Consider the following 144,179-nt stretch of genomic DNA (forward strand, 5'->3'; position numbering starts at 1 on the left):
ACCCGCCGCTTGCGGGTCTTGCCGGCTGCTGATTACTGTAGCCGTGCCTCTAATGACGCAGGCTTGGTCATGGGGTCATGGTTACAACCTTGCTACCTGGCGGGCGATTACTGTAGCCACTCCCCGTCTCGTCTGGTTAATGGCGTGTGGGACCCGTGGGAGGGGCAGGCCGACTTTCGGGGGCCGGCTCCCTTCAGGTCCGACTGGCGGCGCTCTTGATGTCTTCTGGACTCTCTCTGATCGGTAGGGCCCATCATCCGTGGACCGTACCTACAGGCCGTCGTGGGTGCAGGACTCTGCCCGCTGTTGCTGATGTCAGGGATGGCAAGGCAACGGTGCTTTACCGGACGGAGATCTCCACTGGTACGGCGCACTGTGGCCTAGCCATCCCATGAAAAGGGGAGGGAGTCGGCTTTACTGTTTTCACTCCCGTCCCATCCTCCCTTATGAGGGCATGGGCTTTGTTGGTGTCGCGGGCCGACTCCCCGTGGCCGGCTTCTCTGGGAGCCGCTAGGCGGGAGTCGGCTCGTCTTGACCTCGCCTCCAGGACTCGGCCGCATGCGGGCAGTCGGTTGTTCCTTTAGCCAACCTCTAGAAGGCGGCTTTCCATCCTCGTGTCTTGAGGGGCGCAGTCAGCCCCGATGTCTTGAAAGGTTCTGGGCCTCGGGTTAGCCTACCCGTGGCCCATTACTCCGACAGTAGTCCCCAAAGCTGGTGAGGCGCCGTGGATGATCAGCCGAGGAGCCTCAGCAGTTTCTTTCTCTGAGTGCTTGAGGTGAGACCTCGTTTGACTTCTGCCCGGCCGACTGGTAGGAGTCGGAGTCGCCTGACTTTGACTTGTCCAAAAATCCTTTCGAATCCCCCGGCGGGAACTCAGTAGCGTGTGAGCTAAGCTTCCTGACCGCCACCCACTCCGTGCCCACCATGTGGCAACCAGTGGCCGGGCCAGCCCGCCTACCCATCTGCGAGATGGGACATGTCTACAGGCGGGGCCCGCCACTACCACGCTTCGGTGCGCGAGCGGATCTGCTGCAGCCGTGGGGGGCGGTTGAGGTTCTCACGGAATTACCGCGCGCAGTAACTTTGCGCGATAAACGTGGGGGCGTGGAGTACTGGGCGCAGTAAATCCCACAACTGCCCCCTCGGCTTCGCAGCTCACTGGGCTATAAGTAGGGGGAGGAGGGGAGACGGCGGAGCTCGCGCGTCCCACCTCCCTATTGCTTCTTCTTCTTCTCTCTCTCTCTCCGCCGCACCTCAAGCTACGTCGAGCGCTGCGGCAGTCTGCTCACGATGAGCTCTTCCTCCGCCGTCACGCCCCCTACGACGCATTCCGGCACCTGGGATGGTTCGGAGGTTCACGACGACCACGTCGATTTCCTCGGCAAGACGCGTTGGTTGCCCGGCGAGGACCTCGTTCGGGTTCGTCTCGCACCGAGGGACGAAATCTCGCCGGCGCCGCAGGAGGACGAGTGGGTCGTCTTCCGCTCACATTGCTTGCGCGGCCTGGGCCTGCCGGTGAGCAACTTCTTCCGATCCTTCCTTGAGTTCTACGGACTCCAGCCGCACCACCTCACCCCCAACACGGTGGTGCTGTTGTCCGCCTTCGTCACCCTGTGCGAGGGCTTTATCGGTGTTCTCCCCACCCTGGAGCTCTGAGGGGAGTTCTTCTACTCCAAACTCGGCACCCAAGCCGCGGGCGTGCCGGCTCAGTGCGGCGTGTTCATCGGCATGCGGAGGTCGGGGGCCGACAACCCGTTTCCCTCCATCAAGCTGATCAAGTCGGTGAAGATGTGGCAGTGGTCGTACTTCTACGTGAAGAACGTCTCCGCGGAGGGTGACTGGATCAACCTGCCGGCCTACGTAGCCGGCCCGCCGGCTAGCAGGCAGCCCAACTGGTCGCACCGGGCCCGGACGTTGACGCCTGCGGGAGCCGGCGCCATTGCGCGGCTTCGAGTACTGGCGCAGTCGGAGGGCCTGACCGGGCCGGACTTGCTGGACGCCTTTGTGGCGCGCCGAGTGCTGCCCCTCCAAAGTCGCCCCCACATGATCTGCCAGATGAGCGGGCACCGAGACCCGAGCCGAATGTGCACCAAGGAGATGCCTCACGAGGAGGTAGCCTACATGGTGAACTACCTTGCGAGCTGCGACCTCAACGAAGAGTGGCAGTTCGGCAAGGAGCCGTATTCACGTGCCACCCCTCCGCCTCTGGTGAGTCGTTTTCTTTTTCTCTTTCTCTCTGACTTCTTCGTTGCCGAGTCCATTTTGTCCGATCTGACCAGCCGGCTTTGGTCAGAACCCCCTCCTCCAGCCAGCAGTCGGCACCGCGGGGCCGAACCGTGAATTCCTCCCCGACCGGGCGGAGAGTGATGTTGATGACCCCGACCTGGGGGCGGCGGCCCTGGAGGACAACGCCGAGGGAGGAGGCGGCGCAGCGGGCGGCCCGAGACTTGGGGCCAGTCTCGAGGACTGGCCCGATGATGACGAGGAGGTCGTCCCACGCCACCAGCCAGGAGCCGGCCAGTCGGGCGCGGGCTCGTCAGCTCCGCCGGACGCACAAGGCGGTGACAAGAAGCGCAGGGCTGGGGCGAGCCTGTTTGGTAGCCGGCCGAAGAAGCCCAAGGGCTCAGCCACGGCGACCAAGCGGGACGAGGCGGCCGCAAAGGCCAACCGCTTTCGCAAGGTGGTGAAGACGCCGCAGCTTATTTCAGCGTAAGCACCGCCTCTCTTCGTACCTTCGTATTCCTTTATTGAGTCTGTCTGAAATTTCTTTACTTTATTTTCCGGCTTTAGGGCCCCTCTCTCTCTTGAGAAGTCGGCCGCCGGCTCCGTCATGAAGTCGGCGGAGACCTCCTCCACTACCCGGCGGGTTGACCCTGCCGCCGACCTCCGGGAGGCGACGGAGCGGAATGCGCGGGAGGCGCGTGAGGAGAGGGAAGCCGCCCTTCTGAAGAAGGCGGAAGCCGACAAGGCGGAGGCCGCCGCCCTAAAGAAGCTGGCAGAGGCCGAGGCCGCCGATGCGGAGAAGAAGCATGCAGAGGAAGCCGGCGACGAGAACCCGGTCATGGAGAGGGACGCCGACGTCACCGCTACGCCGGAGGTCATTGCGCCGCCACCGCCATCCTCCGGAGGCACGCCAGGCGGACAACCGGCGGATCCGCCAGTGCCGCCAACCGGAGGTGCGGCGGCGATGGGCCTGGCCCTCATGGTCAGTACGCCGACGCGCCGCCGTCTCGCGAAGGCGGCCTCAGCGCCGCGTCCTCTGGAGACCGGCGCTGCGAGCTCCTCGGTCCCGGACACCGAGGTGTCGAGCGCCGCGCCCACCGGGTGGGTGCGGGGAGGCGGGACGGGCTCGTTGAACCGGGCGCTCTTGGACGTCCAAGCCAAGATCCGGACCGAGGGCGACGCCATCAAGGAGTGCACCAAGGCATACCTGGCGTCATGAACGGCCATCCGAGTACGCATCCTTTCTTTGCTTTGCTTCCTTGTTTTTTCTTTGTGGGGGCGCGCCAGCGCACCCACTGGGTGTAGTCCCCGAGTTTCGAGCCGGCTGCTGAGCAGGCGGCTCGGAACTCTAATCGGCGAGTTCCAAGTACCAACGCTTTTTTCTTAAATTTTGATGCAGGATTACCACAATCTTCGTGTGACCTCCTTCAACGCCAATGTTGAGGAGCTGGCCAAGCGGACCACCGACTTGTCGGATAGCCGGGGTGAGTTTTCTTCTTTCTCTGCGGGGGCGCGCTGGCGCACCCGCGGGTTGTAGTCCCCGAGATTCGGGCCGACTGCTGAGCAGTCGGACCGGATCTCCCCGGCGACCTTTCTTCTTTGCTGACGACTGACATCCCTCCTCCTCCTTTTTCAGAGGCCAACGCCGCCCTTCAGCAGCAGCTGGGCGAAGTCAAAACCGCGTTGCGTGTCAGGGAGGAGGAGTGCGGCCGGCTGACGGAGGAGCGCGACCGGCTGGCTATGCAGCTGGCGGAGCAGAAGGAGCTGCTCCAGAGGGCCCAGAAGGAGGCGGAGGACAAGGAGACCTCCCTTCTCGCTAAATTTGCATCCGAGCGCTCCTCCTGGACCGACAAGGAGGCGACGTTGGTCTCCGGCTTCCAAGAAATCGAAGATTTTGTCGATGGTGAGCTTCCACTTGTTTCCTTTTCCGGGCTGCCGACTTGCTAGTTGTGTCGGCCTTAAATTTTTAACTTTGTTTCTTTGCTCTTCTTCCTTAGCGGACTTCTTCCCCGGCCATTCTGATGCCGCCAATCAAGCCATTGAAGCTGACCACGAAGCACGGAGGGCGGACGGCGCACAGGTCGCCGCCGACGCCCCCCGAACTCTTAACGAGCAGATTCTAAGTATCGAGGCCCGTCTTCGGCCAACCCACCGGATGCTGCGCCGGCTTCAACGTGTCGGCGCCCAGGCGATTGCCGCCCTGTGGCCGAACATGCAGGCACCACGCACCCCCAGTCGGACTGCCGACTGGTTGGAGGTGGCAGCCGGCCGTCTTGAGGCCTGGAAGGGTTCTGCAGCCCGGGCTGGAGCCCGCCGGGCCTTGGAATTCGCCAAGGCGTGGTATCCTGGGCTGAGTTTAGCCCAGTTAGCCACGTTCCGGCTGGAAGCTCAGGCGGAGCTGGCAACGGTGGAGGACGATCTCGTCAGGCGCGCCGCATCGATCGCTGAGTACACCGACACCAGCATCTTCATCCCAGAGCGGGCTGAGAACGGCGAGGAAGCGCCGCCGGAGTGGTTCGGGCTGAACCCGGACGACGGCGAGGACTCTGCGGAGGTGACCGACTCCAATGGCAAAGAGGAAGGCGACGAGGAGGAACGAGACGAGGAGGAGGAGGCGCCAGAGGTCGAGGCAGACGGCCAGCCCCAGCCCGACCGCGCCTCTAGCAACGAGTCACGCTCAACTGAGCCAGCTGTCGCCAGGGGTGATCAGGCGGAGACCAACCAGCCGACTGCCCCGTCAACTGGCACCGCCGACCCCTCTGGTCCTCCAAGTCCGTCAATGGCTTCCTAGGCTGCCACTTTATCTTTGTTTTACCTGCTTAGTAGTCTCAATGAACTTGTTATTTTGCACAATTCCACCCACTGGGTGTGGGTGTATCCTGAACTCCTATTTGATGATTCAGCCAAGGGCCTTTCTATGTAAATTTTTATCCGTGTTCTATCTCTTCTTGCTTATTGATCTTTGGCTTTTTCCTTTGCCGCCTTCCCTTGGTTGCCGTTTGGCTAGTCGGACAGCCGCTCTACGGACTGCCGCTAGATCAAATACTTGGCTTCTTTGGGAGGTAAGTACTTAGCCATTTAGAGTTTTTAGCAAGTTAATTTAGAAAACGGCGAGCCGGCTGCTCAAGAGTTGGTTGCAAAAGGCCGGAAACCGGCTTGAGCCATTTTTCATATGGACACCCATTCTACCTTACTCCTGCTTGCCAGTCAGTCGCTCTGCGATCTGCGGCTTCTAACAGGAGACGGCTTGAGTGCCACACACTACTTGTCCGGCTGCAGGAAGTCATTTCATAGCTCAAGACGGCAAGTCCCCGGGCCGACTAGTCGAACCCGGTGCCAAGCGGTAAAGAATAACATACTCATAGGCATAACTCTTTATCATATAGATAAAAGAAGGCAGTCCCGGAGATCTTCTAGAGGGGCCCGAAGTCTTCGTACTTTAATACAGGCAAAAGTGAGTACAATGGTGCTCCTCGAGCTGTATCTGTGGACAGGAGGAGACTAGGCCAGCTCTCCCCCTCCTCTAAGGCCAGGTCTAGTTCTAATGGATCGGAACCCTTTGCATGGGTGCCCTGGGGGGCTTATATAGGCCTACCCCCCAGGGGTACAATGGTAAACCGACTGGGCGCAGGGCCCAGCCGTCAGTCTCTTCTCCAGCCGGCCTCTATGCTGACTGCCGATTACTGTGGTCATGCCTCTAATGACGCAGGCTTGGTCATGGGGTCGTGGCTACATCCTTGCTACCTGGCGGGCGATTACTGTAGCCACTCCCCATCTCATCTGGTTAATGGCGTGTGGGACCCGTGGGAGGGGCAGGCCGACTTCCGGGGGCCGGCTCCCTTCGGGTCCGACTGGCGGCGCTCTTGTCGTCTTCTGGACTCTCGCTGACTGGTAGGGCCCATCATCCGTGGACCGTACCGACATGCCGTCGTGGGTGCAGGACTCTGCCCGCTGTTGCTGATGTCAGGGATGGCAAGGCAACAATGCTTCGCCGGACGGAGATCTCCACTGGTACGGCGCACTGTGGCCTAGCCATCCCATGAAAAGGGGAGGGAGTGGGCTTTACTGTTGTCACTCCCGTCCCATCCCCCCTTATGATGGCATGGGCTTTGTTGGTGTCGCGGGCCGACTCCCCGTGGCCGGCTTCTCTGGGAGCCGCCAGGCGGGAGTCGGCCCGTCTTGACCTCGCCTCCAGGACTCGGCCGCATGCGGGCAGTCGGCTGTTCCTTTAGCCAGCCTATGGAAGGCGGCTTTCCATCCTGGTGTCTTGAGGGGCGCAGTTAGCCCCCATGTCTTGAAAGGTTCTGGGCCTCGGGTTAGCCTACCCGTGGCCCATTACTCCAACAACATTGTAATTCATGGTAAAAGAGATCCAGTCAAGTCATACTCAATGTAAACTAACAGTAATGGATGCAAATGACAGCGGTGCTCTCCAACTGGTGCTTTTTAATAAGAGGATGATGACTCAACATAAAAGTAAATAGATAGGCCCTTCGCAGAGGGAAGCAGGGATTTGTAGAGGTGCCAGAGCTCGGTTTTGAAATAGATATGAATAATATTTTGAGCAAACAACCGAGAGATCTCGATATCTTCCATGCTACACACAGTATAGGCGGTTCCCAAACAGAATGGTAAAGTTTATACTCCCCCTCCACCAACAAGCATCAATCCATGGCTTGCTCGAAACAACGAGTGCCTCCAACTAACAAGAGTCTCGGGGGAGTTTTGTTTGCAGTTATTTTGATTTGATTTGCATAAAGCATGGGACTGGACATCCCGGTGACCAGCCATTTTCTCGTGAGTGAGGAGCGGAGTCCACTCCTCTTGAGGATAACCCGCCTAACATGGAAGATACAGACAACCCTAGTGGATACATGAGCTATTCGAGCATACAAAACATAATGTTTATTTGAAGGTTTAGAGTTTGTCACATACAAATTTACTTGAAACGGCAGGTAGATACCGTATATAGGTAGGTATGGTGGACTCATATGGAACAACTTTGGAGTTATGAAGTTGGATGCACAAGCAGTATTCCCGCTTAGTACAAGTGAAGGCTAGAAAAAGACTGGGAAGCGACCAGCTAGAGAGAGACAACAGTCATGAACATGCATTAAAATTAATCAACACCGAATGCAAGCATGAGTAGGATATAATGCACCATGAATATAAATATCGTAGAGGCTATGTTGATTTTGTTTCAACTACATGCGTGAACATATGCCAATTCAAGCCACTCGAATGTTCAGAGGAGGATACCACCCTATCATACCACATCACAACCATTTTAATAGCATGTTGGCACGCAGGGTGAACCATTATAAGCTCCTAGTTAATTAAGCATGGCATAAGCAACTGCAATATCTAATTATCATTGCAAACATGTTTCTCTCATAATAGGCTGAATCAGGAACGATAAACTAATCATATTTATAAAAACAAGAGAGGTCGAGTTCATACCAGCTTTTCTCATCTCAATAAGTTCATCATATATCGTCAATATTGCCTTTCACTTGCACGACCGAATAAAGTGGATAATAATAATAGTGCATGTGCATTGGACTAAACTGGAATCTGCAAGCATTCAATTCAAGAGACAAGACAAGGTAATATAGGCTCTTTGTTAGATCAACAATAATGCATATAAGAGCCACTCAACATTTTCATTATGGTCATCTCCTCTCGACCCCCAAAGAAAAGAAACAAAACTATTTACACGGGAAAGCTCCCAACAAGCAAAAGAAGAACGAGAAATCTTTTTGGGTTTTCTTTTTAATTACTACTACTACAGGCATGGAAAGTAAACTAGCTAAAAGTTACAACTAAATTTTTTGTTTTTCTTAAGGTTTATCAAACACACAAGAAAAAAGCATAAAAGGGGAAATAAACTAGCATGGATATTACAATGAAAAAGTATGAGCACCGACAACTAGCATGAGTGTGTGAACAGGAATGTAATGTCGGTGAGAAGTACGTACTCCCCCAAACTTAGGCTTTTGGCCTAAGTTGGTCTATGGCCACGGCTGACCTGGCGGATATCCGAAGTAATAGTTGGGGTCGTACTGGGAAGTAGCCTCGGATTGCCACTGGTTGGCAATCTTCTCCGGATCCCACTGGTAAACAGACTGTCGTGAAGGATCAAATTGTGGTTCCGACTCTGGCTCTGTAGCTGATGTGGGGTTTCAGTAGGCGTGAATGGCCTCCGGCAGAACATGGTACTTGCCTACAGATAAGTCAAACAAAGAAGGAGCAGGCAAAGTGATAGTCTCAAGGTGATTTTTATCAAAAATCAGCTTATATTTAAGCATCTTTTCCTTATTCTTAACGATAAAATCAAGTGCTACCATACTCTTATAGTCTAGAAAAACAGAAGGCAACAACTTTTCTTCTTTCTCATAATGTCTAATAGGTATGTTAAAATGTGCAGCGAGGCGCGAGGCGAAGATGCCTCCAAGGACGGGGCCCTTAGTACGGTTCAGGTTTAACCGCTTTGCAACAATAGCGCCCATACTAAATGTGTCATCACGGAACAAGGCATGACACAAAATAACAATATCAGGGGCACTAAGGTTGCCACAGTTCCCGCGACCAATCAAGCATCTACTAGCAAATATTGCAAAGTAACGTAGAACAGGAAAATGTATGCTAGTAATTCTTGCATCGGAAACCTTTCTAGTTTCCCCTACAGCAACCATATCAATAAACCATTCCACATCACTATGATGTGGTTCTTCTATACTGCCTGTAAAGGGTATTTTACAGACCCGGCAGAAATAAAAAATGAACATCTCCTTATACTCATCATATAAATAGAAATCCACCGAAGGTGGTGACCTCCTAGCATGGAAATGAAAATTTTGCACAAAAATATTACTGAATAAGAGATACTATTCGGTTGGTCGTGAAGGAAGTCGGTGAGGCCTGCATTCTCAACCAACTCATAAAAATCATCATAAATCCCGGCTGCTCTCAAGAACTCATCACAAGGCCATACACATGGTCGAACCTTCGCAGTACGAGGGAGATTATATTTGGGCCTCTTATTCTCCTCACTTTGCTTATCCTTCGAGTTTCGGTTCGATGAGCCCCTCAAAAATAATTTATCTCAAATTCTTGAAGTTTTTTCAAAAGTACGATCATTTTTTAAATTCATGAATTTTCCCAAATTTGCATTTTATTTTTATTTTTTGTGAACACTTCTCAAGTTCACGACTTTTCAAAAGTCAACGGGCAACATCCACAATCAACGGTTAATGATCAATGCTAATGGTTGTGGTTCAAAATTCTATGTTCAAATGCTCTCGTGGGCCACGGCCCATATATCACATGCGTGAGCGCCAGTAGCCTAACGAACGCTCTAAGCACCAATTAGGAGGTCTCTACATACATATGCTATCTACATTATAAGGTGGTCTTGTACTGGGTATTGTATGATGGATCAATCTCTCGTGGGCGAGAGTACTAGGCCGGATAGACATTGTTTTGGAGGCCCTGCGGTGAGGATGCTTGTATCGCATATCCGGACGGATGAGTTTATTTCAATACTTTGCGAGATAGATAGCCGGCTTACTATGAGATGGACAGAGTTCTTGCCTACATTTATGTTCTATCTGGAGTGCCTGTTAGCTCCGGATTTAGGAACCTTCTACTAGATGAAGCTTCTGGTATTTTTTTCTTTTTCAAGTTTCTTTATCGGCTTCATTGATTTTCTTTTTCTTTCTTGATTTTCTGTTTGGTTCTTTACTTTATTTTGTTTCAATTTTTTGTTTTACTTACTTTTTTTCCATATATGCGAATCTTTTTAATCTGTACAGTGTAATGTAGTAATTTTTCTACATCTTTTTTTACACTTTGATGAATATTTTGTAAGTGCATTGAACACTTTTATTACATGGCACAAACATTGATTATATGTTATGTTTTTCTAAAAAAAATTGCCCAATTAAAATTTAATATTTTCATGAACATGTTTTAAATATTGGAACATTTTTTTTTCTAAATGACACAAGGATTTTTCCATGTTCAAGAATTCCTTCAAAGAGGGTCTGAACCTAAGTAAACACCATTGTCGCTTCTGTTACCATCTTGCCAAGGCTACCAGCTTGGGACTTCCTATGTGGGATCTGCCGGATTTGACCCCGTCACCCTATAAAAATGAGCGAAGGCGGTGGCACTTGGTGAGTTGACACAACTCAATGATGGCAACATAACCACTGTACCCTTATCTGCTTCGTTCATGTGAACATTTACGTTGAGAGAGTTGTGCCGCGTGCACCCACCATAAATAATAAAAAAAATCATGCGTGTATCAAAAATAACAGCATACATGTGAAGACTAACGACGGAGGGAGAGCCGCGAGCGCACGCAAGATCAAGTAAAGTTGAACCGGACGGAGACCCGTCCTATACGGTCGATTGTCATTTTGGTTGTTTATTTATTATATGATAGTATATGATATGATCGCCATGCCACAGAGCACATACGCACGCTGAACAAAACGTACGTACTCTGCCGCGCGCTCTTTTTCAGTACACACATATAGAAGCAGAATGTTTTATCCTCCGTTTCAGAATAAAAGAATGTTTTATCTCTCCCGTGCTTGCACGCTCGCTTCCACTCGATCCTGTCCGGCCTATAAATTGCTGTAAGCCAAACCTCCTGAACTCATCTCATTGTCTAGTGTCAGAAGTAGAGCGAGTGCAGAACACACACCGCTCTAGGCCTCTAGCTGCTCGAAGCAACAGTTGTTTGTCGATCTCAGCTAGCCAGCAATGGCTGGTGCCAGTGTAGTCGCTTCTTGTAGACTGGTCATCATGGCTTTCATGGCCGTGGCAACGGCAGCGTCCGTGCCGGCAGTGTACGTGTTCGGCGACTCGCTGGCCGACGTCGGAAACAACAACCACCTGCTGACGGTGCTCAAGGCAGACTTCTCGCACAACGGCATGGACTACCCGGGCGGGGTGGCCACCGGCCGTTTCAGCAACGGCAAGAACTCCGCCGACTTCCTAGGTGAGTTGCCTACTCATTTCACTCCATCGGATACCAATCAATAGTCTACTCTTTTCTTAGCTGTTGCTACTAGTAGTTTGTACGGTCCGAGTATTAGATACTTATAGTTAAATAAATTAGATAAATGATCGTCACTTTCAGTGTCAATCAGTTATTGAAGATATATCTTCAGCTACAGAGAAAGTGTAATGTACCCTTATATCCAAGCTATATATGTTCCTATTCTTCAGCCCCATTTTTAAAAATTTAAGTTGAGAACGTACGACTTTTCACTATATCCAAGTTTGTGATTGATATATACTCACTCGTATGCATGTATGCATGCAGCCGAGAAGCTCGGGCTGGCGACCTCGCCACCGTACCTGGCCCTGTCCTCGAGCAGCAACGCCAACTACGTCAACGGCGTCAGCTTCGCTTCTGGTGGCGCAGGAGTCTCCAACGCCACAAATACGGAACTGTGCATCACCTTCGACAAGCAGATCGAGTACTACTCGGGCGTGTACGCTTCCCTGGCGCGCAGCCTTGGCCAGACCCAGGCCACAACCCACCTGGCCAAGTCCATCTTCGCCATCACCATCGGCAGCAACGACATCATCCACTACGCCAGGGCCAACACCGCCGCCACACCCTCCCAGCAGCAGCAGTATGTCGACGCGCTCATCCAGTCCCTCTCCGGCCAGCTGCAGAGCCTCTACAACCTCGGCGCGCGCAAGGTGCTGTTCCTCGGCACGGGGCCCGTGGGCTGCACCCCGTCGCTGAGGGAGATTAGCTCCACCAAGGTCTGCAGCGCCGTGGCCAACGCCATGGCCGTGCAGTACAACAAGGCGGCCGAGGGCGTGCTGAACGGCATGACCACGCAGCACGGGGACCTGCACTACGCGCTCTTTGACTCCTCCGCCGCGCTGCTCCGGTACATCGACCAGCCGGCGGAGTACGGGTTCACCGAGGCCAAGGCGGCATGCTGCGGCCTGGGGGACATGAACGCCAAGATCGCCTGCACCCCGCTCAGCAGCTACTGTGCCAACCGCTCCAACCACGTCTTCTGGGACTTCTACCACCCCACGGAGGCCACCGCGAGGATGCTCACCGCCACTGCCTTCGACGGGTCCACGCCTTTCATCTTCCCTATCAACGTAAAGCAGCTCAGCGCCATATAGAATTGTATTTAGACTAGCACTAGATTCATCATCTTCGTATAACAAGGAATGTAGTACATGTTTACACATGAAGTGCAGGGGAAAAAATCAAATATATATTGCAGTTATATGTTCATCGCTTGCCTGAATTTTTCTCCAAAGTCCGAGTCATATTTTGAAGCCTTTGGTCAACGTCTAACCATCACCATGTCTAAGTCAATCCATGCATAAAAATTCACTGGGATTTCACTAAGCAGTGTGCAATTCTAGTTGACTGGGATTTTTAAACAGATTATACAACTGAAATTTAGCGAATGCCAAATGTACTTTATACTTTATAAAAAATGGTTCCAGGTTCCAGCTTTTTTTTGCGGGGAAAACTACACACCGGTATAGTACTGCGTGCGCTGCTCGAACGCTAGTTTGTTTGAGCTAGCTAGTAATGGCGGGTGCCAGTGTAGTCGCTTGTTGCTCCTTGTTCATCATGGCATTTGTTAGCTACTGCTTCAGCTCGAGTATTTGACAAAAAACTACCACGTTAGGGGTATCCGTCACACAGAACTACCACTTTCAAAAAAGTGACTAATAACTACCGAAAATTTATTATTTTGTGACAAAAAACTACCAAGTCGCCATTTAGCCGTTTTAACCGCTTAACTGACAGGGATGGCCCACATGGCAGGCCGACGGCGGCCCAAACGGCTAACGGACGCCCGCTCGCTGCCGTTAGTGGCCCGGCTCGGTCGGAACCAGCCAGGGGCCAGGTCAAAACGACCGACCGGCCGGCCGACCGACCGAACCACATCTCTCTCCCCGAGCTCTCTCCTCTGTATCCCTAGGCGGCGGTGGTAATGGCGGCGGTGGATCCAAACTCCGATGGCGATTTGTTCGGCGGCCAACCTCCTGATGTAGTTGGGGGCCGCGTCGACCTTTCGGAGGTCGATATGTGGCTAGGCAGCTCTAGCTTTGCGGCGCAACAGCCTGAATCTGTAGTTGGCGGCGGCGGCTCGACCACCGACGAGCCATCCCAGGAGTTGGCGTCGGCTCCACCACCGACGACGACAAGAAGTGCACCTCGCGGCCGGCGCAAGCTTCCTCGTGCGGGAGGCGGCAGGTACAACATATCTTCTTCTTTTTCAGTTTTATTGACAGGATGTATTTTAGGTCAATTTCTCCTAATGTATGATAACAGAGTAATTGCAAATTGTTAGAAACTTTAGCAGTGTGCATTCTTTATAATAATTCATTCCGTTTTTGTCCAGTATTGATGACCCAAAATGGGGAATTTGGTTCCATTTAGAGGGCAGAGATTCTGTTGTTAGAAACATGTACCAGTCAGACATATCATTTGGGACTCTGATATCTCTTATTAGGAGTGAGGGTTGCTGCTCTGATGATTATATGTACTATGTTAGTGATGCTCATAAAGGGATAGAAGGCTTAGAGAAAATATCTTCTGAAGATGATGTGCAACAGATGTTGCTCCACTCTCTAAATGAAAAGAGTGTGAACATAAGAGTTGTGAGAGCAAATGAGTTGTGTAATGCAGATGAAAACATAGATTATTATTTTGTTGATCATTGCATTAACACCCAACAAAGTTGCACTAAGTTTGTGGATACAAGCATGGACAGAAAGGAAGAGCTTAAGAAAAGTATTCTTCAAAGAGAAGCTGACCTCAATCATTTTGAAGGTGACACTGATGTATCAGAATTTATGTCTGATTCAGATGGCAACAGTGTGGAACTGCAAGCAGTTTCTTCATCTGATGATGAAGATAGACCAATGGCACAGAAACTAAAGCCAGTGAGAAATCCTAGTCCGACAATTAGATCACACAATGAGGCTGAGAAAATGGAAAAACCAGATTGGTTCCCTGAAGCTGATGAAAAATGTTTTCCTGGTGATTATGGCATTAGTGATGAAGAAGATGAGCCTGAAGGATCCTATAAACTACCAAGTGGTAGGAAGAGAAGGGATATGAAGTTGAAGGAAAGGGTATGGTTCAATCCCAAACTACCAAACCCAGAAGAACAGTTTTGTAAGGGATTGTGCTTCACCAGTGTTTATGACTACAGAGATGCACTTAGGGATTTTCACATTAGGACATTGAGGAACTTTCAATACCATAGAAATGCCCCAGATAGAATTATTGTTTGGTGCTCAGAGAGAGCACAAGGATGTGATTTTTTATATCACTGCCTCTAAAATAGCTCATGAGAAAACTTACTACATCAAGAAGTGTGATATTGTGCACACTTGTGGAGCATGTGCACAGTCCACAAAGGTTACTACAAAGTGGTTGTCCAGATCAGTACAGGAAGCATTGAGAGAAGACATTAGATCTCTTGTGGATGCATTAATTAAAAAGACAAAGACCAAGTTTTCAGTGGATGTGTCAAGGAGTGTGGCATATAGGGCAAGGAGGAAGGTTGTTGATGTGGTGCAAGGTGATCACAAGCAACAGTATTTGAGGTTAAGAGATTATCTTCAAGCTGTTCTTGATACAAACCCTGGGAGCAAGTGTATAGTGACAACATTTGAAGATACAGAAAACCCAGCACCTACTCCTATATTCAAGTATCTTTTCTACTGTTTAGCAGCTTCAAAGGAAGGTTTCCTTAATGGTTGCAGACCATTTATAGGTAATTTTTGAAGATTTAACTATTATTAATTAGTGGTTTCCTAGTAGTTCTATGTTGTAGCTAATTTGTCACTTAATCCAGGTCTTGATGGATGCTTCATCAAGTTAACCACTAGACAACAAATACTTGCAGCCACGGGAAGGGATGGCAACAACAACATCTACCCCATAGCTTTTGGTGTGGTTGACAAGGAAGATGGAGAGAGTTGGACTTGGTTTTTAACTCAGTTGAGATGTTGCATTGGTAGTGGCAACAAGTTTGGAACATACACCATCATATCTGATAGGCAAAAGGTTAGTGTCTTATGCACAAATATGTTTGATCAATGTGGTTTTAGTACCTATTGGAATTATTTAAGTTTGATCATGTGCATTATTAATTTGTTAATATATAGGGCTTGCTTAAGGCAATAAATGAGGTATTCTCTGATTCACCTCAAAGGTACTGTCTTAGGCACATATATGCAAATTTCCAAGCAGCTGGATTTAGGGGGTAGGAACTAAAGAAATGTGTGGACCAGGCTAGCTACTCTTACACAAAACATGGTCATGAATTAGGGATGGCAGATTTGAAAGCACAGTGTGAGGATGCTTGGAAATGGCTAAAAAAGATTGATGCTTCTGCTTGGGCTAGGTTTGCTATGGATCATACATGCAAAACAGATCTAGTGGTGAACAACCTGAGTGAAGTGTTCAACAAGATGATACTGGATGTTAGGGCTAAGCCTATAAGGACAATGTTTGAAGGGATTAGGACCAAGCAGATGATCAAGAGGCAGCAGACCAGAGAGAAGTTACAGATTAGCAGGTGGACAATCACACCCAACTATGCAGAGATTTTAGAAGAGAACAAGAAATATGTCAAGTATTGCCAGACTGGTAGAGCAGGTGAAACAATATGGCAAGTTACCAGCAAAGAAAAACAATATTCTATTGACATGGAAAAATATACCTGCGATTGCAAGAGATGGAACATGTCAGGAGTACCTTGCAGTCATGGCATATCTGCAATGACAAAGCAAAAACTGCATCCTGAGGACTATGTTAGTGAATTTTTCAAGAAGACACTATATTCTGAGACATACAAAGAAATCATATACCCTGTCCCTGGTCCAGATTGCTGGCCTCAAACAAACACACCAGACATTGAGCCTCCTGTTTTAAAAGAAAAGGCAGGGAAAAAACAAACTGCAAGGCGGAAAGGGCAGTTTAAAGTTCCAGGTCCAAGAGATAGTACTAGGATGGGGACTATAACATGTAGTAACTGTGGGCTAGAAGGACACAAATATACAAGTTGCCAGAAGGCTCTGAGGCCTAAGCTTCAGATGAGGAAAAACAAACATCAGGTAATTACATGACTTACAAGTTTCCTTTTTCCATGGTATTTACCTCACTAAATGTGTCCTGGTTCTTGAATGCAGGAAAACAGGGCAGTTTATGCAAATACACCAGCTGCACCAGCTCAAGGCCATGCTACAACTGGAAGAAGAGCCAATCCTACCATATCAGTCCCTGCTGCTGTTGGGGAACGTAGTAATTTCAAAAAAATTCCTACGCACACGCAAGATCATGGTGATGCATAGCAACGAGAGAGGAGAGTGTTGTCTACGTACCCTCGTAGACCGAAAGCGGAAGCGTTAGCACAACGCGGTTGATGTAGTTATACGTCTTCACGGCCCGACCGATCAAGCACCGAAACTACGGCACCTCCGAGTTCTAGCACACGTTCAGCTCGATGACGATCCCCGGACTCCGATCTAGCAGAATGTCGGGGAAGAGTTCTGTCAGCACGACGGCGTGGTGACGATCTTGATGTTCTACCGTCGCAGGGCTTTGCCTAAGCACTGCTACAATATTATCGAGGATTATGGTGGAAGGGGGCACCTCACACTTCTAAGAGATCAATGATCAATTGTTGTGTCTATGGGGTGCCCCTGCCCCCGTATATAAAGGAGCAAGGGGGAGGAGGTGCGGCCAGGCAAGGGGCGCGCCAGGAGGAGTCCTACTCCCACCAGGAGTAGGACTCCCCCCCCCCTTCCATGTTGGACTAGGACTTGGGGGGGAAGGAGAGAAAGAGGGGAAAGGAAAGGGGGGCGCCGTCCCCCCCCCCTCCTTGTCCAATTCGGACTTGGGGGGAGGGGCGCGCGGCTGCCCCTTGGCCTCCTCTCTACTTCCTCCACTAGGCCCATTAAGGCCCATTAGGTTACCGGGGGGTTCCGGTAACCTCCCAGTACTCCGGTAAAATGCCGATTTCACCTGGAACACTTCCGATGTCCAAACATAGGCTTCCAATATATCAATCTTTATGTCTCGACCATTTTGAGACTCCTCGTCATGTCCGTGATCACATCCGGGACTCCGAACAACCTTTGGTACATTAAAACATATAAACTCATAATGAAACTGTCATCGTAACGTTAAGCGTGTGGACCCTACGGGTTCGAGAACAATGTAGACATGACCGAGACACGTCTCCGGTCAATAACCAATAGCGGAACCTGGATGCTCATATTGGCTCCTACATATTCTACGAAGATCTTTATCGGTCAGACCGCATAACAACATACGTTGTTCCCTTTGTCATCGGTATGTTACTTGCCCTAGATTCGATCATCGGTATCTTAATACCTAGTTCAATCTCGTTACCGGCAAGTCTCTTTACTCGTTCTGTAATACATCATCCCGCAACTAACTCATTAGCTGCAATGCTTGCAAGGCTTTAAGTGATGTGCATTACCGAGAGGGCCTAGAGATACCTCTCTGACAATCGGAGTGACAAATCATAATCTCGAAATACGCCAACCCAACAAGTACCTTCGGAGACACCTGTAGAGCACCTTTATAATCACCCAGTTACGTTGTGATGTTTGGTAGCACACAAAGTGTTCCTCTGGTAAACGGGAGTTGCATAATCTCATAGTCATAGGAACATGTATAAGTCATGAAGAAAGCAATAGCAACAAACTAAACGATCAAGTGCTATGCTAACAGAATGGGTCAAGTCAATCACATCATTCTCCAATGATGTGATCCCGTTAATCAAATGACAACTCATGTCTATGGCTAGGAAACTTAACCATCTTTGATTCAACGAGCTAGTCAAGTAGAGGCATACTAGTGACATACTGTTTGTCTATGTATTCACTCATGTATTATGTTTCCGGTTAATACAATTCTAGCATGAATAATAAACATTTATCATGACATAAGGAAATAAATAATAACTTTATTATTGCCTCTAGGGCATATTTCCTTCAGCTGCAACAACAAATAGAGCGTCACATTCTGCTCCAGGCCCTTCTGCATCAGCACCAGCCCCTGTTGGTACATCCAGAAGGGGCAGGCCTGCAGGTAGAGGGAGAAATTCCGGTTTCAGTGCACCAAGATCTGCCACACTTCTGCACAAGGTTTGGCGGGGACCAAAAGGAAGAGGTATCCAAGCCCCAAATTGAAGGGCTACTTCTATGCAAGTGGTAACTAATGGTAAGTCTGAACTTAGTTTCTGAACTTTTCTGAACTTAGTTTCTGCACTTAGTTTCTGCACTTGTCTGAACTTGTCTAAAACTGAACCTGTCTGAAACTGAACTTGTCTAAGATGGGCCTGCTGCCCTGTTATGCTTTATTAATTGGGCCTGGTACTGGGCTCGGTTATTGGATCTCTCTGCCCCCCCCCCTCCCAAGCCTGCCATTCTGTCTACAAAAGTTGCAACGATCTTACAACCTCTTTCCCCTAACCCAAAACCTAGCCGCCGTGGAAGCACGCGGACCCTAGTTCAGCCAAAGATGGATCCAGCATTAGGAGAGGTAGTGGATGACCATGAGGAGGTTGATAGGGCTGCTGCGAGGGCCAATCGCAGAGCGCACGCGCTGGAGCGACGGTGGAGGCTGGCTGCCAGGATTATGGCAGAACGCAACGCCAACGATGTCAAGCAGTTTAATGAGGCGTTCCCAGAAGGAACACACATCACGGATGACCTTGTCATCTGGTGGGCAAGAGACAGGGCAAGCTTCCATCGATTCCAAGTAACAAGGACTCGGTGGACTAGTATGTTGGCTGCGTTCGAAGGAAGAGAGGATTAGTTCTCTGCATGTTATCTGCATGCTCTGTGTTTTCTGTTTATGTATCTCTCTGAACTTATTTCTTCCTTTATATTGCATTTGTCTGCACTTATTGTTGTTACTTCTGAATGTTCAGAGCGGCATCATCTTCGTCGTCTGTAGAGTGAGAGAGCATGCAACAATGGAGATGCAGCAGCAAATTATCGTCATCTTCGTCGTCTGTATTAGTACTATGTTTTCTTAAATCAGCTCGAACTATCTATGTTTTATGTGTTTTAATGCGTGGTACTGAATGTTTCATCTCTGTCTATGTCTGAATCTGGTTAAGAATCATTCTATCTAAGCATTGCTGAATGTTTCTAAATTTGGTTTAAGTTTATGAATCAGGTTTACGTTCATGAATGTCTGTAAATACTTGAGAAATCTTTTTTGCGTTTGGTTACATTCCAACCTAACTTTCACTTTCCCGATGAGAAATGGCAGCAAATTATCACAAGTTTCAACACACTGAAACTGTGAACATTAAATACAGCACATCTACCACCTCACTATTACTACTCCACTGCCACACAACACCTCCCCCCACTTAACTCCTCCACATAACTACTACTCCAACACCTATCCACCTCACTTCTGCCGCACCCGCAACTACTCCTCCTCTCCCTAGCTCCAACCATGGCTGGTTCTTCCTCTTCCCCTTCCCCAGACCCATGGCTAAACCCATTCCCAACTGGCAAGGGATGGGTTGCCATGCTTCTTGGTTCAACACGCGGCGACCAAGAACTCTTCCTCGACTACATGAAGGTCGCCATGAGGTACACCAGCGCTATTGGGCTGGTAGATGCAGCAAAGAAAGTGAGGAAGAAGGCGACTAGCGAGGAGAAGCAGCGCATGGAGCAGTGCTATGGAAACCTAGGTAAGGTGGTCATGCCCATCGACATTCTCCTATGGGCAATGAAGGAGGCCGACTCCGGCGATGCTGGGCAGAGGCAGCGGTGGGCAGACCACCGCTGTGTCGCTCCAGCACAAGCTACATCAAATGCAAACGTAGCAGAGGTGCACGAAGACGACGACGACCTACAGATCGTCGCACAGCCAGCTGTGCAGGCTCGCCGCCGTCCTCCTCCCATCATCAGCATCGATGAAGATGAAGGGAAGAGGAGGTGGAGGTGTAGCCAAATCCCACCCAACTGAAGCAAGAGGTACGACGATCCGGACGCTTAGCAGGACAGACAACTAAGTGAATCTGAAACTATAAGTTTCAGATTCAGTTTCGTCAGTAGTTGAACTACCTATGTCAGTTTCGTCAATTGAACTACCTATGTCAGTTTCGCCAATGTCTGTAATCTTCAGTTTTAGCAAGTATTGTGCTATCTATGTAATGCTACCTATGGTGCCTCCTATGTGAAGTACCTACCTTTGTCTAGTGTTACCAAGTTTGTGCAATCTGTGAAATGTTACAACAAACTTCTTAGGACCATATTGCAGGTAGGATAAAAAAGACAGATAGAAACTGCAGCAGGCTTAGATAATAAGGTTCTTAACTTAACATCAGGGCATTAAAGATAACATCATCTTATAGCATTACAGATCAGAGCCATAACAGCACCCCACACCACAACCAAAATGATCTGAAACCATAGACAGTTCTTAGGCTTAGGCAGTTCATTAGCTAATATTAGTACTGAGATGCATATTTGCATCAGACTCCTTCATTGCTAGGCCAGTTATATATAGAGGCCTCATATTTACTTACCAACCATGCCTAATAAATCACTCCTCCATGAAAACTTCTTTGATCTTGTCCAGCTTTTCCTTGCACCCATGACCAGCCTTCAGTAGCTCAGAAATGACATGCTCCAGCTTCTTCTTCTCTTCTATAAGGAGGTCTCCCTCCACTTGTATCTCCTTCATGGCCTTCCTGGTGTTTTGAATGATATCAGCTTGACTCTGCAGGATGCACCTCTGTTCTTTCTTCGGCTTAAGCTTCTCCATTTGAACCTCAATCTTTGCCTGCTCCTCAAGCTGATGATTCTTCTCCTTAGGATCATTGATTGCCTAGCTTGTGTAATCCATGTCATGGGATTTCTGCCCATCCTGGTAATCAAACAGCTTGGATACATCATCCACAAGCTGACTGTACTGATTGGCAAAAGAATCCAGCTCCGTCTTCAGTTTCTCAACCTCTATCTCATGAGCTTCTTTGTCTTGGACTCTACCAAGGTTCTCCTCATGATACATATCCCACAGCTTGGTTAAACACCTCTGCAGAATTACTGGCCAAGGGGCATCTACCCACTCCAGAACACCACAGTTCACACCATCCTGAAAATGCAGTGAAATATTAATTATAACTAAATCTAGTAAAATTCAGTTACAGAATTCATACATACATATCAATGTTTGTCTGCATGCAGTAACAAAGAAATTTAGTTAGACCAATTTTAGATGCTGCCTAGATTCAGTTCCTATCAGAGATTTAGCTAACACATGAACACCACACCAGCTTTGTACTTCAGTTTTCAGTAAACGGATACTGAAACAACAAGAATATCAATGTTGTTTGCACTATGTACCACCAAATAAATCTACACATGAAAACCAATAACAATAGTTGCTCTTAGCGTAGTAGCACATCCAATGAATCTCCTTCCAGTGTCAGTCCCTTCAAATGCCACAAACCTGCCTGGTCTCTACCTGTGCAGGATGCACTTACGATCAGATTCAACCACAAGCCCACTGAAACTTGGATCTATCACCGTGTCAGGAGTTTGCTGCAGTACCAACCCCATATATATCAGCCACAACACCTCACACATAAGAACTACATGGAAGAGCAGAGTGAGCTCAAACCCTAACCCTAACCCTAGCATAGGAGAGAACAGAGTGAGCTCACTTACAAAATACTCCATATGCATGCTGCTCTACTCATCCATGTACTCGTCATCGTCGGCGTCGGATGTCTCATTGCTGTTGAGCCAGGAAGGCATCCTCGCGCCGCTGCGTCGCAGTCGCCGGAGGAAACAGAGGAAGAAGAGAGCTCGGGGAGAGGAGTGAGTGAGTGAGAGTGAGTGAGGGTCGGCCGGCCAGTCGATCGTTTTGACCTGGCCCCTGGCTGGTTCCGACCGAGCCGGGCCACTAACAGCAGCGAGCGGGCGTCCGTTAGCCGTTTGGGCCGCCGTCGGCCTGCCATGTGGGCCATCCCTATCAGTTAAGCGGTTAAAACGACTAAATGGACTATCAACACGACTTGGTAGTTTTTTGTCACAAAATTAGAAATTTTTGGTAGTTATTAGTCACTTTTTTGAAAGTGGTAGTTCTGTGGGACAGATACCCCTAATGTGGTAGTTTTTTGTCAAATACTCGCTTCAGCTCACTCAGAGATGCCTTGCACACAAGGGATTCAGAGTAGCTACAGGTTCAGGTTTGGCAGAATTCAGAGTAGCTACAGCCTAGAGGTTCAGCTTACAACTGGATGCACGCACAATTGTGCTGGAATTGGAAGAAGCAAGAATTGGGGGTAGGGTTGAGAGCCAGGCAAGAGAGAAAGCCGTCGCCGCCAGTTCTGATCGAGTCTATGATGCCTGTCCGGAGAGCGATCCCCTGCTTTATGCTTCCTGGGTCGTGCTCACCCACTCCTCGCCAGCCAGTCGTTTGTTGGGCTTGCGGGCTCTCCTGGCTGGGCCTTGGGCCATTCCTTCGTCGGCCTCGGCTGGGGTGTGGTTGGGAGCATGGTGTGGTACTGGTAGAGACCTCCTATGTGACGCTCTCTGCGTCAAGTTGCTGAGTATTCGCACAGGCATGTCTTCGACTGGGCCGGCCCATGAAGATAGCGACGCGAACTGGGGATTCGAACACTGGATCAATTGCTATAAACGACGCGTTCCTACAAGCTGAACTAGGAGCCGCATCTGACCGTGTTGGAGCATCAACCTTAAAGAACCAAATACGCTGCGCTGATCCGAATTACTTTAGGAATTTCAAAATAATTTTTTTTCCAAAAAACGGAATGTTCCATGAGACGCAAACACTTTCCAAAATTGTGAAAAATATTTTGGAAAACTATAACATTTTGAAAAAACAGGATTTTTTTGAAAATGATGAACAGTTTTTTGAAACGGGAACATTTTTTCAAATTCCAAAACAAAATTAGGAAACACGAACATATTTGAAAATTCCTGAACAAAATTTGAAAACATGATTTTAAAGAAACTTGTGAAAAAAATTTAAACTTCTGAAAAAAATGAAAACACGAACAATTTTTAAAATCTATGAACAATTTTTAAAAACAGGAACATTTTTTTAAAATTGTCAAAATTTTGAAAATAAATATTCAAACATTTTTTGTAAAACAAGAACAATTTTTTTAAATTCTAGAACAATTTTTGAAAAATGCGAACAATTTCAGAATTTTTGAAAAATGCGAACAGTTTTTTAAAACAAGAACATTTTTTGAATTTATGAACAACTTTTTAAAACACAAACATTTTTTCAAATTTTGGATTTTTTTAAAGAGGAACATTTTTTGAAAATTTTGAACAATTTTGGAAATATGATCTTTAAAAAATAAACTTGAAAAATAAAATAAAATTAAAAGCTAAAAAACAATAAGAAAACTGAAAGCAAAAAACGAAATTAAGAAAGAAGAAGAAGAAATAGAAAAAACAAAAAAAAACCAAGAAGAAACAGGAAAACCAGTCTAAAAGATAAAAACGGTGCAGAGAACCTTCTAGAAGGTTCTCAAAACCGGCTGCATATATTTTGTATAATGAGCCGACCCATTGCGAGAGATGCGGCGCTTCGCCTGTGCGTTGTATCAACATTTTGACGCAATGAGCGGCACATAGGGTTTTTCGTACTGGCAAGCCTGCTAACAGCATTCATGGCGGACGTGGCGGGCCATGGGGTCCATGCCGGCGGTGTACGTGTTCGGCGACTCACTGGCGGACGTGGGGAACAACAACCATCTGCTGACGCCAATCAAGGCGGACTTCTCGCACAACGGCATGGACTACCCGGGGAGGAAGGCCACCGGCCGTTTCAGCAACAGCAAGAACTCCGCCGAATTCCTCGGTGCGTTACCTGCTCATTGTTCACACGAACAGTCGAGTGCCATTCTCTCTCGCCTACTGCCTGCATTCTCACTTCGCAATCACACTGACACTCGATCCGTCAGTCGACGAGTGTTCATTTTTTTTTCTTTTGATAAATAATTATTCATGATATTCTCAGAGTTTTGATTTTCAGTTTGTAATTTTTTCGCCCCAGGTAGAGATGGCTGAATTTCGTCCATTTCAAAAACATCTGGCTTAAATTTGACCAAAATTTATGTTTTCACCCGAAAGGTATTTTTCGCCCCAGGCCTAGATGGCCGAAATTTGGCCTAAATCCATTTTTTGGGCCAAAAATTGAAACACAGATTCTACCAAGCAAACAAAAGAAAAATAATATTATTTGAAATCGACATTGATTGCAGCTATGTTCCATTCGAGCGTAGGCAAGACTTTTGTTTGAGGTACTCCCTCTGTTTTTATATAAGACATTTCGTACAATTGACATTTAACTGTTTCGGGTGATATCTGAAACATTTTATAAAAATGAATAGAGGGAGTACAAGATATTTTATACTCCCTCCTTTTTTTTATTTAGAGCAACTCCAACAGGCCGACTCAAACGGACGGCGATTTAGTTCGCTTTTTGTCCGTTTAGGTCGGCCGCCCGCCCGGCGTTCATCCTGTTTTTTATATGGATCGGCAACGCGTCCAACACGCGCGATCCATATGTACAGGCGTGGCCGATTGGCCGCCCAATTTTACATTGCATTCAACATATTGTAAAATGAAAATTTAACAAGCAAAATAGTTTAGCCGCCCAAATAAATAGTATAGTTTTACATGCCAAATAAAAATAAAAATGTTTCACATAGTTTTGCAAACGAGTAAAAGAAGATACATCTATTGATTGCCAACATGAGTCCACATATACTCAACCAAATCATTTTGCAGTTGCACGTGAGTTTCCCAATTACGCATGTCTTCATGAAACTGAGTGAACTGCTCAAATGTTGCCGCTACTCTATGCTCAGGCACAACATTCTCACCCTGAAACTGAAAAGCCTTGATAGTACAGACGTTCCAGGCGCTTGTCTTCTACGATCATATTGTGCATGATCACACAAGCAATCATCACCTCTCATAGTTTCTGCGTGCTCCAAGTATTAGCAGGATACCGAACGATGCTCCATCGAGATTGCAAAATACCAAAGGCACGCTCGACATCCTTTCTAGCACTCTCTTGCTCTTGGGAAAATCTTTTCCTTTTCTCTGCGACAGGGTTGGGTATTGTCTTTACAATAGTGGTCCATTGAGAATAGATACCGTCACCCAAATAATACCCTTTGTCGTAGTTGTGGCCGTTGATAGTAAAGTTCACCGGTGGGCTGTTGCCTTCGGCAAGCCTAGCAAACACCGGTGAGCGCTGAAGCACGTTGATATCATTGTGTGATCCAGCCATGCCAAAGAAAGAGTGCCAGATCCAGAGATCTTGAGACGCCACAGCCTCTAGTATGACAGTGCAAGCCCTGACATGTCCCTTATACAGCCCTTGCCAAGCAGAAGGGCAGTTCTTCCACTCCCAGTGCATGCAGTCTATGCTGCCAAGCATCCTCGGAAAGCCCCTGCTAGCATTCATCGCCAACAAACGGGTTGTATCTTCAGCTGTCAGCTCTCTCAAATACTCAGGGCCAAACACAGTAATCACAGCCTTGCAGAACTTATACAGGGACTCTATGCATGTAGACTCGCTCATACGGACGTACTCGTCAATGAGATCACCGGACACTCCGTATGCAAGCATTCAGATGGCGGTAGTGCATTTCTGATAAAAGGAGAAACCAATCTTGCCGACGGCATCCTCTTTGCACTCGAAGTAGTCATCATAGCCGACCACTCCCTCTCTAATACGGTTGAAAACATGCCTACTCATACAGAACTGGCGGCGGAATTTGTGATGTTTGAACAACGGGTTTGTTGTATCAAAGTAGTCCTTCCAGAAAGGAAATGCCCGCTCTCCCGGTTACGATTCAACGCCGGAAGGTGGCCCGGAATGGAGCCACGGAACAATGGCCGCTGGTTGTTGAGGTGGTGATGGACCAACACAGCAGCCAATATCTCCTCCTCATCATCGGATGACGAATCGTCAGAGTCGCAAATGAAATTGTGGAAAAAGAACTCGTCGGCGGAGTCCATTTTCGTACCTTGGCAAACTGTCGAACAGCTTGCGGGCGTCGAAGAAGGAGACGGGCGGCGAGGGGAGACGCGGTGCCCACAGACCAGCTAGCTGCCCTGGCGGAGTCCGACGAGTGTGACGGCGTCGGACGAGCGTGCCGGTCATATGTGGCGGGGGCGGCGAGGCGTCTTCTTGGTCGCGGGGCGGCAGGGCGGTGGGGGAAGCGGCTACGGGAACCAGTTTGCTCCCCGGCGACAAAACGGCGGCGGCGGGTGACTGGGGGCAGGGGCGGTGTTCCTGGGCGGATGTGGAGGCGGCGACAGTTGGAAGAGTCGCCGGCAAAAATGGGCGGCGGCGTCGGTGACGGAAGAGGCGGGGGCGATGGTTGCTTGTTGGCGGGGGGGGGGGAGGCCAATGTGCCACAAACCAGCGGGCCCGAGGACATGAGTAGGCGAGCGCGCGCGCGTCTGTCGCGTGTCCGCGCCGACGCAAATCAGGCTCAAAAATGGGTCGGGAATGGGTCGCCCACGGATGAAAAACGGATGCGCGTCCATTTGGTTCGGCGCGTTGGGACGCTTTTTCTGTCCGCGCCGACCCAAACGGACGGCCGCGGACGAAATGGGTCGCCCCATTGGAGTTGCTCTTACTCCGCAAATTAGGTTTATCTAAAGTCAAACTTTATATACTTTCAACATGTTTGTAGAAAAATATATTAACATATACACCACCAAATATATATCATTGGATTCATCATTGCATATATTTACACATCATATAAATTTGTTACTGTAAATGTTCATATTTTTTTTCTACAAACTTGGTCAAACTTTATAAAGTTTGACTTCAGCCAAAACTAATATGCGGAGTAAATAAGAACGGAGGGAGTATTTTATTACACGGTCCTATTGTTCACTCCCAATTTGACTTGAAAACTCCTAATTTGTCTCATGGTGGTGTATCATAATCTAGTTATTATGTATTACTAGACATATTGATGATATGATATGGTATTAGTTTAGAAGAAGAAAAGGATAATACTTGTATCATATCATGATAGACAGTATCGTAACAAATGAAGTACTACCATGAGTCATTTATAAAATAATAAATGGAATCATCTAAAAATACCAACTTGAGTTTGGTGGTATTATGATAGCATATGAATAGTAGTGTATGACACTCTATGCTGTAACTTTCATTACAGGCCCAGCTTTGGTGGCTTCCATTATGGATCTATAGTTATCTATATGAATTTGGAATTCTTCCTTGACATATATCTTGAAACAGGTTTTCGCCCCGCTTTATATACAAAGCAACGTCAGAACAAAGTGGACAGCCGAACGATACAAGATGATGAGGTGACCCCATACAACACCGATCCTGAAATAACCGGATCACGCACAACACGGCCGAAAAAGAACATAGGAAGAACTAAGAACAATGCCGCTCTACGCCTTAACACACCTATGCTCCGCGACAACACCCTTAAGAGGGAAAACAACGCAAAGCGTCGCTGCTGCCAAGTCCAGAACAGACAAGGGTCTTCACCTGGAACCCTGACACGAATAGGAGCACCTCGACAACATCTTCAAAAATAAAGCGACGCCCACGAGTGGCGCCGCCATCGGCACCGAAGCGCAGAGCTTTCACTCGGTAGTTCCTTGTCCCACCACGAGGTCTTTAGGACAAGTGCGAGGAGACCAGCTCCCCAAGTCAGGATCAGGGCTTCGTCACTGCTAAGATAGAATGACTGCCTGAGCCACCCATCACTACAACTCTTGCCGCTCACATGACCAAGAGGGGTAGCCGCCACCACCACCACCATGGGGCCCGTCGGAGAGCCACCGACGGCCAACCGAAGCCGTCGCCCCGGCATCCACGTCCGAGAAACTGTCAATGATCCCCAACACAGCGTCCCAGCCACAGTAGAAGGAGTGAAAGGCGACTCATTTACATCAAGATTGATGACATCGGTGTCACGATCCAAGGGAGGTGGAGATTTTTCTCCGGGCGGCATCCCACAACGACAAGTGTGTCATCCACTCATCCTTTGCGGAGTCGCCTATTCAGAGGCTTAAAACATAGTTTTGTTGTTATGGTTTTTTCTTGAATCTTGGCATGGTGGAGGCATTTTCTTGTCCTCTCCGGCAGTCGCTCCGCTGACGACAATGGTTGAAGTTTTTGATCGTTTCATTGGTAGTTGCAGGACCTTGAAGGATCTTTTTGTAATTTTTTTATGTTGATGGCAATTCCTGTAACAATAATCCTACATTTGCGTGAACTTTCTAAGAGCATCTACATCCGAAAGCCCCAAACTTGCCTCACACGTCGGGCGGATGGCCCGGTCAGTGACCGGTCACAAAAGCGACCCAGACGGGCGCCTCAAACGGGCCTCAAACGCCCGGGCTGATAGGCACCCGTCATATCTATCCCAAATGTAAGACGGATATGGGGGCGCCCGAGAGCGTCTGCCACGTCAGACTGACGGCGGGGTCCCACATGAAAACACTCTGAATTAATTCATGTTTTTCAATTCATAGTATTTTTATAATTCAAGATTATTTTAAAATATGTGAACTTCTTTTTGATTTAGTGAGCTTAAGTCGGTTTTTCTGAGCTAGCAGTGGAGCGAGCGAAAAAAAGCTAAGCGAGCCGCGGAGGAAAGAGTGAAGTTGAGCGAACGGGAGCTCCATGGCCCCACGCATGTGAGCGTTATAGCATGAATAAGCGCTCCTAAGGGCTCAGGGCATCTCCAGCCGTTGGCCCCCCCAGGACGGATAAAAATCGCCTCCTGGGGACGAGCCGGCGATACAATCGGCGTTGGGGGCGGTTTTGCGCCCAGTCGTCGCCCCCAGCTCGCCCCCAGGCGCCGAAATTGGCCCACTTTGCAGCCCAATTTCGGCGAATAAAGGGCCCATATGGGCGAGAATAGGCCCATATTCGGCGTGGTTTCGCCGTGTCTCGGCGTTCAATTATCAACACAATTATTTCTTATCACATATTTCATCACAGAAAAATCAAATACTTCAACAAAATAGTACAACAACAAATAGTTCAATACAAATTATATAGTTCAACAAATAAAAACTCGTATTTCATCACACGGCGTCCCCCTTGAGCCTTCATAGGTGCTCAATCAGATCTTTCTGCAGTTGATGATGCACCTGTGGGTCTCGGATCTCCTGACGCATACTGAGATAGGCAGTCCAAGTTGCCGGTAGCTAGTGATCAACTTCGGCTAGAGGACCTTGCCTGTAGTATGGTTCGGTGTCAAACACTGGGTCTTCTTGCTCGCTCTCGATGATCATGTTGTGCAAGATGACACAGCAAGTCATAATCTCCCACATTTGATCTTTGGACCAGGTCTGAGCGGGGTACCGAACAACAGCAAATCGAGATTGGAGCACACCAAATGCCCGCTCGACATCCTTCCTGCAAGCCTCCTGAAGCTTCGCAAACCAGGCGTTCTTGCCTCCTGCCACAGGGTTTGAGATCGTCTTCACAAATGTCGACCATCTCGGATAGATGCCGTCAGCTAGATAGTACCCCTTGTTGTATTGGTGCCCATTGATCTCGAAGTTCACCGGAGGAGAATGGCCCTCAACGAGCTTGGCAAAAACAGGAGAGCACTGCAGCACGTTGATGTCATTGTGAGTTCCTGGCATACCAAAGAAGGAGTGCCAAATCCAGAGGTCCTGTGTGGCTACCGCCTCAAGCACCACACTGCAACCGCCTTTGGCGCCTTTGTACATCCCCTGCCAACCAAATGGGAAATTCTTTCATTTCCAATGCATGCAGTCGATGCTTCCAAGCATCCCAGGAAATCCTCTTGCTGCATTCTGGGCTAGGATCCGAGCAGTGTCTTCCGCATTGGGTGTTCTCAAGTATTGTGGCCCAAACACTGCCACCACTGCCCGACATAACTTGTACAAACACTCTATGCTGGTGGACTCGGCCATGCGCCCATAGTCGTCGAGTGAATCACTGGGAGCTCCATATGCAAGCATCCTCATCACTGTCGTGCACTTCTGGATGGAGGTGAATCCAAGAGCGCCAGTGCAATCCATCTTGCACTTGAAGTAGTTGTCGAACTCCCGGATGGAATTCACAATCCTGAGAAAGAGTTTTCGGCTCATCCAATAACGGCGCCGAAATGTTCTCTCGCCATGAAGTGGAGCATCGGCGAAGTAGTCGGAGTAGAGCATGCAGTAGCCTTGGAGACGATGCCGGTTCTTTGCTTTCATCCGCCCCGGCGCCGAGCCACCTCGCCGCGGCTTTTCATTGCTCGCCAGCAGCTGGGCAAGGGCGGCGAGCACCATGAGATGCTCTTCTTCCTGGACGTCGGCCGCGGCTTCCTCCTCCAGCAGCGTGGCGAGCTCTTCCTCCTCATCCAAGTCCATCGCCGAGGCAGGCAAAACGCTGAACACCTTGCGCTCGGTGGGCGTGTACCCGCCGTTAAACCGCGCCTCCGCGGCCGGAAACGCCCAGCTGGTGTGGGAGGGGCTGCCGCGGCAAAGCGCTGCTATTTTCCGGCGGGGAATGGCTATCTAGCGGAGTAGGGCGGCGGTCGTCGCCGGGATATAGCTAGTGGTGGCCGAGGGCGCGGGGGGTGCGAGGCGAGTCGGGGGAAGAAAATCTTGACTTTTCCCCTGTCGGTGTTGGCCAGGTGTGCTTTTCCCTAGCGCCGGAGCCCCCAACTGCTCCCCAGTGCGCCGGGTTCGGCCTGTGACCGCCGGGCGGAAAAAAGGTCCGAACTGGCGATTTTCGGCGTCCTGGGGGCGCGACTGGGTCGTTTTTTCGGCGCCGGCGCCGAAAAAGTGGCCTGGGGGGCCCTGTTGGGGCCGCGGCTGGAGATGCCCTCAGGCAACCATTACCAATCGACACCGAGGGCGAAACACGTATGGATACTACAACTACGCATCTAGCAACTCAACTCCCCTCTCACAACAAATATTGTCTCTAAAAGCAGCCCAACATGATATATGAATAAAAAACACCGTCAACAAATAATTAAACCCAAGCCAACGTAGATAAACCAAAACAAAACAACTAACGGTAATAACTTGCTATAGAAAAAGAAGCGCACGTTATCTCCTCAAGTTTTAGAGTGCAGAAACCTTCTATGAGCACCGATCGAGAAACTAGAAGCTCATTCTTTAGCTCGGTGTTCTTTTATACGAGGTCGCGGGACGGCATGTATGGTTAATCCATCCTGCTAAGATGGTGAACGTTCATCTTACAGCTTGTTTAATTGACAAGTTGATCACTAAAAAATCTCCAAAGGGTGGCTGGATATATGCATGTATACGGTGCTGATTGATCAAGTTCCCCGTTGTTGTCGTATTGCCAATTTTTCTCATCGTATTTATCTCTCGCCGGCCAGTGCACTATGGGCTAATCAATAGAAATTGACGCATAGCTGGCCACTTGCTGCAAGCCTGCAGGACTAACCTTTCTTAACGAGGATACTTATCTAATCTGGAGCCCTACCTGTATTTAAAAAGCATACATGGCTACCTATGTGCAACACATCCACCTCCTGCTGAAATACCATTTTATTGCGGCGCTTCCAAATGTTCCATAGGATTAATATGACCACCAAAGTATGAATTTTATTCAAATGATCGATAGCCTAAATATCCTGAGATCCTCCGGGGTGGTTGAGCAAATGCTTTGTAGGTTGTTCCACACGGGATGCACAAGATGACAATGTTGGAATAAGTGTTGAGTGGTTTCAGAGAAGCTGCGGAACAGGTAGAGATCAGGCTGCGCCAAACCAAAAAAGTGTATCTTGTCATACTCGATGGTGAAATGGAGTCTTGTCTTGTCCTACGTCACAATATATATGAAGTACACATGATATAGAAGAAATGGGCACACCACTAAAATCTTTAAGGGCCATGGATATAAGAACAACAGTGCTGCCTTTATCAGACTAGAAGTTAACCTCAAACCCATACATTAAACCCTTCTTATAATTTTATTATGGTTGTTTGCATTAATTTTGCAATAAGCATACAATTATCTAAATTATCATAGTGCAGCTTAGATATATTCTTCGGATCCTTTTTCCATAAGAAGTAGACTATGTAATGCATGTCTAGCTTTAACCTGTAATGAAACGCTTGTCGTCTTGTATGTTAGTTTGATACCTTTGGGACAGGGAACGTGTTAATGATTGTTGTTCCTAGCGAAGCTGGTCACATGTGATGCTTCTGTTTTCTATCTTCAATGTTAATTTGATGTTGTAAAACCTTTATAAGACTAGCAGTTTCTTTAATAGAAATCGATGAGGGAGCTCGTTGTTTCCAAAAATGGAAAAAATGTCTCAGGTCTAACCTTACTCTTGATTAAACTTGTACATGAAATATGTACTTTCGCATCCATTATACTTTACAATCTATTCTATGTATACTCTTCAACCACTGAACTTTACAATCTACTGTATTCCCTTCTTGCCATGGCGGATCTACAATTTGACCAACGTGGGGGCAACATTTACAAAGGGTAGTAGTTTTCTTAGTCAAAACTAATAGTTAATAAAGTACTGAATATAGATATAAATGCACTAGTAAAATAAATTCGGCAAATTGTTTGTGGGGGCCATGGCCCTCACCACCCCAGCCCTAGATCGGCCACTGCCTTCTTCAAGTATGAGCTGAAAAAGAAGTTAAATCTCTCCCCGCAAAACAAGAAGTTAAATCTCACCCAAGAGTCACCGGACCTCTTGTAGTCGGGAGTACCTTCACAATGCATAGTAGCATACACTAATATTATATGGCCACCTCATTAATTCATATGTAGAATCTCAAAACAAAGTTGTGGTTAGAACTTATATCTGTTTGAGTTTTCCTGCTTGACCTGCTATGATACCGTATCATAGTCGAACTCTCTCACACGTCATCAATTACAGTGTCACGTCATATTTCTGCTTAGGTGACAATGCAATGCATGAGACTCATATGATACTCCCACCACGTACGGGAGGTCTCATGGCACTTGTCTATATAAGCATCTAGAGACATCTACAATCAGCACAAAGCTAAGCTAACTACACCCCTCGTTTCATTTCTTTACTACTAGGTACACTTGGAGATGCAGATGGACATATGTGTTGCTCAATACGTAGCTCTATGTGCGGTTACACTTGTAATTGGATGGCTAGTACACTGGGTATACAGGTGGATCAACCCGGTTTGCAACGGGGTTCTTCCTCCTGGCTCCATGGCTCCCTGTTATTGGTGAGACCTTGGAATTCCTCAAGGCAAGCACTTCCTTGGACGTCCCAGACTACTTCAAACGAAGGATGAAGAGGTATACTATTAACAGTTGTCATTTTTATTGCAAATAAACATACATACAAATAGTAGTAGTAGGAGTATATATATTCTATTTGTGAGAAAAATAAGCACGTGTTTGTGTAGGTACGGCCCGGTTTTCAAGACAAGCTTGCTGGGGCAGGCTGCGGTTGTTTCCACCGACGCCGAGGTCAACCGGTTTATCCTTCAGCAGGAGGGCACCTTGTTCCGTGTTGGGTACCCTCGGGCACTGACCAAAATATTCGGCGAGGAGAGCATCGAAGCTTTCCATGGCACAATCCACAAGTTCATCCGTAGGTGCGCCTTCATGCTGTTCGGTCTCCAGAGCCTCAAAGAGGTGCTCCTCCCCGAGATGGAGTCCGCCGTGAGGGAGCGCCTTGCTGCGTGGGCCACCATGCCGAGCGTGGACGTGCGGGGCGATGCGCCCGACCTAAGTGTCTTGCCTTGGTTTCGATGCAATTTGAGTTGCTCTCTCCATCATGGTGTACAAATTGCTCGCTATTGTCGTTGCAGATTCTTTTTGAGTTGGTGACGAGGAAGTGCCTTGGTTTCGATTCCACCAGGTCGAGGGAACTGAGGAACAAGTTTGAAGTGCTTTTCTCAGGGTTGTGCTCCTTCCCAATATATTTCCCTGGGACACCATTTTACCGATGCATGCAGGTACTGCCTCCGATCCTATTTACTCCGCGTATTAAATATTTGTATTGAATTCATGCTTCAGCCGATTCATCCAAAAATCTGAACTGATGACGGGCAATATATTTCAACACTCCCCCTCACGTCTAGACTATTTTAGTCCTTAGACGTGGGATCAATGTAGGCCGCAGAACCGTTTTATTTAATATTGCGTTGGCAGGGTGTTGAACTCAAGACCTCTTGATTCTGATACCATATTGAATTCATGCTCTAGCCAACTCATCCAAAAGTCCGAACTGATGGTAAAAAGCGGGCAATATATTTCAACAATTGTTCAAGTCAAACATTGCAAACTTTGACTAAATTTGTATTAAAAAATACCATTATCTATAATACCAAATATATATACTATGAAACTACATTTCATAACGAATCTAACAATATTGATTTGGCACTGTGAATGTTAATACTTTTTTTATATGTTTGATCAAAGTGGAGATACTTTGACTTTGGACAATACTTATATGCAAACTAAAAAGGACCCGAGGGAGTAGGAGTACATAAAAAAAATCGGAGAAGGAGTACATAAACTAATTAGCTACTCCCTCTATAAAGAAATAATATAAAATTGTCTAGATCACTAAATATAAAGAAAGAAATAATATATTTTTTGCGAAATAAAGAAAGAAATATAAGATCGTATAGAAGATGACAGACGTCCCTACCACTACTTGCGTGCACATGCAGGCAAGGAAAAACGTGCAGAAGACAGTGCGGGATACGTTGGCAGAGAGGTTAGCTACACCAGGGAAGAAACATGGCGACCTCCTTGACATAATTGTCGAAGAACTGCAGGGTGAAGAGCCATTAATAAGTGAGAATTTCGCTACTGATATGGTCTCCACGCTGTTGTTCGCCAGTGTCTTCACGCTATCAGGGACCATCGCTGTAGCCTTCAAGTCACTCCATGACAATCCGGACGTTGTCCACGCCCTCGAGGTTGGTTTTATATTGGTTTTTTTACAGTACATTATACTACTTCTGGGACCAAGTAGTATTGAATCATCGTAGCCATGGGTACTTTGGTCATTTTAATTTCGTGATTTGTAAAATCCCTCGCCATGACCGTCCTCGTCAGGCCTCGTGGTTGCCGTCGCCAGACATCGACGGCTCCTGTTTTTTTTTCGAAACAGAGACAAAAGATTTGTCTCATCTATTAAATAAGAAGAGAATAGAGTTTGTTACAAGGGCATCGACGGCTCCTGTCAATAACCATCTATGGCTCCAATGGCGTTGACGAAGGAGCTGTCGTGGTTCAGGACCCCTGGCTCCGTCGCCGCTGCATCTTCCTCGGAGGCTCCCGCTGTCCCCCGGTGCCTCTGCTCCCACTGCGTCACGTGAGAGTGCCATGGCTGCTTTGACGTCGGCACAGTGAACCTTCCCAGCCATGCATGTCACCGTATCGATGTTGACAGCGATGGCAGTGCGGTCGTTTCATATCCATATATATGGTCCATGTGTTAGCGTACCTCCTTGCCGGGGTACGCCGTACGTCGTGCCTCTCACCGAGTCTAGTACACCATGAGATGGTAGAACCGTAAAACTTAGATACCTGTGGGACGATCTGCCGCTTCTCCTATCGGCGGCTCAGCATCACGGGGATGCGGGTCGCTAGTGGTAACGAGGTCAAGTTGACGTATTCCGGCGAGATTCGAGCGGTGTTGTGTGCCTACGTTGCTTGTCTGCAGCGGATGCAATCGACGGCTTGTGTACACGCGTCATCGCCGGAAAACAATCGAGTCGATCACGTACGTACTAGTGCATTTGGACATGATCAATCAATATAGGAGGTTAGCTTGGCTAGCTTTGTACATGATGATTTCTTCGGCCATATGACTGGAAATGGACGGCTCATATTACTTAGATGTATTGTCGAAGGTCTCATTATTTTGTACTACGTGCCATGCAGTACTTCCTCCGTCCTGATTTATTAATCTTTCTCATATTTTAGTCAAATTTTGATCATAAATTTTACTAGTAAAGTATGACTCATATATTGTAACAATAGTGCCATTAGAAACCTTTTTTTTAACTAATCCAGTAATGTATTTTTGAGTCATATCACTTATATTTTGCAAGTAAATATATAGTCAAATTAATCTTGGCTAAAAATGTGAAGAAGATTAATTAACCCGGACAAAGGAAGTACATATACTATATAAACTGCTTGCATATAGTACAAGATTATAGTACTGTGTACCTTTTGCTGTACTCATGCTAGACCGACGACATACTAGTGTGTGTAATAAAATGGAGGGAATAGAAATAAGTATCTTAAAACGTGCAAAATTATTAACATCCTGAAAACTTGCACTTTACACAGAAGGAGAACCGTGCTATGCTAAAGGGTCGAAAGGGTGGGAACTCCGGGCTCACGTGGGAGGAGTACAAGTCATTGACATTCACTAATGAGGTAAAAATATATAAAAAAAAGATTGATTACAGCTGGATTCATCGGCACTAGTAGTTTCTAAATTTGACCAGATTTTCTCTTTTATTGAAGGTCACCAATGAGATTATTCGAATAAGCAATGCCGCGCTTGTAGTGTTTAGGAAAACTCTTACAGATGCACAAGTCAACGGTAAAAACTCATAAATATTGTAATATAGTATTTTATTTCATTAGCTAGCAAAGCAGTACAGTTATATCAACAACTTTGAAAGTGGTTGTTTCTTAATATCTTGATTCGTTCTTCCTGTAGGCTATACAATTCCAGCCGGATGGTTGGTCATAGTTAACCCTATGGCAGTTCATCTGAACGGAGAACTGTTTGAAGATCCACTCAAATTTAACCCATGGAGGTGGATGGTTAGTGAAGACTTCATTACTTCGATTATGTTACCTTTTTTACCTTGGATATTTTGTTGGAACTAATGTTGTGGATGTAAATAAATTTCACAAATCTGAACATGAAGGATGAGTCAAAGCGCAGCACAATGCTGAAGAATTTCATGCCATTCGGAGCAGGTATGAGGGTTTGTCCTGGCGCAGAGTTTGTCAAGTTGTTCATAACACTTACCCTCCACATTTTGGTGACCGAGTATAGGTGTGTATTTTTCTCAGCTCAAAGCATGTTGCATTCATTAGATCAGACACCCCGTATGTTGATATGCAATATGCAATTTTTAACTTCTATCGCAGATGGGAAGAAATGAAAGGGACAAATGTATTCCGAAGCGGTGAGGTCATGTTCCCGCAGGGCTACCCCATTCGACTTCGACCCCAGGATGACTAAATGAACTGATGTGTATCTATACCAACAGGAATCTACACTTATCAGCCTTCTTATCACACACCAAATAAACAAACGATATTATTCTGATTCCGGACCTTGTACTATAATTTTTGAAATTTATCTATCCTTTGTTACATATCTCTGTTATATGTACCATTAAAAAAACTATCATCCTATACCCTACAAGACCTCATCACTAGGATGATCTGGTTCGTCGGTTGTTTAAATGCATGAACATGATTTGTTAGTTTCACAAAACTCACGCTTTTATAAGTAATGGAGATGAGTACGAATCCTGTATTTAAGCAAGTTTGTCTGATATTTATATTCCGTGTTTTGAGTTCTATGCATTTGCATTTAGTTTAACCACATGCCTAAATACAACAGCAAGAAAACAAAATCTACCATTGTCCACGGAAAATATAGTTCAATTTTGTTCATCATTGTCGATGGTGTTTCGCAAAGTACTCGAGGATGATACAGTAACATACGTGGATTTTTATCATAGTGGGACGTAATTAACCTCAAGCTGTTGGAAGGACACGTGGGACAGTTTTCATCCAGGTTCAGGCTTTGAGATGCAAGCACCAACCCTAATCCTTCTTACTATATGGATTTATATCAGGGAAGAACTTGTCAACCAGTACATTTGGGAGTGCAGCTATTTCAATGTGAGGCAATTGGATTTCGAGGTTCGATTTTTCTTTCCTCTTCACCGAGGAAGAACTAGTTGTCCCTCCTCCTTGGGATCTTAGCATATTTATGATGGACCTAGGATGATTTAATTGTCCTCTTTTTGGTTTCTTTGTCTCGAAAGACTTGGACTCGCCTTTGTCTGATAGTCAAACGCCTTCCTTTTCAAGAGACTAATTGGTAAGTGTATTGGGGAGTCGCCCGCCCGGATATGCGCTTTATGTGGTACCTAGATTTAGTCTCAGGCGACTTATCTAGGGTATGTGTGGCATGATGTTGGTCTAGAACCCACTTCCTATCGACAAGCCCCTTTCTGTATCCGCGATGAAGACGTTAGCGAGTCTCGCTCTTCACACCTTTGATGGGCCTTTGAGCGGCCTGACACTGCCACCGCTTGCTCGGGCCCCACCTGATTGTTGCCATTCACGTGATATCTCATTTTAGTGATTCAAGCATGAAATACAGATAGTGATGATGTTACCTTTCATGCCGCATGTCCACAACAACTTTTCGAGGTCCTCGACTCATGAAGCTTGGACTCCTTCTCGTTGAACAAGACTGCATTGCTCCCTTCGGTTTCTCGCTACCCTTGCTCCTTTGTTCATGGACCTTGGTTGCTCTTGAGCCATCATCCCGCTCTTCCTTTCTCGTGGCTTCTCACAGTGCTTCCGTCAGTGCTAAGAGCTCTTCGGCATATTCGTGATGATACACATTTGCTATAATGGGTTCAATTTTTTCTCATTGATGTACAACCATGATGAATTTATGATAGAATCAAGAATGTCACGCAGGTGTTGCCATGGATCTTTTCCATGAAAAAAGTCGTTTCCTGTAATGGAAGTATTATCTTCCATGATAGAAAATGACGTGACATGGAAGTGATTTTTGTCGCGGGTGAACAGCTCTACCGGGACACCACCCACACGTGGTAGTCATCATAACGGGTCGCCATTAAGCTAATTAATGGACATGGGTACCGGATCCGATACCTATTAACAATGTGGCATCCTATTGATCACCTACATGTTGGATTCGTATTATTCTAAGCAAACCATGTGTCAGCTATTTATTCGAACAATTGTCGCACATCCAACAGACTTCGTGCATCATTCTCTGGATGACACCCCCAACCCAATGGAGGCCCATTTAGTTGAAAAAAAGGTTGGCTCAGTCCAAGGCCTTAGTCAAACCTTAGTCATTTCGGCCATGTAAGGTTCGCTAAGGACATGGATGCACACAACTCATTTACGACCCAGGTCCAAACATCCCATTAACAACATGTCCTTGGTGCTTTCGAGCCATTTTATTTTACGATTGTAGTGCTTTCAGCTCCTTTCTGGCCCATTGTGTTTCAGCCCATGGTGATTTTGGCCTATTTGAGCCCCATAGTGCTTTCGGTCAGTTTGACGTCCATGACTTTTGGCTCATGGTTCTTTCAGCCTACTAATAGATCATTGTTTTTCCGGGCCTTTAGTGGCCCTTTGGTTTTTTTATCATTGGTGCAGATAAACTTATCACCATAAGTCGGGAAGTACATATCATTTGACATGAGTGGTAGGATTTCATGTCATAGAATATGATGGACCATTATCTTCTCTGTCCACACAGAGAACATGGCATGCGGAAGGGTACTCGGTAAGCGGAAAATGCCATCGGAGGCTGAGCTCCAGTGAGCTCGTTTTCATTTTTTATTTTTCTGGAGCACGAAAAATTCCAAATTTACTTTTTGAACACACATGCACATGTATACTATGTATATGCAAAATTTCACAGTATTATACGTTTACATGTGGCCTATAGGAAAAAGACAAATACACATTTTTAATGGGCCTTTTATTTTTGTTATTGGGCCAGAAATTTGTTACTTTTGTACAGCCTACAAATCACAACATTTTTCGACGAAATTTAACACGTTCTTGCGGAATACATATAAGTTTTCATGATATTTTTTTAGATTTTTTTGGAACTTTTAAATACGCTTTTTGATTTTTTTCAAAATACCGAGCTCACTGGAGCTCGGCCTCCAAAAATCCGCACTCACTCGGTAAGTCGCTATCCAGCGACCCCACGCGAAATAGGGATCGCCAACTACATGCATACATAGGCCATCTACGTTATAAGATGCGCTATTAGTGGGTCTTGTATGATAGGTCGATCCGTCCATGGGCTACTAGTCTGATTACACATTATTCTGGAGCGTCTGCGGTGATGATGGATGTGTCTATTTCTTCCCTTCAGGAGAGCTATATCTAGCTTACTACAAGACGGACAGAGCTCTCGCATTCATGGGTGTTATATCTGGAGTGGCACATTAGCTCCAGATTTTGGAACCTTCTACTCGACGAAGATTCTGGGAGTCCAGATGGGCCGGCCCAGTTCCGCGGGATGCCACGGCCTGTTTTCTTTGTTTTTTTTTCTGCTCTCATTTTTTGCTTTATATTTATACTATTATTTATACATCAAAATATTCTACATATATACACAAAAAACACTCTATAAAAACACATTTGGAAAATGTTGAAAATTATTTTTAAAATGTTGAATAAGTATTTAAAAATATTGAAAAAATATTTGAAAAATGTTGAAAAAGTATTTGATTTTTAAAAATAAATACTAAAAAAGTTGAATAAGTATAAAAAATTATTAAATGAGTATTTTAAAAAAGTTGAATAAGTATTTAAAAAATGTTGAGTAAGTATTAAAAAATGTTAAACGAGTATTTGAAAAATGTTGAATAAGTACTAAATGTTGAAAAAGTATTTAAAAATGTTGAATAAGTATTAAAAAAATTTGGACGAGTATTTGAAAAATGTTGAACTAGTATTTGAAAAATGTTGAAGTAAGTATCAAAATGTTGAGCAAGTATTTGAATTTTTTTGAATAAGTGTTCAAAAAATGTTGAACGTGTATACATAAAATGTTGATCCCTTAATAAAAAACGGTTTTGACATATACAAAAATGTATAGTGAAAATAGAGAATAATTGGAGAATAAGCAAAAAAAGACATTGAAAAAGGAGAAGAAATAGTGAAAGCCCTGCTCGATTTGAATTAAGTGGTCCGACCTTCTAGTTTAGCACGTAGCCAAGTGGCAAGCAGCTATTTGCTTTACTGTAGTGTTCCACGTGAGAGTAACCTCTGGGCTCGTTTAATACGAGTAATAGGCGCCGTGCTTGCATTCAGCGAGTCCAGCATCCGAGGAAAAACCTACACGCAGCTTACTGCATCGAACTGTCGAGGGAGCTCCTGTTCGGCGCCTTATGCGCCCGAACAGGTTCTTGGCGCCCGCTGCAGCGCCTTGTTGGACCGCACGCGATGGGAAAGGCAGCTACCAGAAATCGCCAAAAAACACAAAAACGGTAGATTCTTTAGGGATCGTACTCAGAACAATCAAGTAGGCAACCATTGTACAATCTTAGATGACCACCAGAACAATTTGTCACTTGTGATTTAGTAGCGCTAAACTGTACATGAACTGGTATGGGCGCGCTATTTATTTATCATTTAGTTTTTTCATTTACTTCTATAAAATCATGAATTTAAAAATTTTCATCGATTTTGAGATAAAAGTTCACAAACTTAAAAAAAGCTCATCGATTTTGAGGAAAAGTTCACAAACTTAAAAAAGTTCACCGATTTTGGAAAAAACTTTTGAAAAAGGTTAAAAAGTTCATTGTTTTCGAGTTCATCGGTTTTGAAAAAAGTTCATCAGTTTTGAAAAAAGTTCATCGATTTTGAGAAAATAGTTCATCGATTTTGAAAAAAGAATCACAAATTTGAATGAAAAAATCGTCAATCTTGAAAAAAGTTCATTGGATTTGGAAGAAGTTCATCGAAATTGAGAAAACAAAAGTCAAATTTGAAAAAAGTTCGCTGCATTAGAAAAGATTTCATCAATTTTAGAAAAATGTGGATGAATTTGACAAAGATCATTGAACGAGGAAGAAGGAAAAAATAAACAGAAAAATAGAAAAAAGAAGAAAAAGTGAAAGAAAAATGCGATAAGGCGAACAAGCGAAGGAAATGTGGGCATCAAGTTACTGTGGCGGGGGGGTTACCACAGTGCGCTGTTAACCAGGAAGGTCTTGGTTAGATTCCCAGCTCTCGCGGAATTTAGCGATCGACCGGGCCGGGCCATTTATAGCGCGAAGTAGGTTTTCTGGAAAATCGTTTCCGGGTTTTGGAAAAATTCTAGAATTTTCCAACCGGTTTTTTCTGGTTTTAGGAACCTTCTAGGGCCAGTTTTTTTGACTCAATTCTGAAGAATAATTGCCGGGAAAATCACAATTGCAAAAGAACTCAACTCTGTCACAGGAATCGTCTAGAATCATTCCACAATCACAAGAGTATTCCAGAATCGTGGGAAATTGATGAGTGTGGCAATTCTGGCAAGCCTCTCAAAACAAAACGATTCAGTTTTAGCAACTACCCCTATTGGACCTACAAATTACCCCCAATATGCCACTCGGGCCAGCCGACCGAGAAGGCCCAAAAATACTCGATTCACCCCCCTGCGTCACTTGTCCCCAGCCAAAACGAACCAGTCGACCTAGGGTTGGCGCCGCCAACCGGACTCCCCGCCCCGACGTCGTCAGATCCGTCGGCGGCGGTCCTCTACGGCGCCTCCCCGTCCAGTCCACGACCATCCCCGACCACCCTGCGCCGCCGCTCCTTCTCCTCCTCCACGAACCAGCTTCCCCGCTCCGCCCCAACCGCCCTGCAACAGGAGGCGCCGCCGACCGGATTCCTCGCCCCGACATTGTTAGATCCGTTGGCGGCGGTCCTCTACGATGCCTCCCCGTCCAGTCCACGGCCATCCCCGACCACTCTGCGCCGGCCGCCCCTTCTCCTCCTCCGCGAACCTGCTTCCTGACCCTGACCCAACTGTCCTACAGCAGGAGGCGCCGGCGCCGGCAACCAACTTCGCCGGTGCTGATGAGCTTCGGGGTAGGGGCGTTACAGACATTTCAGTACACAACTCATACAACAATCACATACTAGAATCACAGAAAAGAACTGGACAGACAATTCTGTGGGCACACGATTCTGGGGGCAGTTTTCCAGAATGACATTCTGAAGAATCATGAGGCGAAAAGAACTGGCCCCTAGCAGGTTCCCTGAACCGGTTTTATGGTTCTTATTTTTTTGTTTTTCTGTTTATTTTTCTTCTTTATTTTTTTCTTTTATTTGACTATTCTGTTTCTTTCTCTTTTTTCCATTTCGTGTTTATATTTCAATTTTTTAGTTTCCTTTTTAGTGTTCATGTTTCAAAAGTTGTTTGGAAACCTAAAAAACCTTTATGCTTTTAAAAAAGTTCAATTTTAAAGAATGTTCGTGTTTTCAAAATTTTGTTCATATTAAAATATGTTCGCATTTTTACAAAATTCTTCGCGAATTTCAAAAAATGTTCATAATATTTTTGTTCATTTTTGGAAATTTTCAATAATAACCAGGATTTCAAAAAAAAATCCTGTTTTCAAAAATTGTTCATAAATTTCACAAAATGTTCTGTTTTTCTAATTTTTGTTCATGTATTAAAAAATTATTCGTGTTTCTAATTTGTTTGGGATTTTCAAAAAAATTCTCTAATTCGAAATTTGTTCAAAATATTCAAAATATGTTCATGATTTTAGAAATTGTTCCCGTTTTGAAATATTGTTCAATTTTTTTGAAAAACGTGAACAATTTAAGAAAAATGCATGCAGCATTTTGAAAAATGTTCATGGTTTTTCTAAATTCTGATTACAAAATTGTTTCATTTTTTCAGAAACAATACTTGGAATATCAAAAAATATATGCGGCATTTCAAATCGGTCGAAAATTTCAAGAAATGTTTCTAAATTGATTTTTCCAAAATCACAACCCTGCTGTCTTTTCTTATAGAGTTTAGCGCCTTAATTTTCACAAGCAGCTGTGTGGTGGGGTGGCAAACTGGTCGTGGTTTTTATTAGGTCGCGCGCGATGCAGCAAACAGAAACGGATTTCGCGTCGATGGGCCGTCCCAGTCGTGCGTCGGCTGTGTGGGTCGAGCTCCTCATCGACGCAGAATGCGTCATATAGGAGGTCCTAGCATGCGACTCACTGATGCACGAACATATGGGCCGGCCTAGTTCGCGATAGTACAGTGCCACATTTTCTTTTCCGCTTTTTGGTCACATTTTTATTTTGTTTTTAAATTCCATTTTACTTTATTTACACTTTAAAATATTCTAAATATATATATATATATTACAGAAATATATTTTAAATAATTTTAATAAAGTCAATTATGCATTAAAAAATATTGAACATGTACAAAAAATGTTGATCATGTATTAAAAAAATGAAGAAATATTTTGATCATGTAGATAAAAAATATTAGCCAAGCCTTTAAAAACATTAGTATTTCAAAAATATTTACCAAGTACAAGGAAATGTTAAATGTGTATTTAAAAAATGTTAACCAAGCATGCAAATAATGAATTTTTTATCATTGTATATAAAAATGTTAATCAAGCATTTGAAAAAATGTTGGACAGGATTTCAAAAATGTGAATCAAGCATCTAGAAAATAATAAATGTGTATACAAAAAATGTTGACCATCGATTAAAAAACTATCCCAATCTTGCTTTTGAAAAAATGTTAATAAAGCATTTAAAAAATTGTGAAATGTGCATAGAAAAATGTTAACCATGTATCAGAAAAATGTTAATCTTGTATTTGGAAAATTTTGATCAAGTATGTGAAAAATGTTTAAAGTGTGTATAATAAAAATGTTGGTTATGCATTAAAAAAATAATATTCTATTTGAAACATGTTAATCAAGCATATGAATTTTTTTAAATGTGTGTGTGTGTGTGTGTTTATGTATACTATGTATTAATAATGTTAAATATATATTGGAAAAATGTTGAACATGTATTAGAAAAATGTTTTTGACATATACGAAAATGTAGAATGCAAAAACAGAAGAAACAGAGAAAACCAAATAAATGAAAAATCAAAAAATAAAAACATGAAAATGAGACAGAAAAGAAAATTGTTAAAAACCACAAAAAAACAAAGCGAAACCCAAATAAAAACAAAATAAAAATGAAGTATAATGATAAGAAATTAAACCCAAACAAAAATAAGAACACCAAACAAAGAACCAAATAAATGAAAAAAAAAGAAAATATAGAGAAACAAAAAAAACCTCTGTTCTTTTATCTCAAGTTGCGTGTGCTTCCTATATTTTCATCGTGGGTAGTGGCTCTTGATGGAAATATGCACTGGAGGCAATACTAAAGTTGTCATTATTATATTTCTTTATTCATGATAAAGATTTATTATTCATGCTAGAATTATATTTATCGCAAACTTAAATACATGTGTGGATACATAAACAAATACCGTGTCCTAGTGAGCCTCTACTAGACTAGCTTGTTGATAACAGGACATGTATTGTTACTTGATAACAGGATCACATCATTAGGAGAATGATGTGATGGACAAGACCCATCCGTTAGCTTAGCATATGATCGTTCAGTTTATTGCTACTGATTTCTTAATGACAAATACATATTCCTCCGACCATGAGATCATGCAACTCCCGGACACCGGAGGAATGCCTTATGTGCTATCAAACATCACAACATAACTGGGCGGTCATAAAGATGCTCTACAGGTATCTTCGAAGGTGTCTGTTGAGTTGGCATGGATCGAGATTGGGATTTTGTCACTCCGTGTATCGGAAAGGTATTTCTGGGCCCTCTCGGTAATACACATCACAAGAAGCTTGCAAGCAAAGTGACTAAGGAGTTGGTTATGAGATGATGTATGATACGTCTCCAACGTATCTATATTTTTTGATTGCTCCATGCTATATTATCTACTGTTTTGGACATTATTATCCACTTTTATATTATTTTTGGGACTAACCTATTAACCGGAGGCTCAGCCCAGAATTGTTGTTTTTTTCCTATTTTAGGGTTTCGTAGAAAAGGAATATCAAACGAAGTCCAAACGAAATGAAACCTTCGGGAACGTGATTTTCTCACCGAACATGATCCAGGAGACTTGGACCCTACGTCAAGACACAAAAGAGGAGGCCACGAGGTAGGGGGCGCGCCTACCCCCCCCCCCCAGGCGTGCCCTCCACCCTCATGGGCCCCCTATTGCCCCACCGACGTACTCCTTCCTCCTATATATACCTACGTACCCCCAAACGATCAGATATGGAGCCAAAACCCTAATTCCACCGCCTCAACTTTCTGTATCCACGAGATCCCATCTTGGGGCCTGTTCCAGAGCTCCGCCGGAGGGGGCATCGATCACGGAGGGCTTCTACATCATCACCATAGCCCCTCCGATGAAGTGTGAGTAGTTCACCTCAGACCTACGGGGCCATAGTTATTATCTAGATGGCTTCTTCTCTCTTTTTGGATCTCAATACAATGTTCTCCCCCTCTCTTATGGAGATCTATTCGATGTAATCTTCTTTTTGCGGTGTGTTTGTTGAGACCGATGAATTGTGGGTTTATGATCAAGTCTATCTATGAACAATATTTGAATCTTCTCTGAATTATTTTATGTATGATTGGTTATCTTTGCAAGTCTCTTCGAATTATCAGTTTGGTTTGGCCTACTAGATTGATCTTACTTGCAATGAGAGAAGTGCTTAGTTTTGGGTTCAATCTTGCGGTGTCCTTTCCCAGTGACAGTAGGGGCAGGAAGGCACGTATTGTATTGTTGCCATCGAGGATAACAAGACGGGGTTTTCATCATATTGCATGAGTTTATCCCTCTACATCATGTCATCTTGCTTAAGGCGTTACTCTGTTTTCATTAACTTAATACTCTAGATGCATGCTGGATAGCGGTCGATGAGTGGAGTAATAGTAGTAGATGCAGAATCGTTTCGATCTACTTGTCACGGACGTGATGCCTATATACATGATCATGCCTAGATATTCTCATAACTATGCTCAATTCTGTCAATTGCTCAACAGTAATTTGTTCACCCACCGTAGAATACTTATGCTCTTGAGAGAAGCCACTAGTGAAACCTATGGCCCCCGGGTCTATTCTCATCATATCAATCTCCATCACTTTAATCTTGCTTTGCTTTTTACTTTGCTTTTACTTTTTACTTTGCATCTTTATACCAAAAAATACCAAAAATATTATATCTATCAGATCTCACTCTCGTAAGTGACCGTGAAGGGATTGACAACCCCTAATCGCGTTGGTTGCGAGTAGCTATCGTTTTGTGCAGGTACGAGGGACTTGAGCGTGGCCTCCTACTGGATTGATACCTTGGTTCTAAAAAACTAAGGGAAATACTTACGCTACTCTGCCGCATCATCCCTTCCTCTTCGGGGAAAACCAACGCAAGCTCAAGACGTAGCAAGAAGGATTTCTGGCGCCGTTGCCGGGGAGTCTATGCAAAAAGTCAACATACCAAGTACCCATCACAATCCCTATCTCTCGCATTACATTATTTGCCATTTGCCTCTCGTTTTCCTCTCCCCCCAATTCACCCTTGCCGTTTTATTCGCCCTCTCTCTCTCTCTATCCTCCCTCTCTATTTGCCTCTTTTCCCTCGCCATGTCAGAACCAAAAAGAGTTGGGGGTTCTCTCCCAAGTTCTAGTACTTTAGACAATCCTGCTATCTTATCTAAACTCTTGAATCGGAATGCTATGGAACAACTTGCCGGAGTTATCAATGAGAACCTTAGTAATTTTGATGACGATGATTCTGGAATTTTTCGTTATTTACTTGATGAATCTTTGAAAGATGCTTGGGATAGGCTGTTAAGGATCCGGGCTAGCTATGTACCCCAATATCACATTGAGGTTTACTTAAAAAGCTTTTATGTTGGGCTACCCACTTCGTTCAAACAAGTTTTAGATTCTATTTTCGCGGGGGGTTTTCTCGAAGGGGACCCCATAGATACCTATGAGAGGATGAAAACTATATTTGGGCACCCCATTAATGAGAAAGCTGAAATCACATCTCTCTTGCTTTCTTACCAAAAAGAATCTATTAAAGAAATAAAAGCTAGCCTAGATGCCAATTTCCACAACATTCTTAATCTATCTTCTACCATTAATGGACATGTACTCTGTCAAAATAGAAAGATTAATTCCATAGACAACAAGTTTGCTCTCTTTTTCTCTAGAACCAAAGATGGCAATACCTAGATCTATCCTCACTTTTATGCCTAGCTAGGGGCGTTAAACGATAGCGCTTGTTGGGAGGCAACCCAATTTTATTTTTATTCCTTGCTTTTTGCTCCTGCTTAGTAATAAATAAATTATTTAGCCTCTGTTTTTCTTGTGTTTTTTGTGTTTAATTAGTGTTTGTGCCAAGTAGAACCATTGGGATGACTTGGGGAAAGTCTTGTTGAACTTGCTGTAAAAAACAGAAACTTTAGCGCTCACGAGAACTGCTGTCATTTTTATTTTAAGAGTGATATTTAGTTAATTATTTTTGCAGATGATTAATAGATAAATTCCTCACATCCATCAATTTATTTTAGAATTTTTGGGGTTCCAGATCTTGCGCTAGCTACAGATTACTACAGACTGTTCTGTTTTTGACAGATTCTGTTTTTCGTGTGTTGTTTGCTTATTTTGATGAATCTATGGCTAGTAAAATAGTTTATAATCCATAGAGAAGTTGGAATACAGTAGGTCTAACACCAATATAAATAAAGAATGAGTTCATTACAGTACCTTGAAGTGGTCTTTTGTTTTCTTTCGCTAACGGAGCTCACGGGTTTTCTATTTTGAGTTTTCTGTTGTGAAGTTTTCAAGTTTTGGGTGAATTCTTTTGATGGATCATGGAACAAGGAGTGGAAAGAGCCTAAGCTTGGGTATGCCCATGGCACCCCCAAGATAATCCAAGGACACCAAAAAGTCAGCTTGGGGATGCCCCGGAAGGCATCCCCTCTTTCGTCCACTTCCATCGGTAATTTACTTGGAGCTATATTTTTATTCACCAACATGATATGTGTTTTGCTTGGAGCGTCTTGTATTATTTGTGTCTTTGTGTATTAGTATGGCACAATCATCCTTGCTGTACACACCTTTTGAGAGAGCCATACATGAATTAAAATTTGATAGAATACTCTATGTGCTTCACTTATATCTTTTGAGCTAAGTAGTTTTGCTCTATGTGCTTCACCTATATCTTTTGAGCGTTATAATTTTGCTCTATGTGCTTCACTTAGATCTTTTAGAGCACGGTAGTGGATTTGTTTTAAAGAAACTATTGATCTCTCATGCTTCACTTAAATTATTTTGAGAGTTTGTTAATAGCATGGTAATTTGCTTAATAATAATATGCTTGGTATTCAAGATTTGTGAAACTTTCTTTTGAGTGTGTTGAATACTAAGAAAAGATTGAAGCATGATAATTGTTTTGAGATATGGAGGTGATAATATTAAAGTCATGCTAGTTGAGTAGTTGTGAATTTAAAGAATACTTGTGTTGAAGTTTGTGATTCCCGTAGCATGCACGTATGGTGAACCGTTATGTGATGAAGTCGGAGCATGATTTATTTATTGATTGTCTTCCTTATGAGTGGCGGTCGGGGATGAGAGATGGTCTTTTCCTACCAATCTATCCCCCTAGGAGCATTCGCGTAATACTTTGCTTTGATAACTTCTAGATTTTTGCAATAAGTATATGAGTTCTTTATGACTAATGTTGAGTCCATGGATTATACGCACTCTCACCCTTCCACCTTTGCTAGCCTCTCTAATACCGCGCACCTTTCGCCGGTATCATACACCTACCATATACCTTCCTCAAAACACCCACCATACCTACCTATTATGGCATTTCCATAGCCATTCCGAGATATATTGCCATGCAACTTTCCACCGTTCCGTTTATCATGACACACTCCATCATTGTCATATTGCATATCCCGGTACACCGTCGGATGCATTCATATAGAGTCATATTTTGTTCTAAGTATCGAGTTGTAATTGTTGTGTTATAAGAAAAATAAAAGTGTGATGATCATCATTATTAGAGCATTGTCCCAAGTGAGGAAAGAATGATGGAGACTATGATTCCCCCATAAGTCGGGATGAGACTCCAGACGAAAAAAGAGAGGCCAAAGAAGCCCAAATAAAAAGAGGCCATAAAAAAGAGAAAAGGCCCAAATAAAAAAATGAGAGAAAAAGAGAGAAGGGACAATGTTACTATCCTCTTACCACACTTGTGCTTCAAAGTAGCATCATGATCTTCATAGTAGAGAGTCTCTCATGTTATCACTTTCATATACTAGTGGGAATTTTTCATTATAGAACTTGGCTTGTATATTCCAATGATGGGCTTCCTCAAATTGCCCTAGGTCTTCATGAGCAAGCAAGTTGGATGCACACCCACTTAGTTTCTTTTTGAGCTTTCATATACTTATAGCTCTAGTGCATCTGTTGCATGGCAATCCCTACTCACTCACATTGATATCTATTGATGGGCATCTTCATAGCCCGTTGATACGCCTAGTTGATGTGAGACTATCTTCTCCTTTTTGTCTTCTCCACAACCACCATTCTATTCCACTTATAGTGCTGTATCCATGGCTCACGCTCATGTATTGCGTGAAGATTGAAAAAGTTTTGAAAAAGTTAGAGTATGAAACAATTGCTTGGCTTGTCATCGGGGTTGTGCATGATTTAAATATTTTGTGTGGTGAAGATAGAGCATAGCCAGACTATATGATTTTGTAGGGATAACTTTCTTTGGCCATGTTATTTTGAGAAGACATAATTGCCTTGTTAGTATGCTTGAAGTATTATTATTTTTTATGTCAATATAAACTTTTGTCTTGAATCTTTCTAATCTGAATATTCATACCACAATTAAGAAGATTTGCATTGAAATTATGCCAAGTAGCACTCCGCATCAAAAATTCTCTTTTTATCATTTACCTACTCGAGGACGAGCAGGAATTAAGCTTGGGGATGCCTGATACGTCTCCAACGTATCTACAATTTTTGATTGCTCCATGCTATATTATCTACTGTTTTGGACTATATTGGGCTTTATTTTCCACTTTTATATTATTTTTGGGACTAACCTATTAACCGGAGGCCCAGCCCAGAATTGCTGTTTTTTGCCTATTTCAGTGTTTCGAAGAAACGGAATATCAAACGGAGTCCAAACGGAATAAAATCTTCGGGAACGTGATTTTCTCACTGAACGTGATCCAGGAGACTTGGACCCTGCTCCAAGGAACAAAAGAGGCGGTCACGAGGGTGGGGGGCGCCCCCCCTAGGGCGCGCCCCCTGCCTCGTGGACCCCTCGTTGCTCCTCCGGCGTACTTCTTCCTCCTATATATACACACGTACCCCCAAATGATCAGAACAGGAGCCAAAAACCTAATTCCACCGCCGCAACTTTCTGTATCCACGAGATCCCATCTTGGGGCATGTTCCGGAGCTCCGCCGGAAGAGGGCCGTCATCACGGAGGGCTTCTACATCATCATAGCCTCTCCGATGAAGTGTGAATAGTTTACCTCAGACCTTCGGGTCCATAGTTAGTAGCTAGATGGCTTCTTCTCTCTCTTTGAGTCTCAATACAAAGTTCTCCCCCTCTCTTGTGGAGATCTATTCGATGTAATCTTCTTTTTGCGGTGTGTTTGTTGAGACCGATGAATTGTGGGTTTATGATCAAGTCTATCTATGAATAATATTTGAATCTTCTCTGAATTCTTTTATGTATGATTGGTTATCTTTGCAAGTCTCTTCGAATTATCCGTTTGGTTTGGCCAACTAGATTGGTACTTCTTGCCATGGGAGAAGTGCTTAGCTTTTGGTTCGATCTTGCGGTGTCCTTACCCAGTGACAGAAAGGGCAGCAAGACACGTATTGCATCGTTGCCATCGAGGATAACAAGATGGGGTTTATTTCATATTGCATGAATTTATCTCTCTACATCATGTCATCTTGCTTAAGGCGTTACTCTGTTTTTAACTTAATACTCTAGATGCATGCTGGATAGCGGTCGATGAGTGGAGTAATAGTAGTAGATGCAGAATCGTTTCGATCTACTTGTCACGGACGTGATGCCTATATACATGATCATGCCTAGATATTCTCATAACTATGCTCAATTCTGTCAATTGCTCAACAGTAATTTGTTCACCCACCATAGAATACTTATGCTCTTGAGAGAAGCCACTAGTGAAACCTATGGCCCCCGGGTCTATTCTCATCATATCAATCTCCATCACTTTAATATTGCTTTGCTTTTACTTTTTACTTTGCATCTTTATACCAAAAATACCAAAAATATTATATCTATCAGATCTCACTCTCGTAAGTGACCGTGAAGGGATTGACAACCCCTAATCGCGTTGGTTGCGAGTAGCTATCGTTTTGTGCAGGTACGAGGGACTTGAGTGTGGTCTCCTACTGGATTGATACCTTGGTTCTCAAAAACTGAGGGAAATACTTACGCTACTCTGCTGCATCATCCCTTCCTCTTCGGGGAAAACCAACGCAAGCTCAAGACGTAGCATGTACAACAAGGATGATTGTGGTAAACTAAAAATAAAAGACTCAAATCATACAAAAACACATATCATGTGGTGAATAAAAATATAGCTCCAAGTAAAGTTACCGATGGACGAAGACGAAAGAGGGGATGCCTTCCGGGGCATCCCCAAGCTTAGGCTTTTGTTTGTCCTTGGATTTTACCTTGGTGTGCCTTGGACATCCCCAAGATTAGGCTCTTTCCTCTCCTTGTTCCATAATCCATCAAATCTTTACCCAAAACTTGAAAACATCACAACACAAAACTTAAAAGAAAATCTCGTGAGCTCCGTTAGTAAAAGAAAACAAACCACCAATTCAAGGTACTGTAATGAACTCATTATTTATTTAAATTGGTGTTAAACCTACTGTATTCCAACTTTTCTATGGTTCATAAACTCTATTACTAGCCATAGATTCATCAAAATAAGCAAACAACACACGAAAAATAGAATCTGTCAAAAACAAAACAGTCTGTAGTAATCTGTAGGTTTCGAGTACGTCTGGAACCCCAAAAATTCTAAAATAAATTGATGGACATGAGGAATTTATCTATTAATCATCTTCAAAAGGAATTAACTAAATAGCACTCTCCAGTAAAAAAATGGCAGCAAATCTCGTGAGTGCTAAAGTTTCTGTTTTTTACAGCAAGATTGCAAAGACTTTCCCCAAGTCTTCCCAAAGGTTCTACTTGGCACAAACACTAATTAAAATCATAAAACCACATCTAACCAGAGGCTAGATGAATTATTTATTACTAAACAGAATCAAAAAGCAAGAAACAAAAATTAAATTGGATTGCCTCCCAACAAGCGCTATCGTTTAACGCCCCTAGCTAGGCATTGATAATTTCAATGATGCTCACATGAAAGACAAGAATTGAAGCACAAAAGAGAGCATCATAAAACACGTGACAAACACATCTAAGTCTAACATACTTCCTATGCATAGGCATCTTATAAGCAAACAAATTATCATAGCAAGCAAAAACTAGCATATTCAAGGAAGCAGAAAGAAACAATAGCAATCTCAACATAATGAGAGGTAATTTAGTAACATGAAAATTTCTACAATCATATTTTCATCTCTCATAATAATTACATGTGGGATCATAAGCAAATTCAACAAAACATCTATCACATAGAATATTTTCAACACGATCCACATGCATGCAAAGTTGACACTCTTCCAAAATAGTTGGATTAACATTAACTAAAGTCATGACCTCTCCAAACCCACTTTTATCAAAAAATTCATAAGATTGAACATTCTCCAAATATGTGGGATCTAAAGTTTACACTCTTCCAAACTCACTTTCAATAATATTGCAAACACTATTATCAATCTCATATTCATCATGGGGCTTAAATAAATTTTCAAGATCAAAAGAAGAATCACCCCAATCATGATCATTGCAACAAGTAGTGGACATAGCAAAACTAGATCCCCAAGCTTAGGGTTTTGCATATTATTAGCACAATTGACGTTAATAGAATTTATAATAACATCATTGCAATCATGCTTTTTATTCAAAGATCTATCGTGAATCACTTCATAAAGCACTTCATCACAATTTTCAGATTCACGAATTTCAAGCAAAACCTCATAAAGATAATCTAGTGCACTCAACTCACTAGAAATTGGTTCATCATAATCGGATCTCTTAAAAAGATTAGCAAGAGGATGAGGATCCATATCAATAGATTTTTAGCAAGCGAAGATGCAAGCAAATAGAAGGCACATGGTAACACGAGCAAATAAAAGGACGAACGGAAGAGGGGCGAATAAAACGGCAAAGGTGAAGTGGGGGAGAGAAAAACGAGAGGCAAATGGCAAATAATGTAATGCGGGGGATAAGAGTTTGTGATGGGTACTTGGTATGTCTTGACTTGTGCGTAGACTCCCCCCCAACGGCGCCAGAAATCCTTCTTGCTACCTCTTGAGCACTGCGTTGGTTTTCCCTTGAAGAGGAAAGGGTGATGCAGCAAAGTAGCATAAGTATTCCCCTCAGTTTTTGAGAACCAAGGTATCAATCCAATAGGAGGCCACACGCAAGTCCCTCGTACCTACACAAACAAATAAGAACCTCGCAACCAACGCGATAAAGGGGTTGTCAATCCCTTCACAGTCATTACAAAGAGTGAGATCTCATAGAGATGATAAGATAGTATTTTTGGTATTTTTATGATAAATAGTAAAAGTAAGGATTGCAAAATAAAAGATAATAGAAATAGCTCGTTAATGGAAGATTAATATAAATGAGAATAGACCCGGGGGCCATAGGTTTCACTAGTGGCTTCTCTCAAGATAGCATAAGTATTACGGTGGGTGAACAAATTACTGTCGAGCAATTGATAGAAAAGCGAATAATTATGAGAATATCTAGGCATGATCATGTATATAGGCATCACGTCCATGACAAGTAGACCGACTCCTGCCTACATCTACTACTATTACTCCACACATCGACTGCTATCCAGCATGCATCTAGAGTATTAAGTTCATAAGAACAGAGTAACGCATTAGGTAAGATGACATGATGTAGAGGGATAAACTCAAGCAATATGATATAAACCCCATCTTTTTATCCTCGATGGCAACAATACAATACGGCTCGTTTCCCCTTCTGTCACTGGGATCGAGCACCCAAGATTGAACCCAAAGCTAAGCACTTCTCCCATTGCAAGAAAGATCAATCTAGTAGGCCAAACCAAACTGATAATTCGAAGAGACTTGCAAAGATAACCAATCATACATAAAAGATTTCAGAGAATAATCAAATATTGTTCATAGAAAGACTTGATCATAAACCCACAATTCATCGGATCTCGACAAACGCACCGCAAAAAGAGTTACATCGAATAGATCTCCAACAAGATCGAGGAGAACTTTGTATTGAGATCCAAAGAGAGAGAAGAAGCCATCTAGTTAATAACTATGGACCCGAAGGTCTAAAGTAAACTACCCACACATCATCGGAGGGGCCATGGAGTTGATGTAGAGGCCCTCCGTGATCGATGCCCCCTCCGGCGGAGCTCCGGAAAAGGCCCCAAGATGGGATCTCTTGGGTACAGAAGGTTGTGGCGGTGGAAATAGGGTTTCGTGGTGCTCCTGGATGTTTTCAGGGTATATGAGTATATATAGAAGGAAGAAGTAGGTCGGTTGAGCCACGAGGGAGGGCGCGCCCAGGGGGGTAGGCGCGCCCCTGCCTCGTGGACTCCTCGTTGATTTCTTGACGTCCACTCCAAGTCCTATGGATCACGTTTGTTCCAAAAATAACTCTCCCGAAGTTTTCATTCCATTTGGATTCCGTTTGATATTCCTTTTCTGCGAAACACTGAAATAGGCAAAAAAAACAACATTTTGTACTGGGCCTTGGGTTAATAGGTTAGTCTAAAAAATAATATAAAAGTGTATAATAAAGCCCATTAAACATCCAAAACAGAATATATAATAGCATGGAACAATAAAAATAATTATAGATATGTTACGTATCATAGGCCGAATCCTACTTGGGGTCTCCCCTTGGCCGCGCCCTCTGCCGGAGGGGGAAGGAAAGAGGAGAGAGAGGAGGGAAGGAAGGGGGAGGCCGAATTCCCCCCCTTTCCTTTCACTTCCCCTCTTTCCTTCTCCTCCTGGTTCGACCCATATGGGGGGTGCACCAACCCCTTTGTGGCTGGTGTGTTTCTCTTCTTGGCCCATAAGGCCCATATCTTTTGTCGGGGGTGCCCAAAACCCCTTCCGGTGACCCGATATGTACCTGGTACCCTCCGGAACACTTCCGGTGTTCGAATACCATTGTCCTATATATCAATCTTTACCTCTCGACCATTTCGAGACTCCTCTTCATGTCCATGATCTCATCCAGGACTCCGAACAACATTCGGTCACCAAATTACATAACTCATATAATACTATATCGTCATTGAACGTTAAGCATGCAGACCCTACGGGTTCGAGACTATGTAGACATGACCTAGACACCTCTCCGATCAATATCCAATAGCGGAACCTGGATGCCCATATTGGCTCCTACATATTCTACGAAGATCTTTATCGGTCGAACCGTTATGACAACATACGTAATTCCCTTTGTCCATCAGTATGTTACTTGCCCGAGATTCGATCGTCGGTATCTTCATACCTAGTTCAATCTCGTTGTTGGCAAGTCTCTTTACTCGTTCCGTAATACATCACCTCGTGACTAACTCCTTAGTCGTTTGCTTGCAAGCTTATGATGTGTATTACCGAGATGGCCCAGAGATACCTCTCCGATACTTGAAGTGACAAATCCTAATCTTGATCTATGCCAACTCAACAAACACCTTTGGAGATACCTGTAGAGCATCTTTATAATCACCCAGTTATGTTGTGATGTTTGATAGCACACAAGGCATTCCTCCGATATCCGGGAGTTGCATAATCTCATAGTCGAAGAAATATGTATTTGACATGAAGAAAGTAATAGAAATAAAACTGAACGGTCACTATGCTAAGCTAACGGATAGGTCTTGTCCATCACATTATTCTCTTAATGATGTGATCCCGTTATCAAATGACAACTCATGTCCATGGTTAGAAAACCTTAACCATCTTTGATCAACAAGCTAGTCTAGTAGAGTCTTACTAGGTACACGGTGTTTGTTTATATATTCACACATGTATTAAGGTTTTCGGTCAATACAATTCTAGCATGAATAATAATCCTTTCCATGAATAAGGAAATATAAAATAACAACTTTATTATTGCCTCTAGGGCATATTTCCTTCAATAGTATCATATACTAGTATCATATTGTACTTTATTTATTGCCATGCATGACACATAGTATCATAGAATTTATTATGATATTGTATCACAATATGATACTCACCCATCTCTTTCTTCGTTTAATACTATGCCACCTCATCAAAATTGCTTAGATGACATGCATGATACTAACTATGATACTCCCATTACGATCAGTCTAAGTACAAACTTCCCAATTTCTTTCCTCGCGAGAGGATGCGTGCCCATTAATCCTGTTAAGAAGGCATACACTAAATAGATAACTATCTAAAAGTTGGTAAGTAGCAGGGAAATTCCTGAAATTATGAACTATGACACTTCCGTGCACCCAGTTGATAAACCTGACTCTGCCACTACCGGGCCAACCTTTCGAAGCATAGACCATTGCGTCCGACCTATTTTTTCTTTCCATTCGACCCAACATGGTATCGGTTCCATTATCAAGGGATAGCATAACAGAAAAATAAAAAATGTGTCCGACCCTATTTGCATAACAACAACAGATAAACCCCTAATTTACTCATGTGCCCCCTCATTGATGGTAAATAGAAAAGAAAAACAAGTGTACACCATTCATGCCGACCAAAACAAAACATGCAAGACAAGTTATGCTTTGATCGGCACATGCGACGCCGACTGTATAAGTAAGAACTTTCCAACTTCTTTCCTTGATGCCGCCAGAGGATGAGCACCAAGACTAAGACTAAAGCAAAAAAAAAAAAGTACAAGGTCGGACAAAAAAGAATATAAAACCCAAATAATGCATCCAACTCCGGATATAATAAAACAAGCTAAAAGCTTTCCCTTTTGGAAAAGAGAAGAAAAAGGAGAAGAAACCCAAAACAATCTCAGCAGCCGGCCAAAAAGCCAGCACGACCCCCGTCGGCGTGCGCCCAACCCAAAACCAAAGCCGAGACGTCTCCCCCGAGCCGAGCGGCCCAGAAAAAGAAGCGACCAGCACGCCACAGTAAAAAAAAAAAGGAAAAGGAAACCGGGGGGCGCCTCGCCCTCACGGCAAGGAAATTTCCCACCTCCACCAATCTCCCAATCTCCTCCCCGCACAAATCTCTCCGCCTCCCCCTCCCCCCACCCCCTCCCCTCCCCCGCCGCATTGCTCCCCGCGCACCGCCGGACCCCACTCGCCCCACAGGCCAGCGAGACGGCGCGCAGGAAGGGCGGGCGGGCGGCGGCGGCGGCGGCGGAGGAGGAAGAGCCGGGCAGGGTAGCATGTGCGACCTCGTGGCCCGCACGGGTCGCCACCAGCAGCGCTACGAAGACGGCCGACGGCTCGTCGCCGGGTATGGATTGGGTCCGCCTTCCCTAATCGTTGCTCGTCCTGAATCCTGATGCTTTTAGTGTCCTATACATCCGATTAGATTGGGGCGAGGGCTGCGCACGTGCGTTCATTGCCCTCCTGACCTAGATTCCTATCCCCCCGTATGAGATGCTTGCATTGGTTTGATGTGTATGGACGTTTTGGACGCTAGAGTTTGCGCCGTCGTGGCGCGGCCTGCCCATCCGGTGCTGGTTTGCTGCTCGTGGTCATGCGGCCTGCCATCAAGGGCTGGTTGGTTTGCTGCTTGTGTGAGCTCTGAATTTGTTTCTGTAAGCATGGTATATTAGTTGTAGTATCTGATGATAGCGACAAATATCACCGTTTGTTTGCTTCGCTTGTGGATACATTTTGTTTGTGCCGCTGGTCACAGGCGGTTACAACACACAAACCACTCTTCATAATCCGCGTGTTTGCCCCTGATAGGTGCCCCTCTTTGAGTTTGCTCCTAGTTCAGTGTCGATTTGGTAAGTTAGGGTGGACCTCTGATGTTGTTGATGGCAAGTTTTGATGACTTTACATTGCAAATTTCTGATGCACATGCCTTTCAACTCATTATGCGAAGTTTGTAAGGAATACCAGCAATAACTGGCATCTGAAATATGAAGTTTTATCATTTTTTGGCAATACTACTTGGATGTAGACCGCGTTTAGATATTCCGACCATTGACTCCTTTAGGCTTAAATTCTCCCTTTTATCATCCATACAGTATGTATATTTCTGATGGTTGAGATGCAGGTCAGTAAACTGCATCTACAATGTTTGGTAGTTTGATAAAGCTGGCAGGAAAGCACCTTCCATGAATATGACTGAACTTCTACAGTTCTACTGCCCATGTAGCTCAAATATCATTTTTCTTTTACTTGTAAATGTGCAGCTGTGAGGCACTGTCACATAATTTACACCTTAACACATCGCTGCACATTTCAATGAATATTTCTTTTGGTGATTCCTGAGATGAGACATTGTTCCTCTTTAAGCATGATTTGATAAGAGTCTTTGTAAACTTTGGGGATTAACATTCACATTTTGATGCTTTTGCATAGTGGATACTTTATGTTTTTGTCTGAATAAGTTCATTGTTTGCAGGTGCATACCATTCAGGTATAGAGCTGATGAAACTTCTGGTGATGAACAGAAAAAAGTTGTTGAAGTTCTCATGATAAACTCCCAAAGCGGACCAGGTTTATTATTCCCCAAGGTACTTATTCTTTGAATTGTCATACCAAGTTGTTTTGGAACATTGCGCTGCCGGCAACACAGATTGGTATCCCAGTTAGCTCCAACGTGTTCCTTTTCCTGGCATTTATATATTTATGAATCCTCTGAGACAAATTGAGATGCACGCAGGAATAGTGTGTATGGTTGATGCATAAATCACCCCTACCTAAATTTTGGAGAGCCCAAGTTTGGCCAAGGATTAAAGGGAATGGCCAAATGACCATGGTCATGCAACAAAGTTGTCAATCATCCAAAGAAAGCCCAATAGTTTGGTGCTACCTAATTAGTCAAGGCTGATTGGGGCACAAACGAAATACACCCGAACATTAACATACATGTGCTTACTTATTTAACCTTGTTGTCTTGTAATGAATTTCTCTGCAAGTTTATGTTACGTACTCTTATTGTTTCAACTTATTTTACAGTAGGAAGTCCGATCAGAATACATATTCACCTAGTTTTCAGATAGCATATATAGTGTTTTTTTTTCTTTCATTGTGTGTCAGTGTATTGTAGTTTTTTTGTGCAAATGTTACCATACTAGCATGTAGAGTTTTTGTTATTTTACTGCTTCCTATCGCAGGGAGGATGGGAGAACGATGAAACGGTTGAACAAGCAGCTGCTCGAGAAGCTATAGAAGAAGCTGGAGTTCGAGGAGATATAGTGGTAAGATGCCTGTAAAAGATGGTATTTTCATGTCAGTTTTTTATTTTTGTTTGCTACAAGCTGAGACATATTTACCAGTATGTTTCCTTAACTTGCTAGATATAGTATATAATTTTTTGTCTGACTGCACTAAACTGCCAGTGTAGACTAATCAGTCTGCTCATGAGCTTTTGAGGTCATGTGCTTTTTTATAATCCCCTCTGTAATGAGTCATTGTAGATAGTGCATCCAGTTGTGATATGAAGTTATTAACGCTAGTTATCTAACTGCTTTAGGACCTGAAAGCTATCCCGTTCCAACAGTGGAATGGTTTATATGCTTTTCCCCCTCAAAACCCATCAAATTTCATGTATTGGTGAATTTTTTCTTGGTTTGCACTATACTAAACCAGAGCATATCTGAGCCGTCTCAACTTTTTCCTGCTGCATTATTGTGTACCGTACTCACAGACAACTCACATATAGTAATATCGTATGATACATTTGCAACTACAGTACAGTTGAAAAATCACCAGCTCTTTGTAAATTAACATACTGGCTAATGTGCAGTGTGCAGCTCTATTTATGTAACTAGTTTATATATTAATAAATGCAAGCAGGGCATACTTCAGTAGTTCACACTTTGCTCGAAAGAACCATTTTATTACATTTCAGATGTCTGTGTGTGCGTGTGCGTGTGTGGGGGTAGGGACTCGCTTCAGCTGCCCCAACTTTGTACTCATTTGACCAGCATCAGTGAAGAATCTGAAGGTTGTAATTAACATAAACTGTAGGTTTCTAGTTCCTGTGACAAACTGACAATTTCTACTTGTGCCATGGAATATTCATAAGGGTTAGAACCTTTTCTGGAAGAGTATGTGTCATCACCGGAGATGATATTAAACCTGTTTCCAACTTACCGTGTGTGTTCCATTCTAACTTGCAAGATCATTCATGAACTATCTACTGAAGGAGTACTTGTTTAGTTCACTTGGTATAGTAATCAGCATGCCTTCCCATTGTACTTGGGCTTATATATACAGTTTTTTTCTGCATCAGCAATTTCTAGGTTTCTATGATTTCAAGAGCAAGACGCATCAGGACGCGTGCTGCCCCGAGGGCATGTGCAGAGCGGCAGTGTTTGCGCTGCACGTGAAGGAAGAGCTGGCCTCATGGCCCGAGCAGAGCACCCGCCGGAGGACCTGGCTGACGGTCCCCGAAGCCACATCACAATGTCGATACCAGTGGATGCAAGAGGCCTTGCTGACGGGCTTCTCCGAGTGGCATGATAACTGGAGCAAAGGGGGCAGTGCAGGTGGCGACCCAATCTAAACGCAAGAAGGCGTCGTCGTCTGTCGTCTCTCACTTTCCTTTGCCTTCTCCTCTGTCCTCCTCTCTAGGCCCCAACCTTGCACACAAATTGCAATAATACAGTGTGGTGCTTTTACTTGATGATGCCTAGTAGGTCATTGACCCTTGGTTCCTGGGATTGAAGTCTTAGCGTAGTGGTATATCTCATCGAAGACGAGAATTATCACAAATTTTAAGTGTCCGATTCTCGCAGCGTCATATTATTTCTCAAATTTCAGCTTGATTTTGATTTCTTGCTCCTGATTCTGGGGATGCATACCGCAATGTATTTACCAGACCTGAAATCGGAAAGTGTACTTGTTGACTCAGAGCGGCCGGTGCCTCTGGTTACCAAATTACAACTGTATTTTAAGAAGTAAAACGATTTAGCTGGAAGTATATAACACACTGGCTCATGAAGTAATGAGTAGTCTTATCTTTCTGAGAAGAGTAAATTTAATTCGAAACAACAAGAAAAAAAACATTGATAGCAATTAAAAAATGTGGGGTGAGAGAGGCTCGAATTTTAGCGTAGTGGTATATCTCATCGAAGACGAGAATTATCACAAATTTTAAGTGTCCGATTCTCGCAGCGTCATATTATTTCTCAAATTTCAGCTTGATTTTGATTTCTTGCTCCTGATTCTGGGGATGCATACCGCAATGTATTTACCAGACCTGAAATCGGAAAGTGTACTTGTTGACTCAGAGCGGCCGGTGCCTCTGGTTACCAAATTACAACTGTATTTTAAGAAGTAAAACGATTTAGCTGGAAGTATATAACACACTGGCTCATGAAGTAATGAGTAGTCTTATCTTTCTGAGAAGAGTAAATTTAATTCGAAACAACAAGAAAAAAAACATTGATAGCAATTAAAAAATGTGGGGTGAGAGAGGCTCGAATTTTAGCGTAGTGGTATATCTCATCGAAGACGAGAATTATCACAAATTTTAAGTGTCCGATTCTCGCAGCGTCATATTATTTCTCAAATTTCAGCTTGATTTTGATTTCTTGCTCCTGATTCTGGGGATGCATACCGCAATGTATTTACCAGACCTGAAATCGGAAAGTGTACTTGTTGACTCAGAGCGGCCGGTGCCTCTGGTTACCAAATTACAACTGTATTTTAAGAAGTAAAACGATTTAGCTGGAAGTATATAACACACTGGCTCATGAAGTAATGAGTAGTCTTATCTTTCTGAGAAGAGTAAATTTAATTCGAAACAACAAGAAAAAAAACATTGATAGCAATTAAAAAATGTGGGGTGAGAGAGGCTCGAACTCTCGACCTCAGGATCACTCGCTTTAGCTATGAGACCTACGCGCTAGCCAACTGCGCCACCACCCCTCCGCTGTTGTGATAGATATTACAACCTTTGTATTTATTACTAGCGTAATGTGATCTGTAGACTATTTTCAACCTAAAACTCGCATCAAATTTTTTTTTTGCGGGGAGGCGTCTAGTTTTTTTAATCAATCTGATTTGTATCGGGTCAAGAGATCATACAGTATACAGGGATATAATAGCCTAACTGAACATAAAAATGAACCTAAACATAGAGGAGATTATCACCGAGCTACGTCATAGCGAACACGTCATCGTTTCACCACCATAGCTCTCACCAAACTCAAGACAATGGGTGTTCATATTTCCCTATTAATCACAATTTTACCAGAGTTTTTTTACTTTATCTGAAGCACGTATGTGTATTATACATAAGTAGTCAACCATCTTGCATACATAATGGGTGTACATTTGTACACCCAAGTACTCATGTGGCTCCGACCATGTCAGTGATGATGGACATCATTGAGAAATTCAGCCCCTGAAGTACATGCGACGACCTGTAGCTCACCAAACATTGTTAAATTAATCATTGCGATATAGTAGGCTCTCTCTTATGGCGGAGATTGACGATCGTGCCTGCATATCGGTAGGGGCAGTGTCCATATTTAGGAAGGCAACCACGCCAAAAGTAAGAGGCTATTGAAGAAGACGATGTTATCATCGTTAAATTCAGACCCTAAAGATCATGCAATGACCTGTAGTTGACCAAAACCTCGCTGAATCGCCGCAATAGTAGGCCATCGCTTAAGACGGAGATTGACAACCACACCCAACATATCGGCAAGGGCATCAGTCATATCTGGGCAGGCAATGGAGCTAAAAGAAAGGGGCTATTGGAGAAGACGATGTTGTCGTCGACAATGCCCATAGAGCCGCGTAGACACGCAACACAAATAACTAGGAGGACTTCTATTCGAGAGAACATTGTGACCATTGTCAGAGTGATGCCACCGCAACTTCAAAACCAAACAAAACGATTTCACTACACAACGGATGAGAGACGCGTATCCTCCCTCTCCTGCCTCATGCGACGGCTTGAGGCTGAGGGTATGAACTAGTGAGTACAGTAAAAACCATACGTGTACCAGGTGCAGAATTTTTTTTAAACATCAGTACAGGCACAAGCGCTCATATATGCGCGCATACACTCACCCTTATGAACGCACACACGCACACACTACCCCTATGAGCACCTCTGAAAGACTGATCCGGCATATCATCTTGAACCCTGGTGGGCAGGGCCGGAGCAGAAAATCGAGCCAATGGGTTCATGACTGATTTATTGTGAAAATTTAGTATGACATAATTAAGTACACTGTCCAATTCCACACTACCATATAACGAGAGGCTAGCACCCAAATACAAATATAATAGCACTTATATTTTATACCTTGAAAACAAAACAGTATAACATTTGCAAAGAAAAACATCAAGACATACCAGTTGGATGATATTATAAAAATCTCTTGTTTACATATTGTGAATAGAGTAATTTCGAAAATAACTTCATAGCTTCAGGTGCAACTTCTCCTTCCCGAAAACATCGGCAAAATAGTCAAGTTACATTGAAAGTGTATAATACCATAAATCAAACGAAGCATGTACAATCACTCACATTACAGTGTTCTCCCTTTCGACCATTCCAGTCAATTAATTACCAATGTATCACTCACAACTTGCCCCTAGTTATGATCTGTGAAAAAGGCGGCAACACAAATAATAGATGGATCGTCTTAATATCAGTTCTCTGTATAGATGGATTTTTCTCTTTTCGAAATCTGTAAGAGTACTTACATCAACGATGTTTGATGCATTTTACCTGCATCTAACAGGTGGCCTTGAAGTGCCTACATCATAATCTGAATCTGGTGATTGGTTTCTATTTGAGAAATATTGCTCCACTGCCGAGATCAATCAAAGTTCAGGAAAAGTTAATTAGAAAATTAGGGCAAAGGCTAGGCTAAATAGAACATGCATGAGAAGAAGAATATGTGGTGATCTACTAGTATCTTGTATTTGTACTGCACGCTGACCTGCTGTTGCTTCCTTGGGGCTGGCTGGCGAAGACTAGGCGATGCGCCGTCGCCGCGATGGGCGAACAAGATGGGGAGAGGCGGAGTAGAGGGAAGACCCCGGTAAGTCTTGGCGAGCGAGAGTCGTCGATTCACAACACATCCGACCTGATGCGTTACGAGTCATCTAACGCACGCACGGGACAGTAGTAGCAGTTTACGTATGGGCCTTAGCTGGGCTACTCCCGTGAAGATTTCTGGACTAAAAGGCTTTAGCTTGTGAATTCCAAATTCCGATGGGTGCAGCCTCGATTTTTTAATGGGTTCACGCACACGATAACCTACATACGCGTACCTGGCAGCAGAAAATCGTTGGGTTCACTTGAACCCAACGCCACAACGCTGGCTCTGGCCCTGCTGGTGGGCTGGGAATACCACAGTCTCTCTAACCATCCAACCACATCCAACCACAGATTGGTTCGCGCATCAGGTGCAGAGATTAAACTCAGAAAAAGGAAGAATTTTCTTCTTTCTAGATCAAGAAGAAGAAAAATGGGGAGTGATCTAAGTGAGAATTTTCTTCAGGTCTTTCTTTAGAGGCTTTTTCATTGGTGTCTTCTTTTCTTTAGAGGCCATGGTCCTTGTATATATTTTGAGGCCTTCTTTTCTTTTGGTCCACAGATTCAGCCCAGAAGGCCGATATTCTTTCTTCCCCTCTCTCACCCACCCTCTCCGTGGTACTACGAGAAAAGAAAAAAGCACCCGTCCCTCCAACGGCGCCGAAAGACGGCCGGGTTTCTTCCTTGCAGCGACCTGATCGCCATGATTCCATCACATATAATTATCACGCTGTAATCACGCATGATGATGGAGCTAAGCTAGCTAAGCTATATAATTCTGTAGTACTACTATAACATATTTTCCACACGTACGCATCCATATGCTGGTAAGTGCGCGTGCCGGCCGACGGTAAAACAGCTGGGTTTCAGTTCAGGCGCGTGGATGCATTCACCAGCCGATTCGTTATCTTCTCATCAAGTTGGCCACTTAATCGGCTGGGTAACTAGCTAGCTAGGCTGCCAATATTTGGCTGCTAAGCTAGGCTAGAGGATTGAGTAGGTCGATCAACTGTTTTGCTTTGCTAGTTCAGTGGATGTGCTGCGGATGTTTTACTGTGTCCAAACGTCCAATCGATGCATTAGAAAGTGTGGTGACGTCGTGCTCGGCGGAAGGATAAACGTCGTACGTGTGTTTTTCACTTTGCACAGTCTCTTTCTTACACAATATAGTAGTATATATTAGTAGGATAGATAACGTAAAAAGAATGCAGGGATAACATAATAGTAGTAGTGATGATTCTCGACGCATCTCAACAAATGAACACGGTAATTTGTGTGTGTGTGTGTGTGTGTGTGTGTGTGTGTGAGAGAGAGAGAGAGAGAGAGAGAGAGAGTTCATTGGAATTTCCCATGGGAAAACAAGCAAAATTTGAGCTCATCCAGATTTCTAGTCTAAATGGGGTCAAAGGGTGCACCATCAATATGATTTTGAACGTGAATCCTAGTTATGATTCAAAGGAAAGGATATGGAGAAGCAGCAATCCTTGATCAGATGGTTAGTAGGATGCTTGTACCCTCAGCCTACTAGGGATTGAACCCTAGGTTTGACGCCTTGGTATCTTATTAATGTGGATTTTTTTTCCATGAGAAGTTAACATCCCCTTCCCGTGACTCCAGTCTTTTAATAGAACATGTGCTTAATGCTTATTTAAAAATCATTCAAAAGGATGTAGGTTTCCAAAAGATTGCAAGTTCCAAACACTCACAAGCAAAAACATGTATTCCGAAGAAGCCCTAAATTCAGGATCTGTTCTCATTCCATTTTAGCGGAGCAGGGTTCTCGTCGTTCTACACATGAGTAAGATAATGTAGTTCATTCTACTCATGCCATAAAAAATACACAGGACATATTCTTTGAGATACAAAACTATATACATAGAATACATCTCACTTTGAGTGGATTTCGCTAGCTAATATACCCATCTATCTTCTCATCGAGAGACTCTTCGCCGCTTTATATTCTCTGACCTTCGTAGGAAGCTTCATGTTGAGATATGTTATGGCGAAAGGATGCCACCTCTTCGGATATATTCCTTGGGCTCGGGGCAAATAACATCATATCTTTGGTTCAGATAGCACCTTAGGGACTCAGGGGTGTTCGGTTAGGCTTATTTTTGGATTGTAAGGTCGTAAGACAACAACCCAACCAAATACTTGGCGTATAAACATGCATTTGAAAAACACGATCACTTATTAGTTCATAGAAATAAAAGCGCCATTATAGGTTTATTACATTCATTTATGGAAATGTTCTGGACAAAAAATGACTAGAAAGTATGAGTTGTACAAATGTACAATCATGCTCATTCTTGTGTAAATCAACTGATGCATTTTGTAAGTGACAGGAACAAATTATTTTCCTCATAAAAATAAATTATTTCTTCTTTATTAAATTATGGTTGCATGGATCCACTTGATAACATTTTCGTAAAGTTATCCAACCAAATATGTCATATAACATTAAACTGCTTTGCTAAATCATTGAATCATTAAACAAATTATCTTTGTCATTCAAATAAAGCTAAATCAATAAACATGAGGCTACTACCATTAAATCTTTTTTGCAGCACTTTAAAACACATGACATGAAAAGCATAGAGTATATAAAAGAGAAATAATATTATCTAGAAAGATATGCCATGTATTTTTTTACTATTCTAGACAATTTCCATTAAATTAAATTAGTTAAAAGATAATGTCATGTAAACATTATCCCAATACACTTACTTTTATTTCAGGATCAGTAAAATAGAACTAGATCGATTTACTATCCTGAAATCAGTACATAAATGGACTCTGAGAACCCCCAGTTGTATTCAAGAATCAAGACAACATCCTTTTCGCCATAGAGAACCGACACTTCCTTTTTCTTTATGCTAGAGACAAGAAAGCACCACTAACTATAATACACACATTTAAATGTACAAGTACATTTGTGCAATTCCATAGATATTCCGCCCGGTTCAATCAAAGTCCCTTCTTTCATTTCTCAAGCTTATGATAAGATATATTCCATGACCGCTTGACCATCGCCGCAGCAGATACTACACGCAATCAGGGTTTTCAAAGCCACAATTTCCACTTTTTAGGTTTTGGCCTAGCCTTTGATCGAATGCCGGACCACTACAAGCGGGTGGGTATCGTGGAATTGGATTCCTCTACCCAACGTGAATTCATGTTGTGCATCTTGAATTTCTTTTCTTCGAAGAAAATGGCAATAGTATGGCTCGTTCTACGGGGAAAAAATCCCCCAGTTATAGGCGCCAAGTTGTAAAAAGGAACCGTCCGGAAGTTGTCGTACACACAATATGTCAACTATTCTTCTACGAAGAAAAATTCCACGGTAAAAAGCGCCAAGTTGTAAAAAGGAACCGCCCTACAGTTGTCGTATACACGATACATCAAGTGATCTCAATTCGAAGACACCCAATCAACGTACTCCTCATTCTTTTTCTCTTGTGCGGGAACATCATCTTCAAGTTAACATGGGAAGATATATGCACATACGCCGTGTATTCTTGACTGATGCAAACATACAGAGGATCCCTATTCCTCCTTGCACCGAAAGAAAGAAGCAAGGGAATTATGGGTTTTAGTCAAGGCCAGAATCTGATGCATGGGAACCCCAAGCTCGGAGACTACTGGATGTTACTTAACATTAACTTTCTTCCAAAGCTGCAAGAATCGTTTGAGAAAGAGACGGCGTGAGATACGACCGTGATGATTAAGATGTGTGCTGGTGGTTAGTAACATAATAGTATCGTAGTGATTATAGGCTAGAGTGTGGGCATGGCAAGCTCACGCCTGCAGCTGAAGTGATGGCATGAGTGGATGAACATGCGAGATGCCACCTTTTTCACATTTCTAGACTCAAACAAAACAAGAGGTTCCTTTCTCATTCAGTGGAAGAATTTGTACCTTCTGATCTTGTTTTGGAGTCGTTTCTATAGTGGAAGTTCTGAAATTCCATGCGCTAAATTGCCAGTTCAGCTGAACATTAATTATCAATTCCTTCCTAGTGTTAACCTGACCTATATATGACCTGAAATTGACATGGAACCCTCTTAGTTTAACTTTCACACCATATAAAGTTGGTCTTCATCTGTTCTTGAGGATTAGTTAACATATACTCGCTCCGTCCCAAAATGTAAGACGCTTTTTTGACACTATATAGTGTTAAAAACGTCTTACATTTTGGGGCAGAGGGAGTCTATATTATCATTAATTAATCACTGAGTAGTTATATTCGAGTGTGGAGTCTTTGCATGTATCACATTATTTCTGTTCCTTAGGCAAAAAGGTTAAAAGGTGCACCAAAAGGGATCACAAATTTGTCCCTGCCTCTTCGAAGCCTCAGAGGGCCATGACAGTTTAAATCTAAACTACCAAACCAATTGGTCCCACAAAAATCATCCTCGTCCAAGCAACCTAAAGGTGGGTAGTTTAAACTAGCTTTTCAAAACGGGAGGTTATTCCATTTTCCATATCTAACAGTCGGGGCAGCTCAACAATGTAACATTCTGCTCACTAGATAGCTAAGCTAATCACTTTCTATGATTCCTAATCGATCGTACTAAATATAGTTTTCGCAGCACTCATCTTATTTTACCTTTTATTGGTATTACATATGTGAAGATCACATCAAGGCTTGGCATGTCGGAAAACGATTGGTAACCGCAAAATTCTCCTTCTCCAAAAGACTAGAATTATAATAGTCGATGCTCCGTGCACGACCACAAAAAGGATGTACAATCACTTATGGCATTAATCTTTCGGCTCTAGAGCTAGAGTGACCAGTGGCGGAACCAGAAACTCACGCTGGTACAATGTAGGTAAAGTGGCCAGTTGGGCAATCTTGTTTTGTTTATCTGAAGAAAGAAAAGTTGAAGATAGCCACAAGTGGTGAATACTAAGAATCCTTTAATTCTAGTGTGATGATGGCTTTAGCAAAAGGTATTCCTTGGGTACCCTATGGGATCATCACAGGTGCAGCTGAATTTGGAGGAAACATCATTCCAATCTCCAACCATCAAAATGAGTATATATCATCCATCCGATGGGAAATCAATGAAATCAGACAATTCAAGTCGCTCCTAGGTGACATATTTTTCCCGATAAAGGGACCTTTCACACTTGACCTATGTGTATTTAGGATACACATATCCGATTCAACACACATGCACACATAGAAGCACATACGCAATAAGAGGAATAAAACCGAAGATACACCATCTAAGGAACTGGAGGGCCAAAGAGGAGAAAAATTAACACATATATATCTTACGAAAATAATTCAATTATTTTCAAGGCGAAAAAGGAGGCACGTTTTTTCTATCTCATTTTGTGTGCGTCAATTCTCTGGCCTGCTTTGGGATCGAATCAGGGGGCTAGCTGATGGAACTGGCTAGCTAGTAGCTAGGCACCAACATGCACTCGCACATAGTGTTCAGGCAGATCAATTCGGAATTCCTTTAAGATAATGCGTGATAAGAAAAGGCTATTCTTAGTAGCATAATGACCTGCAGGATCAGGATCAGCTCGACGTTTCATCACTTTGCATCGTCTGAACAATTGACGTGTTTGTCGTTACATAAGAAGCCGAGTATTCAGTTCCATTTTGCAATTTTTATTTTTAATTTAAAATTGTTAGAACACAATACAAACATCGACGTTCACATATATGCACGTACCATCATTCATATGAGCACACGCATGCACATCCTACCTCTATGAGTACCTCTGAGACACTGAGACGGCAACTATTTTTGCAACAAAAAAAATTTAGTCTTAGTATTTGTGCAATTTAGAGTGGGGTCGATGTTCATAAGAAAATTTTAGGCGATGGAATTTAGTGAAACCATAATATATAACTATACTTTTGAAAAAGATTGAATGGAAAACTACGAGTTTTTTTCCTAAGCAGATAGAAATTCTCACGTCAACTGGAAATGGTACTCCCTTCGTCCAAGAATACAGTGCGTATTAGTTTTTTATGTCAACTTTTTTAAACTTTAACATAGTTCCTAGAAAATAATTAGCAAACATCTAGAACCATATCAATACCATTAAATTCTATCTTCATACGGTGTATATTTGGTATCATAGATATCGATAATTTTCTCGCTATACCCAGTCAAAGTTTGTGAAGCTTGTTTGCGAAAATCAATGTGAGCTTTATATATTCATGGGAAAATGTTGAAAGTAGGTGCATGGAAAATGTTAAAAGTAGGTGTATTGGATGCTGCCTAGGCTAGAGCGTGCTAAGCACAATGTGGACGTCGTTTCTTTCGTCTTTAGGTGAATCTACTATTGATGGTGTGGTGTGGGACGAGACAGGGCACGCCCTGTTTGCCTTCACAAGTGTCCAAGATGCATGTTCTGACGCGGAAGAAGTGGCGCCTCTTGCTTTTCTTGAGGGCCTTCGCAGGGTGGGAATTGTTGTTGCTGCACTGATGTTGCTAGAGATAGAAGGACCATTGATGTGTTAGGGCAACTACAACGAGGATCACCAAAAGGATGACATCAAATGTCCATGGACACGTCCGAATGTGTCCACGGACAAAAGGCGGGGCGCTGGCCATCCAACCGTACGTACTCATTAAATTCAGACAACGGGCTATGACTCACAGTGGGCCAGGCGGACCAAGAGAAGAAAGACGTGAGTGGGACATATGGACCGTGGGGAAATGTGGTCCAACTAATAATGGGTCAGACGGATGTCCGAACACTCCTAAACCTTCCCCAGTTTGGTGTCGGTTTGGGTGATTCCAAACATTTGGACTGTTCCAAACAAATCTGATGACTAAATTGTGTGGATCGTCCGGTCCAGACATTTGCGGGCGATTTGATGACCCACGTTTGAGTTGCCCTTAATCTCTTAATATGTAGGACCAGAACATACCTTATCATGGGTTTTCCTGTAGTTTTGATTGTAAACAAGTACGATAAAATATCAAACATTTTCCTCACAAGGAAAAATCAAAGAAAATGGTAATTAACATCATAAGTCTCATAAAAACAGCTGCATTTGTATAAAGGGGGAGTAGACTCAAGTTGCAAAAATAGTATTTATACTGTATGCCTAGCAAAGCAACTGCCCAACTCTTGCATGCATATAATTTCCTGCCTTTGCATATGAAGAAGTTGCACAGAAATTGCCATGGAAATGCAAAGCAATGGTACGGCTGATGTCACATGAGACAGTTGAAGCATAACATCACTAATTTGGTCATATTTGCACCGACATATGTCCTACCTAATAATTTATTGTTCTTTTTAGGAATATTTGTTTGCATTCATATATTCTAACTCGTTTTGTACCCACATATATAGCATAACTCTTTTCTGATAGGGTGCTCGAGAGATAAGGAATGGTTGACATTGTTTTTGCAAATGGCTCTAAAGAAGTAGGTTTAGTGGTGTGCATATGTGGGGTTGCCCTACTACTAATGTGTCCCTTGTGATGACCAACTTTCCTGGTAGGCACTCTTGGGCAAGTACAAACACAATGATGCATATTATTTTGTAAACAAGATACCAAGTTGGGAGTTGGATATGATTATATTCCAAGTGCATGCTTGTACTAACTACCCTATAGTATTACCTTAATTAAAGCTAGAGGTCCTTGAAGCTTTTGAACCATCCTAATTAAATAGATCCCAATATAAAACACACTCTGATTATCTAAAAACACCCTGATTAGCGATCGCCGTTGGACTTAGCTAGGCTATTACATGTGCATAAACAATACCAAAAGGATGAGACAAATGCTAGTGTCACCCTCAAATAGAAAACAAAAAGGATCAGCATAGGGAATTCCTTTGACCGTTGCTTTATACCAATGCTAGCTGGGACCATGCATGCAAGAAGTGGAGGATGTCTTATTTAACTAGATAGCTCATAATGGAAAACCTGGGTCTGTATTATGTATATCATGTCCTTGGATCATATATATACTTGCAATTGCTTTCCGTTTGTGTGGTCCTTAAATGTGGAGAGTACATAAGAACCAACATGCCGTGTCCTTCTCAACCGAGCAATTATGACATCTAACTTATAATTAAGAACCAAAGCAGCCTTGTTAACTTGTCGACAGGTTCTTGGATTATTCCAAGGGGTAATTTGTAGTTTAGAATAACCATAGCAGCCATGGTTATTTTGTCCAGAGGTTGTTTATGAAAATATTAATCAAGGCATGGTGTATGTAGTTTAGAACATACTCCCTCCGTTCCTAAATATAAGTCTTTTTAGAGATTCAAATATGGACTACATACGGAGCAAAATGAGTGAATCACACTCTAAAATATGTCTATATACATTCATATGTAGTCTATATTCAAATCTCTAAAAAAGACTTAAATTTAGGAACGGAGGGAGTATATAGCAGCCGTGTTAAATATCACATCCAAAAGTATTTAGAAACCACATTCAGTACCATGACTACAACTACAAAGGACAATATAAGTAGGAGATGTGAAAGATGGCTAGATTTAATTATACATTAGCTTGTTATATGGGAGCTTGTTGTTTTTTGTCCCTTCCAACTACTGTTGACGTCAGCTGTTTTCCTTTCATGCATTGAGCAAAATGCTTTCGGACAACAGCTCAAACAAGAACGTACTATTTAATATGAATGGATAAGGAAGTGGGCAACTAATCATTGGATCACTGTTGCATGACGATGAAATATGCAATTCATGGAAACCGTTTCTCAACAGGTCATCAAAAATATCATCACCACACTTTTCAGCATAAAGCTAGCAAAAGAAAAACATAAGGAAGAACAAGACACCACCCAATTAGTGGTTGTGATACATCATACATAGTTTTCAAGCAAATGATAATACCATGGACTGGCTTTCGTTGTTCTAGGTGCTAATTAGTCTAATCCTATAAATACCAGCACTACCTAACAACTGCTCTTGCATACAAATTTTGTAAGTATATGGTGCAAAAGTGTTGGGGCCCAATTAATACAGGTTCAATGGCTTATATCACCAGCTGCAACTTATCTTTAGTTCATTATAATTCAGTGGTGCACTATCAAATAATAGAACCACCCAAAAAGAAAGTTTTGCAAGTTGTAATGTTGACATAACTTTACAATGTTATAACATTCTTATATTACTCAATGGCCAAGCTTGCTGTTTGGTGATTCCTTCCATCTCATATCTCTCCGATCTTCTCTTTTTGTGCACCATATAAATGGTTTGACCATCTATTATGGAGAACAGTTTGGCTTTATTCCTCAAAAAAGTTTGACTTTATTCACCACAAAAAGTTTTTTTTAATTACATAATAAATTTAACTTTCTCAACCAACAAACTAAATTTATAGCACATTGTATGTACCATGGAACTGTTATTAGTGAATCTTCTTATTTATCAGCTATGCCCAAGTCATTGCCCATGGCTAGCTAGTTTTGACCTATAGATTGTCTTTCTAAATTTTGTTTCAAAGAATGGGTGGTTATTTTTTTCTATGTTATAACATTTCTAGGCGTGATGAACAAGTTTATGATATTTGATGATAGTGCATTCAAAATTTTATCAAATAAATTTAGTTTGCGCATACATGTGTAATTTTGTCGTGATATCAAGTGTTGCATATTTTATTTACGTATGTCGCGGCTGCACACAAAAAGCACTCTTGGTTTAATTACATGAACTGGCCAACTTCGATTGAAGTTGAACTATACATGCATCTAGATTTCATTCTAATATTTTCCTAAATCATCAAAAAATAGGGATGGTGTTACATCAAATGAGCTAGGTTTGAGAGCAAACTATTGGTTTGATGTTTAGGAGGACGGATGTACCACCAGCCTATCGGGGATCGAACCCCTAGTTTGACATTGTATGTGTCTCATGATAGCGAATTATTTCTTCAAATGGGAGGCGACGTTTCCATTAACAGCGAGCCGTTTGTGGTGACTTATGTCAAATTGGAAGCTCTCCAATTCTTGTCTGTGATATGAGTACGTATGGGTTGTGCACAGGCACACGTGTGCGTGTGTGTCTAAGAAAAGGGAGTGAGGTTTGTGTGAAGAGCTTGATTCATTGCAACTTGACAGTCCTAGCTGTGATGTTGGCCTTACAGCCACCTTAATTGGCCATGTTACTTAGTTTATGCCGTTGACCTTAGAATGTCAAACCTTGAATAACAACTACTTACCGTTACGATGTTGACCTTAATTAGTACGGACAGTTTGACCTTGACAATGTCAAAGAAATATACTACTCGCCCTTAAGCTGTATGTATGCATGCATGCAAGACTGGGGTTGACTTTGAGGAGCCATATGAATATGCAACTAGGACGGCAGCAGGCATGACATGGTTGTTTTGACCTTGACATGCACATATGCAGGCATGCACCTCTCCCAACTAATCTCAATCATGCATGGGAATGCTTCCATCACCAAGGAGGAGAGCTGGAATGGAAAATGACAACCAAAACTGATGATGGAGATGTCAACTCCCAATCTTATAAGCAACTAATGATAGTATACTTTAGATCAATGTCAAGTTGCTAACCCACCTCGGCCCCTATCATTCCACGGAACAAATACAGCACTGAGCCACTGACTCGAATAAAAGGAGTTGCCACTATGCACGCCCAGATGTTAGTCTAGAATCTTCTTTTTTTCCCGGAAACAGCAGCCCTGACAAATTGCATTCTAAAACCAGTGGGGGTCCTTTCGTTAAGATTTGCAAGGCACAATTCGTTAAATATAAGTCAAACCGTTTTATGAAGTATATTTTCGTATTATCGACCTGTTTGGATTTTGCCGAGGGAAGCCCTACTAAATCGTTGCCGAGCCAAATTGTTGGCGAAAGAAATGACCCCCACAGGCTCGCCAACGCCGAGACGAAAACCGTGAAATTTTGGCAAGGCAGTAGCCAGTTGCCATCCAAAAAACCCCTATATATCTCTAAAGTTGCGGATGTGGATATTTTCTTGATAAATTTGGTCAAACTTTTTTTTTTGCTGTGGAAATTTGGTCAAACTTAAGGACAAACAGAATGTGCCTTGTAAACCCGTCTGGAGGAGGGAGTAATAGAGGAAGCCACTCTGCATTTGGAGATGCACTTGATTGGTCAAGGAAAGTGATTCAGTTAAGAATGCTGCCAAAAAAAAGAGCTGCAAGTGCGGCAGCAAGTGAGTGAGATTCTTGATAGCTCAGCTGAGTGGAAGCCAAAAATTAATCTCGGATTACGATGGAGACGACCAAGTAAATATTCCAAGCCATGGACTGAATTTGTTTTGACAACATCTCTCTATATTACAGCAAGAGCCTGTTACATCGGCCACCCCGATTAACCGCGGGGTTAATTCTCGGGGTAAAAACCTCAAAACTCTCGAGTCACACGCTCGATCTCGACCATTCTGGTTATCTAGAACAAAAAAGAAGTGAAAATGAAGCAGAGTCGATCGATCGGTCAGCTTGTGTACCAACAAGCTGATCACTCTCTGCGTCGTCGCTGCGAGTCATCGAGAGCTTGACCGTAGCAGTAGTTACTGCCATTGTTGAGCTCGTGCTCGAGCTCCGGGTGGACCGTCAATGGCGATTGGGCTATGGCATGACAGCTAGTTCGGGGAGCGTCCGTTCGTGCAGCTTGTCTTGTTTGTATGTACGTATGTAGGGAGGTTCGTTTGTATTAGCTAGACGACGGCGGTGGCGGGTCTGCCGGCGAAGACGGAGGCATTGCCGGCCGCGGAGGCGAAGACGGAGGCCTTGCCGGCTGCGGCGACCATGCTGCATTCTTGGTCCTCGAGCAGGAACGACCGGACCGCGTCGATGCAGGGCGCGGCGACGAGCCGCTGCCACGCCTCGTCGGCGGCGGCGCCGCTCTTGAGGAACACCTCGGTGGCGTCGACGCGGCGGACGCGCCACATACGGGAGAGCCGCTGGATCTTGCCGCGCTGGCGGCACGCGAGGCGCGACGTGTTGGCCTTGATCTCGTCGACGGCGGCGGCGAGCATGCTTGCGCGCTCCTCCTCGCCGGCGCCGGTGGAGCGGAGGTAGGCGTCGAGCTCGGGGACGCCGATGGCGCGCCAGACGCCGCGGGAGTAGTCGGTGCGGCGTGGGTCGAAGGCGGCGGCCACCTCGTCGACGAGGCCGCGGCGGCACATGTCGTCGACGCGGCGCGCCACGAAGTCGCGCAGCACGGGGAGCTGCACGTCCACCCACAGGAAGCAGCAGTCGTAGCGCTCCCGGAAGGCGCGGCGGTCGCCCTCCACGAGCTCCTCCACGTACGAGTTGGAGCCGCCGGCGACGACGGGGACGTAGCCCCGCGCCGAGGCGGCGCGCGCGGCGCTCCCGGCCTCTCGGCGGAAGTCGGCGGCGGAGAAGTCCTCGTCGGGGTCCTGGACGAGGCCGAGCAGGTGGTGCGGCACGCCGGCGCACTCGCTGGGGGACACCTTGTTGGTGGCGACGTCGAGGCCGTCGTAGACCTGCATCTTGTCGGAGTTGATCACCTCCCCTCCGAAGCGGAGCGCGAGGTCGATGGCGAGGCGGGACTTGCCGGTGCCGGTGGCGCCCATGACGACGACGGCCTTGTGCTTGGCGGCGGCGTGGCGGACCAGGAGCGGCGGGGGCGGGCGCGGGGCGTCGGCATGGGCGCGGTCCGGGAGCGCGATCAAGGGCGGCGGCATCGTGAGCGTGGTCAGCCTCGGGAAGGCCAGGGCCGGCGGCGGCGCCACGGAGATCATCGGCATGGTGGGTTCACGCTAAGCCTGATCGCTCGCCCGCTGGCTGGCTACGCCGGCGATGGATCGCTGGGGGTGTGTGGGATGCTGTCCGTCGCTTGCTCTGGTGTGTCGTGTGAGCAGGGGGAGCTGGGGTATTTATAGGGTGGTTAGCGAGAGATGTTAGTTAGTTCTCTCTCCAGTCCTCTTACAAACTTTGACCAAATATATATTAAAAAATATCAACATCTATCATACCAAATATACATTCGATGAAACTACATTTCGTAATAAATCTAACAATATTGATTTGGCATTGTAAATATTTATATTTTTTTTATAAATTTGATCAAAGTAGAGATATTTTAACTTCAGATAAAATTTATATGCAGACTGAAAAGAACCGGGAGGAATACTACGAGCAGCCTAAACAGAGGAGCCTGCGAAAAAGGCAAAAATGTGGGGGAAGGGGTCACTCGTGGACTCGATCGTGCGCTGTTGAGGATGCGGCGACTAGTGGGAGAGTAGAGTAGTGCCGGATGCGGCGAATCAACGGCAAGAGAAACTTACTGGCTCGTCTGTAAGTACTTGTGTACTGATGGTCAGATCAGAGCAGAGCAGAGCTTCAATGGTGTTTTTTTTTTTTTTTGCGGGTGAGCTTCAATGGTGTTTTGAAGGTACACAATCGACATCGAGCTCCGCTCGCAACACGATATAGGTGCGGCCGCGCGGGAAGAAGACGGGCGTTGATTTCCCCAAGGCCCGGTGTGTAAGTTTTAGTATTAATAAGGATGGCATTGTAAGGGCTAGTCCATTTTAGAATACGGCCTTTGCTCTTTTCGCAAAAGAATAAAGAGACTGAGCTTTCCTTATCTCTAAATCGACTGTGATGGAAAACTGCAATTTATTTGGCTAGGTATTTCATCGTTTGAAATTTTGTTGTTATGCAATTGCATTTTTTTTCTTGCGTAAGTGTCCTGCTCCCGAGCTCAAATGAACACAGTGAACAGTGAAATCAATAAAAAAAATCAAAAACATCTGATTTTTTTTGTGACAAACATTGACAAAACCCAAAGTTTTAAGTGCTTGCAAAAATTCGTCATGGAATCATATTGCTGTAAGGCATGGCAAAAAAAATCAGCTTCGAAATGCTTTTGAAAGTAGCATTTTTAGTGTACCGATTTTTTTCGCCACGCCTTCTAGGAATGTGATTCCATGACAAATTTTTGCAACCATTTTAGATTTGTCAATGTTTATCACAAAGAAAATCAGATTTTATTAAAAAAAACGATTTTACTGTTCACCCGAGCTCATTTGAGTTTAGGCTAAAAAACTCTATGTTTTTTTGTACAACTGCACTATTCTCTTGTTTACAAAAACCTAAATTTGAACATTCTCGTGTACTTTTGGGGTTTATATGTATGTAATTAGGTATTATATTAGATAATTGTTTTTTACCTAGCGCTAATATATAAATGTGCTTAGTGTTAATGGAAAAGAAGGAATGAGAGAATCCACTATGATTTAGCAAGTTTAGGCAATTGTTGTTTACTTCACAGTTTTGCTAAAACACATCTAGATGTGCCATAAGTATTGCACATCTAAGTTCTATGTCATTGATCTTACACGGAGATTTGTGTGGATATTTTTGTTTTCCTTTTCTTTTTCTTTTTGTGCTTGATCGAGTCACCTTTTTTAGAAAAGCTTGATTGAGTCACTTAGATGCTTGATTGATCCGGTAGATGTATTTCCTCAAGACTTGTGACATGACGTGCTTCCACACGGAAACATATTCTGGGAAGTACTGCTCTTTGACGTGGGGTCACTGACATGAGGTCCACGTGTCAGGAACCCACGTTAGGGACATTATCATAAAGAAACCTCCTCCATTCCACACACATGGGTATCCGGTCAACACAAGAATGAAAAAATCTTCAAAAAATAGGTACGCAAGAAAATTTTCTTTTTTATATTGAATAAAAATGTTGACAACCAGATTTTTTTTCAAAACATGAAATAAAATAAAATAAAACTGTTATTTTAGATAAGTTTTTTTAGCACATTACACTCGCAGATGCTCACATACATTCATCCTTATGAATGGACGCACTGTTGGGAATGCAGTATTTCAAAAAAATTCCTATGATCACGCAAGATCTATCTAGGAGATGCATAGCAACGAGAGGGGAGAGTGTGTCTACGTACCCTCGTAGACCGAAAGCGGAAGCGTTTAGTAACGCGGTTGATGTAATCGAATGTCTTCGCGATTCAACCGATCCTAGCACCAAACGTACGGTACCTCCGTGTTCTGCACACGTTTAGCTCGATGACGTCCCTCGAGCTCTTGATCCAGTTGAGGACGAGGAAGAGTTCCGTCAGCACGACGGCGTGGCAACGGTGATGATGAAGTTACCGGCACAGGGATTCGCCTAAGCACTACGACGATATGACCGAGGTGTGTAACTGTGGAGGGGGGCACTGCACACGGCTAAGAGAAGACTTGGTGTGCCTTTGGGGTGCCCCCTGGCCCCGTATATAAAGGAGGGGAGGGAAGAGGTGGCCGGCCCAAGGGGGGCGCGCCAGGTGTGGGGAATCCTACTAGGACTCCCCAGTCCAAGTAGGATTCCCCTCCTCTTTCCTATTCCTAGTAGGAGAAGGAGGGAAGGAGGAGGAGGAGAGAAGGAAAGCCCCCCCCCCCAACCTAGTCCAATTCAGTTTGGGCCAGGGGGGCACGCGCCACTCCCTGGCCGGCCTCCTCTCTTCCACCACTAGGCCCATGAGGCCCAATAACTTCCCGGGGGGGGGGGGGGTTCCGGTAACCCCCGGTACTCCGAAACTCATCCGAAACAACCTGAACCATTCCAGTGTCCGAATGTAACCTTCCAATATATGAATATTTATGTCTCGTCCATTTCGAGACTCCTCGTCAGGTCCGTGATCTCATCCGGGACTCCGAACAACCTTTGGTCATCAAATCACATAACTCATAATGCAAATCGTCATCGAACGTTAAGCGTCCGGACCCTACGGGTTCGAGAACTATGTAGACATGACCGAGACACATCTCCGGTCAATAACCAATAGCAGAACCTGGATGCTAATATTGGCTCCTACATATTCTATGAAGATCTTTATCGGTCAAACCGCATAACAACATACGTTGTTCCCTTTGTCATCGGTATGTTACTTGCCCGAGATTCGATCGTTGGTATCATCATACCTAGTTCAATCTCGTTACCGGCAAGTCTCTTTACTCGTTCCGTAATGCATCATCCCGTAACTAACTCATTAGTCACATTGCTTGCAAGGCTCATAGTGATGTGCATTACCGAGAGGGCCCAGAGACACCTCTCTGATACACGAAGTGACAAATCCTAATCTCGATATATGCCAACTCAACAAGCACCATCGGAGACACCTGTAGAACATCTTTATAATCACCAGTTACGTTGTGACGTTTGATAGCACACAAGGTGTTCCTCCGGTATTCGGGAGTTGCATAATCTCATAGTCTGAGGAACATGTATAAGTCATGAAGAAAGCAATAGCAGAAAAACTAAACAATCATTATGCTAAGCTAACTGATGGGTCTTGTCCATCACATCTTTCTTTAATGATGTGATCCCGTTTATCAAATGACAACACATGTCTATGGTCAGGAAACTTAACCATCTTTGATTAACGAGCAAGTCTAGTAGAGGCATACTAGGGACACTTTGTTTTGTCTATGTATTCACACATGTATTAAGTTTCCGGTTAATACAATTCTAGCATGAATAATAAACATTTATCATCATATAAGGAAATATAAATGACAACTTTATTATTGCCTCTAGGGCATATTTCCTTCAGTATCCCACTTGCATTAGAGTCAATAATCTAGTTCACATCGTCATGTGATTTAACACCAATAGTTCACATCTTTATATGATTACTTCACATCTCCATGTGACTAACACCCAAAGGGTTTACTAGAGTCAATAATCTAGTTCGCATCGTTATGTGATTAATACCCAAAGAGTACTAAGGTGTGATCATGTTTTGCTTGTGAGAGAAGTTTAGTCAATAGGTCTGCCACATTCAGAGCCGTATGTATTTTGCAAATTTTCTATGTGAAAGATCGTGGATGTCTCCTAGAGGGGGGTGAATAGGCGTTTTAAAGTAATTACAGTTTAGGCTTGAACAAATGCGGAATAAACCTAGCGGTTAATTTGTCAAGCACAAAACCTAAAACAACTAGGCTCACCTATGTGCACCAACAACTTATGCTAAGCAAGATAAGCAACTATGAGATAGCAAGATATATGACCAAGAACAAAATGGCTAACACAAAGTAAAGTGCATAAGTAAAGGGCTCGGGTAAGAGATAACCGAGGCACGCGGAGACGACGATGTATCCCGAAGTTCACACCCTTGCGGATGCTAATCTCCGTTTGAAGCGGTGTGGATGCACAATGATCCCCAAGAAGCCACTAGGGCCACCGTAATCTCCACACGCCCTCGCACAATGCAAGATGCCGTGATTCCACTAAGGGACCCTTGAGGGCGGTCACTGAACCCATACAAATGGAAACCCTTGGGGGCAGTCACTGAACCCGTACACTTTGGCAACCCTTGGGGGCGGTCACCGGAACCCGTCAAATTGCTTGGGGCGATCTCCACAACCTAATTGGAGACCCCGACGCTTGCCCGGACCTTTGCACCACAATGATTGAGCTCCGAACACCACCAACCGTCTAGGGCGCCCAAGCACCCAAGAGGAACAACCTCAAGGGTACCAAGCACCCAAGAGGAACAACCTCAAGGGTACCAAGCACCCAAGAGTAATACGCTTCTCAACTTGTAACTTCCACGTATCACCGTGGAGAACTCAACCCGATGCACCAAATGAAATGGCAAGGGCACACGGAGTGCCCAAGTCCTTCTCTCTCAAATCCCACTGAAGCAACTAATGCTAGGGAGGAAAATGAGAGGAAGAACAAGAAGGAGAGCACCAAGAACTCCAAGATCTAGATCCAAGGGGTTCCCCTCACATAGAGGAGAAAGTGATTGGTGGAAATGTGGATCTAGATCTCCTCTCTCTTTTCCCTCAAAAACTAGCAAGAATCCATGGAGGAATTGAGAGTTAGCAAGCTCGAAGAAGGTCAGCAATGGGGGAAGAACACGAGCTCAAAGGATAAGGCTCAATGGGGAAGAAGACCCCCTTTTATAGGAGCTCCTGAATCCAACCGTTATGTGCTCAGTCCGCGCACAAGCGATACTACCACTCAGGGGAGCGGTACTACCACCCTGGCAGTAGAACACAGAGAGCGAAGCAAAATAGAGGGCGAAGCAGAGCCGTATGAGCAGCACTACCGCTGGGGCCAGCGGTACTACCGATGGCAGCGGTGGTACTGTCGCTTGGCCCAGCGGTACTACCATTGGGACCGCGCACAGAGAGGAGGGCCATTGAGCGGCACTAGGGGCGGTGGGAGCCGTGGTACTACCGCACACGAGCGGCACTACCGCTCCTACTGCCACTGAACCCGACACGATAAAACCACGTCTCGAGTCGAGGCGGTACCAGCGCGGAACCAGAGCCGTACTACCGCTTATGGCCATGGGCGGTACTACCATTGTGAGACAGCGGTACTACCGCTTGTGGCGATACGCGGTACTACCGCTGGCACCAAACATATGCCACTTCCAAGAAAACAAGTATACTCCAAGGAAAACCAGAACTGCCATAACTTCTGCAAAAGAGCTCTGAATTGAGCAAACTCAAGCTTGTTGGATACAAGATGACGAGTAGCATCAATAGAGAAGAACAGGCATAACCTCCAACATCGAAAACATCATAGAAGATGCAAGTGAACTCCGTTTTCGATGAACTTGAGCTTGTCATCAAGATGACCATAAGCTCCAAAACTCTCAAAGAGAACCAAACAAGAACCAAGAAAGATGATGCAATGATGCAATGGTTTGAGCTCTCTACGAATGATACGATCAGGCTACTCATCGAGAGCCCCCTTGATAGTACGACAATCGATCATATAACCCGGTCTCCCAACCACCACTATGAGACTGGTAAAATAGAAAACCTATCAAGGGCAAACCTTTGTCTTGCACATAGTCCACTTGATCTAGATGATGACGATCTTGACTTCCTCAAGTTGGACCACCTTTCTTGATTGTGTTGGCTCGATGAAGACTAGTAGATTGCTCCCCTATACTCCACTATGGGTGAGCCACTCTTCGGCATATCTTCATAAATCCATTGTTACCATAATGGACGGCAAGCTTCAAGCATTTGATCTCTTCATGATGCTCCACTTGAACTTGCACATCGCAACCTAACCCCACAAAGAACTCTCACGAAAACCATGGGTTAGCAAACAAAGCGTAATGGACAATGCTTACCATACCATGGGATCACTTGATCCCTCAGTACATCTTGTATGCTTTGTGTGTTGATCATCTTGATTCATTCTTGACTTAATCTTGATCAACCTTGAATCTTTCCAATTCTCTTCATTTGGATGATGTCTTGAAGGTAGACATGAATGATCACACAATCTTATTCTTCAAGACATGCTTGCAATAAGCTCAACACTCACATGACCAATCTTTGGATAATTCCTTGAATAGCACCTTGGTCGACACCAACTCTCCTTGAAACCAACACATGTACTCCAAGAAAAGCCTATGGACAAAACCTTCAAATCTAACTCAAGGCAACCATTAGTCCATGGAGATTGTCATCAATTACTAAAACCAAACATGGGGGCACCGCATGTTCTTTCACTATGTCTACAATGCTCTACATGGAGCTGCTCTAGCTAATCGCTCCCACTTTCAATATGTATCCAGATTGAGACTTAGAGTCATCCGGATCAGTGTCAAAGCTTGCATTGACATAACCCTTTACGACAAACTTTTTGTCACCTCCATAACCGAGAAACATGTCCTTATTCCACTAAGGATAATTTTGACCGCTGTCCAGTGATCCACTCCTGGATCACTATTGTACCCTCTTGCCAAACTCATGGTGAGGTACACAATAGGTCTGGTACGCAGCATAGCATACTTTATAGAACCTATGACTGAGGCATAGGGAATGACTTTTCATTCTATTTCTATTTTCTGTCGTGGTCGAGTTTGAGTCTTTACTCAACTTCACACCTTACAACTCAGGCAAGAACTCCTTCTTTGACTGATACATTTTGAACTCCTTCAAAATTTTATCAAGGTATGTACTCATCGAAAGTCTTACCCTAGTGGGCAAGTTTCCCCACAAAGAATCTAACCGTGTGAGCTACGCACATTTCACGTTATTTTTGATAAGTTACCATTAAATGAGAATGTTTGAGATATTTTCTTAAAGAAAAATGTCAAGTATTCATGAACATTCATGAGAAATCATCAGATGTCTTGATTTTCATGAATGTCTCTAATTTTTTTCTGAAGTTCTGTGTTTTGGGATTTATATATTATTTTTTTGTAAAGTTTTGTATTCCTCTATTTGATTGGGTTGCCACATGTGTAGAAAATAGTTTATGTATTATCTCTCAAACCACTATCAGTCAAGCAAGGGACCATACACCTCAGGTTTTTCCCCAATTTTTTTGAATTTTCAGGGGGGTAGGGGGCTTCCCCACCTGAATTTTTGTATAGATGACAAAGAGGAGCACAGTGGAGGGTGGCATACAAGCGATCGTGCCAAATAGGAACTGGCAAGTGATGGAAAACAAGTGAGAGAAGGAGAGGGCCAGGCAAGCAAAATATCAACCAAATGGACGGGTATTTTTCTGCCTAGGGGGAAGAAAATGAGGAGAGGTACAAGCTCTTCTTGGATGTGCAAAGGGAGAGGATGAAGTTTGACCGAGAGAGGGTGAAAGAAAAGTTGAAGATGGAGAGAGAGAATATAGACTTGGAGAAGCAAAAGAAATATGCAAAATGAGAGCTTGAAAAGGAGAATACGGAACAATTGAGCTTGACAGAGAGAGGATGAATCTTACAAGGGACATAGACAATTTGAGGATCAAGTTGCAGGACGCTAGCCTCTTAGATGAGGAAAGATAGAAGTGGTTTTACATGAAGAAGAAGGAGATCAACATGCAAAAGCGAGAGGGGATGATTCATTCTTGTATCGCCTACCTATGAACTATTGAAAAAATATTGACATGTATTGAATTGTCGAATTATGATGAATTGGTGATATATAATGGATGTCTGTAGCTTTGTATGAATATGAGGGTTTGGATACGTGGGTGTGATTGTTCAGAGGACAAATGGGGGGCTGGTCGGCGCTGTCCTCGGAGATGTTTAGAAGGTTGAATTTTCCTAATCCGATTGTAGATGCCCTTGCCTTTATACCAGTTGTAGATGCTCTCACATGTATATGAAACATGTAAAAGACATTAACATCAGGCAAATGAGACAACTTACAAATACAATGAACCATTCACCATTTGGACAACAGTTCTATCGTCCATCGCCGATGATAAGCTCTGGTTTTGTTGCTTTTGTTGTGACTAGTAAATGTGAATGTTATTTATTGCGCGTGAATATTAGGTAGGATATTCGTTGCATGTAGAACATGTTGAATGTAGTGAAGCCATCTAGATTAGTCCCTATAGTATTTTGTGTCAAATTTTGGCCATATATTCGGCTAGCAAATTATAAATAATATGCAACAAATATAGTACCACGGGAAACTACTTTCAAATACAAATCTATGATATACTTATATTTTGTTAGTCAAACATATGGTCAAAATTTGACACAAAATACGACAGGAACTAATAAACCCAGACAGAAGTAGTATTTGTGTATTAATTATGTGATTAGTATTGACTTTAATATTTGATATGACATATATTACATGCTAAACATGTTGAACACTTATCATTCAAACGATCTAGATCATAGGATTGACCTGGTTTCATGGTCAAGATTAACTAAATCTGGCCCTTTAAATCTTTTTATACCGGTATATAGATTATAATTTTTTTCCTTGCAACAGATGGTTAATAGTAATAGTACGCGATGTGTCCAGTATTTTCCAATAACTCATACGTCAAACTCAAAAGCCTGCATCCAGCGGTCCAGTGGAGACGAGGAGCGGTCCAGCTCCCCCATCCCCCCATATTTCCCCATGAATACTCGATCGGACATTGCTCGGACCAAAAACAGCCAATCCAATGTGATCTCTTAAACCCAGCTCATATGTTCGGGCTGTCCAACACATTTCAAACCTAGCCCATATGTGAAGCGGAATTGGGGCCACACAGATGTGTCCGACACATCGGACTAGCCTACTCTTACCCCGTAAAATTTCTTTCCTATCCCCACCCCGAACCAAATCCTAACCATTCTTCTTAGTCCATTTCACTTGAAGTTCGCTCCCCCTCCCACTCCGGCTCCTCCAGGCACATCTCTAGTCATCTCCGACGTGGCTAGTAGTGCATCTGAGTCCAGTCGATCCGGATCCGTCGAATGAGAGTTGGCCGCCTGCTCGGACAAGGAGAAGATAGTTGGCCAGCTTGCGGTCCGTCGGTCCCAGTAGGATGGCCGAGCTCCGCCGTCGAAGTTGGCCCGTTGTGGATCCACCAATCGATCGCCTTCTTCACCACTCTGGATGGCATCCAGCGGTGGCGTCGTGTCCGGCTTAAGCGGATGCCGCCTATCCATGTCGTCACCGCATCAGCTACGCGTCAAGTGCAAGGCCCGATCATAGCCCAGAAAGCCTCCAAGGCCGGCTGGTGCTGGACCATTATCCCCGAGTCTGAAGTTAATGGCAGCAATGCACAAAGGCATAGATGCTTCCACTGTGACGATGCGCCCTGGATCGAGGGACGGCGTGCCTGCTGTAAAAGGGAGAAGGCGTGTTGCGCGTGTGAAGGCTGACGATGAGGATGACCGTGACCTCACAGTGGAGCAAACTTGGGTTGTTCGTGCCTTCGCCAGCCTTTCCATTCTTGAGGAGGATGTGGAGCTCCGACGCTGAGCATATCCGTGTCAACCCTATTGCGTATTCGACCACTACTTCCACAACCATGAAGAAAAGGACAGGGGCAAGAGAGGCCCCAAAAGAGATGACCCGAGTATGGTGACCGAGGCACCGAGCCTGCAACTCATAGAGCGGACAAATGAGCATTCCGGTAGAGACCTCGCCCCCCCACACACCAAATATTTGGCCCTAACCACTCGGGCATTGCTTGGACCAAAAACAACCAATCCAATGGGATCCCTCAAACCCAACTCATATGTCCGGGTTGTCCAACACATTTGAAACCCAGCCATGTGTGAAACGGAGTTGGGGCCACCCAGACAAGTCGGACCGGCCTACTCTGACCCCATAAAATTCCTTTCCTATCCCCACCTCAAACCAAACCCTAGCCATTCTTCTCTGCCCATTTCACTTCAAGTTCACTCCCCCTTCCCACTCCGGCTCCTCACTGCACATCTCTGGTCATCTATGGCATGGCTAGCAGCGCATCTGAGTCGGGTCGGTCCGGATCCGTCGAATGAGAGTTGGTCGCCTGCTCGGATAAGGAGATAGTTGTCCTGCTCGCGGTCCATCGTGTAGAATATGAAGTATAGGCTGTGCAAAACACGATGCATTGATTGGTGCACCAGGCACGTATATATGAGTACAGAGAGGGGCCACAACCTCGACTATACAAAGGAAATAGGAGGTGGGCTCAATACACAATATACGCTTACACAATATACTCAACCCCCCCCCCCCCCCCCCCGCGCAGTCGAAACAGCGCCAGTGACGCAGAGACTAGAACGGAACTCCTCGAAGGTGGAAGTCGGCAGACCCTGTTGGAAATATGCCCTAGAGGCAATAATAAAATGGTTATTATTGTGTTTCCTTATTCATAATAATTGTCTATTGTTCATTCTATAATTGTATTAACCGGAAACCGTAATACATGTGTGAATACATAGACCACAACATGTCCCTAGTAAGCCTCTAGTTGACTAGCTCGGTGATCAATAGATGGTCATGGTTTCCTGGCCATGGACATTGGATGTCATTGAAGGAAATATGCCCTAGAGGCAATAATAAAGTTATTATTTATTTCCTTATATCATGATAAATGTTTGTTATTCATGCTAGAATTGTATTAACCGGAAACATAATACATGTGTGAATACATAGACAAAGAGAGTGTCACTAGTATGCCTCTACTTGACTAGCTCGTTGATCAAAGATGGTTATGTTTCCTAACCATAGACATGAGTTGTCATTTGATTAACGGGATCACATCATTAGGAGAATGATGTGATTGACTTGACCCATTCTGTTAGCATAGCACTTGATCGTTTAGTTTGTTGCTATTGCTTTCTTCATGACTTTTACATGTTCCTATGACTATGAGATTATGCAACTCCCGTTTACCAGAGGAACACTTTGTGTGCTACCAAACGTCACAACGTAACTGGGTGATTATAAAGGTGCTCTACAGGTGTCTCCGAAGGTACTTGTTGGGTTGGCGTATTTCGAGATTAGGATTTGTCACTCCGATTGTCGGAGAGGTATCTCTAGGCCCACTCGGTAATGCACATCACTATAAGCCTTGCAAGCATTGCAACTAATGAGTTAGTTGCGGAATGATGTGTTACGGAACGAGTAAAGAGACTTGCCGGTAACGAGATTGAACTAGGTATTGAGATACCGACGATCGAATCTCGGGCAAGTAACATACCGATGACAAAGGGAACAACGTATGTTGTTATGCGGTTTGACCGATAAAGATCTTCGTAGAATATGTAGGAGCCAATATGAGCATCCAGGTTCCGCTATTGGTTATTGACCGGAGACGTGTCTCGGTCATGTCTACATAGTTCTCGAACCCGTAGGGTCCGCACGCTTAAAGTTCGATGACGGTTATATTATGAGTTTATGTGTTTTGATGTACCGAAGGAGTTCAGAGTCCCGTATGAGATCGGGGACATGACGAGGAGTCTCGAAATGGTTGAGACGTAAAGATCGATATATTGGATGACTATATTCGGACATCGGAAAGGTTCTAAGTGATTCGGGTATTTTCGGGAGTACCGGGGAGTTACGGGAATTCGTACTGGGCCTTAATGGGCCATACGAGAAAGGAGAGAAAGGCCTCAAAGGGTGGCCGCATCCCTCCCCATGGGCTGGTCCGAATTGGACTAGGGAGGGGGGGCTCCCCCTTCCTTCCTTCTCCTTTTCCCTTCCCTTTCCTTCCCTCCTACTCCTACTACTTGGAAGGGCTCCTAGTTCTACTAGGAAAGGGGGAATCCTACTCCCGGTGGAAGTAGGACTCCCCTAGGACGCGCCATAGAGAGGGACGGCCCTCCCCCTCCTCCACTCCTTTATATACGGGGGCAGGGGGCACCCCAAAGACACAACAATTGATCTCTTGATCTCTTAGCCGTGTGCGGTGCCCCCTTCCACCATAATCCACCTCGATCATATCGTAGCGGTGCTTAGGCAAAGCCCTGCGTCGGTAGAACATCATCATCGTCACCACGCCGTCGTGCTGACGGAACTCTCCCTCAAAGCTCGGCTGGATTGGAGTTCGAGGGACGTCATCGAGTTGAACGTGTGCAGAACTCAGAGGTACCGTGCGTTCGGTACTTGATCGGTCGGATCGTGAAGACGTACGACTACATCAACCGCGTTGTGCTAACGCTTCCACTTCCGGTCTACGAGGGTACGTAGACAACACTCTCCCCTCTCATTGCTATGCATCACCATGAGCTTCCGTGTGCGTAGGAATTTTTTTGAAATTACTACGTTCCCCAACAGTGGCATCCGAGCCAGGTTTTATGCGTTGATGTTGTGCACGAGTAGAACACAAGTGAGTTGTGGGCGATATAAGTCATACTGCTTACCAGCATGTCATACTTTGGTTTGGCGGTATTGTTGGATGAAGCGGCCCGGACCGACATTACGCGTACGCTTACGCGAGACTGGGTCTACCGGCGTGCTTTGCACACAGGTGGCTGGCGGGTGTCAGTTTCTCCAACTTTAGTTGAACCAAGTGTGGCTACGCCCGGTCCTTGCGAAGGTTAAAACAGCACCAACTTGACAAACTATCATTGTGGTTTTGATGCGTAGGTAAGAACGGTTCTTGCTAAGCCCAGTAGCAGCCACGTAAAACTTGCAACAACAAAGTAGAGGACGTCTAACTTGTTTTTGCAGGGCATGTTGTGATGTGATATGGTCAAGACATGATGCTAAATTTTATTGTATGAGATGATCATGTTTTGTAACCGAGTTATCGGCAACTGGCAGGAGCCATATAGTTGTCGCTTTATTGTATGCAATGCAATTGCGCTGTAATGCTTTACTTTATCACTAAGCGGTAGCGATAGTCGTGGAAGCATAATATTGGCGAGACGACAACGATGCTACGATGGTGATCAAGGTGTCGCGTCGGTGATGATGGTGATCATGACGGTGCTTCAGAGATGGAGATCACAAGCACAAGATGATGATGGCCATATCATATCACTTATATTGATTGCATGTGATGTTTATCTTTTATGCATCTTATCTTGCTTTGATTGACGATAGCATTATAAGATGATCTCTCACTAAATTTCAAGATAAAAGTGTTCTCCCTGAGTATGCACCGTTGCCAAAGTTCATCGTGCCCAGACACCACGTGATGATCGGGTGTGATAAGCTCTACGTCCAGTTACAACAGGTGCAAGCCAGTTTTGCACACGCAGAATACTCAGGTTAAACTTGACGAGCCTAGCATATGCAGATATGGCCTCGGAACACTGGAGACTGAAAGGTCGAGCGTGAATCATATAGTAGATATGATCAACATAATGATGTTCACCATTGAAAACTACTCCATTTCACGTGATGATCGGTTATGTTTTAGTAGATATGGATCACGTGATCACTTAGATGATTAGAGGGATGTCTATCTAAGTGGGAGTTCTTAAGTAATATGATTAATTGAACTATAATTTATCATGAACTTAGTCCTGGTAGTATTTGCATATCTATGTTGTAGATCAATAGCTCGCGTTATTGCTTCCCTATGTTTTATATGTGTTCCTAGAGAAAACTAAGTTGAAAGATGATAGTAGCAATGATGCGGACTGGGTCCGTGATCTGAGGTTTATCCTCATTGCTGCACAGAAGAATTATGTCCTTGATGCACCGCTAGGTGACTGACCTATTGCAGGAGCAGATGCAGATGTTATGAACGTTTGGCTAGCTCAATATGATGACTACTTGATAGTTTAGTGCACCATGCTTAACAACTTAGAATCGGGACCTCAAAGACGTTCTGAACGTCATGGATCATATAAGATGTTCTAGGAGTTGAAGTTAATATTTCAAGCAAATACCCGAGTTGAGAGATATGAAGTCTCCAACAAGTTTTATAGCTAAAAGATGGAAGAGAATAGCTCAAGCAGTGAGCATGTGCTCAGATTGTCTGGGTACTACAATCGCTTGAATCAAGTGGGAGTTAATCTTCCAGATAAAATAGTGATTGACAGAATTCTCTAGTCACCATCACCAAGTTAGTAGAACTTCGTGATGAACTATAGTATGCAAGGGATGACGTAAATGATTCCCTATCTTTTCATGATGATGCAATCGATGAAGGTAGAAATCAAGAAATAGCATCAAGTGTTGATGATTAACAAGACCACTAGTTTCAAGAAAAAGGCCAAGGGAAAGAAGGGAACTTCAAGAAGAACGGCAAGCAAGTTGCTGCTCAAGTGAAGAAGCCCAAGTCTGGTCCTAAGCCTGAGACTAAATGCTTCTACTGCAAAGGGACTGGTCACTGGAAGCGGAACTGCCCCAAGTATTTGGCGAATAAGAAGGATGGCAAAGTGAACAAAGGTATATTTGATATACAGAATATTGATGTGTATTTTACTAGTGTTCGTAGCAACCCCTCGGTATTTGATACTGGTTGAGTTGCTAAGAGTAGTAACTCGAAACGGGAGTTGCAGAATGAACAGAGACTAGTTAAGGGTGAAGTGACGATGTGTGTTGGAAGTGGTTCCAAGATTCATATGATCATCATCGCACACTCCCTATACTTTCGGGATTAGTGTTGAACCTAAATAAGTGTTATTTGGTGTTTGCGTTGAGCATGAATGTGATTTGATCATGTTTATTGCAATACGGTTATTCATTTAAGTAAGAGAATAAATTGTTGTTCTGTTTACATGAATAAAACCTTCTATGGTCATACACCCAATGAAAATGGTTTGTTGGATCTCGATCGTGGTGATACACATTCTCATAATATTGAAGCCAAAAGATGCAAAGTTAATAATGATAGTGCAACTTATTTGTGGCACTGCCGTTTAGGTCATATTGGTGTAAAGCGCATGAAGAAAATCCATGCTGATGGGCTTTTGGAATCACTTGATTATGAATCAGTTGATGCTTGCGAACCGTGCCTCATGGGCAAGATGACTAAGACTCCATTCTCCGAAACAATGGAGCAAGCAACTGACTTATTGGAAATAATACATACTGATGTATGCAATCCGATGAATGTTGAGGCTCGTGGCGGATATCGTTATTTCCTGACCTTCACAGATGATTTGAGCAGATATGGGTATATCTACTTGATGAAACATAAGTCTAAAACATTTGAAAAGTTCAAAAACTTCAGAGTGAAGTGGAAAATCATCGTGACAAGAAAAATAAAGTTTCTACGATCTGATTGCAGAGAAAAATATTTGAGTTACGAGTTTGGTCTTCAATTAAAGCTATGTGAAATAGTTTCACTACTCACACCACCTGGAACACCATAGTGTAATAGTGTGTCCGAACGTCATAACCGTACTTTATTAGATATGGTGCGATCTATGATGTCTCTTACCGATCTACCACTATCGTTTTGGGGTTATGCATTAAAGACAGCTGCATTCACGTTAAATAGGGCACCATTTAAATCCGTTGAGACGACACCGTATGAACTATGGTTTGGCAAGAAACCTAAGCTGTCGTTTCTTAAAGTTTGAGGTTGCAATGCTTATGTGAAAAAGTTTCAACCTGATAAGCTCAAACCCAAATCGGAGTAGTGCGTCTTCATAGGATACCCAAAAAGAAAATTTTGGGTACACCTTCTATCACAGATCCGAAAGACAAGATATTCGTTGCTGAGAATGGATCCTTTCTAGAGAAGGAGTTTCTCTCGAAAGAAGTGAGTGGGAGGAAAGTAGAACTTGATGAGGTAACTGTACCTGCTCCCTTATTGGAAAGTAGTTCATCACAGAAATCTGTTCTTGTGACTACTACACCAATTAGTGAGGAAGCTAATGATGATGATCATGTAACTTCAAATCAAGTTACTACCGAACCTCTGTAACACCCTCGATGCGACTATATCTCCCACGTGTTGAGGCACGACTTAGAGGCATAATCGCATTGAAGGCATATGTCGCAAGTTAGGCAATCTTCACAACATCCCATGTAATAAGAATAATAAAGGGGAGATAACATAGTTGGCTTACACTCGCCATGTCAATCAAGTACATAAATAACATTACATCATCCAAACACTCATGGCCCGACTATGGCGTCAAAATAAAATAGAACCCAACATGCGACAACGGTCCCGTTCACCCCCAACTGGGCACCACTACTGATCATCGGGGAAGGAAACGTAGTAACGTTGAGAGTCTTCGTCGAACTCCCACTTGAGCTCATACGCGTCTGCTGGAGCGGAATCATCAGGCCCTGCATCTGGTGTAATAGTAATCTGTGAGCCATAGGGACTCAGCAATCTCGCACCCTCGCGATCAAGACTATTTAAGCTTATAGGTATGGCAAGGTAAATATGTGTGGAGCTGCAGCAAGCGACTAGCAAGTATAGAGGCTAACTTATTCGCAAAAGAGAGCGAGAAGAGGAGGCAAAGCGCGAGCGAGAAACTAGAGAGCAACCTGCGCAAACATTACTCCAACACCGTGTCCACTTCCCGGACTCCGCCGAGAAGAGGCCATCACGGTAACACACTCAGTTGATTCATTTTAATTAATTAAGGTTCAAGTTATCTACAACCGGACATTAACAAATTCCCATCTGCCCATAACCGCGGGCACGGCTTTCGAAAGTTCAAATCCCTGCAGGGAAGTCCCAACTTAGCCCATGACAAGCTCTCACGGTCAATGAAGGAATAGACCTCCTCCCAAGACGTTCCGATCAGACTCGGTATCTCGGTAATTCAAGACACTTCGACAGGTTAAAACAAGACCAGCAACACCGCCCGAATGTGCCGACAAATCCCGATAGGAGCTGCACATATCTCGTTCTCAGGGCACACTCAGATGAGCAAGACGTCGAGTAGGCCAGCCCAGAGTTGCCCCTGGTAGCCCCGGACATCGCTCAGTTGGACCAACACTCAGAGGAGCACTGGCCCGGGGGGGCTAAAATAAGATGACCCTTGAGTCTGCAGAACCCAAGGGAAAGAAAAGGCTAGGTGGCAAATGGTAAAACCAATGTTGGGCATTGCTGGAAAAGCTTTAATCAAGGAGAACTATCAAGGGGTTCCCATTATAACCCAACCGAGTAAGGAACGCAAAATCCGGGAACATAACACCGATATGACGGAAACTAGGGCGGCAATAGTGGAACAAAACACTAGGCGAGAGGCCGAGCCTTCCACCCTTTGCCAAGTATATAGATGCATTAAGATAACATGGCAATATAATGATATCCCAACAAGTAAATAAATGTTCCAATAAGGAACGACCTCCAATCTTCACCTGCAACTAGCAACGCTATAAGAGGGGCTGAGCAAAGCGGTAACATAGCCAATCAACGGTTTGCTAGGACATGGTGGGTTAGAGGTTTGACATGGCAATTTGGGAGGCTTGAAAGCAAGTGGTAGGCATCGTAGCATTGGCATAGCAAAAGAGCGAGCAAACTAGCATAGCAAAGATAGTAGTGATTTCGAGGGTATGATCATCTTGCCTACACAGTTGTCAGAGTTGACTGGATCCTCGAAAGCAAACTCAACGGGCTCCTCGTTAGAGAACTAGTCTCCCGACTCTATCCAAACAAGACAAACAAGCAACAAGGATACAATCAACCACATGCAAGGATCAAGCAATATGATGCAAAGATGATATGCTATGCGGGAAGCGATGCGGGATGCAAAATGCAAGATATGGCAGGAAATGCATGAACCTGGCCTCAACTTGGAAATCCAAGTGTTCCAATGGAAAGATGGGATGAAATCGCTTGAAAACGATATAAAGGACGCCAGAATCGGAGTTACGGTTTGGAAATGGCAAGCGATTCAAATATGACACCGATCTGCGATTTACAGCAAGTAGGCATCTAAATGCAATGAGATGAACATGCTACAGTACCCAAACATGACAACAAAATACATGGCAGGGATTCATACAAGATTCTTAACAAAAGTCTAGCACTGAGCTACGGCCAATTCATCCATTAACAGGTTCAAACAAGCATGGCAAAAATGCATATGACAAACAGATCTCAGACTTAGTGAAATTAACACTTGTCTGGAATTTCAGACCAGGTAGCACTCTTCGGAGCAACAAAACTACATGCTACAGGATCTGAACATGGCAAAGTAAAGCATGGCATGGAGCTACTAAAATAGCTTAACAAAAGTCCCTTAGTGACCTTGAGCCAAAAGGGATCATAAAATACAATTGCAAGCATGTGAACATAGCAAAAACATAATCAGTTTTCAGACTTGGTGAAAACTGACACATGCTGAAATATAACTCAAGTAGGCATGTTTACGAGCTCGATGCACTCACTACGGTGCAAGTCATGGCAGAAAAATCATACATCCATCAAGAAGGCACAAAATGCAGGCTAGATATGGCAAGAACAATAGCATAGAATGCACGGATCAACTACAACATCACCGGCAAAATTGCAAACAAGTTGACAATCTGCCCAGATTCACAAAGTAGCAAAAGTAGAGCTCGATTGACTCAAGCTAGGGTGCTCCATAATTGTAAAAAAAAGACATGGATGGATAGAGCACTACAATATTAACAAAACATCCTTACTGATCATCCTCAAAAGAGGCACGGATCACTAGGAAACAACATGAACATATGGCAACATGAGCTAAACAGATCCAGGACTTAGTGAAATTACTAAGTCCCTGAAAACAGAATTAGCAAGTGCACCACTTTGCAAGCTTGCACAAGTCACCACACACATCACGGGCATATCATGCACATATTAATCATGGCAAAAATGACAAAAACCTAAATGGAGTAGCAGATTTGACAATTAACTCAAGTAGCCCTCTTCTAACAGCATTTCGGGCATCAAGATGAACTCAAATGAAAATGATGCAATGGAATGAAATGATTTACTCTCTGAGATGAACATTTTGATATGCTATATGCATGAATCGGAGCTACGGATGCAAAGTTATGGGGCTACGAACATGAGCACTTGGACTGAGAATTTCGGGACTTAGAGGAAAAACAACCTCCGGATTAGGGTTTACTGTTCACGGATCTAGATCTCGCGCACGCCGACCGAGGATGGCCAGCCGAAGTTTCGCCGGAGGAGGGCGCGGTGCGGCGCCGGGGAGGAGAGGAGGCCGGGCGGCGGGGCAGCGAACCCGAGCGACGATGGCGCGCGGCGGCGGCGGAGCAGCGCGATGGCGGCGGAGCGGCGCGGTGGTGGTGGTGGCGGAGCGGCGCGGTGGTGGCGGCGCGGCGCGGTGGCGCGGGAGGAAGGAGACGGCGGCGGGGCGACGCGGGTGCGGGCGGCGGTGACTGGGCCCGTGGGGGCCCGCTACGGGCCTCGGCGGGCCGGGCGGCGGGGAGGCGCAGCGATGTGGGCGCCCGGGCGGACGAACCCCGAGGCGACACGTGGCGGCGGACGGGCGAGGCGGACGTGTCCGTCGGCAGGTTTTTTTGTCCGGCGCGGCGCGGTGGGTTGGATCTAGGGTTTCGGGGGGAGAAGAAGAAAACGGAGGGGTCTTTAAATAGGCATAGGAGCAGCTAGGAGAGTCCAAATGAGGTGTGGTTTTTGGCCACGCGATCGTGATCGAACGCTCTAGATGATGGAGAAGGCTTAGGTGGGTTTTGGGCCAAATTGGAGGGGTGTTGGGCTGCAACACACACGAGGCCTTTTCGGTCCCTCGGTTAACCATTGGAGTATCAAACGAAGTCCAAATGATACGAAACTTGACAGGCGGTCTACCGGTAGTAAACCAAGGCCGCTTGGCAAGTCTCGGTCCAATCCGGAAATGTTTAATCCCCACACACGAAAGAAAGCTAGAAATGACCACCGGAGGAGAACGAAGCGCCGGAATGCAAAACGGACAACGGGGAAAATGCTCGAATGCATGAGACGAACACGTATGCAAATACAATGCACATGATGACATGATATGAGATGCATGACAACGATAACAACACATGGAGACAAAGAACCCGAACCCGAGGAAATAAATTAACTTAACGCCGGAAACGGCAAGAGTTGGAGTACAAATTGGGAAAGTTACATCCGGGGTGTTACAACCTCGTAGGTAAACCAGAGTGAGATCCGCACCAGAGTGGTACGGTAATCCTGTTCTGGAGGTCATGTTAATTGACCATGACGAACCTACGAACTATGAGGAAGCGATGATGAGCCCAGATTCCGCGAAATGGCTTGAGGCCATGAAATCTGAGATGGGATCCATGTATGAGAACAAAGTGTGGACTTTGGTTGACTTGCCCGTTGATCGGCAAGCCATAGAAAATAAATGGATCTTCAAGAGGAAGACGGACGATGTTAGTAGTGTTACTATATACAAAGCTAGAATTATCGCAAAAAGGTTTTCGACAAGTTCAAGGTGTTGACCACGATGAGAATTTCTCACTTGTATCTATGCTTAAGTCTGTCCGAATCATGTTAGCTATTGCCGCATTTTATGAAATCTGGCAAATGGATAAACAAAACTGCATTCCTTAATAGGGTTTATTAAAGAAGAGTTGTATATGATGCAACCAGAAGGTTTTGTCGATCCTAAAGGTACTAACAAAATATGCAAGCTCCAGCGATCCATATATGGACTGGTGCAAGCATCTCGGAGTTGGAATATACGCTTTGATAAGTTGATCAAAGCATATAGTTTTATACAGACTTGCGGTGAAGCATGTATTTACAAGAAAGTGAGTGGGAGCACTACAGCATTTCTGATAAATATATGTATGACATATTGTGGATCGGAGATGATATAGAATTATTCTACAAAGCATAAAGGAATGTTTGAAAGGAGTTTTTTCAAAGAAAGACCTCGGTGAAGCTGCTTACATATTGAGCATCAAGATCTATAGAGATAGATCAAGACGCTTGATAAGTTTTTCAATGAGTACATACCTTGACAAGATTTTGAAGTAGTTCAAAATGGAACAGTCAAAGAAGGAGTTCTTGCCTATGTTACAAGGTGTGAAGTTGAGTAAGACTCAAAAACCCGACTACGACAGAAGATAGAGAGAGAATGAAAGTCATTCCCTATGCCTCAGCCATAGGTTCTATAAAGTATGCCATGCTGTGTACCAGACCTATTGTATACCCTGCCCTGAGTTTGGCAAAGGAGTAGAATAGTGATCTAGGAGTAGATCACTGGACATTGGTCAAAATTATCCTTGGTGGAATAAGGATATGTTTCTCGATTATGGAAGTGACAAAAGGTTCGTCGTAAAGGGTTACATCGATGCAAATTTTGAGACTGATCTAGATGACTCTAAATCTCAATCTGGATACATATTAAAAGTGGGAGCAATTAGCTAGAGTAGCTTTGTGCAGAGCATTGTTGACATAGAAATTTGCAAAATACTTACGGATCTGAATGTGGCAGACCCGTTGACTAAACTTCTCTCACAAACAAAACATGTTCACACCTTAGTACTCTTTGGGTGTTAATCACATAGCGATGTGAACTAGATTATTGACTCTAGTAAACCCTTTGGGTGTTGGTCACATGTCGATGTGAACTATGGGTGTTAATCACATGGTGATGTGAACTATTGGTATTAAATCACATGGCGATGTGAACTAGATTATTGACTCTAGTGCAAGTGGGAGACTGAAGGAAATATGCCCTAGAGGCAATAATAAAGTTATTATTTATTTCCTTATATCATGATAAATGTTTATTATTCATGCTAGAATTGTATTAACCGGAAACATAATACATGTGTGAATACATAGACAAAGAGAGTGTCACTAGTATGCCTCTACTTGACTAGCTCGTTGATCAAAGATGGTTATGTTTCCTAACCATAGACATGAGTTGTCATTTGATTAACGGGATCACATCATTAGGAGAATGATGTGATTGACTTGACCCATTCTGTTAGCATAGCACTTGATCGTTTAGTTTGTTGCTATTGCTTTCTTCATGACTTTTACATGTTCCTATGACTATGAGATTATGCAACTCCCGTTTACCGGAGATACACTTTGTGTGCTACCAAACGTCACAACGTAACTGGATGATTATAAAGGTGCTCTATAGGTGTCTCCGAAGGTACTTGTTGGGTTGGCGTATTTCGAGATTAGGATTTGTCACTCCGATTGTCGGAGAGGTATCTCTAGGCCCACTCGGTAATGCACATCACTATAAGCCTTGCAAGCATTGCAACTAATGAGTTAGTTGCGGGATGATGTGTTACGGAACGAGTAAAGAGACTTGCCGGTAACGAGATTGAACTAGGTATTGAGATACCCAATCCTAAGCCTAGCACAAGATCGTGTAGTTCGTATGCTAAAGCTTTTCTAATGTCAAGTATCATTTCCTTAGACCATGAGATTGTGCAACTCCCGGATACCGTAGGAATGCTTTGGGTGTACCAAACGTCACAACATAACTGGGTGGCTATAAAGGTGCACTGCGGATATCTCCGAAAGTGTCTGTTGGGTTGGCACGAATATAGACTGGGATTTGTCACTCCGTGTAACGGAGAGGTGTCTCTGGGCCCACTCGGTACGACATCATCATAATGTGCACAATGTGACCAAGGAGTTGATCACGGGATGATGTGTTACGAAACGAGTAAAGAGACTTGCCGGTAACGAGATTGAACAAGGTATCGGGATACCGACGATCGAATCTCGGGCAAGTATCATACCGATGGACAAAGGGAATTGTATACGTGATTGATTGAATCCTTGACATCGTGGTTCATCCGATGAGATCATCGTGGAGCATGTGGGAGCCAACATGGGTATCCAGATCCCGCTGTTGGTTATTGACCATAGAGATGTCTCGGTCATGTCTGCATTATTCCCGAGCCCGTAGGGTCTACACACTTAAGGTTCAATGACGCTAGGGTTATAGGGAAAGTATGTACGTGGTTACCGAATGTTGTTCGGAGTCCCGGATGAGATCCCGGACGTCACGAGGAGTTCCGGAATGGTCCGGAGGTGAAGATTGATATATTGGACGAAGGGTTTTGGAGTCCGGAAGTGTTCCGGAGGTACCAGGTGATGACCAGCATGACCGAAAGGTGTTTCGGGAGCCCTGGCAAGTGTTGGGGGGCTTCATGGGCCAAGGGAAGGGGGCAAACCATCCCACTAAGGGGCTGTGCGCCCCCTCACCTATTCCCACGTGACCAGGGGGTTTGGGGCGCCCCATCTAGGGTTCCCACCTCCTGGCTTGGGGGCCAAGTCATCCAAGGGGGAGATCCCATCTGCCCTGGCCGCCCCCCCCCCCTAGGGGAAACCCTAGGGCGCCTCCCCTTGCCCTTGCCCCTATATATAGTGGAGGTTTTGAGGCTGCACAACACACGAGTCTCTCTCTCCCAAGGCTCAGCCCTACCTCTCTCCCTCCTCGTCTCTCGTAGTGCTTAGCGAAGCCCTGCTGGAGTACCGCGCTCCTCCACCACCACCACGTCGTCGTGCTACTGATGGACGGAGTCTTCCCCAACCTCTCCCTCTCTCCTTGCTGGATCAAGGCATGGGAGACGTCATCGGGCTGCACGTGTGTTGAACGCGGAGGCGCCGTTGTTCAGCGCTTAGATCGGAATCGACCGCGATCTGAATCGCTACGAGTACGACTACCTCATCCGCGTTCTAGTAACGCTTCCGCTTAGTGATCTACAAGGGTATGTAGATGCACTCCCCTTCCCCTCGTTGCTAGATTACTCCATAGATTGATCTTGGTGATGCGTAGAAAATTTTAAATTTCTGCTACGATCCCCAACAGTGGCATTATGAGCTAGGTCTATGCGTAGATTATATGCACGAGTAGAACACAAAGTAGTTGTGGGCGATGATTTGCTCAATTTGCTTGCCGTTACTAGTCTTATCTTGATTCGGCGGCATTGTGGGATGAAGCGGCCTGGACCGACCTTACACGTACACTTACGTGAGACAGGTTCCACCGACTGACATGCACTTGATGCATAAGGTGGCTGGCGGGTGTCTGTCTCTCCCACTTTAGTCGGATCGGATTCGATGAAAAGGGTCCTTATGAATGGTAAATAGCAATTAGCATATCACCGTTGTGGTTTTGTGAAGGTAAGAAACGTTCTTGCTAGAAACCCATAGCAGCCACGTAAAACATGCAACAACAATTAGAGGGCATCTAACTTGTTTTTGCAGGGTATGCTATGTGATGTGATATTGCCAAAAGGATGTGATGAATGATATATGTGATGTATGAGATTGATCATGTTCTTGTAATAGGAATCACGACTTGCATGTGGATGAGTATGACAACCGGCAGGAGCCATAGGAGTTGTCTTAATTTATTTATGACCTGCATGTCACTGAAAACGCCATGTAATTACTTTACTTTATTGCTAACCGTTAGCTATAGTAGTAGAAGTAATAGTTGACGAGGCAACTTCATAAAGACACGATGATGGAGATCATGATGATGGAGATCATGGTGTCATGCTGGTGACGATGGTGTTCATGCTGCGCCTCGAAGATGGAGATCAAAGGCGCAAGATGATATTGGCCATATCATGTCACTTTATGATTTTCATGTGATGTTTGTCATGTTTACATCTTATTTGCTTAGAACGACAGTAGCATAAATAAGATGATCCCTCATTAAAATATCAAGAATTGTGTTCCCCCTAACTGTGCACCGTTGCTAAGGTCCGTTGTTCCGAAGCACCACGTGATGATCGGGTGTGATAGGTTCTAACGTTCGCATACAACGGGTGTAAGCCAGATTTACACATGCAATACACTTAGGTTAACTTGACGAGCCTAGCATGTACAGACATGGCCTCGGAACACGGAAGACCGAAAGGTCGAACATGAGTCGTATAGTGGATACGATCAACATGAAGATGTTCACCGATGATGACTAGTCCGTCTCACGTGATGATCGAACACGGCCTAGTTGACTCGGATCATGTATCACTTAGGTGACTAGAGGGATGTCTATCTAAATGGGAGTTCATTGAATAATTTGATTAGATGAACTTAATTATCATGGACATAGTCAAAAGGTCTTTGCAAATTATGTCGTAGCTCACGCTTTGGTTCTACCATTTTAGATATGTTCCTAGAGAAAATTTAGTTGAGAGTTGACAGTAGCAATTATGTGGACTGGGTCCGTGAACTGAGGATTGTCCTCATTGCTGCACAGAAGGGTTATGTCCTTAATGCACCGCTCAGTGTGTTGAACCTCGAGCATCGTCTGTAGATGTTGGGAAACATCTGACATACACGTTTTGATGACTACGTGATAGTTCAGTACATAATACTAACGGTTTAGAATTGTGGCACCAAAGACGTTTTTGAAACGTCGCGGAACATATGAGATGTTCCAAAGACTGAAATTGGAATTTCAGACTAGTGCCCACGTCAAGAGGTATGAGACCTCTGACAAGTTTCTTAAGCCTGCAAACTAAGGGAGAAAAACTCAATCGTTGAGCATGTGCTCAGATTGTCTGAGTACTGCAATCGCTTGAATCGAGTGGGAGTTAATCTTCCAGATGAGATAGTGATGGTTCTTCGTAGTCACTGCCACCAAGCTATTGGAGCTTCGTGATGAACTATAACATATCAGGGATAGACATGATGATCCTTGAGCAACTCGCGTTGTTTGACACCGCGAAAATAGAAATCAAGTAGGAGCATCAATTGTTGATGGTTAAACCACTAGTTTCAAGAAGGGCAAGGGAAGAAGGGATACTTCATGAGACGGCAAATCAGTTGCTGCTCTAGTGAAGAAACCCAAGGTTGAACCAAACCCGAGACTAAGTGCTTCTATAATGAGGGGAACGGTCACTGAAGCAGAACTACCCTAGATACTTGGTAGATGAGAAGGCTGGCAAGGTCGACAGAAGTATTTTGGATATACGTCATATTATTGTGTACTTTACTAGTACTCCTAGTAGCACCAGGGTATTAAATACCGGTTCGGTTGCTAAGTGTTAGTAACTCGAAATAAAAGGCTGTGGAGACTAGCTAAAGGTGAGATGACGATATGTGTTGGAAGTGTTTCCAAGGTTGATGTGATCAAACATCGCACGCTCCCTCTACCATCGGGATTGGTGTTAAACCGAAATAATTGTTATTCGATGTTTGCGTTGAGCATAGACATGATTTGATTATGTTTATCGCCACACGGTTATTCATTTAAGGAGAATAATGGTTACTCTGTTTATTTGAATAATACCTTCAATGGTCTTGCACCTAAAATGAATGGTTTATTGAATCTCGATCATAGTGATACACATGTTCATGCCAAAAGATATATGATAGTAATGATAGTACCACGTACTTGTGGCACTGCCATTTGAGTCATGTTGGTATAAAACGCATGAAGAAGCTCCATGTTGATGGATCTTTGGACTCACTCGTTTTTGAAAAGATTGAGACATGCGAACCATGTCTATTGGTAGATATGCATGAAGAAACTCCATGCAGATGGATCGTTTGGACTCACTTGATTTTGAATCACTTGAGACATGCAAATCATACCACATGGGCAAGATGACTGAAAGGCCTCGTTTTCAGTAAGATGGAACAAGAAAGCAACTTGTTGGAAGTAATACATTTTGATGTGTGCAGTCCAATGAGTGCTGAGGCACGCAGTGGATATCGTTATGTTCTTACTTCACAAATGATTTGAGTAGATGCTGAGTACATTTACTTGATGATACACAAGTCTGAATTATTGAAAGGTTTAAGTAATTTCAGAGTGAAGTTGAAGATCGTCATGACAAGATGATAAAATGTCTATGATATGATCATAGAGATGAATATTTGGGTTACGAGTTTGGCACACAATTAAGACATTGTGGAAATTGTTTCACAACTAATACCGCCTGGACCACCATAGTGTGATGGTGTGTCCGAACATCACAACTGCACCCTATTGGATATGGTGCATACCATGATGTCTCTTATCGAATTACCACTATCATTTATGGGTTAGGCATTAGAGACAACCGCACTCACTTTAAATAGGGCACCACACAATTCCGTTGAGACGACACCGTATGAACTATGGTTTAGAGAAACCTAAGTTGTCGTTTCTTAAAAGTTTGGGGTTGCGATGCTTATGTGAAAAATTTTCGGGCTGATAAGCTTGAACCCAAAGCGGATAAATGCATCTTCATAGAATACCCAAAAATAGTTGGGTATACCTCCTATTTCAGATCCGGAAACAAAAGTGATTGTTTCTAGAAACGGGTCCTTTCTCGAGGAAAAGTTTCTCTCGAAAGAATTGAGTGGGAGGATGGTGAAGACTTGATGAGGTTATTGAACCGTCACTTCAACTAGTGTGTAGCAGGGCATAGGAAGTTGTTCCTGTGGCACCTACACCAATTGAAGTGGAATCTTATGATAGTGATCATGAAACTTCGGATCAAGTCACTACCAAACCTCATAGGTCGACAAGGATGCATACTACTTCAGAGAGGTACGTAATCCTGTCTTGGAAGTCATGTTGTTAGACAACAATGAACCTACGAGCTATGGAGAAGCGATGGTGGGCCCGGATTCCGACGAATGGCTCGAGGCCATAAAATCCGAGAGAGGATCCATGTATAAAATAAAGTATAGACTTTGAAAGAACTACTTGATGGTCGTAAGGCTGTTGGGTGCAGATGGATTTTAAAAGGAAGACGGACAATGATGGTAAGTGTCACCATTAAGAAAGCTCGACTTGTCATTAAGATGTTTTCCGACAAATTCAAGGAGTTGACTACGATGAGACTTTCTCACTCATAGTGATGCTAAGAGTCTGTTGGAATTATGTTAGCAGTTACTGCATTATTTATGAAATCTTGCAGATAGGATGTAAAAAAACATTGTTTCCTCGACATTTTTCTTGAGGAAAGGTTGTATGTGATACAACCAGAAGGTTTTGTCAATCCTGAAAGATGCTGACAAGTATGCAAAGCTCCAGCAATCCTTCTAAGGACTGGAGTAAGCATCTCGGAGTTGGAATGTACGCTTTGATGAGATGATCAAAGATTTTGGGTTTATACAAAGTTTATGAGAAACTTGTATTTCCAAAGAAGTGAGTGGGAGCACTATAGAATTTTTGATTAGTATATGTTGTTAACATATTGTTGATCAGAAATGATGTAGAATTTCTGGAAAGCATGCAGGGTTATTTGAAAAGTGTTTTTCAATGGAAAACCTAGATTAAGCTACTTGAACATTGAGCATCAAGATCTATAAGGATAGATCAAAATCACTTAATAGTACTTTCAAACGAACACATACCATGAAATTTTTTTGAAGGAGTTCAAAAATAGATCGGCAAAGAAGGAGTTCTTGGCTGTGTTATAAGGTATGAGAATTGAGTAAGACTCAAGACCTGACCACGGCAGAAGAGAGAGAAAGGACGAAGGTCGTCCCCTATGCTTTAGATGTAGGCTCTATAGTATGCTATGCTGTGTACCGCACCTGAAGTGTGCCTTGCCATGAGTTAGTCAAGGGGTACAAGAGCGATCCAGGAATGGATCACATGACAGCGGTCGAACTTATCCTTGGTAACTAGTGGACTAAGGAATTTTCTCGATTATGGAGGTGGTAAAAGAGTTCGTCGTAAAGGGTTACGTCGATGCAAACTTTGACACTAATCCGGATGACTCTGAGTAGTAAACCGGATTCGTATAGTAGAACAGTTGTTTGGAATAGCTCCAAGTAGCGCGTGGTAGCTGCATCTACAAGATGACATAGAGATTTGTAAAGCACACATGGATTTGAAAGGTTCAGACTCATTGACTAATAAACCTCTCTCACAAGCAAGATATGAACAAACCCCATGGGTGTTGGATTCATTGCAATCACATAGTGATGTGAACTAGATTATTGACTCTAGTGCAAGTGGGAGACTGTTGTAAATATGCCCTAGAGGAAATAATAAAATGGTTATTATTGTATTTCCTTGTTCATAATAATTTTCTATTGTTCATGCTATAATTGTATTAACCGGAAACCGTAATACATGTGTGAATACATAGACCACAACATGTCCCTAGTAAGCCTCTAGTTGACTAGCTCGTTGATCAATAGATGGTCATGGTTTCCTGACCATGGACATTGGATGTCATTGATAACGGGATCACATCATTAGGAGAATGATGTGATGGACAAGACCCAATCCTAAGCCTAGCACAAGATCGTGTAGTTCGTATGCTAAAGCTTTTCTAATGTCAAGTATCATTTCCTTAGACCATGAGATTGTGCAACTCCTGGATACCGTAGGAATGCTTTGGGTGTACCAAATGTCACAACGTAACTGGGTGGCTATAAAGGTGCACTGCGGGCATCTCCAAAAGTGTCTGTTGGGTTGGCACGAATCGAGACTGGGATTTGTCACTCTGTGTAACGGAGAGGTGTCTCTGGGCCCACTCAGTAGGACATCATCATAATGTGCACAATGTGACCAAGGAGTTGATCACGGGATGATGTGTTACGGAACGAGTAAATAGACTTGCCGGTAACGAGATTGAACAAGGTATCGGGATACCGACGATCGAATCTCGGGAAAGTATCGTACCGATGGACAAAGGGAATTGTATACGGGATTGATTGAATCCTTGACATCGTGGTTCATCCGATGAGATCATCGTGGAGCATGTGGGAGCCAACATGGGTATCTAGATCCCGTTGTTGGTTATTGACCAGAGAGATGTCTCAGTCATGTCTACATTATTCTCGAGCCCGTAGGGTCTACACACTTAAGGTTCGATGACGCTAGGGTTATAGGGAAAGTATGTACACGGTTACCGAATGTTGTTCGGAGTCCCGGATGAGATCTCGGACGTCATGAGGAGTTACGGAATGGTCCGGAGGTGAAGATTGATATATTGGACGAAGGGTTTTGGAGTTCGGAAGTGTTCCGGAGGTACCGGGTGATGACCAGCATGACCGAAAGGTGTTTCGGGAGCCCCGGCAAGTGTTGGGGGGCTTCATGGGCCAAGGGAAGGGGGCAAACCAGCCCACTAAGGGGTTGTGTGCCCCCCTCACCTATTCCCACGTGACCAGGGGGTTTGGGGTGCCCCATCTAGGGTTTCCACCTCCTGGCTTGGGGGCCAAGTCATCCAAGGGGGAGATCCCATCTGCCCTGGCCACCGCCCCCCTAGGGGAAACCCTAGGGCGCCTCCCCTTGCCCTTGCCCCTATATATAGTGGAGGTTTTGGGGCTGCACAACACACGAGTCTCTCTCTCCCAAGGCTCAGCCCTACCTCTCTCCCTCCTCGTCTCTCGTAGTGCTTGGCGAAGCCCTGCTGGAGTACCGCGCTCCTCCACCACCACCACGCCGTCGTGCTACTGCTGGACAGAGTCTTCGCCAACCTCTCCCTCTCTCCTTGCTGGATCAAGGCATGGGAGACGTCACCGGGTTGCACGTGTGTTGAATGCGGAGGCGCCGTTGTTCGGCGCTTAGATCGGAATCGACCGCGATCTGAATCGCTACGAGTATGACTACCTCATCTGCGTTCTAGTAACGCTTCCGCTTAGCGATCTACAAGGGTATGTAGATGCACTCCCCTTCCCCTTGTTTCTATATTACTCCATAGATTGATCTTGGTGATGCGTAGAAAATTTTAAATTTCTGCTACGATCCCCAACAGACCCTTCGTCATCACTTCGGCGAACTGTTGTGCAGTCGGAACATAAAGGACCCGAATACGTCCAAGGGCCACTTGCTCGCGCACAAAGTGAATGTCCATCTCAATGTGCTTAGTCTGGCGATGATGAACGGGGTTGGCGGAGAGGTACACCGCAGAGACGTTGTCGCAATAGACAACCATAGCCTGGGAGATATCGTTACGCAGCTCCTGAAGTAACTGTCGTAGCCAGGTGCACTCGGCAACAGCGTTAGCCATAGCTCAGTACTCAGCCTCCGCGCTGGAGCACGATACTATGGGTTGTCGCTTGGATGACCACGAGACGAGTGAAGGACCGAGGTAAACGCAGTAGCCGGAGGTGGACCGACGAGTGTCGGGGCAGCCAGCCCAGTCTGCGTCGGAGTAGGCCACCATCTCTAGAGAAGCGGACGCCGTCAGGGTGAGCCCAAGAGTCATCGTGCCGTGAATTTAATGGAGGATCCGCTTCACGAGAGTCCAATAGGAGTCACGAGGGGCGTGCATGTGGAGACACACCTGCTGAACTGCATACTGTAGATCCGGTCGGGTGAGAGTCAGATACTGAAGAGCACCGACAATGGACCGGTAGAAGGGAGCTTCCGACGCTGGCGAGCCCTCAAGAGCAGAAACCTTGGCCTTCGTGTCAACAGGAGTAGCAACAGGGTGACAGTTGAGCATGCCAGCACGCTCAAGGAGCTCGTGCGCATACTTCTGCTGATGAAGAAATAAGCCATCCAGTCGTCGAACGACCTCAATGCCAAGAAAATAATGTAGAGCACCCAAGTCCTTGATGGCGAACTCGTCACGCAGCCGGAGAGTAATCTGCTGAAGAAGAGTTGCGGAGGAGGCCATCAGGATGATGCCGTCGACGTAGAGGAGCAAATATGCAGTCGTGTCACCATGGCGATAGACAAACAGTGAGCCGTCCGAACGAGTGACGCTGAAGCCCAGTGTCTGAAGAAACCCGGCGATCCGCTGGTACCAAACGTGAGGTGCTTGCTGCTACCTCTTGAGCACTGCGTTGGTTTTCCCCGAAGAGGAAGGGATGATGCAGCAAAGTAGCGTAAGTATTTCCCTCAGTTTTTGAGAACCAAGGTATCAATCCAGTAGGAGTCTACGCGCGAGTCCCTCGTACCTGCACAAAACAAATAAATCCTCGCAACCAACGCAAATAGGGGTTGTCAATCCCTATAAGGCCACTTACGAGAGTGAGATCTGATAGATATGATAAGATAATATTTTTGGTATTTTTATGATAAAGATGCAAAGTAAAATAAAGGCAAAGTAAATAACAAAGGAAATAACTAAGTAGTAGGAGATTAATATGATGAAGATAGACCCGGGGGCCATAGGTTTCACTAGTGGCTTCTCTCGAGAGCATAAGTATTCTATGGTGGGTGAACAAATTACTGTTGAGCAATTGACAGAATTGAGCATAGTTATGAGAATATATAGGTATGATCATGTATATAGGCATCACGTTCGAGACAAGTAGACCGACTCCTGCCTGCATCTACTACTATTACTCCACTCATCGACCGCTATTCAGCATGCATCTAGAGTATTAAGTTAAAAACAGAGTAATGCCTTAAGCAAGATGACATGATGTACAGGGATAGACTCATGCAATATGAAGAAAACCCCATCTTGTTATCCTCGATGGCAACAATACAATACGTGCCTTGCTGCCCCTATTGTCACTGGGAAAGGACACCGCAAGATTGAACCCAAAGCTAAGCACTTCTCCCATTGCAAGGAAGAACAATCTAGTAGGCCAAACCAAAATGATAATTCGAAGAGACTTGCAAAGATAACCAATCATACGTAAAAGAATTCAAAGAAGATTCAAATATTATTCATAGATAGACTTGATCATAAACCCACAATTCATCGGTCTCAACAAACACACCGCAAAAAGAAGATTACATCGAATAGTTCTCCACAAGAGAGGGGGAGAACATTGTATTGAGATCCAAAAAGAGAGAAGAATCCATCTAGCTAATAACTATGGACCCGTAGGTCTGAGGTAAACTACTCACACTTCATCGGAGAGGCTATGGTGTTGATGTAGAAGCCCTCCGTGATCGATGCCCCCTCCGTCGGAGCTCCGGAACAGGCCCCAAGATGGGATCTCGTGGATACAAAAAGTTGCGGCGGTGGAATTAGGTTTTTGGCTCCGTATCTGATCATTTGGGGGTACGTAGGTATATATAGGAGGAAGGAGTACGTCCGTGGAGCAATAGGGGCCCATGAGGGTGGAGGGCGCGCCTGGGGGGGTAGGCGCGCCCCCCTACCTCGTGGCCTCATGTTTCTTTTCTTGACGTAGGGTCCAAGTCTCCCGGATCATAATCTTCCTAAAAATCACGTTCCCCGAGGTTTCATTCCGTTTGGACTCCGTTTGATATTCCTTTTCTTCGAAACCCTAAAACAGGCAAACAAAAGAAATTCTGGGCTAGGCTTCCGGTTAATAGGTTAGTCCCAAAAATAATATAAAAGTGGATAATAAAGCCCAATAATGTCCAAAACAGTAGATAATATAGCATGGAGCAATCAAAAATTATAGATAAGTTGGAGACGTATCAAGCATCCCCAAGCTTAATTCATGCTCGTCCTCTAGTAGGTAAATGATAAAAATAGAATTTTTGATGTGGAGTTCTACTTGGCATAATTTTAATCTAATTCTTCTTAATTGTGGTATGAATATTCAGATCCGAAAGATTCAAGACAAAAGTTCATATTGACATAAAAATAATAATACTTCAAGCATAGTAACAAAGCAATTATGTCTTCTCAAAATAACATGGCTAAAAAAAGTTATCCCTACAAAATCATATAGTCTGGCTATGCTCTATCTTCATCACACAAAATATTTAAATCATGCGCAACCCCGATGACAAGCCAAGCAATTGTTTCATACTTTTGACATTCTCAAAACTTTTTCAATCTTCACGCAATACATGAGCGTGAGCCATGGACATAGCACTATAGGTGGAATAGAATGGTGGTTGTGGAGAAGACAAAAAGGGAGAAGATAGTCTCACATCAACTAGGCATATCAACGGGCTATGGAGATGCCCATCAATAGATATCAATGTGAGTGAGTAGGGATTGCCATGCAACGGATGCACTAGAGCTATAAGTATATGAAAGCTCAAAAAGAAACTAAGTGGGTGTGCATCCAACTTGCTTGCTCATGAAGACCTAGGGCATTTTGAGGAAGCCCATCATTGGAATATACAAGCCAAGTTCTGTAATGAAAAATTCCCACTAGTATATGAAAGTGATAACATGAGAGACTCTCTACTATGAAGATCATGGTGCTAGTTTGAAGCACAAGTGTGGTAAAAGGATAGTAACATTGTCACTTCTCTCTTTTTCTCTCATTTTTTTATTTGGGCCTTTTCTCTCTTTTTTATGGCCTCTTTTCTTTCTTTCTTTTTCTTTTTTTATTTTCGTCCGGAGTCTCATCCCGACTTGTGGGGGAATCATAGTCTCCATCATCCTTTCCTCACTGGGACAATGCTCTAATAATGATGATCATCACACTTTTATTTTTCTTACAACTTAAGAATTACAACTCGATACTTAGAACAAAATATGACTCTATATGAATGCCTCCAGCGGTGTACCGGGATATGCAATGACTCATGAGTGACATGTATGAAAGAATTATGAACGGTGGCTTTGCCACAAACACGATGTCGACTACATGATCATGCTAAGCAATATGACAATGATGGAGTGTGTCATAATAAACGGAACGGTGGAAAGTTTCATGGCAATATATCTCGGAATGGCTATGGAAATGCCATAATAGGTAGGAATGGTGACTGTTTTGAGGAAGGTATATGGTGGGTGTATGATACCGGCGAAAGGTGCGCGGTATTAGAGAGGCTAGCAAAGGTGGAAGGGTGAGAGTGCGTATAATTCATGGACTCAACATTAGTCATGAAGAACTCATATACTTATTGCAAAAATCTACAAGTTATCAAAGCGAGGTATTACGCGCATGCTCCTAGGGGGATAGATTGGTAGGAAAAGATCATCGCTCGTCCCTGACCGCCACTCATAAGGAAGGCAATCAAAAAATAAATCATGCTCCGACTTCATCACATAACGGTTCACCATACGTGCATGCTACGGGAATCACAAGCTTCAACACAAGTATTTCTCAAATTCACAACTACTCAACTAGCATGACTTTAATATCACCATGTCCATATCTCAAAACAATTATCAAGTATCAAACTTATCATAGTATTCAACACATTCATAAGAGAATTTTTATTCTTGAATACCTAGCATATTAGGATTTAAAGCAAATTATCATGCTATTTAAGACTCTCAAAATAATCTAAGTGAAGCATGAGAGATCAATAGTTTCTATAAAACAAATCCACCACCGTGCTCTAAAAGATATAAGTGAAGTACTAGAGCAAACTATATAACTCAAAAGATATAAGCGAAGCACATAGAGTATTCTAAAAAATTCCAAATCATGTATGGCTCTCTCAAAAGGTGTGTACAGTAAGGATCATTGTGGTAAACTAACAAGCAAAGACTCAAATAATACAAGACGCTCCAAGCAAAACACATATCATGTGGCGAATAAAAATATAGCTCCAAGTAAAGTTACCGATAGAAGTAGACGAAAGAGGGGATGCCTTCCGGGGCATCCCCAAGATTTGGATTTTAGGTGTCCTTAGATTATCTTGGGGGTGCCATGGGCATCCCCAAGCTTAGGCTCTTGCCACTCCTTGTTCCATAATCCATCAAATCTTTACCCAAAACTTGAAAACTTCACAACACAAAACTTAAAGTAGAAAATCTCGTGAGCTCCGTTAGCGAAAGAAAATAAAAGACCACTTCAAGGTACTGTAATGAACTCATTATTTATTTATATTGGTGTTATACCTACTTTATTCCAACTTCTCTATGGTTTATAAACTATTTTACTAGCCATAGATTCATCAAAATAAGCAAACAACACACGAAAAACAGAATCTATCAAAAACAGAACAGTCTGTAGTAATCTGTAGCTAGCGCAAGATCTGGAACCCCAAAAATTCTAACATAAATTGCTGGACGTGAGGAATTTATCTATTAATCTCTGCAAAAATAATTAACTAAATAGCACTTTCCAAATAAAAATGACAGAAGTTCTCGTGAGCGCTAAAGTTTCTGTTTTTTTACAGCAAGTTCAACAAGACTTTCCCCAAGTCTTCCCAACGGTTCTACTTGGCACAAACACTAATCAAACACAAAAAACACAACCAAAACAGAGGCTAGATAAATTATTTATTACTAAATAGGAGCAAAAAGCAAGGAATAAAAATAAAATTGGGTTGCCTCCCAACAAGCGCTATCGTTTAACGCCCCCAGCTAGGCATAACAAGCAAGAATAGATCTAGGTATTGCCATCTTTGGTAGGCAATCCATAAGTGGCTCTCATAATAGATTCATAAGGTAATTTAATTTCTTTATAGGAAAGTGTTCCATGCCTTTCCTTAATGGAAATTGGAATCTAATATTTCCTTCCTTCATATCAATAATTGCACCAATCGTTCTAAGGAAAGGTCTACCAAGAATAATAGGACATGAAGGATTGCAATCTATGTCAAGAACAATAAAATCTACGGGCACATAATTCCTATTTGCAACAATAAGAACATCATTAATTCTTCCCATAGGTTTCTTAATAGTGGAATCCGCAAGGTGCAAGTTTAGAGAGCAATCATCAAAATCACGGAAACCTAACAAATCACACAAAGTCTTTGGAATCGTGGAAACGCTAGCACCCAAATCACATAAAGCATAGCATTCATGATCTTTAATTTTAATTTTAATAGTTGGTTCCCACTCATCATAAAGTTTTCTAGGGATAGAAACTTCCAATTCAAGTTTTTCTTCATAAGATTGCATCAAGGCATCAACGATATGTTTAGTAAATGCTTTATTTTGACTATAAGCGTGAGGAGAATTTAGCATGGATTGCAACAAGGAAATACAATCAATCAAAGAGCAATTTTCATAGTTAAATTCCTTGAAATCCATAATAGTGGGTTTAGCAACATCTAGGGTTTTAATTTCTTCAATCCCACTTTTATCAAATTTAGCATCAAGATTAACAAATTCCGAATTCTTAGAACGCCTTCTAGGTAAAGGTGGATCATATTCAGTCCCATCATTATCAAGATCCATATTGCAAAACAAAGATTTAATAGGGGACACATCAATAACTTTTAGATCTTCATCTTTATTTTCATGGGAACTAGAAGAACACGCTCTTATAAAGGCATCTTTCTTAGCACGCATCCTAGCGGTTCTTTCTTTGCACTCATCAATGAAAATTCTCATGGTTTTGAGAGACTCATTGAGATCATGCTTAGGTGGAATAGATCTAAGTTTCAAAGAATTAACATCAAGAGCAATTCTATCAACGTTCCTAGCCAAATCATCAATCTTAAGCAATTTTTCTTCAACGATAGCATTAAAATTCTTTTGCGAAGTAATAAATTCTTTAATATTAGATTCAAAATCAGAGGGCGTCTTATTATAATTTCCATAAGAATTGTTGTAGGAATTACCATAATTATTAGAGGAATTACTAGGATAAGGCCTAGGATTAAAATTTCCTCTATACGCGTTGTTACCAAAATTGTTGCTACCAACAAAATTCACATCCATAGATTCATTATTATTCTCAATCAAAGTAGACAAGGGCATATCATTAGGATCAGAAGAAACACTCTTATAAGCAAATAATTTCATAAGTTCATCCATCTTTCCACTCAAAACATTAATTTCTTCTATCACATGCACCTTTTTATTAGTAGATATTTCAGTATGCCATTGAGAATAATTAACCATAATATTATCTAGGAGTTTAGTAGCTTCTCCTAAAGTGATTTCCATAAAAGTGCCTCCCGCGGCCAAATCTAAAAGATTTCTAGAAGCAAAATTCAATCCGGCATAAATTTTTTGTATAATCATCCACAAATTTAAACCATGAGTAGGGCAATTACGTATCATTAGTTTCATTCTCTCCCAAGCTTGTGCAACATGTTCATGATCAAGTTGCTTAAAATTCATAATATCGTTTCTAAGAGAGATGGTCTTAGCGGGAGGAAAATACTTAGAGATAAAAGCATCTTTGCACTTATTCCATGAATCAATACTATTTTTAGGCAAAGACGAAAACCAAGCTTTAGCACGATCTCTAAGCGAAAAAGGAAATAACTTCAATTTAACAATATCATTATCCACATCTTTATTCTTTTGCATATCACACAAATCAACAAAGCTATTTAGATGGGTAGCGGCATCTTCACTAGGAAGGCCGGAAAACGGATCTTTCATGACAAGATTCAGCAAAGCAGTATTAATTTCACAAGATTCAGCATCGATAAGAGGAGCAATCGGAGTGCTAATAAAATCATTGTTGTTGGTATTGGTGAAGTCACACAATTTAGTATTATCTTGAGCCATTGTGACAAGCAAGCAAACTAACACACAAGCAAACAAAAAGCAAGCGGGCAAAAAGAGGCAAATAGAGAAAGAGAAGGAGGATGGAGAGAGAGGGCGAATAAAACGACAAGGGTGAAGTGGGGGAGAGGAAAATGAGAGGCAAATGGCAAATAATGTAATGCAGGAGATAAGGGTATGTGATGGGTACTTGGTATGTTGACTTTTGTGTAGACCTCCCCGGCAACGGCGCCAGAAATCCTTCTTGCTACCTCTTGAGCACTGCGTTAGTTTTCCCCGAAGAGGAAGGGATGATGCAACAAAGTAGCGTAAGTATTTCCCTCAGTTTTTGAGAACCAAGGTAGCTACACGCGAGTCCCTCGTACCTGCACAAAGCAAATAAATCCTCGCAACCAACGCAAATAGGGGTTGTCAATCCCTATAAGGCCACTTACGAGAGTGAGATCTGATAGATATGATAAGATAATATTTTTGGTATTTTTATGATAAATATGCAAAGTAAAATAAAGGCAAAGTAAATAACAAAGAAAATAAGAAAGTAGTAGGAGATTAATATGATGAAGATAGACCGAAGGGCCATAGGTTTCACTAGTGGCTTTTCTCGAGAGCATAAGTATTCTACGGTGGGTGAACAAATTACTATTGAGCAATTGACAGAATTGAGCATAGTTATGAGAATATCTAGGTATGATCATGTATATAGGCATCACGTCCGAGACAAGTAGACCGACTCCTGCCTGCATATACTACTATTACTCCACTCATCGACCGCTATCCAGCATGCATCTAGAGTATTAAGTTAAGCACTTCTCCTACTGTCACTGGGAAAGGAACCGCAAGATTGAACCCAAAGCTAAGCACTTCTCCCATTGCAAGAAAGATCAATCTAGTAGGCCAAACCAAACTGATAATTCGAAGAGACTTGCAAAGATAACCAATCATACATAAAAGAATTCAGAGAAGATTCAAATATTATTCATAGATAGACTTGATCATAAACCCACAATTCATCGGTCTCAACAAACACACCGCAAAAAGAAGATTACATCGAATAGTTCTCCACAAGAGAGGGGGAGAACATTGTATTGAGATCCAAAAAGAGAGAAGAAGCTATCTAGCTAATAACTATGGACCCGTAGGTCTGAGGTAAACTACTCACACTTCATCGGAGAGGCTATGGTGTTGATGTAGAAGCCCTCTGTGATCGATGCCCCCTCCGGCGGAGCTCCGGAACAGGTCTCAAGATGGGATCTCGTGGATACAGAAAGTTGCGGTGGTGGAATTAGGTTTTTGGCTCTGTATTTGATCGTTTGGGGGTACGTAGGTATATATAGGAGGAAGGAGTACGTCCGTGGAGCAATAGGGGCCCATGAGGGTGGAGGGCGCGCCTGGGGGGGTAGGCGCGCCCCCCTACCTCGTGGCCTCCTGTTTCTTTTCTCGACGTAGGGTCCAAGTCTCCCGGATCATAATCCTCCTAAAAGTCACATTCCCGAAGGTTTCATTCCGTTTGGACTCCGTTTGATATTCCTTTTCTTCGAAACCCTAAAACAGGCAAAAACAGCAATTCTGGGCTGGGCCTCTGGTTAATAGGTTAGTCCTAAAAATAATATGAAAGTGGATAATAAAGCCCAATAATGTCCAAAACAGTAGATAATATAGCATGGAGCAATCAAAAATTATAGATACGTTGGAGACGTATCACTTGCTTGAGCCCGTATAGAGACCGGGACAGCAAACACACATGGCCAGGAAGAGATGCGTCGACGAAACCGGTGGGCTGCTCACAATAAACCTGCTCCTCAAGATGGCCATGGAGGAAGGCGTTGGAGACATCCATCTGATGAACTGGCCAGCTTCGGGACACCGCGAGCTGGAGGACGGTGCGGATCATGCCCGGTTTGACAACCGGTGCAAACGTCTCAGTGAAGTCAACTCCAGCGCGCTGTCGAAAACCACGAACCACCCAGCGAGCCTTGTAGCGCTCAAGTGTACCATCCGAGCGGGTCTTGTGGCGAAAGACCCACTTGCCGCTGATGACATTGGCGCGAGGAGGCCGAGGAACCAGTGTCCAGGTGCGGTTCCGCTGGAGAGCGTCGAACTCTTCCTGCATCGCGGCAAGCCAGTGAGGATCACGAAGGGCTGTGCGAGCGGAAGCAGGAATAGGGGACGGCTCGAGTACCGCAGACTTGGACGGTGAACGCCAGCTCGGGCCCGTGTGATGGGGCGAGACGGTAGCGCCGGGACGTCCGGCGAGGCGGGTGGCGAGACAGCCAGCGACGGGGCGGCCCCCGAGGTGGCCGGTGAAGATATCGGCGACGCAGCGGCCGGTGAAGATGCCGGTGAAGATACGGGCGACGCGGCGGCCGGCGAAGATGCTGGCGAAGAGGCCGGTGAAGATACCGGCGACGCGGCGGCCGACGAAGATGCCGGCGACGCAGCGGCCGGCAAGACGGGCGATGCCGAGGCCCCTGACGGAGTCGGCGAGGGCGACATGGGGGCGCGAGGCACAGCTCGTCCCACGGCGCGAGGACCGCCGAAGCCCGGAGGCGGTCCAAGAACCGAGCGGGGCCGTCCACCTGACGAGGTCGCTAGAGGGCCGCCGGTGGCCGGCGGCGATGGGGCGACGGGAGGTACCTGCTGAAATGGAAACACCTTCTCATCAAAGTAAATGTGTCGGGAGGTGAATACACGATGTGAGACGGGATCGTAGCAGTGGTATCCTTTGGTGTTAGGTGGGTAGCCGAGGAAGATGCAAGCGACGGAGCAAGGTGCAAGCTTATGAGGCGCAGTGGCGGCGATGCTAGGATAGCAGAGACAACCAAAGATGCGAAAGCCATCATAAGATGGGGGCGCACCAAACAGGAGATGGTGAGGGGCATAGTTCCAGCGTGGGCAACACGGGCGGATGTTGATGAGGAGGGAGGCGGTGGCGAGAGCGTCCGGCCAAAACCGGGGAGGCACGTTAGAGTGAAAGAGCAACGTGCCGACGCAGTCATTAAGAGTGCGAAGGATACGTTCGGCACGGCCATTTTGTTGGGACGTGTAGGGACAAGTGAGGCGAAGGATAGTGTCGTGAGAGGCTAGAAGGTTACGAACAGCGATGTTGTCAAACTCTTTTCCGTTGTCAGTTTGTAATGCAAGGATAGGACGACCGAACTGCGTGGTGACATAGGAATAAAAGGCGGTGAGTGTGGCAAGGGCGTCGGACTTGCGACAAAGAGGAAATGTCCACACATAATGAGAGAAATCATCTAAGATCACCAAATAGTATAGGTAGACTGTGTTGCTCGCAACCGGGGATGTCCAAACATCACTATGCAATAAATAAAACGGAAAAGTGGAAATAGTGGTAGAAGCGCTAAAAGGAATAGAATGTGCTTGCCAAGCGACAAGCCTCACAAGTATGGTCGTCGATCTTATTGCATGAGAATGAAAAACTCTGAAGAATTTGACGCAAAGTGGTGGGGTTCGGGTGGCCCAAACGAGCATGCCAAAGGTCGACACCTGCAGCGAGGGCGACTGGGGTGGTGGAGGCGGTGGCGGAGGAGTGCACCGGATAGAGCTCGTCAGGTCTATCACAACGGTGAAGGACCATCCGAGTACGGGCGTCCTTCACAGAAAAAATGACATCATCAAATTCAACGGTAATGGGATTCTCACGAGCAAGACGACGAATAGAGACAAGATTCCTAACTAAATCAGGAGAAACAAGAACATTAGACATGGTGACATGCGTAGATGTGGAAGGAAACAAAGTACGACCAATATGTGTGATAGGTAGAGAGGAACCGTTACCAACGATGATGCGAGTAGGAGTACGAACCGGAGTGAAGGAGTTTAAGGTACCGAGATGAGATGTCATGTGGGCGGTGGCGCCCGAGTCCATGTACCAAGCGCCGCCGGTGTCGAAGGGGTTCGGTGATGAGGCCGAGTGCAGGGCAGCCAAAGGAGTACGGCCCCATGGCGGGGAGACCGGCATCGAGGCGAAGTCGGCGTAGGGCTGAACCGGGGCAGGCGAAGCATGGCCGACGGCCATCGGCGGGGCGGGCAGAGCCGCGGAGCCGGCACCGGTCGGCTGTTGCAGCACGTCGAAGTTGGCCGGATGGCCCGCCGGGAAAGCCGGCAGCGTGGTGTAGCCGCCGAGGGGCTGAACCAGGGCGGGCGGAGCGTGGCCGCCGGCCATTGGCGGCGTCGGCTGCATGTTGGTGAAGGGAGACGGCGCGCCCGCGTACATGGGGCCGAAGGGAGACGACGCAGCAGAAGACATTGCAGCGGCGATGGCGGTGGCTGGGGAAGGAGGCGCGGCGGCAGCCAGGGAGGCGACGGCGGTTGGAGGGGAGGATGCGTGAGGTGGGCGGGGCAGCGCGCGGAGGGCGCGCGGCGGCAACGGCGCGGAGGACGCGTGAGGTGGGCGGGGCAGCGGCGACTGGCGGCAGCGCATAGAGCGCGCGACGGCGACGGCGGCGGGTGGTGGCGGCGGCGCGGAGGACGCGCGACGGCGGCGGCGGCTAGGATTAGGTCGACCGACCTGCGATAGATACCATGTAAAATATGAAGTATAGGCTGTACAAAACACGATGCATTGATCAGAGAAGGGCCATAACCTTAACTATAGAAAAAACAGAAAATGGGTTCAATACACAATATACACGTACATAATATACTCAAACACATCGGTCCTGGTAGGATGGCCGAGCTCTGCCATCGAAGCCGACCTATTGCGGGTCCACTAGTTGGACGCCTTCTCCGCCACTTCAGATGGCATCCAGCGCTGGCGCCGGTTCAGCATTCACTAGTAGAAAACAGGGCTATGGTCCAGGCCGGCTCAGCCCATTAGTCCCGGTTCAGTGTAGAACCGGGACTAATGTGGGCATTGGTCCCGGTTCGTGAGCCCAGGGGGCCGGCCGTACCACGTGGGCCATTGGTCCCGGTTCGTCTGGACCTTTTGGTCCCGGTTGGTGGGACGAACCGGGACCAATGGGCCTCGCTCCTGGCCCACCACCATTGGTCCTGGTTGGTGGCCTGAACCGGGACCAAAGGCTCCCCTTTAGTCCCGGTTCTTGCCACAAACCGGGACCAATGAGGTGCCTATATATACCCTCGCCCGCGAGCAGAGCACTCCAGTGCTTTGTTTTTCTCTGGCCGGCGAGGGGAGGGGTTTGTGGTGCTCTAGCTCACCTCCTATGCACATGAGGTGTTCGATGGAATGCCCGAGCCACACTACTTAAACTTTCTCCTCTCGAAGCTCGACCTCCAAGCTCCATTTTCCTCGAGATTTGTCTAGATTTAGCGGTCCGTCATGCCCCGTCCCCGTCTTCACCGCCGTCGATCACCCGCGCTGATCTCATCACCGACACCACCGTGGTGAGCCTCTTGTTCTTATCTTCTTTCTGAAAGGAAAAATATTCTTACTTGTCTGTTTAGATAGATACTTGTATCATTTTCTTACATTTATTATTGCATCTTATATAGTGCGATGGTTTTGGTATCCGCCCCCGTCGGCCCTCGTCCTGTCTATGATTCGGATTTGGTATGTATATTATCTTCATAACTATTGGTTCATTTATTGTTTATGAAAATTATGCCGACCAACGTGACATAGAATTTTATTTATCTAGGATGTATGTGAATCGGAAATGCCAACCGACCCTATTGTCGAGAGGTTAAATTTAGTTGAAGAAGAAAACAATTTGTTGAAGGAAAAAATAAAAAAAATTGAGGAGGAGAAGATGATATTGGAGTTGCATGTTGCGGATGTCGTCGATGATCACAAGATCAAGATGGATGCAATGCGCTTGAAGATTAGAAAGATTAGAAAATATGCCATTCATACCGAGGCTTGGTATCATTATGCCGTTGGATCAATTGTTACCTTGGTTGCGATTATGATCGCATTTGTTTTCGCATTGAAATGTTTTACATAGTTTCAATGTATGGTTTAATTAATTAGATGTTCTGGAGAGCTATATGTTGTTAGATGAGAACTATGTATGTACTTTGGTTTAATGTGATGACTTCTATTATTTGGACTTTTATATATATGCGCAGCATGCCGGCAATGGCGAGTACTGACAGCACCCGCTGATACAGTGGCGTGCATGAAGTTTCTCGATGCGGCTGAGGCAAACAAGCAGAATGGTTTTATGTGTGTCCATGCACCTGAATGTGGGAATACGAGGGTCTTACTCTAACCGGAAATCCTTTCACTCCCACTGCTTTACAGGGTTTCATGCCCACATATAATGTTTGGACGAGGCACGGAAATAGGGTTATGATGGAAGACGGCGAAGAAGAGAGTACCGATGACAACTATGTGCCCCTGAAATACCGGTGATGCCTGCAACGGGGGAGCTGGTGAGATCAAGAGGAACCAGACGATGTGGCCCAATGATGCTGCCACGGGTGAAGCTGCTGAAGATCAAGAGGAACCAGACGATGTGCCCGATGATGATGATCTCCGCCGGGTCATTGTCGATGCAAGGACGCAATGCATTAGTCAAAAGGAGAAGCTGAAGTTCGATCGCATGTTAGAGGATCACAAAAAAGGGTTATACCCCAATTGCGAAGATGGCAACACAAAGCTCGGTACCGTACTGGAATTGCTGCAGTGGAAGGCAGAGAATGCTGTGGCTAACAAAGGATTTGAGAAGCTACTGAAAATATTGAAGAAGAAGCTTCCAAAGGATAACGAATTGCCCGACAGTACATACGCAGCAAAGAAGGTCGTATGCCCTCTAGGATTGGAGGTGTAGAAGATACATGCATGCCCTAATGACTGCATCCTCTACCGCGGTGCATACAAGGATCTGAACGCATGCCCGGTATGCGGTGCGTTGCGGTATAAGATCAGACGAGATGACCCTGGTGATGTTGACGGCGAGCCCCTCAGGAAGAGGGTTCCTGCGAAGGTGATGTGGTATGCTCCTATAATACCACGGTTGAAACGTCTGTTCAGAAACGAAGAGCATGCCAAGTTGATGCGATGGCACAGTGAGAACCGAAAGAAAGATGGGAAGTTGAGAGCACCCGCTGACGGGTCGCAGTGGAGAAAAATCGAGAGAAAGTACTGGGATGAGTTTGCAAAGGACCCAAGGAATGTATGGTTTGCTTTAAGCGCGGATGGCATTAATCCTTTCGGGGAGCAGAGCAGCAATCACAGCACCTGGCCCGTGACTCTATGTATGTATAACCTTCCTCCTTGGATGTGCATGAAGCGGAAGTTCATTATGATGCCAGTTCTCATCCAAGGCCCTAAGCAACCCGGCAACGAAATTGATGTGTACCTAAGGCCATTAGTTGAAGAACTTTTACAGCTGTGGAATGGAAACGGTGTACGTACGTGGGATGAGCGACAGGAGGAATTTAACCTTAAGGCGTTGCTGTTCGTGACCATCAACGATTGGCCCGCTCTCAGTAACCTTTCAGGACAGACAAACAAAGGATACCACGCATGCACGCACTGTTTAGATGACACTGAAAGTATATACCTGGACAAATGCAGGAAGAATGTGTACCTGGGCCATCGTCGATTTCTTCCGACCAACCATCAATGTCGAAAGAAAGGCAAGCATTTCAAAGGCGAGGCAGATCACCGGAAGAAGCCCGCCATGCGCACCGGTGTTCACGTGCTTACTATGGTCAATGATTTACACTACGTAATCTTTGGAAAGGGTCCCGGTGGACTAGCTGTTCCGAATGACGCTGAGGGACACGCACCCATGTGGAAGAAGAAATCTATATTTTGGGACCTACCCTACTGGAAAGACCTAGAGGTCAGCTCCTCAATCGACGTGATGCACGTGACGAAGAACCTTTGCGTGAACCTGCTAGGCTTCTTGGGCGTGTATGGGAAGGAAAAAGATACACCTGAGGCACGAGAGGACCTGCAACGTTTGCACGAAAAAGACGGCATGCCTCCGAAGCAGTATAAAGGTCCTGCCAGCTACGCTCTTACGAAAGAAGAGAAAGAAATCTTCTTTGAATGCCTGCTCAGTATGAAGGTCACGACTGGCTTCTCGTCGAATATAAAGGGAATAATAAATATGCCAGAGAAAAAGTTTCAGAACCTAAAGTCTCATGACTGCCACGTGATTATGACACAACTGCTTCCGGTTGCATTGAGGGGGCTTCTACCGGAAAACGTTCGATTAGCCATTGTGAAGCTATGTGCATTCCTCAATGGAATCTCTTAGAAGGTGATCGATCCAGAAATCGTACCAAGGCTAAGGAGTGATGTGGCGCAATGTCTTGTTAGTTTCGAGCTGGTGTTCCCACCATCCTTCTTCAATATCATGACGCACGTCCTAGTTCATCTAGTCGACGAGATTGTCATCCTGGGGCCCATATTTCTACACAATATGTTCCCTTTTGAGAGGTTCATGGGAGTCCTATAGAAATATGTCCGTAACCGCGCTAGGCCAGAAGGAAGCATCTCCATGGGCCATCAAACAGAGGATGTTATCGGGTTTTGTGTTGACTTCATTCCTGGCCTTAACAAGATAGGTCTCCCTAAATCGCGGTATGAGGGGAGACTGACTGGAAAAGGCACTCTGGGAAGAGACTCAATAATATGCAGGGACGGATATTCTTGGTCTCAAGCACACTACACAGTTCTACAGAACTCTACCTTGGTGACCCCGTATGTCGATGAACACAAGAACAGTCTGCGCTCCAAACACCCGGAGCAGTGCGACGACTGGATTACATGTGAACACATCAGGACTTTCAGCAGTTGGTTGGAAACACGTCTCAGAGGTGACAACACTGTTTGTGATGAGTTGTACTTGTTGTCCAGGGGACCATCTTTGACTGTATTGACTTACAAAGGATACGAGATAAATGGGAATACATTTTACACGATCGCCCAAGATCAAAAGAGCACCAACCAAAACAGCGGTGTCCGCTTTGATGCAGCAACCGAGAGCGGAAAGGACACATATTATGGTTACATAGTGGACATATGGGAACTTGACTACGGACCTGATTTTAAGGTCCCTTTGTTTAAGTGCAAATGGGTCAATCTGTTAGGCGGCGGGGTACAGGTAGACCCACAGTACGGAATGAAAACACTGGATCTGAAAAATCTTGGGTACACTGACGAACCATTCGTCCTAGCCAATGATGTGGCACAGGTTATCTATGTGAAGGACATATCTACCAAACCGAGAAAAAGAAAAGATAAGGAAGCGAATACATCATACGATGAGCCAAAGCACCACATAGTTCTTTCAGAAAAAAAGGGACATCTTGGGAGTGGACGGCAAGACAGACATGTCTGAAGATTATGAAAAGTTTCATGAAATTCCTCCCTTCAATGTCAAGGCTGACCCAAGCATCCTGATAAACAATGAAGATTATCCATGGTTACGGCGCAATAAGCAAATGACACAAGCAAAGAAAAAGTGAAGACTTTCTCCCACAATAAGCAAATGCTATGTGGGTGAAATTATGATACCATCCCAACTTTCAACTTTTCTAGAGTTCATTTGAAATGCTTTCATGTCTTATGGTTCGAAACTTTGATACTTCGAAAGTGATTGTCCATTTTGTACACGAAGTGCATCAAGTTTTTGTCGTAACCCTCTCTACTTTTTGGAACATGCTATGTGGGTGAAATGATGATACCATGCCAACTTTCAACCTTTTCAGAGTTCATTTTGAAATGCTTTCCAATTTCAGAGTCATTTAGCTCAAAGAATGAATTAATAGCAAACAGAATGAACTACAAAACTTTTATGAAAATAAAAACAATCAATTAAAATATTATGTTATGATCAACTAAAATAAAACTATAATATTCTTCAATAGCAAAAAGAATATAATTTGTGTGACCTAAAATCAAACTATAAGTATTTAATTGTAAGTATAAATAAAAAATAAATAGCAAAGAAGATAAAAATTCTAATTTTATAGTAAAGTTATTCATAAACTAGTGATTCACACAAATTTTTAAAAATTCAAATTTAAACTATTTAAAATTTAGAACTAATGGCACTAACAGAAAGTTTATAATTTTTGTGACCTAAAAGCAAAAAGAAATCACTAAAAAACTATAAGTATTTAGTTTTAAGTAGAAATAAAAAAATAAAAAACCAAAAAAATGTAGAAATAAAAAAGAAAAAACCAAAAAAAAATGCCACCTGCTGGGCCTCCACGGCCTGAATACGACTAGAAACCCTACATGGGCTAGGATTCAGGCCCGCAGAGGCCCGATAGGCCAACAGGCAGTAACAGGCAGTAGCAGGTTTAGGCCTGAAAGCCTGCATTAGAGAGGAGCTCGAATGGGGAGGCAGAGCAGCGCTTATAAACCAGTGCCGGCGCCCTTCAGCTAGCGATGTGGGACTAAACTTTTGGGCGCGGGGCGCACAAGGGCATTGGTCCCGGTTGGTGGCACCAACCGGGACTAAAGGGGCATTGGTCACGGTTCGTGGCACCAACCGTGACCAATTGCCCCCCTTTAGTCCCGGTTGGTGCCACCAACCGGGACCAATGGGCTTCGCTTCCCGCCCTTTGGGCTGCCGAAAAGAGGCCATTGGTCCCGGTTCGTGGCAGCAACCGGGACTAATGCCCACCTTTAGTCCCGGTTTCTGCCACGAACCGGGACTAAAGCCTCTGCTATATAAGGCCACACTTTGGAATTTTTCATTCTCATCTTGCAGTTGCAGTTGCCGACGCCGCCAGGCTGCCCCGACGCCGCCCGCCCCCATCGTCGCCGTCGCCCGCGCCCATCGTCGCCGTCGCCCGCGACGCGCGCCGCCCCGGCCCGCCCCCGTCGCGGTCGCCCTCGTCCCTGCCCCCGTCGCCGCGCCCCCGTCGCCATCGCCCTCGTCCCTGCCCCCGTCGCCGCGCCGGCCGGCCCCTTGCCCGACGCCCGCCGCCCCGGCCCGCCGTCGCCGTCGCCCGCGTCTCCTACCCCAAGCGCGCGCCCACTGCCCCGTCGCCATCCTTGCCGCCGACTCCGCGGTCCTCCTCTGGTCCGGCCGGCGCCCTAGATTTTTTTTCATATATATATGCTTGTTTTTCATATATATATGCTTGTTTTTTATATATATGTATACATATGTTCTCTGTGTATATATCTATGTTCATGTATATATGCAAAAGATTAGGATTAGAAGAGGGAGAAGAATATTAGGATTTTTTTATATATATGTATACATATGTTCTCTGTGTATATATATATCTAGCTATGTTATATATGCAAAAGATTAGGATTAGAAAAATTAGGATTTTTTTCTGTTCATAGATTTTTTTGGTGATATTAATTATTGTAAATATGAAAATGTTTGTATATTCATATGAACAAATGAATTAGAAGAGGGAGAAGAAGAGGGGGTCGAGGGTCGTCGAACATGAGAGGAGGAAGAGGATAAAAAATGAAGAGGAATAAGAAAAGAAAAAAGAGGAGAAGAAAGAATAGAGGAGAAGATCTTCTCCTCTATTCTTTCTTCTCCTCTTTTTTTCTTCTTCTTCCTCTTTTTTTTATCGGGAACGAGGGGCGTCGAGGGTCGCCGAGCGGTAGAGGAAGAAGAGGATAAAATAGAAGAGAAAGAAAAAAAAAGAGAGGGGTCGACGGTCGCCTAGGGGTTGAGGGTCGAGAGGGGGTCTAGGGTCGCCGAGAGGGGAGAGGAAGACGAGGAGAAATAAATAAGAAAAAGAAAAAAGAAGAAAAAGAAGAGGAGAAGAAGAAAGGAATAGTGGAGAAGAAGAGAAAATAGGAAGAAGAAAGGAATAGTGGAGAAGAAGAGAAAATAGAATATATTCTATTTTCTCTTCTTCTCCTCTTTTTTTCTTCTTTTTTTTCTTCGACACGTGGGGGGGTCGAGAACATCGGACATTCATGAGAGAGGCGAGGAAGAAGGGGAAGAAGAGGGAGAAGAAGAGGAGAGGAAGAAGAGGAAGTCTTCTCCTCTATTCTTTCTTTTCTTCTTTTTTCTTCTTCTTCTTCCTCTTTATTTTATCGGGAACGAGGGTCGTCGAGAGGTCGAGGAGCGGTAGAGGAGAAACCCTTAATAGAAAGTATCGTCGGTGTGAGATACATGTATCGTCGGTGTCGGACACTACACCCACATCCCACAAGTGGCGCGGGCTTCGACGCCCACGTCACTTGTGGGACGTGGATGTAGTGTCCGACACCGAAGGCCACATGTATCTCACACCCACGAAACTTGCTAGCTATTTAGGGTTTCCTCTACCGAAAAGAAGAGGAGAAATAAATAAGAAGAAGAAAAAAGAAGAAAAAGAAGAGGAGAAGAAGAAAGGAATAGTGGAGAAGAAGAGAAAATAGAATATATTCTATTTTCTCCACTGTTCCTTTCTTCTTCTCCTCTTTTTTTCTTCTTTTCTTCTTCTTCTTCTTCTTCTTCTTATTAGCCGGAAGTAGAGAGAGGTTTCCTAGTGTCAAAGTATTGAAGAAATCCATGCCTTCATCATTAGCCGGAAGTAACCAGGGCATGTTGGTACGAAGTTCTGCAAAGTTATTCTGGAATGGAGTCCCGGATAGAATAATCCGCTTTTTGGTACGAATTCAGCAAAGGCCTTCCAAATAGCGATATTCGGAAGGCTCTTGCTGAACTTTGTACCAAAAAGCGAATTATCCTATCTGGGACTCCGTTCCAGAACAACTTTGAAGAGCTTCGTACCATCATGCACATGTTACTTTCGCCTAATGATGAAGACATGGTTTTGTTGAATCCTTTGACACTAGGCAACCTCCCGACCCCTCGGCGATCCTCTCGAACATGAGAGGAAGAAGAGGGTCGTCTAGGGGTCGGGGGTTCCAGGGTCGTCGAGGGTTCCAGGGGTCGAGGATCACCGAGGGGTCGAGAGAGGTTTCCTAGTGTCAAAGTATTGAAGAAATCCATGCCTTCATCATTAGCCGGAAGTAACCAGGGCATGTTGGTACGAAGTTCTGCAAAGTTGTTTTGGAATGGAGTCCCGGATAGAATAATCCGCTTTTTGGTACGAATTCAGCAAAGGCCTTCCAAATAGCGATATTCGGAAGGCTCTTGCTGAACTTTGTACCAAAAGGCGGATTATCCTATCTGGGAGTCCGTTCCAGAACAACTTTGAAGAGCTTCGTACCATCATGCACATGTTACTTTCGCCTAATGATGAAGACATGGTTTTGTTGAATCCTGAGACACTACGCAACCTCCCGACCCCTCGGCGATCCTATCGAACATGAGAGGAAGAAGAGGATAAAAAAAGAAGAGGAAGAAGAAAAAAAGAGGAGAAGAAAGAATAGAGGAGATCTTCTCCTCTATTCTTTCTTCTCCTCTTATTTTTCTTCTTCTTCCTCTTTTTTTTATCGGGAACGAGGGTCGTCGAGGGACATAGATGTAGTGTCGTCGTTGTCGATATATACCCCCTCCAGATAGCTTACTATGATTAGGTAGCTAGTTCTACGTTTGGCACTAATATATCCATCTATCATGTTTGAATAATAATTGCCATGTTGTAAATATTTGTAGAAACTATGGACACCGCCCTAGACGAAGCAACAAAAGAAGCGTTGTTGAGGGACATAATCGCAGAAGGAAGTGATGCCATCTCGTTGTTTCTCAATGAAACCGATGGTCTGGAAGGACAGGGTGAACAAGCTGGCTACGGTGACCTAATGCCGGTGCAAGAAGAAGAACATGAGGACGGCTCCGGTGACCGAACCGAGTCCGGCCAGGTATATATATTAGTTAATCCTATGCTGACTAGCTGATTGATGCATTCATTGTTTTGGTATGTACACATATTAATTAAGTCTTTGTTCTTTTTTCTAGCCCTCCGGATCGAGCACAACTTCGGTAAAGAGACGAGGCCCGAAGAAAAAGTTGAGCTCGGATGAAAAGTTTGAGATCATAGCAATCGCGCCCGACGGCCAACCTATTGAACCCCTCCGGACAAAGAGCGCATTTGTTGCTCAGTGCGGGGTTCTGGTTAGGGACAAGATCCCGATAAGCATCCAGCAATGGTTTAAGCCGGCTACAGAAGACCCTGAGGTCTCTTATGTCAATGATATGCAGAAAAATGATCTTTGGACTGAGCTGAAGTCAAATTTCACCCTACCGCCTGAGGATAATCCAGAGAACCCAGTTAAAGAGAAATTAATCAAGTCTTTTGCTCTGAAGAGGATGGCAGAACTATTCAGGAGGTGGAAGAAAGAGCTGAATAAGTTTGTCGAAAATAATGAGACACCAGAATTCAAGGGCATATATGAGAATATCAGAGATCACTGGCCCGCATTTGTGGCCCACAAGACATCGGAAAAGAGTAAGAAGATGTCGGCGACAAACAAGCAAAATGCTGCGAAGAAGAAGCTTCACCATCGCACGGGGTCAGGTGGCTACCTCGTAGCCCGGCCTAAGTGGTCCAAGACTGAGAATGATCTGGTTCATAAAGGGATCGAACCAGAGACAATTAACTGGCCAGACCGTTGCCGGACTTGGTTCTTCAGGGCTGGCGGAACCCTGGACCCTGAAACAGGGAAGTGCATTTGGACGAACGATCAAATGGACATACCAGTCAGTAAGCTTAAGCAGTATATCGAAGCAGCGCAGGAAGGGACGTTCTTTCCAGACAGAGAGAACGACGAGCTCACAATGGCCCTCGGGAATCCTGAGCACCCTGGACGGACACGAGGCACGCCAGGCTCCGTTCCGTGGAAGGTTGGGTTTTCGGACGCAGGCGGTTACAAATCCCATGAGAGGAGGAAAAAAGTGCAGCAGACCCAAATGCAGGCGCTGCAAGCAAGGGTGGACGCGATAGAGGAACGAGAAGCAAATCGCAGCAAACGTACTGCCGAAGCCTTCCCCGAAGCTACCCCGCCATCTCAGCGCAGAAGCAGCGTGGCTTCCACCGAGCTGCTTCAGCTAGAGCATGCCTTGACGGCTCCTGCCAGCTATCCCGTGGATGCTATCACGGAGTCTCAAAATTGCCACCTTATGACGCAATGGATGAATTTGAAGGTCAAGGCGGCTGTTGGCTCTGTTTATCCTACTGAACCCGGTGCAACTTTTCACTGCCGGCCGATTCCAGAAGGATATGCTAGGGTGATGGTGGATGAGATAACGGAGGGATTTGAGGACCTCCAGCTTGACCACCCTACCGGTGAAGGGGAGACTCGGCTGGGGTCTGCTCTGAAGACTCCATGCCTATGGCGGAAGGACCTCATCAACCTTCCGAACTGGACGCCACCGCCTCCTCCTCCTCCTCCGGCGAGTCAGGGCACTCCGCCTCCACCGCCTCCTCCTCCTCCGGCGAGTGACGATCAGGGCCCTCGGTCGGCTCCTTCTCCGGCGCGCGGCGGCACTCCGCCTCCTTCTCCGCCTGCGCCGACGCGCCCGAGCAGCCCGCCTCCTCCTTCTCCGCCTCATCAGCAAGGGCGGAAGAGACCTTCCGCCGCTCCAGCTGCTCCGGCGCATCGTAGTCCTTCTCCTCCGCCGCTTAAGCAAGTAAAGAAGACAACCGCTACGTCTGCTCGGTCGGCGTCTAGCAGTACAACCAGAGGCGGGAGGACATACAGATTCGGTCCTTCTCTGAAGACTCCAGAGAAGTTACCATACGAGAGGACCCAGGAGGAGAACGCCGAGATCGCGCGAGAAGAAGTGAAGAAATTCTTTGAAGGGGTGAAAGCAAAGAAACATCCACCTCCGGAGGAGAAGGTAGATCGGGTGAAAGTGAAGTGCACTCTGGCTGCCCTGACAAAAACACCGAAGTCTGATTCGCCGAAAGGAAACTATGACCGCATTATTGGAAAGGAATTTGCCGAAGCGGAGCGGTCGGGAAGTACTGTCAGTGATCAAAGGCTGAAACAACGACGAGCTGGGAAACAAATTGCCCAGCTCGGCGAACAAGCGAAGTAATCGTGCCCCCCGCTCAAGGTGCCTAGCCACAACGTCGATAATGATCCGAGGATGGTGCCCGGTTATAGCAATCCTACAGATTACCTGCCCGACGAAGTACATTATGACCCCATGGACGTGCAGATACAAAGATACGAGTACGGGAAGCCTCCCGTCAAAGATGAAAGATCTCTATCAACGATGATGCGAAGATTGCATGATTGGTACTTGAAAATCTGCAGAGACTCTGGGGGGAGGAGTACTTTGTATGCGAGAGTTAAACCGGAGCATGACCTAATTGATCTGTTGCCTGTTCCATTTGAGGAGTTCTATCAGTTCTTCAATCAATTGGCCCTCGATAAAGCAACTGTCACCTGCTACTGTCTGTAAGTAGTACTACTTCTGTCATTAAGTTTCTCTATATAGCTTAGCTCTTTCATTGCATGTATTTATAATCATCCTCACTATATTATGCAGATTGAAGATCATCGAATTGAAGAAAAGACAAGTCGGTGATATTGGGTTCATTAACACAAATCTCATAGATGCAACTCAGGTTAAATTTCATGCCGCAGAAACCGAGGCCAGCATGCTAGAATCGTTGATAATAAATCAAAACAAAGATATAATACTCTTTCCTTACAACTTCAAGTGAGTGTTACTGTCTTGTGCGTATTCGGTTTCCCTTATATATTAGTCAAGGTTATAGTAATGTAATTGATGAGTTATGCATGCGTGTGCAGTTTCCACTATATTCTCCTACATATTAAGCTTGAGCAGGGACTAGTAACCGTCTTAGACTCAAGACGAAAAGATCCCAAGGACTATGCAGACATGACTCAAATACTCGAGAAGTAAGTTAAATCGATCATTATCCATCATATCAGCAACTTTGTTCATTTCCTGATATATCAAGTGATTGTTTTCTTTGTCCGGCAGGGTTTGGAGAAAATTCACCAGAAAAGCTCCGGGACTGCCGAAGGAGCTGCAATTTAGACACCCGAAAGTAAGTACTAGCTATAGTAGCATTTTAAGCGCATCTACTAGTCATTCAAGCGCTAGTTTCATCAATACCATTTGGCATTCTTGCTTATCAGTTTGATTAACCTCTATTTCTTGTAAAGTGGTTGTGGCAGCAACAAGGGAATGATTTCTGTGGTTACTATGTTTGCGAGTCCATCCGCCACACGACCTGTGAGCGGGGCTACACTGACGAACAATATGAAGTACGTAAATAACAACATTCACAATTTTATTTTATTACCATCATTTGTGTTGAGTTTCATTCATATATATATATATGTATTGACCCCCTTCTTTAAATTAGATGTTTCGGAAGCGGGATGAACTCCTAGCACCAGCTCGCATGCGAGGAATTCAAGAGGAATTGGCGGCATTCTTTCTTGACCACGTGATCCCTGAAGACGGAGAATTCTATGTTAACCCTGAGTCCGTATGATTATATTTGTAAGAGATAATTACTGTATATATGTAGCCGGTAGTGTGAGATAAATATACGAGAACTTGTTGTTCGACCAATCTCTCGGAGAAGGAGAGGTGGTCGATATCACTTCTCTCCGTATATATGCATATATGTTCATGACGATCTTCTGTTTCCTTCGTTTGCTTACTAGCTAGCTAGCATGTCTAGTCCTCTCTATATACGTATGTATAGTACGTAGCGTCGACCAAGCACAGACATAACAGAGGACACTTCTCTCTATTAATTATAACTAGCTAACACAATATATGAAACACCTAAATTAACCCCCTAAAACCCCCAACCCCCCCCCCCTTCCAAAAAAAAAAAAAACCCCCCCCACCGAAGTGCTGACGCGTGGATGCCTATTGGTCCCGGTTGGTGGAGGGCCTTTAGTCCCGGTTGGTGGAGGGCCTTTAGTCCCGGTTCTGGATTGAACCGGGACTAAAGGGTGGAGGTATTAGTACCGACACTTTAGTCCCGGTACCTGAACCGGGACTATAGGCCTTTTTTCTACCAGTGATTAGCGAACGTCGCCTATCCACATGAGTAATGCTACACGTACAAACGAGTTACAAGATTTTATAAAGAAGATTAATTTGATTGGTCAATAATAGATGGGGAGGTGGCCCACCCCCCCCCCCCCCCCCTAAAATCAGGGAGAAAGGGGCAAGCATGTGATTGATTAGTAGATGAAAAAAAATCCTAATCAGGATGTAATTGTGTGCAACTCTTTGTATGTTTAGCATTATTGTATCCACATCGTGAACGCATCAGCTACGCGTCAAGAGGAGGGCCCGACTGGTAGCCCAGAGAGCCTCCGAGGCTGGCTGGCGCTGGACCCTTGTCCCCGAGTCTAAGGTCAATGGCAGCAATGCGCAAAGGCCACACCGACGCTATTGCGTATTCAACCGCTGCTCCCACGACGACCATGAAGACAAGGACAAGGGCAAGATGGACCCAAAAGAAAGAAGATGAGGCGAGTATGGTGACCGAGGCACCGAGCCTAAAACTCGCAGAGCGGACAAACGAGACGCAAAAGCAAGAGAGATTTGTGGTTTGGACGGCGTCGCTTGCCTCAAAGCAAAGGTGGCCGTGGCGAGAATGCCACGTCCCCGTCTTCGTCCTCCCCGCGCGCGTTGTCGTTTTTGGCTCGGCGATGAAGATTCTGGCCGTCGACTACGGCCGATGACTGACTGACCGACCGACCGACTGAGTGACTGAATGAGAGATGCACTCTAGAAATCGCAACGTAGAAAAATGTAGAATCAAGTTAGAATCGCAGAGGAGATGGAGATGGAGATGGGCGGTAGTACATGACAATCTGCACGGAAAAAACACGCGCGCTTTTTACGGCGTAGTGCGCGGAGATCGGGACGAGGGGAGGGAGAAGGCCACCGCCGCCAGGCCAGGCCAGGCCAAGGGGGGTGATGGGACGAGACGGTGGCCGGAGGGGGGTTGACGCGACGGCCAGCCCGTGGGGCGTCGACACCGCTCCACGTCGATCCATCCATCGGCTCTTGGTGCTCTCGCTTTGGTGGATTCCATCGATCCACCCGGGAATCCCCTCTCCCTCTCCCTCTCGATGTTGGTCGTGCGCGGGCGCGGCGTCTCCGCTCCACATTTTGTACGGCGGCCGCGTCCATGGTGGAGCCAGCCGTGGAGGCTAGCAATCCTGAAGGCTAGGCTAGAGGCTAGGTAGATGCCGGTCCAGGAGATGGAGATGGACGTCACCTGGTGGAGGTGGTGGTGGCCGGAGCAATCATTGGCGGAGGGAGGACGGCGAGGCCAGTAGTCGGAGAGCGACAGGGACGAGGACGACGATCGATCCACAGCGGGCGTGTGGCGGCCCAAGGCTCGGAGCGCCTCGTGCTGGCGCCACTCTTGTCACGTCAGGGGTCTAGCCTATCGGCTACTACCGGCTCCCAAGGTGAAGACGGCCTGGAGATGGAGATGGCGAGCCGAGCCTGAGCCAGATGGGATGGATCCGCCGCACTTGCAACAGTGCTCCAGTCCAGTGGGCATATATGCGTGCGCTTGGCATTTTACCACCGCCAATGGGCACGATCAGTTCCCATCTACACACACGAGCTACTAACATGGGATGGGTCGTCGTCCACGACCAGCACTGATGGCCATGTACACTTGGCTCCCAAATGGATAGGCCGTAGATAGATATGTACGAGGACCACCTGAACCCTGTGGTGTGGTGTGGTGTGGTGTGGTGTGGTGTGGTGTTGTGGATACTGGATAGGAGGAGGGAGGACCACCTGAAAGCAGAAACAGGAGTACCGGTGGATCTCCCTTGACAGACAGACATCCCCTACAGTGGAGCTGGCCAAACGTGGGACGCCGGAACCGGGGAAAATGACTGGAGATGGAGATGTGGGGTGGGGGCACGCGGAGACGGACCTTGGAGAGAAGTGGACCGGCGATGGCAACTCGTCATGTCGATCCCCTGGCCGCACCGCACCTTTCAGGCCTGCACTGCACACAAAAGCCACAAAGGTATGCCCAACATGTCTGGAAGATACTGTATATCTGAAACATGTTCGGTTTCTTGTTTGTTCATTCAGTTTGGACAGTGCAAGATGATACTCTCCATCGATTATGCAATGGTCTCTCTCAGCTCGAACAGAAGGTACTACTTCTGTCTCTCTTGCCAGAGAGCTCTAGGGCAGCTCAGAAGGCGGCACGGTAACATTGGTGGTGGATGCGGTGAAACGTGCCGCCGAACCGCCCACTGGGGCGAAAGAAGTTCTCAAGATGAATTTGCCAAGTGAGAAATGGAGCAATGTTGATGCTGCTATCAGGCTTCTGCATAAGTAATTCTTGAGGATTAACGAGTGTTGCTTGGCAAGGCAACTGCCTCTTATTGCCCTTGCGAGTCTGATCACGTAGCGCATGACTGAATTTACCTAAATTCTGCAGACTCCAGGGATTGGGAAACCAACGGCTTTGATCACTCAACCAACCCTTGAGTTCTCCATGTGATCTAGTACTGGTTAAACCATCTTGTGGTCATCTAATAAAGGATGTGTTAGTTCAAAAAGACAAAACAGATTGATCCATCCAATTTGCATCATGCATCAATATCAAACTTTGTGAGCCAGGCCGCTGAACAAGCTCAGTACAAGCGTAGCAAGGCTAGCAGAATCAGGACTCGGTTTTCTGGACGATACATACTCTGGTTCAGATTACCGCTTACTGTCGGAAGATGATGGTTAAGACTAAAATCTATGACATGGCAAATCCCTGGCGACTACCAAAAAATCACTGACCAAGGCTGGCCCAAGATTGCAGGCCTAGCAGCTCCCTCTCAGTATGTCATGGCAGCAAGCCTGCGAGGCGGAGTCCTAGACCGTCGCTGTGCTGGCCTGTGAGCAAGGAAAATCAGTTGTCAGTAGATTACATAGACAAATAGAGGAGACCATCAACATCAACAGTATAACCACAACTGTGAATTCCAATTGCACAATACAGATCTCTACTCAATAAATATAGAGGCCGATGACAAAAGTTGCACATCTACAGCACAGACAGACATGGCATCTAGGGGAGGTAAAAGCATCGTCTTCTCTACAGTTTAGATCAGGCAATAACGTAGCTTAAATAGGTGATCACACTGTCCTCTACAACATACATTCAGTCTAGGATGGTTACTGAAACACGTGTTATCATTTGCAATCTACACATAATCATGAAACCAAGGGAAGATAGACGTATCTAATCCCAACAATATGAACTGAGAAAACTACTTATACTGCATTACTAAGCATTTCATTTCACGAAACCAAATGAGATACGGGTTCACCAATGCTGAACCTTCTCCAGCAAAGACTATTTAATCATGTTATATAATCTTTGAGGTTATTAGGTTTACAGAAGAAAGTAGCGAGCAGATGAAAAACAATAGATATAGCTTGCAAGAATTTCAGGACAGGGCAATGGCAAGGACAAATATACAATTATAGAATGTAAATACAGATTACACAAAGAAGACACTGTCAGTAACAAGCGTGTGGTCCAAATTAAGTATCATATCAAATTGGCATAAAGATTTATCAACCAGAGGAAATGCAGGACAAAACACGTTTTGTTCGCACCGTGCACTTGTGACGTTCTGTATAGGACCTCTGTTGAATGCCCAATCAACATGGATGGTCTTTGTTAACAGCTGTGTCCCATTCATACTTCTGATTGCAGTTTGTGCTTCCTCAAAACATCCATATTCAACCAATGCATATCCCTGTGTTGAGCAGATAAACAGAGGTGTGATAAATTAGAGAGCTTCTTCACAAACAAAAAGACATTTGGCATAATTGCCAGTTGTATATGTAGGCAATAAACTTTCTTCGCAAGTGTAAACAATAATCTCGACCAATTGTGCCACTACAGTAAGATTAATGCAATTCTGGGCAAACTCTCGGTGCTTATTTCGACAGAACTGCCTGTCACACCCCATGATACTTGCACAAATTGGTGAGAAGAAAAAGGCATGGCTAAAAATGAAAGTAAATATAGTAAAGCTTAGAAGCTGACTTTGTATTCAAGAACTTGCAACATTGCACACAGCATATATATCAAGCAATTTCGTGTCCTTTAGAGTTTTCTGATCATGGTTTTGCAGGAGTCCAACCACTACCATTGATCCAAATTCCAAAACAGGACTACTTCAAGACATAATTCAGTATAGACCGGTAAGCGGTAAGCATAGCTTCAAGTACCAAATTATCAGTACATTTGCTTTCGTGTGGCTCATCCGGAATTGCACCACCAGCAAAGAAGGGGCCTCCTTTATTTTAGTAAGACTATGAAATTTACCTTGCCATATCCAGTGCGGCGTTCCAGGTTGAGATGCAAGTCCTTGACCTCACCAAACTCAGCAAAAGCATCATACAGATCACTTTCTTCTGCATCTTCTTTGACTCCTGAGACAATTATTATCCATCCTTCAATTGCTACAAGGTAACAGAGTTTTCCATTACTAATGCTAGAAAATGATCAAAATGGGAATATATGCAGAAGAAGTTGACTATAACAGCAAATAATCTATTAGAAAAGTATGAGAGCAGAAGCCAAGTATGGGATAACCACATAGATTAGCATGAAACAGAACCCACAGCTAGTGACCAGACAAATCTGTAGATGGTTTGTTACCAATGCTGGATTACATTTTATAGACTATGGAATATTGTTCATAAGGCATCCCGCCTTGGACGCTTAGGCGGCAAGGCGTCCTGGCAGCGCCTTACAATTGTGCCCGCTTTAGGCGCTTAGGCGTCAGGACAGTTGGTGCTCGCCTTAGGTCGCCTTACCGCCTTATAAACAATGATATGGAAAACTAGCATGCAAGTAACCAGGAACTAGCAGGAACGGCCATGCCTTCATGTCGGATGTTCCTCAGTGTATAAAAACGTGAGGCAAATCATTTTGCACTACTGGGCTGACAACTGCTTACCTAGTAGTAACCAGAATGCCATGGGCTGGCATACAAGAAGCATAGTGGAAAACAAAATAAGCAGTGTCATATGCCCATTGGATTAACCATCATTATATCATTGTGTAGTCATATAAAATTTGTTCAGATGCACATCCCTGCTCTGTTTCAGTTCTGTCACTTCTCAATGTTTTGACAGTTTGACTTGTTAATTCTTTCGGCTTCAAGAAAACACTAAAAGTTTGAAAGACTGCCAGCTATAATTTTTAGCATAGAACAAGTAACAGCGGCAAGGAAAATAAACATAATAATGCTAAACTGCATTATGAGGCACAGCGCACGACAAATGAAGAAGGCGAAAACTATAAGTGCAAGGGAGACATTATTCAAATATGCATCCCAACAAATTAGTCTCGGCTGGAAGTTAATGTTATGTTTGTTTACCTAATTCTTCATCCAAAACTCTCCGATCCTGCCTTCTTCTAAAACATTCTAATTTTCATCTTTCAATCACACGATCAAAAGGAGGCTTACATGACTGTAGCTGGAAAATGCAGTTTACAGCAGTCATAAAATCCGCTTTTGGTGTCCTACATTTTTAGCATCCCACATGCCTCATCCTAATAAGAAATTTAGCATTTCCGACAAATCATTACAGTCTCTGATAGACTTAGCATGTACACTCCTACAGACTACTAGCCTACTATGCGGATGAACATATAGTCCAGCAAACAGAGTCAGGCCATTCTGTATTTGTTTGTCAAAGTGTTAGTAAGCATCACCCCCACAATGTGCATCCCTTGATTCCCTTATCACCAGCAAACCACACTGATGCTCTAACTGGTGTACATAATTTATCCACCATGATCACATTTTCTTTTCTTTATACAGAAGCCTTTCACTATAACTGTCTGATCCTAGCAAAGACACGCATGACACATAACCACACCTACCAAACCTGCAGAAGAGCAATAACCGAAAAGGCTAGTTCTCAGCATGAAGAATCACACAACATGACAACACAGCACCTACATTATGACGATACATTCGCATCTTCATAGAAGCATACAACAATGCAGGCAAAAGGAAGGACTTTAATTTGAATAGTTGGTCTGAAATGTGACACCAAACAGCCCTGGTTGTTCAAGCGATGCCGAAATTCAGCTAACACAAGCAGTACCACCTACCACGCATGACATCGAACAGCAGTGCTACATAAACCCTCACGGAAATCACCAATCACAAACCCTAGCCTGCAAACTTTCCTCGCGATTCCCAACGAAACGGACCCCAAACAACACAAGAGCTCGCCTCAAACATCGGGAACCCCCAGCCGGGGACTCCAAACCTAGAGATCACGCCCAAAAAAAAGAGGGGGGTGGGGGGTCGGGCAAGGGGGTCCTCACAGCGCTGCGGGCCGCCGTGCGCGGAGGTGCCGGCGAAGGGGAGGGAGTCGAAGCGGTCGCGGGTGGAGGCGATGACGGAGCGGCTGCGGCCGACGAAGCGGCCCCTGCTGGTGCGCGGCACGGCGGGGGCGGCGATGTGGGGCACGGGGAGCGCGCGGGCCGAGACCTCCCCGTCCTCCTCCTCGTCCTCCATCCCCTCGTCGTCCTCGTCGCCGTCGTCCCGCTCGTAGTCCACGAACTCCACGTCCTCCGCCGCCATCGCCGCCGCCGAAACAACCGGATGGTAAAGCGAGAGAGGGCACAGAGAGAGAAAGTGGAGCGTGGCGGAGGCGACGTGAGACGAGGGGCTCTTATAATGGCGGCAAGTAACTGCGAGCTAAGCGTGATTAGTAGGGTAATTTAGGACTGTGATTAGCGTAATGACCCCTCGCGAGTTGATTAACCGGGTCCCGATCTGGTTGGGTCCTCTGCTCCATGGATCTGCCGTCCGATGGTGAGCGGACGGCTCGGATGGGAGCCGACCCGCGCCCGGTGGCTTGTTCCCCTCTTCCCCTGTTTTTTACCTGGGCGATGCCGATCCGCCTTCAGACTTGCAGACATGGACATGGCGGCGGCCGCCTCCACTTCCTCCGCCGCCGCGCCCGGCTCGCCCTCCGGCGGTGGCCGCAGAGGCCCGTCGGCGGCGGTCGCGTGCTCTTGCCCCATCTGCCTCGAGGGCTTCGAGGACGAGGCGTACCTCGACACCTGCCTGCGTGAGTCGCCTCCTCCTTCCCCCAACCCCCGACGCACGAATTGGCCGCGAACTCAGCTGCAGCTCCAGATTATTTTTGTTCTCGAAGTACTTCTAGCAGAAAGATTAGAGGGGTACACATTCTGTAGGTTTCTGTTGTGTCCGTAGGCACTCTGCAGAAACTGTGGGTTTGGGGCAGAGGATTCCTGTGGTTCGAGACCCATTTCTGACCGACTGTGCTGAATTCTTCAGATTCATTCTGTTACGAGTGCATAACCCAGTGGGTGAGCATTGTGGCGAGCAAGCATGAAGACCCTTTGTCCTCTGTGAAATGCCCCCTTTGCAAGGTGAGCCCCTGGCCCCATTCATAGCAAGGAGCTATGCCTGTGAACTTGACCAGATATTGTTTTGCCTGGCAGACTTAGTCGGGTCCTTATCTCATTGTGTCATTGTGGTGCTTGCAGACCGAGAGTGTATCTATCCTTCATGCTTTCGATGGTAAATCGTTTCAGAGACATTATATAGAGCAGGACCCCGGGAAGAGGTCAGTACCAATCTCATCGTGCATGCCTTTTGGCGGTTGATGATGTGATACCCAAGAGCATGTTTCACTCTTCTGATTACATGCTAGAACTTGCTTGAGTGTGGATGAGTTTATTGAGCCTGCTTTTTTTATGGTGCAGACATCTTGTAGATGCACACCAGTTGATATCACAGTTCTATAACACAAGAGGTGCTGTGTTAATTTGTAGTGCTGTCTACTTCTCTGTTCACATTTTTTAGAATTAGTTTCAGATGTGTAGCCTTGTTTTTCTCTAACACTGATGTTTGATGCCGAGATTTCAGACGATACAGCCAATGTGCTTTGTTTTTTCTAACACTGATGTTTGATGCAGAGATTTCAGATGATGCAGCCAGTGTGCTTCAATATTGGAAGCAACGGAAGTATCTCCGGAAGAACATATGGCTTGAAACTTGGTTGAGACGTGAAATTCAGGCCCTTACACAGGTGTAATGCTACGCATTAATACAGACGTTATTCTGTAGCTCAGCAGAATTATGTTTGCACTTCCATGTTTCAATTTCACACTAGGCAAGCCTAGCTTGTGTAAAAAGAGAATGCATGTAATAAAACATCCAGCTGGTGCTTATCTGTAATGCATGTATTACCCATTACTCATTCATCATGGTCGATCAGGCAGGCTGATCCTGCACACTAAAGGCACATAGTAGATTTTCTCATTCGTAGTAACTTATGTCGATAATCTATTTTCTGCAGGATGAAAACGTCGAGGCCATAGTGTACCACATCGACGGCATGATTGAGTCCTTCATGAAAGCGCAAGAAAAACTGCACGCCTCAAAGCAGACTTCCCCGGAACATACAAGGGAAGAGTTCAGGAGCTTGCTGTCAGATGCTGCAAGGCCGTTCCTCCTCGGACGGACAGCACGGTTCGTCACAGAGGTGGAGCTCTTCCTGATATCACAACGGAACATCGACGCATACAGCAGAGTGCGCCTGCAGAGGTTCAAGGAGTCCGCCTCGCACGTAGCAAGAGAGCAGGACACGCTGCCACAGGACCGTCCCCTCGAGGACCACTACTTGTACCTTTTAAATGAAGAGACGGATTGTGTTGGCGGTGTGATATAACTGCCGTTTTTCGTTCTGTAGATTCTGCTGGTGTTGTGTTTCCATGTTGTACTGTATGTAACAGAGATCAGGCTTCACTGTGTTTGCCTGCTTGTTTACCCTTCAAGGCCAATGGGTCTTTTGGGTTGGCCTTGTATGAAAATTTGGCTAAGGGAGCAGGACACCACCGACCCGTTGGGAGAAGCTGGTCGACCCAAATTTGGTTGTCTAAGATTGTAGTGGTCTTTACGATAACATATGCATTTGTGAGGATTGTTAGCCTTGTGTTTATAGATTTTTAAAAAAATATTGATCCAAAATTACCTTTGTTTGTGCAAGAAATATAAATTAGAATGCATATACGCCTTGTTTTTCTTTGAAAAAGTAAACTCTGGAGATCCTAACATACTAAAAATTTCTAACACTAAATGAAGTTGTTTGAAAAGATATTGTTGTGTTACTACTATACCTGGCCATCTGTCGGGCCGGGCCGGGCCTACCAAAGCCCGATGCAAAAAACCCAGGCCTGAGCCCGGCCCGGCCGTCAGGCCTAAAAATCAGGCCTGAGCCTGGCCCATGACGCTAAAAGCCTGTCGGGCCGGGCCTCTTCGTTAATGTGCGAATATGACGGGACTGGGCCCAGGCCCGGCTCGGCCCAGGCATTGGGCTTGAAATCTAGGCCCGAGCCCGGCCCATGGACAAGGCCGGGTCAGGCAGGGTCGGGCTTTTTGGGCCGGGTCGGGTCGGGCCGGCTGGGCTGGGCTGCCCATGGCCAGGTCCAGTTACTACTCCCTATTTTGTACCAATATAGGATTAAAATGGATCGGACCATGTTACCCAACACATGAGGCCAATCACCACTGAACCATTG

General features: G+C 44.7%; 5 protein-coding genes, 1 non-coding gene and 1 pseudogene across 8 annotated transcripts; 4 read left to right on the forward strand and 3 right to left on the reverse strand.

Moving 5' to 3' along the window:
- Positions 1–10,995: 10,995 nt before the first annotated feature.
- Positions 10,996–12,390, forward strand: LOC125506217 (GDSL esterase/lipase At5g55050-like). The gene is made up of 2 exons (XM_048671079.1): positions 10,996–11,233; positions 11,561–12,390. Exons 1-2 carry the CDS (start codon positions 10,996–10,998, stop codon positions 12,388–12,390), a joined length of 1,068 nt encoding a protein of 355 aa, XP_048527036.1.
- An 11,583-nt stretch (positions 12,391–23,973) lies between these two features.
- Positions 23,974–37,550, forward strand: LOC125507507 (annotated as a pseudogene).
- Positions 37,551–58,505: 20,955 nt separating this feature from the next.
- On the forward strand, positions 58,506–62,316 carry LOC125511078 (nudix hydrolase 16, mitochondrial). The gene is made up of 4 exons (XM_048676356.1): positions 58,506–58,845; positions 59,971–60,082; positions 60,686–60,769; positions 61,807–62,316. The coding sequence occupies exons 1-4, from the start codon at positions 58,775–58,777 to the stop codon at positions 62,077–62,079; spliced, it is 540 nt and encodes a 179-aa protein (XP_048532313.1). The 5' UTR covers positions 58,506–58,774; the 3' UTR covers positions 62,080–62,316.
- A 1,043-nt stretch (positions 62,317–63,359) lies between these two features.
- TRNAM-CAU lies at positions 63,360–63,446 on the reverse strand. Its single transcript is given in 2 exon segments — positions 63,360–63,395; positions 63,409–63,446. It is a non-coding gene; the product is annotated as a tRNA-Met (tRNA).
- Positions 63,447–76,813: 13,367 nt separating this feature from the next.
- On the reverse strand, positions 76,814–78,395 carry LOC125506218 (adenylate isopentenyltransferase 5, chloroplastic-like). The gene has a single exon (XM_048671080.1). The coding sequence runs from the start codon at positions 78,293–78,295 to the stop codon at positions 77,240–77,242; it is 1,056 nt and encodes a 351-aa protein (XP_048527037.1). The 5' UTR covers positions 78,296–78,395; the 3' UTR covers positions 76,814–77,239.
- A 58,770-nt stretch (positions 78,396–137,165) lies between these two features.
- LOC125511081 (RNA-binding protein Y14B-like) lies at positions 137,166–141,284 on the reverse strand. Of its 2 annotated transcripts, XM_048676360.1 has the most exons (4): positions 140,949–141,280; positions 138,927–139,063; positions 138,209–138,351; positions 137,166–137,479 (listed from the first exon to the last, which is right to left on the reverse strand). In XM_048676360.1, exons 1-4 carry the CDS (start codon positions 141,205–141,207, stop codon positions 137,422–137,424), a joined length of 597 nt encoding a protein of 198 aa, XP_048532317.1. In that variant the 5' UTR covers positions 141,208–141,280; the 3' UTR covers positions 137,166–137,421. The 2 variants fall into 2 exon arrangements, with proteins under 2 accessions (XP_048532317.1, XP_048532316.1); XM_048676359.1 differs by lacking the exon at positions 137,166–137,479 and having other exon boundaries at positions 138,011–138,351; positions 140,949–141,284.
- A 217-nt stretch (positions 141,285–141,501) lies between these two features.
- Positions 141,502–143,587, forward strand: LOC125511079. Of its 2 annotated transcripts, none has more exons than XM_048676358.1 (6): positions 141,502–141,700; positions 141,931–142,025; positions 142,143–142,222; positions 142,362–142,411; positions 142,584–142,687; positions 142,958–143,587. In XM_048676358.1, exons 1-6 carry the CDS (start codon positions 141,547–141,549, stop codon positions 143,327–143,329), a joined length of 855 nt encoding a protein of 284 aa, XP_048532315.1. In that variant the 5' UTR covers positions 141,502–141,546; the 3' UTR covers positions 143,330–143,587. The 2 variants fall into 2 exon arrangements, with proteins under 2 accessions (XP_048532315.1, XP_048532314.1); XM_048676357.1 differs by having other exon boundaries at positions 141,504–141,700; positions 142,575–142,687.
- The last annotated feature ends 592 nt before the right edge of the window (positions 143,588–144,179 follow it).

Source organism: Triticum urartu, chromosome 5, assembly GCF_003073215.2.
Source record: "Triticum urartu cultivar G1812 chromosome 5, Tu2.1, whole genome shotgun sequence".
Taxonomy (NCBI): Eukaryota; Viridiplantae; Streptophyta; class Magnoliopsida; order Poales; family Poaceae; genus Triticum; species Triticum urartu.

Bases quoted from the DNA above. Each gene is read 5' to 3' on its own strand.
- LOC125506217 (XM_048671079.1), top strand. From the start codon at position 10,996: ATGGCTGGTGCCAGTGTAGTCGCTTCTTGTAGACTGGTCATCATGGCT. The intron at 11,234-11,560 runs GTGAGTTGCCTA...GTATGCATGCAG, and splicing joins GAACTCCGCCGACTTCCTAG to CCGAGAAGCTCGGGCTGGCG.
- LOC125511078 (XM_048676356.1), top strand. From the start codon at position 58,775: ATGTGCGACCTCGTGGCCCGCACGGGTCGCCACCAGCAGCGCTACGAA. The intron at 58,846-59,970 runs GTATGGATTGGG...CATTGTTTGCAG, and splicing joins GGCCGACGGCTCGTCGCCGG to GTGCATACCATTCAGGTATA. The intron at 60,770-61,806 runs GTAAGATGCCTG...TTTCTGCATCAG, and splicing joins GAGTTCGAGGAGATATAGTG to CAATTTCTAGGTTTCTATGA.
- LOC125506218 (XM_048671080.1), bottom strand. From the start codon at position 78,295: ATGCCGATGATCTCCGTGGCGCCGCCGCCGGCCCTGGCCTTCCCGAGG.
- LOC125511081 (XM_048676359.1), bottom strand. From the start codon at position 141,207: ATGGCGGCGGAGGACGTGGAGTTCGTGGACTACGAGCGGGACGACGGC. The intron at 139,064-140,948 runs GTGAGGACCCCC...GTTACCTTGTAG, and splicing joins GCACGGCGGCCCGCAGCGCT to CAATTGAAGGATGGATAATA. The intron at 138,352-138,926 runs GTAAATTTCATA...TGCTCAACACAG, and splicing joins GCCGCACTGGATATGGCAAG to GGATATGCATTGGTTGAATA.
- LOC125511079 (XM_048676357.1), top strand. From the start codon at position 141,547: ATGGACATGGCGGCGGCCGCCTCCACTTCCTCCGCCGCCGCGCCCGGC. The intron at 141,701-141,930 runs GTGAGTCGCCTC...TGAATTCTTCAG, and splicing joins GTACCTCGACACCTGCCTGC to ATTCATTCTGTTACGAGTGC. The intron at 142,026-142,142 runs GTGAGCCCCTGG...TGGTGCTTGCAG, and splicing joins TGAAATGCCCCCTTTGCAAG to ACCGAGAGTGTATCTATCCT.